The following is a 121,896-nucleotide window of genomic DNA, read 5'->3' on the forward strand; positions in this document are numbered from 1 at the left end:
AGACAATTTACTAAATGGACCTTAGAGGAACAGGGAAGAGGGCATTCTCGAAAGTGAGAAGATGTTATGCAAAGATCTGGATGATTCATTTGCAGTATAGTGTATTTAGGACTCTTCATAGTAGGGGGCCTGGATGAAGTACTTGTCCAAGGTCCTGCAGCTGTTTAACCGCAAGTCTTGGGGTCAAGGATGGTTTCCAGAGCATCCTTCTCCCCAGCTGTAAGTGGCCAGACCCTCCCTAACACACTGAGCTTCCTGAGTGTAATGCTGCCTGACCATTTGCCCTCCAAATGGGTGCTCACAGCAAATCATCTCTGTGATTCTTGATTTCAAGCTGCATCTCTTTGGACAAGCCATCTCTATACACTAGCAAATTGCAATCGTTATGATCATAGTCATAACATCACAAGAATAATCAAATGCTATTGAAACAAAATGTACCAATTTAGGCTAGGCTTCAGCTACTGTAATGTGCATTTAAATGTGTGCATAGTTATGATTTATTGTAAAGATGATGCCCTTGATGATTCCCCTAGAAGCTGTGATAGACTGCCCTCTATAATCTGGTTTTGTTTGGCAAATTTATCTCCCCTTCATCCATCCTCAATTTTGAAAGAGAGGGAAACCAACCCATCTGCTGTAATCTGAGCCTATGCAAACTAGGCCAGGCTGAAGTCATGATAAACTACTATTTGATAATTCCATTCAGTCTTCTTTTCACTGGCAGGACCAGATCGGGCTTCTGTAAATAAGCTTCCAACAGAAATCAGTTCAGCAACTCAGTCCCTGACACTTTCCTGAGGCTGGCCATGATCTACATTCCCCTGCCCTACGTCAGTTGGTCTCATGCAGGCTGCTCTGGTAACTTTCAGACTCGAAAGAACACAGTGTCTGCCACCAATTTTCTCTACAGAAAGGAGCAATCTGGTTGCAAGTCAGGGCCAGAGACTTTTTTGAAGCTATTATATTTGCATGGCAAGGACATTGGGCTTATTCAATTATGTGTTTATTTGAGATGGCGTGGAGAGAGCTGATGGCACGGTGTAATGAGAACTCTCCCACATGACCCCTCAGTACTAATGTTGACATCTGTTGTGATACCTCGCTTCTTGTCTTCTTAGTTTAAAAGAATTTAAGCAAGAGACACACAGCAAAGGATATATATCTAGAATAGAATAGATTTATTCTATTCTAGAATAATATTCTAGCATTTACTCTATTCTAGAATAATATTCTAGCATTTACTCTATTCTAGAATAATATTCTAGCATTTACTCTAGTCTAGAATAATATTCTAGCATTTACTCTAGTCTAGAATAATATTCTAGCATTTACTCTAGTCTAGAATAATATTCTAGCATTTACTCTATTCTAGAATATTATTCTAGAATTTACTCTATTCTAGAATATTATTCTAGAATTTACTCTATTCTAGAATATTATTCTAGAATTTACTCTATTCTAGAATATTATTCTAGAATTTACTCTATTCTAGAATATTATTCTAGAATTTATTCTGTAGAATAATTTATTGCAAAAGAAAAAGAATATTTTGAAAGTTAGATGCAGAATAGACAGTACACCCTGAGAGACAGAATTCAGAGAGGGTGACTCAGAAGGAACAGACAGCAAAGACTGGCACTAGGGACACTCCCTTTATGGGAGTCTTATCTGATTATTCATAAAGGGATAGGATGAGGTGTTATTAGTAAGCATGTCCTGGGTGGTCCTCTGGGCACACATGCTCAGTAGCTGTCCATGCTTGTTCATACATCGCCTGTCTCATTAGCATCTTAAATCTCCACCCGGGGTGTGATTTTTACTATTATAATGAGTAAGGGGTCAGTTTGAGAACACATAAAATCAAAGTACACATGATATCTACAGGAGAAATTCCCTACTGAAGATATCTTTACTTTAATGAGCTCAATTACAATGCAATGCTGGGCTTAATATGTTGATTATACCATCACCATGGTTGCTGTGTCCTGAAGATATGGTCATTTTCTTGACTACCTATCCTGCCTCACTACTAGTAGGAGACCACTCACTTGAGAAGACTGCTTTGTTGTTCCCTCCCCATTTTAAATCCCATATTCCCAGGTAGAATTCCTCTCTCCATCTCTACAGCTACCTTGGCACTCTTCACCTGTATCTGAGCACTTTTTATAGACAGCCAGGTACTAGGACTGCTTGAGTTTCATGTATTTTCTCCATTACGAGATGAGCTCTTAGAGGACAGAGTGCCATAATTCTCTCTGCTTTCCACATGTATGTTAGAGGTTCAATAAAACCTACGGGAGCTTGTCAAAGACAAAAATCAGATGAGTAAAGAGATTGATTTTATTCAGGTAATTGCAATAAGATGAAAAGATCTGAAGACCAGAATGTCTCGACAAGGTGGCTTTGCCTTAAACTTTTAGGGAAGGGGATGGAGGGTAAATAGCTTACAAAGGAGGTAATTTACAGTTGGAGTTGTTTTGCAAGCAGGACAAGTCTATGTTAGTTATCAGGCCCGGAATATTTTTCTCTATGGTTAACTAATTTCAGGGATACAAGCCATTCCAATCCAGTTAATCAAATATGAGAAAAAAAGAACAGGAGTTGGAGGGGCTGTGTCCAGCCTTGTCAGCAGGTTCAGACCAAAGAGGAAAGGTCTGTGTTTGGCCTTGTCACAGGGTAAACAAGGGAGCCACCCACGAGTCTTATGAGAGTCATGGGAAAGAATGGATTCTGAGTTTTATCCAAATCATATAAGGAAGGGTGTTCTTTACTGGAACACAAAAGGCTGGGGAGATTTCTCAACCATCACTCTTGCTCTCCAGGAGCACAGGGCTCAGGTAAAGTCAAGCTCATCACACTGAATGAAAGCAACTGTGCTGTATTCTTCACCCTCTCTCACTGACCTTCTTTCTATATATATTAATCTATATTGGCCAATAGTCTGCTCAAAGAAAGATTATTAACGCTCTCTCTCTCTCTCTCTCTCTCCCCCATCTCTATTTGTGACCCATTCAAATAGAGAACTAGAAAGAGAAGGCAGAAAGTTCCAAAAGAAAGAATTGCCTTTAAGATTATTGGACTTCAATAACTTTCAGTATAAATATCACACTGGTAATTTTTCCAATAGAATTGAAGATGTGAGAAGCAATGAAAATAGTGTTTCTGTGAGTGTATTGGGTGAAGAGACTGGCCAAAGGGGCTGTTCTCTGAAGAGCTAGAGTCAGGGAAATTATAAAGATTTGGTTCAATCCTGGTTTACTCTGCAGTGACCCCTTATTCACCACATCTAGAGTTTTGTGGAGCTGAATCCCATATCCAGGTTGTTTCGGCAACCATCAACCTATACTATGGTTCACTGAGTCAGGGATAGTTTTGCAAGTCTAGCCTGCTCAAGAGTTGAATTTTCTTTCTCCCTACACATTTCTTTTTCATAACATAGAGTTTTTGTGTATGTTTCTAGACTGGAGGGAAGAAAGGAGAATTAGGAGATTTGGACGAGACTTGTAAGGTGAGGAAGCTCTTTGAAAAACAAGCTTTGGCTGAAAATCTGGGCAGAAATTCTAGTTGGCTCTCCCCTTTTATTTTTAACCGGTTTGTTTATCCCTAACAAACAGTAGATGAGCAGTTCTGGGAATCATTATTAAAAACATTAAAAAAAGATAAGCCTGCATGTAAAGAAATCCTTTGCTGTTGTATTTGATGAGGTGACATGTTTTATTCAAATACCCCATTACCTAGTAGAATCTTTGGCACATAGTAGGTGCTCAATAAACAGTGATTAGTTGACTGACTGAATGTATTAATTGTCTTTTAATGGTATTTATCTTTCTCCTCTCATAAGGGGACACAGCTGTACCTCCCAACATTCTCATGTGGCTTGTCGAAACAAAAACAGACTAGGCTTGAATTGGCCACCCTGATTAATCTGGTCTTGATATTTTTTCAGAAGCCATTTTTGTCATCAGTGTAGCTGGTGAAAGACTTTATCTGCAGGTACGGCGGATACAGGCCAAACTTGCCCAAAGGTAGCAAGGTGGATGCCCAGGCAGTGCCAATTCTTGGTCAAAAGTAAGAAATGTGGCAGAGGAGGAGGAGCCAAGATGGCCGAATAGGAACAGCTCTGGTCTACAGCTCCGAGCGTGAGCGACGCACAAGACAGAAGACAAGTGATTTCTGCATTTCCATGTGAGGTACCGGGTTCATCTCACTAGGGAGTGCCAGACAGTGGGCGCAGGTCAGTGGGTGCGCACACCGTGTGCGAGCCGATGCAGGGTGAGGCATTGCCTCACTCGGGAAGTGCAAGGGGTCAGGGAGTTCCCTTTCCGAGTCAAAGAAAGGGGTGACGGACGGCACCTGGAAAATCGGGTCACTCCTACCCGAATACTGCGCTTTTCTGACGGGCTTAAAAAATGGTGCACCATGAGATTATATCCCGCACCCGGCTCGAAGGGTCCTACGCCCAAGGAGTCTCGCTGATTGCTAGCACAGCAGTCTGAGATCAAACTGCAAGGTGGCAGCGAGGCTGGGGGAGGGGTGCCCGCCATTGCCCAGGCTTGCTTAGGTAAACAAAGCAGCCAGGAAGCTCCAACTGGGTGGAGCCCACCACAGCTCAAAGAGGCCTGCCTGCCTCTGTAGGCTCCACCTCTGGGGGCAGGGCACAGACAAACAAAAAGACAGCAGTAACCTCTGCAGACTTAAATGTCCCTGTCTGACAGCTTTGAAGACAGCAGTTGTTCTCCCAGTACGCAGCTGGAGATCTGAGAACTGGCAGACTGCCTCCTCAAGTGGGTTCCTGACCCCCTGACACCCGAGCAGCATAACTGGGAGGCACCCCCCAGCAGGGGCACACTGACACCTCACACGGCAGGGTACTCCAACAGACCTGCAGCTGAGGGTCCTGTCTGTTAGAAGGAAAACTAACAAACAGAAAGGACATCCACACCGAAAACCCATCAGTACATCACCATCATCAAAGACCAAAAGTAGATAAAACCACAAAGATGGGGAAAAAACAGAAGAGAAAAACTGGAAACTCTAAAACGCAGAGTGCCTCTCCTCCTCCAAAGGAACGCAGTTCCTCACCAGCAATGGAAAAAAGCTGGATGGAGAACGACTTTGACGAGCTGAGAGAAGAAGGCTTCAGACAATCAAATTACTCTGAGCTACGGGAGGACATTCAAACCAAGGCAAAGAAGTTGAAAACTTTGAAAAAAATTTAGAAGAATGTATAACTAGAATAACCAATACAGAGAAGTGCTTAAAGGAGCTGATGGAGCTGAAAACCAAGGCTCGAGAACTACGTGAAGAATGCAGAAGCCTCAGGAGCTGATGCGATCAACTGGAAGAAAGGGTATCAGCAATGGAAGATGAAATGAATGAAATGAAGTGAGAAGGGAAGTTTAGAGAAAAAAGAATAAAAAGAAATGAGCAAAGCCTCCAAGAAATATGGGACTATGTGAAAAGACCAAATCTACATCTGATTGGTGTACCTGAAAGTGACGGGGAGAATGGAACCAAGTTGGAAAACACTCTGCAGGATATTATCCAGGAGAACTTCCCCAATCTAGCCAGGCAGGCCAACGTTCAGATTCAGGAAATACAGAGAACACCACAAAGATACTCCTCAAGAAGAGCAACTCCAAGACACATAATTGTCAGATTCACCAAAGTTGAAATGAAGGAAAAAATGTTAAGGGCAGCCAGAGACAAAGGTCGGGTTACCCTCAAAGGGAAGCCCATCAGACTAACAGCGGATCTCTTGGCAGAAACCCTACAAGCCAGAAGAGAGTGGGGGCCAATATTCAACATTCTTAAAGAAAAGAATTTTCAACCCAGAATTTCATATCCAGCCAAACTAAGCTTCATAAGTGAAGGAGAAATAAAATACTTTACAGACAAGCAAATGCTGAGAGATTTTGTCACCACCAGGGCTGACCTAAAAGAGCTCCTGAAGGAAGCACTAAACATGGAAAGGAACAACCGGTACCAGCCGCTGCAAAATCATGCCAAAACATAAAGACCATCGAGACTAGGAAGAAACTGCATCAATTAACGAGCAAAATCACCAGCTAACATCATCAAGACAGGATCAAATTCACACATAACAATATTAACGTTAAATGTAAATGGACTAAATTCTCCAATTAAAAGACACAGACTGGCAAATTGGATAAAGAGTCAAGACCCATCAGTGTGCTGTATTCAGGAAACCCATCTCACGTGCAGAGACACACATAGGCTCAAAATAAAAGGATGGAGGAAGATCTGCCAAGCAAATGGAAAACAAAAAAAGGCAGGGGTTGCAATCCTAGTCTCTGATAAAACAGACTTTAAACCAACAAAGATCAAAAGAGACAAAGAAGGTCATTACATAATGGTAAAGGGATCAATTCAACAAGAAGAGCTAACTATCCTAAATATATATGCACCCAATACAGGAGCACCCAGATTCATCAAGCAAGTCCTGAGTGACTTACAAAGAGACTTAGACTCCCACACATTAATAATGGGAGACTTTAACACCCCACTGTCAACATTAGACAGATCAACGAGACAGAAAGTCAACAAGGATACCCAGGAATTGAACTCAGCTCTGCACCAAGCAGACCTAATAGACATCTACAGAACTCTCCACCCCAAATCAACAGAATATACATTTTTTTCAGCAACATACCACACCTATTCCAAAATTGACCACATACTTGGAAGTAAAGCTCTCCTCAGCAAATGTAAAAGATCAGAAATTATAACAAACTATCTCTCAGACCACAGTGCAATCAAACTAGAACTCAGGATTAAGAATCTCACTCAAAACCGCTCAACTACATGGAAACTGAACAACCTGCTCCTGAATGACTACTGGGTACATAATGAAATGAAGGCAGAAATAAAGATGTTCTTCGAAACCAACGAGAACAAAGACACAACATACCAGAATCTCTGGGACACATTCAAAGCAGTGTGTAGAGGGAAATTTATAGCACTAAATGCCCACAAGAGAAAGCAGGAAAGATCCAAAATTGACACCCTAACATCACAATTAAAAGAACTAGAAAAGCAAGAGCAAACACATTCAAAAGCTAGCAGAAGGCAAGAAATAACTAAAATCAGAGCAGAACTGAAGGAAATAGAGACACAAAAAACCCTTCAAAAAATTAATGAATCCAGGAGCTGGTTTTTCGAAAGGATCAACAAAATAGTTAGACCGCTAGCAAGACTAATAAAGAAGAAAAGAGAGAAGAATCAAATAGACACAATAAAAAATGATAAAGGGGATATCACCACCGATCTCACAGAAATACAAACTACCATCAGAGAATACTACAAACACCTCTACGCAAATAAACTAGAAAATCTAGAAGAAATGGATAAATTCCTTGACACATACACTCTCCCAAGACTAAACCAGGAAGAAGTTGAATCTCTGAAGAGACCAATAACAGGATCTGAAATTGTGGCAATAATCAATAGCTTACCAACCAAAAAGAGTCCAGGACCAGATGGATTCACAGCCCAATTCTACCAGAGGTACAAGGAGGAACTGGTACCATTCCTTCTGCAACTATTCCAATCAATAGAAAAAGAGGGAATCCTCCCTAACTCATTTTATGAGGCCAGCATCATTCTGATACCAAAGCCTGGCAGAGACGCAACCAAAAAAGAGAATTTTAGACCAATATCCTTCATGAACATTGATGCAAAAATCCTCAATAAAATACTGGCAAAACGAATCCAGCAGCACATCAAAAAGCTTATCCACCATGATCAAGTGGGCTTCATCCCTGGGATGCAAGGCTGGTTCAATATACACAAATCAATATATGTAATCCAGCATATAAACAGAGCCAAAGACAAAAACCACATGATTATCTCAATAGATGCAGCAAAGGCCTTTGACAAAATTCAACAACCCTTCATGCTAAAAACTCTCAATAAATTAGGTATTGATGGGACGTATTTCAAAATAATAAGAGCTATCTATGACAAACCCACAGCCAATATCATACTGAATGGGCAAAAACTGGAAGCATTCCCTTTGAAAACTGGCACAAGACAGGGATGCTCTCTGTCACCACTCCTATTCAACATAGTGTTGGAAGTTCTGGCCAGGGCAATGAGGCAGGAGAAGGAAATAAAGGGTATTCAATTAGGAAGAGAGGAATTCAAATTGTCCCTGTTTGCAGACGACATGATTGTATATCTAGAAAACCCCACTGTCTCAGCCCAAACTCTCCTTAAGCTGATAAGCAACTTCAGCAAAGTCTCAGGATACAAAATCAATGTACAAAAATCACAAGCATTCTTATATACCAACAACAGACAAACAGAGAGCCAAATCATGAGTGAACTCCCATTCACAATTGCTTCAAAGAGAATAAAATATCTAGGAATCCAACTTACAAGGGACGTGAAGGACCTCTTCAAGGAGAACTACAAACCACTCACTGCTCAATGAAATAAAAGAGGGTACAAACAAATGGAAGAACATTCCATGCTCATGGGTAGGAAGAATCAATATCGTGAAAATGGCCATACCGCCCAAGGTAATTTACAGATTCAATGCCATCCCCATCAAGCTACCAATAACTTTCTTCACAGAATTGGAAAAAACTACTTTAAAATTCATATGAAACCAAAAAAGAGCCCGCATCACCAAGTCAATCCTAAGCCAAAAGAAGAAAGCTGGAGGCATCACACTACCTGACTTCAAACTATACTACAAGGCTACAGTAACCAAAACAGCATGGTACTGGTACCAAAACAGAGATATAGATCAATGGAACAGAACAGAGCCCTCAGAAATAATGCCGCATATCTACAACTATCTGATCTTTGACAAACCTGAGAAAAACAAGCAATGGGGAAAGGATTCCCTATTTAATAAATGGTGCTGGGAAAACTGGCTAGCCATATGTAGAAAGCTGAAACTGGATCCCTTCCTTACACCTTATACAAAAATCAATTCAAGATGGATTAAAGACTTAAACGTTAGACCTAAAACCATAAAAACCCTAGAAGAAAACCTAGGCAATACCATTCAGGACATAGGCATGGGCAAGGACTTCATGTCTAAAACACCAAAAGCAATGGCAACAAAAGCCAAAATTGACAAATGGGATCTAATTAAACTAAAGAGCTTCTGTACAGCAAAAGAAACTACCATCAGAGTGAACAGGCAACCTATAAAATGGGAGAAAATTTTTGCAGCCTACTCATCTGACAAAGGGCTAATATCCAGAATCTACAATCAACTCAAACAAATTTACAAGAAAAAAACAAACAACCCCATCAAAAAGTGGGCAAAGGACATGAACAGACACTTCTCAAAAGAAGACATTTATGCAGCCAAAAACACATGAAAAAATGCTCATCATCACTGGCCATCAGAGAAATGCAAATCAAAACCACAGTGAGATACCATCTCACACCAGTTAGAATGGCAATCATTAAAAAGTCAGGAAACAACAGGTGCTGGAGAGGATGTGGAGAAATAGGAACACTTTTACACTGTTGGTGGGACTGTAAACTAGTTCAACCATTGTGGAAGTCAGTGTGGCGATTCCTCAGGGATCTAGAACTAGAAATACCATTTGACCCAGCCATCCCATTACTGGGTATATACCCAAAGGACTATAAATCATGCTGCTATAAAGACACATGCACACGTATGTTTATTGCGGCACTATTCACAACAGCAAAGACTTGGAACCAAGCCAAATGTCCAACAATGATAGATGGATTAAGAAAATGTGGCACATATACACCATGGAATACTATGCAGCCATAAAAAATGATGAGTTCATGTCCTTTGTAGGGACATGGATGAAATTGGAAATCATCATTCTCAGTAAACTATCACAAGAACAAAAAACTAAACACCGCATATTCTCACTCATAGGTGGGTATTGAACAATGAGATCACATGGACACAGGAAGGGGAACATCACACTCTGGGGACTGTTGTGGGGTGGGGAGAGGGGGGAGGGATAGCATTGGGAGATATACCTAATGCTAGATGACGAGTTAGTGGGTGCAGCGCACTAGCGTGGCACATGTATACATATGTAACTAACCTGCACATTGTGCACATGTACCCTAAAACTTAAAGTATAATAATAAAATTTTTTAAAAAAAGATAAAAAAAATAAGGAAGAAATGTTACCTTATGCTTGCCTGATGAAGCTGGACATGTCCTTCATACAGAAGGAAGATTTCACACCATGACTCACTTTGGCCTCTCCAGCCAGGGCCCTCCTCCTCTTGTGTGATCCTAGCCCTTAGTCACAGTTCACTGGAGCTGAACAAAGCAGAGGCATAAGATTCACTTGGAATCAGGGCATGCGAGTAAACATTGGAAGTGGACATACTATGCCGAGGTCTGTGCCAGGAGCCAGGAGGTATGGGAAGCTACCTCCTGGGAAGATGAAACAGAGTTTCCTACTCTAGGAACAAGTTTACATGTGCAAGCACTGCCAGGGGCAGCAGTTTTGTCCTGTGTCATATGAGGAACGTAGATCGGTGGTTCTAAGTCCTGGTTACACACCAGAATCACCTGGGAAGGCACATTTTTTAATAGGATGTCGAAGCCTCAGCCCAACCCAATTAAATCAGAATTTCTAGAGTATGGATCCCAGGTTTATTAGTCTGTTCTCACCCTGCTAACAAAGACATACCCAAGACTGGGTAATTTATAAAGGAAAGGGGTTTAATTGACTCACAGGTCAGCATGGCTAGAGAGGCCTTAAGAAACTTACAATCATGGTGAAAGGGGAAGTAAACATGTCCTTCTTCACATGGTGGCAGCAAGGAGAAGAATGAACAAAAGGGGTAAAGCCCCTTATAAAACCATCAGATCTTGTGAGAACTCACTATCATGAGAACAGCATGAGAGTAACCACCCCCATGATTCAATTGCCTCCCACTAGGTCCTTCCCACAATACATGTGGATTATGGGAACTGCAATTCAAGATGGGATTTGAGTGGGGACACGGCCAAACCATATAACCAGGCATAGATTTTTTTTAAAAGCTCCCCCAGCTAATTTTAATGAGCAGCCAAATTTGAAACCCCATGAACTTGATGATTCTTAAGAGCTGTTCCGGGATTAAGATTCAAAGTACCGCATACTTGTTACAACAAAATCAAGAAAATATAAATACCCCATTGTTTGGGCCAAACAGGGTGTGTGGATGGGGTGTGTTGTAAATAGAAGGTATGGCTGCCTCATGATTTGGGGAAATTTTGAAAGGCTGAGCCCAAGGTGGTGAAAAGATGTATGAGTCTGGAGAAATAAGGCACAATTGGTAATAAACTTAGAGATCACCAACGTGGGAGATTTATTGAATTTATTTATCAATAAATATTTATTGAGCACTGACTGTGGGCCAATACCTCTTGGACTCTGAGGTTGAAACACAGTATATTGGACATGGCCAATTAGATATGAGCATAATAGAAACACCATCAGTATAGGCACTAGGATCACTTCTCTGTGAGCACCAGGATATGCTTCAGGAAGGAGGTGGTGTTTGAATTGAACCTTGAAGACTGCATGGATGCACCTGACCAGGTGAAACTCAGGTCAGGGCAGAAGGCAAAGTCAAGGGAGGAGAAAGTTGGTAAACAAAGCTTTGCACTTCACACTTAACAAAACTGAACTGTGTTGTTCCACACACTCCATGCTCTTCCACATCTCTGTACCTTTAATCAAGACATTCTGCCTGCCTGTGATACCTTCCTTCTTTTCACCTGGACAAGTCCTGTCATTTTTTTTTAAGAGTCAGCTGAGATTAGTCTCCTCTAGGAAACCATCTCTGAGGCCCCTGTCAGTCTCCCAACACTTTCCTATGCTTGTTTCCATCAACACACTTACACACAATAGCCCCAATTATGCTGTGAGCTCTTCAAGGGCAGGAACATCCTCTATATTCATTCATGTGCTTGTCTCCAGTGCCCATCACATGCCCCTTGCTCTAATGGGTCTTCAATAATATTTACTTAACTGAACATTTTAAACATTATTTAAAAGAAAATTTAATAATAATTAAATCATTTTGCTTAATTTATTATATAGAATTATATCTCCAATAATGGCTGTATTAACGTTCTTTCTGATAATTCCATCATTCCTTTTCTGTATCTGTTTCTATTGGCTAATTTCTCTGTTGGTTAAAATATAATATAATTATATTTTAATTTAATTTATTATATTAATTAAAGATAACTTTAAACATTATTTAAAAGAAAATAGTCTTTTTAAAAAGATAAATCAGATTGATATCATTCTTTAGCTGAAACTCATCTCATGGTTTCTTGATTACTTACAATAAAATCTAAAGTCCTCATGGGGATATACAACATTCTAGATGATTTGGCTCCTAAATATTTTTCTAGCCTTGAATCACTTTCCTTTTTCACCATGTACATAAAACTAGTCTTAAAAGAATCAGCCTGATCCACAAGTAAACCCTACCAGAATAAAACACTTTTATTAAGAAAGATAATGAAATCCAGATAGTCAACACTACAGCATCCAACATACAATTAAAATTTACTAGTTATGTAAAAAAGCATGAGAATGTGATTCCTAACCAACAGAGAAATGAGCCAATAGAAACAGATACAGAAAAGAAAAGGAATGATGGAATTAGCAGAAAGAACTTTAATACAGTCATTAGTGGAGATAAAATAGGATGCTAAAAAAAAAAAAAAAAACCCAGTTACTCCTAAAAAATGCAGGAAAGAAGGGGAAAAGGAACAAAGAACATATGACCCAAGTAGAAAAGAAATAGCAAAATGGTAGACTAAATCCTAACTAAATGTAAATGGAATAAACATGCCAATTAAAGTGGGGAGGTCGTCTGGCTAGAAATAAAATTGAAAATAATCACTTGGAAAATAGCAAGTGTCCAGTCTGACCAACTAGTCAGGTTTGGAAAGTTAAGTAATGGGAGATAGGCCAGAAAGTTTGACTGAAGCCAAGCTATGTTGGGTCATGGATGTCAAGTCCTATACTTACTACAGGCACTTGTGCCTTCTGTGTGCAAATTAGTAGTCAAGCCTATGAAATGGCATGAGCCGCTGAAAGAACAGGTATAAAGCTTCCTTTTCGGGATGTTTTATTTCATATGGAAAGCAAACCTTTCTCCCATCTCCTGATTGTTACCTTCTTCATAACAGAGTGGCCATGGCCATACATTTCAGCTGCCCAGGTCCCTAATGCGTAAATAAGCCAGGTGAAAAAACATTAACCTTCAAGCTACATACTACATACTATGAATCTTTCTTTTTAAAGTGAAAATACACTTGGAAACTGAGGGAAGTAGTAAGTATAATCTTCCCTTGTCATTAAATCAATAAAGAAATTACTCAACATTACTGAAAATCTGCAGTTCTTGGAAGGTATCTCCTTGTTTGTTATTATCATTATTGTTGTTATTTCACTTTTCAGTGGCTGCCAAGTCTGAAGGTTCCTGGAGTTAAGAACATAACAAGATAAAGAAAAGATATTGCTTTTGCATGAGTTAATGAAGCTGATATCAATCTTTTATTTCATATACTTCAGGCTGATTATTGCTTTAAATGCAAGCTTTGCTGCATTAAATGTGACACTAACAGGAATACAAATAAGAGAATTCTCAATGATATTAATGAGTGGGGCTGAGGAAAGGCTGGCTTCCCTCCCACGCCTAGAGAACAAAACACAGGAAAGGTCACAAAGCAGCCAGACCTGGAGATAAATCTGAGCTCCACTAACTCAGTGAATGACTCAGAAGTATATTTTTGCTGTTGTTTGTTTCAAACTAGAGGAAGAAAAGACAAAAAATTTGACTGAGCCTCAGGACAAGGGCTGGCCAGGGTGAGGTTGAAAGGGCCCAGACTTCAGAGTCAGAAGACTTGGTGTTTACCCCTAATTCAGCCCGTAACTAGCCAACCCCTCTGGGCATACACTATTCTGTGAAATGACAGCATTTTGCAGCAGTTAATCTGTAAAAGTCCTTTCTGGCTTGAAATTTTAAAGACCAAGTACAAGCCTATTATGAAATAATCAGAAAGATTTGGAAAATGCCTTCCAAAAGACCAATTGCCTTGATGCCTATGACCTGAAGAGGAAAAAAGGGAACAGTTGAGTAAACTGAGTTTTCACTAAGCTGAAGTACATATGATGAGCTAACCAAACAATAGAGCTAGTCCTACTCTATGGGTCTTCTGGCTTCTAATCCTGCTTCTAATATTGAAGCAAAACGGGGAAATGGTGCTTTGGAGTTCCACAGGGAGGATTTGGATCTGGAACCAAACTGTAAAAGCTTCATGGGTTTTTTCCATAAAGTGAAGATTTAGAATGACATTTGCCCACTCCAAAGTATATACCCAAGAGAATTGAAAACAGGTACTCAAACAAACCGTGGTGCATGAATGTCATCAGTGGCAGAGGATAAGAACAGCCTTTATATTGCTTGACATCCAGATCATTTCTCCACGGACTACAGAATAAACAGCAAAATCCCTAACTTCATTTCCAAAGCCCCCAGTAAACTGGCCTTCTTCTCCTCCACTTCCCATGTAATCCTCACCACTCCACTTCAGTCAGAACAAAGAATAGCCCTTTCCTGTGCCTGCCTCACACTTTCCTGCCAACATACTATTTCCTCAGTCCGTGATTGTATTCTCTTGCTTATCTCCACACATCTCCAAAATTCCAAGAAACATTCTGGCTGGAAGTGCTCCTCTCCCTTTCTCTTCTAAACATTTTCTTCTTTCTCCTCTGTGTACTTTACTTCACTCCTATATTATCATCATTGCTGAACTTGCCTTATCTCCCCTCTTAAATGGTACATTCCATTAAGGCTAAAAAATATGGACTTTCACAGGACATGGCTTTAGGGACTTGAACCAATCTTATCTTGATCTCTATGGTGCCAGGAGCCCCTAGTTGGCATCTCAAATTGGATATTAAACAGCTCAGTATAAGTATATAAATATATAGTAATATTTGTTGAATGTTATTTGTTTATTGGTTCATTTCATTTCAAGGCCATTTTATGCTAAAACTCTCACTCTTTATTCACTTTTGGAGTAATATTATCTAACTGCAACACAAATCTGTGGAAAAGCTGAAGACTTCCATGAGCACTTTAAGGGATTTTCTTCTTTAAAAAATGGAGCACTAAAGACCAAGACTTGGGATCCCATTGCTCAATTCTGATATCACCAGAAGAGCTTTAGCCTTGGCAATAGAATTTTCTTTGTGATATATTTTTAAACCTCCCAGAAGGAAACATGCCGAATTGAAAGGAGATAATTTGATTTCATTGATTTAAACCCTTATTCAGTTGATTACTAAAGCACATACCTAATCATGGCACATATTTAAAACCATGAAATATTCACAATGCAATGCATAATAGACATGATGTATCGTATATTTATTCTACAGTTCAGTAAATTCTGGATACAAAGGCTCAAATTGATGCTCTCAAGTTATCGTGTTGGTACAAACACAATTTCTTTCAAAAACAGTTCTTCATCTCCAGAATTTGATTTCCATTCTGAAAGATGCTGTCTGTAGATATGCCTTAGATGACATAAATAAATCTAGGCTATAACTCTTTCATACAGCCATCAAAGTACATTCTGCCTGTGGCTGAATCACTTCTGAACAGGTGAGGCTGTTCCTGCTGCTCCTAACATTTTAGAGTTACCCCATAAAAGGCTACGTCTAAGTACATATTTGCTAAATGAAATAAAAATTCTCAGTTGAATTTCCCAGAGCTCTGAGCGACTCCCCACTGCTGTTTTGATGTCTCATAGGAAGCGCTGGCACATCACTGAGTTTGTAATCCTGGGAAACCACAAGGACTTAGTAGTAGTAGGTGCATGAAAGTGGGACAGGCCAAGAGCCTTTCTTGGTCAAAGACTGGAACTGTTTTACTAACTTCTACATTTTATTCATTTGCCTCTTTAAATCGAGTTACTCTGCAACTTCCTTTTCTACAGTGATTCCACCATTAACCTTTTGTTTTGTTTTCCTTGCTCACTTTGTGCAATAGTCACTAGAGTCAGTTAGCGAATACTTAACAAATATTGGTTGAATGAATACAAAATTATTTATGATACTTGGTTACCACATGCCAAGTATTGTGCTAGGTGCCAGAGATGAAACTGTGAAAAAATAAATATGGCCTCTCACACTACAAAGTTAAAAGTCTAGTGGGGAAGACAGACCACCAGTCAAATCATCACAAAATAAATGCTGACTTATACATGCGTTAAGTGCTAACACAGAGCAGCATGCGTGGCTCTAAGAGGGGTTAGGGTAGGGGGCTCTGAGCTGGTCAGCAAGGTCAGGGAGTGCTTCCCCGAGAAACCGAAGCTTTAACTGAGATCTCAATTGTGAGTGGGAGGTGACAAGTGGAGAGAGAGGAGACGTCCCCGGTAGAGGCAGTGGCAAGTGCAAAGTTCCGTGGAAAGGAATCTGGAAGTTACCAAGGGCTGAAAGAAGCCTGAAGGGCTGAAGCAGAGAGTTAGGAAGTATGGGCCAGGCGCGGTGGCTCACACCTGTAATCCCAGCACTTTGGGAGGCCAAAGTGGGCGGATCACCTGAGGTCAGGAGTTTGAGACCAGCCCGGACAACCTGGTGAAACCCCATCTCTACTAAAAATACAAAAATTAGCCAGGCGTGGTGGCCAGCACCTGTAATCCCAGCTACTCAGGAGGCTGAGGCAGGAGAATCACTTGAACCCAGGAGGCAGAGGTTGCAGTGAGCCGAGGTTGAGCCATTGCACTCCAGCCTGGGCGAAAGAGTGAAACTCCGTCTCAAAAAAAAAGAGAGAGTTAGGGAGTGTGGTGAGAGAAAAATCCAGAGAGAATGGGCAACATCAGGTCACGCAGACTCCTAGGTCCATGTTCCAGGGTCTCTATTCTAAGAGCCACAGAAGTGTTGGAGGATGCTAAGCAGAGGGTGGCAGATCTGGATTTGGATTTCAAAACCAGAGTGAAATCATTAATACAAAAGGAGAAAGCAGAGGTAGAACTGCCTTATGGTAGCAGACAAATATTAACTGCAAGGTTAATAATAACAATACGCTTTCATTATTGAGCTATTATTGTTCCCCACTCCTGTTGCTACATCAACACATGTGTTTCTAGAGGAATCATCTGTTTGAAATCATCTCCAAGTAGATCCTTGGAAACCCAGTCTCCTGTAGTAGTAGCCTTTTGGCCTGCAGAGATACTACCTTTGTGATGAAAACAGTGAGGGAAAGATCATTAGTCTGTGGCCTGACCTTCGGAAGTATGCTGCACCTCCTGGTGGTCATTAGCTCACTCAGCTTCTACTGGACACGAACTCGCAGGCCACCATGGCCACCAGAAAGCACAGACTGCAGACTGCTCTCCTGACCCAGGATGACCATTACGGAATAACAGCCCCTGTCACGTGCCACCTCACTCCTACAAAATATCCTAGCTACGACTTAGGGCCATAGGTTCATCACATCAATTTTGCATATGAATCAATGTCCTATTTACTTTTCCTCTATGGTGTTTAAATGACATCTGATTCCTCACTGTAACCTTGAGCTTCTAGTACATGCTACAGGATAGTTCTATAACTGAGGAAGCTTTTTAAGTGGGAATGTTAGCCACTTGGGCACTTAATCATCTTTTTATGGATTACAGGATGCATTTTAGGATATTGTTTATTTATGAGGGAGTCCTTATAAGCTCCCTAAGTACAAAGACATTCTAACTAAAAATATGAGACTTTATTCTTAATTCTCTCTTCCTAATTAAACTGAATAGTCCGTCTTCCTAATGAGACTGAATAGTCCGCCTCACTGATTTCAAATCTACCATGTTTGTGAATCCAAACACAATTCCAAAGGGCCACCTTTTGCTCTTTCTCAGTTGAAATTACACCACTCTGGCTAGGCGTGGTGGCTCACGCCTATAATCTCAGCACTTTGGGAGGCCGAAACGGGTGGATCACCTGAGGTTGGGAGTTTGAGATCAGCTTGACCAACATGGAGAAACTCCGCCCCTACTAAAAATACAAAATTAGCCAGGTGTGGTGGCACATGCCTGTAATCCCAGCTACTTGGGAGGCTGAGGCAGGAGAATCGCTTGAACCCAGAAGGCAGAGGTTGTGGTGAGCTTAAATCATGCCATTGCACTCCAGCCTGGGCAGCAAGAGTGAAACTCCATCTCAAAAAAAAAGAGGAAGAAGAAGAAGAGGAAGAAGAAGAAGAGAAAGAAAGAGAAAGAAAGAAAGAAAGAAAGAAAGAAAGAAAGAAAGAAAGAAAGAAAGAAAGAAAGATTATACCAATCTTCATGGTCCATATTATGATAATATCTCCCTTGTTGAGTTTTCCTGATTACTATCCCTTAAAAGGCCATGATATCTTTCTTCTCTAAATCTTCCAAAGCTTTTATATCACAATTTTTCCTTTTATGCCAATACCACACACACCTTCCCTAGGCCGTAAGTTGTTTGAAGGCAGGGGCTTTACAATGAGTACCTAGTAGTACGTGCTACAGTCTTCCGGGGATGCTCGACAAGTTGATTGTATCCTCCAGAAGATCCCTGAGAACCCCAACTTAATTATTAGCCCTCCCACGGCTGTCTCAACAATGCAGGAAAATATGCTTCTCATGTTCAAGCTGCTCTTTCCATCTGCTGGGCTGGGCCTTCTTGCTGCCAAGGTAATAATAAACATAATTCCAAACTTACAAATGAGAGAAGCTTTGTAGCTGAAAGAATTGCAATCCTAAGTGTATAAATGGGTGAAAATTGCTAAAGAGAGGAATGAATGCATGTCAGTTACTATGTATACAGGGTTTACAAGTGTATTCATAAATTATTTATATAAGCAGTTGCTTGCTTTCCTTACAGAAACTTATACTGTTAAGGAATTGAGGCTGCTTTTATCTTTATATCCATAGTACTCTGGTTGGTAGTAGAACTATGCCTGGTTGGCAGCAGAAGCCCCATAAATACATGTGGAAACTGATTTCTGGTGTGCCTTGCCATCATGATCAGAGTAAACTATGTTACTAACAATGTGCTACCACTTCCCAGATATCCTTGTTTTTAAAAGGATAACTGCAGATGATAAAGCCTAACCTAGATCTTTGATAAAGTTGACTGCTTGGGCTTCTTCAAACCACAGATATAAGATGGCCCATCCCCCTCTTAGAAGGTATTCTGTACTCCCAGCTCTATTTTGAGCTCTCCAAGGGCAGGGGCTGGGTCTTGCCAGTATTCCTCAGCCACCTGACACAGAAGTGAGCACACAGAGAGAAAAAAAATAAAAGATTTTCTAGGCCAGGCACAGTGGCTCACACCTGTAATACCAGCACTTCGGGAGGCCGAGGTGGGTGAATCACAAGGTCAGGAGTTCAAGACCAGCCTGGCCAACATGGTGAAACCCCATCTTTACTAAAAATACAAAAATTAGCCAGGCATGGTGGTGCACACCTGTAATCCCAGCTACTCAGGAGGTTGAAGCAGGAGAATCACTTGAACCCGTGAGGCAGAGGTTGCAGTAAGCTGAGATCGCATCAATGCACTCCAGCCTGGGCGACATAGTGAGACTCAAAAAAGATTTTGTATATTATTATAGGCACAATCTCAACAGCTGATGGCAGACAGCAGCACTCTGTTACCGCTGCCAAGCCCAGCACCAGAAATGGACTCCATCAAATGCCAGGCTACCCTATGCCAAAATACTCTCACCCAGGCAGAAAGAAGGTCTGTCCAAGTCTTCCAAAAGAGCCAAAACAGGGCAGAAAAAAAGAGGATGAATAAAAATTTAAAAAAAAACATTTAGTTCTGTCATTTGCAAATAACCACATCATCACCAAGATTGTCAAACCAGCGAACCTGAATGCCCTCTTTATCCCCTCAAGGAATTCAAAGTCCATCTTTGCACAGGTCTGGCTATAGAAAGTTCATCCTGTCATTGAGCCTTTGTTCCCTGCAATTTCCTCCTGTTGAGGGGGGAATAAAAGTCAGCACCCTGATCGCAGGGATTTTTGTCCTTTTTTAAATGTTTCACTGCTTGTAACCCCAATGTCTAGAATACAACCTGACACAGAGTAGCATACAATATGTATCAGCTGAATGAATGAATAAATTAGTCTTAGCTCGGCCTCTCAGAGCTACACAGAATAAGTCTGACCTCCTTCCACATACCACCCTTTCACATTCTGATGCATAATCATTACACAATGTATCCGTACATGTTTACCTGAGCTTCCTGCTAAAACTTCTCTCCTAGGACAAGTTTCCAAGCTGCTTCTCCATGCTGGTCTTTCTTCTCTGACTACTAAGTCAAGGTTCTCAACAGGTTGGCTTCAGGTGATTTTATCCCCCCAACCAGGTGACAAGCAATGGTTGTAGCCTATGAGACCAGGGGTCATGGTCATGACCATTTCTATAATCCTCACATTGTCTGGGACTGCACATGGCATCATGGCATGCAGTAAGTGCTTAGTAAGTGTTGATGAATAAAGCCCTTAGCCCCTGTTTAAGCTGCAGCCTGGCTGAGCTAGATTTCCATAGCAAGATCTCTTCTCCTTTGTTTCTTTCTGTTTTGTCTCTTTTCTCCAGAGCATTCACTGTCAGGGAACTCCTTCCTCCTCCAATCTAATTAGAGGAGTTATAATTAATCCAATCTATAAGTAATTAGGCAAAGCAACAACAAAACACACTATAACTACAAAATGGAAAGTATATTCCTAAAACCAAGGTTGTTCACACACACACGCCCCACCTACAAACACGCACACGCACACGCCCGCACACACACATACACACACACTCATATTTTTTCTACCTGTCCAGTAGGAATTAAGAAACATGGGGAGAAATCAGAATGAGCAATAAGACCGAAGTGGAGACTGTGGGGACAGGAGCAGGGGCCACCTCATTCATAATGACTTAAGTGAAATCTTTGACACACACTCATTTTATATGTATGAATGTCATTATTTTAACTTTAAAAAATATATTTTAACACTTTTCAGAAGGATAGAAAGACAATTAATTATAATACATAGAGTGGTATTGAGTGTTTTTAAATAACCCCAGATACATCTTGCTTTGGGATATAACTTGCGATTTCACTGAGTGCTGTGTGTCCGGCCCTTAGAGAGCCTAGCTTACAACAACCCTCGGAGAAGGTTGTTAGTTGTCTCCATCTTAAAGGTGAAGAGCTTGAGACTCTAATCACATCCTAAACTTGTTGAGCTTATGATCTGCCTGGCACTTCAGCTTGCTATGTCACTCTACCTCCTACAGTCTTGTGAGGATGAGAACACTGAAGCTCAGATGACTTTCCCAAAGTCACTCAGTCAGCAATTAGGAGATCCAGGATTTACAACCAAGTCACTCTGATGCCAAAGCCTGTGATGTTAGTCACTAGACCATGCTGAAAGAAGATGAGGAAACAGAGACTTAGAGCGGTCCCATGACTGGGAGAGAAATTGTCCCTCAGGCCAATGAATATGTCAGGAAACAGACATGACTGCCCCCTCCCAGGATTCCCATCTACTGCCAGCCAATCCTTGTGTCTCCTGCCTTCAGGTCACTGTACAGAACTCCCTGTTCCACTGAGCCATGTCCCATTATATGCAAGGTTGAGTCCTCCCTGCTCTGCAGCCTCTTAGCACTTGCCAATTCTCTGGGGCCCTGTCTTTAATCTGCACTCATTTATGAGCTGTGCTGCTCTGAGAATGTTCCTAAGTGCACGCACACACACACACACACACACACACACTTTCCTCAACTCAGCTTTATGCTCCCTCGTCGCAGAGAAAAAGAAGGTTGTCCTATGGCTGTGTGGTTCTTGCACACAGTGGCAAGAAATAGCTCCTGTCCTGGAAATGCCGAGAAAGACTACCATCACTAATAACAGTGGGCAGGAGACAGGCCAACATGAAACCAGTGACAGGTGACCTGTTTGTGAATAAATGATCTTCAGATAAAATGCAGGGTAGAAAGCAGAACAGTCATTGGAAAGGTTCACACAGAGTTCCAGAGAATCTTTCCAATGTGGAGTATATGAAAAATCAGAGCAGGCTCCAAAGAGAAGATGACATTTCCTCTGGGCGCTGAAGGATGGAAGAAGTTGAGTACATGAGAGGGAATGGGCGTTCCAAATAAACAGCAAAGATAAAAGCCCCGAGGCAGGTAATCACAGGAAGAACATGAGGGGCAAAGAACATGTCCATCTAGCTGGATCGCTGGATACAAAAGGGTGCAGCGGGGGAATTAAGTTGGTTATGCAGGTGGGGTCCAGATGCGGGGAGCTTGAGTGGCAGGACCGAGGATTTGATCTCTAGTCTGCGGACAATAAGGAGCCACTTGAGGTTTTAGAGTAGGGGAGTAGCATAATCTAAAATGTGCTTCAGAAAAATATACCTGCTATTAACATGGAAATTGGATTGGAAAGGGAAGAGGTCTGTAGCAAGGATACTTGTGTGAGATTATTTCAGAAGATTACAAAGAAAGAAGATGATCTGAAACAACTAGGGCAGCAGCAGACACAAAGGAAAGGAAAGGGTTCTGAGTGCCCACAGAGACAGAATGGACAAGATTCCACAAAGGGGAAGAGGAAGGGAGAGAATGGACAAGATTCCACCAAGGGAGTGTGGGAGAGGAAGGAGTCAACGCAGGACACCTGGGAAGCTGAGACAGGAACAGCAGATACTGGATGCTTACTGAGTGCCAGGCATTATGTGGAGGACTTGATACAGGTCCCAGCCCATGGAATCCTCAGAAGCACCTATGAAGTAAGCAAACTCATTTAACAAGTGTGATCACTGAGGCATTGAGAGGTTAAATAACTTGCCCAGGTGCTCTCAGCTGGTAAGTGACAGCACTGGGGTTTGAACTAGGGGATCCTGTCTCCACAGCCCATCCTCTTCATTGCAAAGCTAGGCTGAGTTGCAGAAACCAGGAATCCAAGAATTCCAGCAGGTTAGGATGGGCCAAGGCTGAAGAGACAGAAAAGGAGTCTAGAGAGCCAGGAGGAGACTGTGGAAAGTCCTGGAGTCAAGGGAGAAGGGAGCTTCGAGAAGGGAGCAAGGGTGGGAGGGTCCTGCTTCCTGGGCACCCCCTCCAACGGAGCTTGCAAGCACTGCACTTGCTTCCCTCCCAGAACCAGCAGCCACCCTATGAAGCAAGCACTTTCCTTTCATTCCTGTGTTTACAGGTAAAGAAACTGAAGCTCAGAGCTTGTGCACAGATGAGGTGTGGGAAATTAACTCAGGTCTCTGTTTGTCCTAAAGTCTGAGCTTTTAACCAATACTTTGTCAAAACAGACCCAAGAATCAGTACAAATGAAAAAAAGAAAAGGCCACTGTATATGGCTAGTAAGCAGGGGCTGCTGGGGAGGTTACTGTATAGCTTAAAATCCAAACCAGAGCATTTTAGAGAGTGAAATGGATGCTATCAATAATTATGCCAGGAGAAGTGGTGTCAGATGGGACTTTCCCAAGCAACCTAAGATGTGTGTTCATCCTACTAAAAGGGCATTGGCCACTAAAACAAAATAAAATAAAATAAATGCAATGGCAGTGAGCATGGAAGCCAGATAACAGCAAGCGAAGAGAAATAGGACATGAGGAGCTGGAGAAAATGAAGACGAACTTGGCAACCTCAAAAAGTCTGAAAACTTTAAAAATAACTTGTGGAGGGCGGCAGGTAAGACCTGCTCAACCATGAGCAGGAACAGCACCTTGCACAGTGCCCAGTACAAGTACTTCAGAAATGCCTGGTGACTCATTAATTGGGGGCAGGGAAAGAATTCTTTTTTAGGAAAGAAAAATACTGAGTATATTTGTAATCAGAAAGAGATGATCCTTTGGCAGAGGAGTATAAAAAATGCAAATGCAAGAGAAATTAATAAAATAAAGAGAGCCTCAAGGAAGTAAGTGGGAGAATAGTTTGCCTTAAAAAGGAGCAGAGGAGCTTTCTTCTGGAAAATATATAAAAGGCAGGGATCATAAGCAAAGGACGTGCAGGGAGGAAGTAGACAGCTACTCAGGAGACGAAATTGAAGAGCCTTGGGGCGAGGACAGGATATCGGCAGCGTCCACTCCACATTTCACCCAACAAGTATGTACTGAGTGTCTTCCCATGAACAGGTTTCCTGAGGCAGCCAGGACCCTTTTTTTAGAGTAGCCTGCAGCTGCGTGGTGACCCCAGGACTAGGAAGCTGGAAGCAGAGAGTCCAGGGGCCAGGGACCAATTTCTAATTTGGCCACTGATTTGCTTTGTGACCTGGAACAAGGCACTTCCCCTCTCAGGGGATCAGTTTTCTCCACTATCAAATGTGGAGGTTGAACTTTATCATTGGGTCCCAGAGAACTAGAGACCCAGGTTAGACAATGATGAACTGTGTGTTTTTAACAATTCAAATGTAGTAAGGACAGAAAAATGCATGTTTCATACATTTTCAGTTCTCTGCATTTTCACAAACTGAACATGCTATGAAATCAACACTCAGATAAGAAACAGAACATAACTAGTAGCTCAGAAGCCCCATGGTGCTCACTAACCCCTCACTCAGAGTAACTATACCCTTATCACTAACAGCATGGATTAGTTTCACCTGTGTTTGTCCCATCTCCAAGTATACTCCTCGAATACGTGCTATTTTATGTCTAATTTCCTCCACTCAGGATCATTCATGAAGTTTGCTACAATACATTCCTACATATGTGAAAAATAAAGACAATACTGTACATTCTGTTATCAAGCTAAATATGTTTAAGTTAAATGACTGTCCTTTATTCTGAGATAATATTCTTTCATCTACTTTGTATAAACAGTCCTTTTGAAAAATTTCCCCCATAGCATTGGAACTTTGGTTGGTATTTTGTTTTCTTTTGTTGTTGAGATAAATGGTTTTGTTCCCATTTAGAAAATTCAACCTCTAAATTATATTGTCCAGGAATTTGGCTGGGCTAGGCCACCCCCAGATGTGGGCCCTGCTGGTGTAACTGGGCTGTAGGGTTCTGGACACTGTAATTTACTGGGCCAAGCTTTAAGACTCTGAGCTTCCTGGTTAGAGCCCTCTCTGATGGCAGAATGTGAAAGAAGAGATGCCACAGGTTCTCAGCAGTGTCTGCAGAAGCCACAGACATAAGACTCGACTTTTCTGAAGAGAAGAGAGGAGAGGAGAAGAGAGGAGAGGGGAGGGGAGGCTTGAAACCTCCACACACTATCCACACAGTGACATAAACAGCAGTTTTATCTCCCCATTAAAACAGACCAGATGAGGTTTTATCAGGCAGCAAAGAAGTCTGGGCTGGGAGTCGGGGGAGGGAGGAGGTGGGCAGAGGGAAACGTGTAACTCACTTGTGGGACAGGACCAGAGGATGGAGCAAGGCAGCACAAACTCAAATCAGAGTCTCCTCAACTCAGGGTCCCTATGGAATGCTGGGGAGAGGAGGATGGTGTGTGGGCTGTATCCTCAGGAGGCCTCAGAACCAGAAGCAGGACCTTGAGGAGAATGCAGGGCCTCTGTTTTAAAAAGAAGGAAAGAAAAAAGAAAAGAAAAGCTTGCTGCACTGACTTCTCCGGCAGAGGGGCAAAAGGTAAAGAAAGTCTGAGAAAGAAGCAAAAATCACCTGTGCTGTTGCAAACAATACCAGTTGTGATGAGGGTTCGGTCTATCTGCAACAGCATCCATTTAACGTGAGCACCCCACAGGAAACCTTAAAAAAAATGACCCTGGCTTATTCCCTGTTCTCAAGAAGCCATACAGGAGACAGAATAAACATGAAATTTTTAAAAAGGGAACCCTGGCATGCCCAGTTCTTAAGGAATAATTGTCTGGTGTGATTATACAGAGTCTGTGATGGAATCTTCCATCAAAATCTATTCAAGGAGATGTGCCTTCAAGGAAAAAGATCTCTGTTCCTCAGGAGTGCACAATTATATATGCAGCTGGATCTTCTTTGGAGCAATCCATTATAGGACAATTCCACATAAAACAAAATTACTCTCAGGCTATGTTTGCATCATTAGTTTGCAAAAGGATGTACCAAGAGTTTCTTTTAATAGATGGTGTCCTGCTCCATTCAACATAGGATTCCTTGTGAATACAACTTTTTAGAAGGCTTATATATTGCATAAAGCAAGATACATACCAGCATCTCTCCATAGTTGGTTGTTTTGCCATTGTTTCCAAAGGGGGCAGTTCTGGGTTTTGTTTTGCTGTTGTTTTGGGGTTTTTTTGTTTTTTGTGTTTTTTGGCTGTTCAGCATTCAACAACACCCCCCACACCCACCCCACCGCCCATTTCTGCTAGCACCTCCATCTCCTGTTGGGGAAAATTCCCCAGTTTTAAGATCTCGGCAGAAGGTAAGTCCCAGCCCCTGCCACCTTGCACCACCTGCTCTACTAGCGGAAGTCAAGGAGGCCACACTGTTTCTCCACCACACTATGCCAGGCTTGACCAGTCAGATGTTCATTCCTGGGACTTTGAGATTTGGCCAAGTGATGTCAAGTCAGAGGGAATATTCAAAGGGACACATTCACCACGGTGACTGAAGCCTTTTGACACCAACTGTTCCTGATATCCCAAAACCAATCCCACCAATAACTTTTCCTAAATCCCTCCCCCTTCCACCTTTTCTCCCTAAATATGGACAGAGTTGGTTTCTGATTCTTGCAAATGAGAATACATCTGGGAAACTGAAAAACACTGTTTCTAGCCCACATATAAAAGGGCCACAGGCCTTCCCAACAGACTCTACACCTAATACATTGCAGGTCCTTCAATAGTAGAGACCACATTTTCTGTTATCTCTTCCCATTCCACCGATGAAACAGACCAACAAAAGAGCTGAGGGACACTAACCAATATGGACTCCAAAGTCCATATTGAAACTTAGCATGAAGTTAACCGAGAAGAGGCCAAATAGAAGCATCTTAAAGTCTTCTAGAGTAGATTGGGTTGTAAATAATACAACAAGTTCATATACTAAAGTACAAGAATATAAATAACTATACTTCATGTCTGCCTCATGAGCAGACATTATGTCTTAGGTATTTAATTTTAAAGTCACGCTGAACATTATGTTTTAATTAACGAACCTTGCTTCACAAGGCAATGAGGAGCATTTCTGCCAATTAGCGTCAGATCTATCTTTCATACATATGTCCTCTAATCCCTCACTTGCACTCCGGAATGGCCCAGGGGAAATTAATGACCTCTCTTTCACTTTATGTATATGGGTTTTTCCACCCACTGGTGGCTCACTTTTTGTCACCTCCCTGCCAAAGGACATCTGGAATATCTACAGCTGCATCTGTGGATGCCATTCCTTGATGTATAATCATGGCAAATCCAATTTCCCTCATAACAAAACCATCAAGAGTGCCCCCGCAACCCCAGGTCCCCAAGCCTTTCCCCTACAACCAGGTTATGCAAGGATGTGTCCAAGTCTGCAAATGGTAGCTGCCTCCATGAGATCAGCACAGGGCGGGGGGCAACACTGCCTCTCAGATGCCAGCGCAGGCTCCAGCATCAGCCCGCCAGGTGAAATTCCTGGTTTTACTAGCTGTAAATTCCAGCATTTACTAGCTGTGCAACCTTAACAAGTCCTTTCACTCCTCTCAGGTTTAGCTTCTTTACATGGAAAATTGGACTATTAATAGTAGCCACCTTACAGGGGTGTTGGGAGGACTAAATGAAACAGCATGTGTTGCACTTAGAAAATAACCCAGCACTTAGGAAATGCTTAATAAGCGTTTGCTATTGCTCTGCCTTCAACTTTGTGAAGTTCAACTTTGTGCCTTCAACTTTGTACACTTTGTGGAGACCTTTCTGTCCATCTTTACAACAATCCCATAGACCCAAAGGTTCCTAATGTTTGGGGGACTTTTTGGCTTTGCTTTGTTTGGTTTTGTTTTTTTTGCAGGCCACCCACTTGCCTTGCCAAATGCTCCATGAACCAGGTGCCCAGGATGGTAATGGGCTGCTCTAATTCATTCACATTCTCCCTCACCTGGCTGCCACCTAATCCGGTGCTACAGAGATGTAAGCAACATGTCCTATGACTCCCCTGGGAAAAGAAGGGTAGGGAGTAGACAGGCGAGATCAGGGATCTGATCCCTGGGGCAGGCAGCAATACAACACACAGTGACAGGGAAGTGGTGTTAGAGAGGGGGTGAGAGGCAGTGGGTGGTCTAGGCTAGTGGCACCTCCTCTGAGGAGTCCAGCAAAAAGGGGCATGTTCCACCAGATATAAAGGAACATGCGACTCTGTATTCGGGGGGTGAGTACAGCATAGACTTTCAAGAAATATTTGGCATCGATCAAGCTTAAGCTTCCAGGTCCTAGGAATGTAAAGATGGGGGAAGTGGGAGAGTTGGAATTAGCATTAACTGATGTCCATTTTGCTCGGATTCGAAGAAGGCCACAGTATGAGCCACTCCCATCCCTTTTTTGTTGTTGTTGTTTGCTTGTTTTTGAAATGGAGTTTCGCTCTTGTTGCCCAGGCTGAAGTGCAATGGCGCGATCTCGGCTCACTGCAACCTCCGCCTCCTGGGTTCAAGTGATTCTCCTGCCTCAGCCTCCCGAGTGGCTGGGATTACAGGCATGCGCCACCACACCTGGCTAATTTTTTGTATTTTTAAGAAAGGAAGAAAGTGTGTTTCGGAGAAGCCAGGAAACAAAGTCAAGGCACATGGTGGGAAACTGGTAGGTAAGCTCCACCCCACCAAGCTAGTACCTCTGCCCTCTCAGAGTCCAGAAGCCACCAGAGGGCTGAGCAAGAAACCAAAGCTGAATTTCAGGCAAGGAAGGTAATTCAGAAGCCCAGGCCCTTTCTTAGAAGTGGGCACAAGGGGGCTGGGTGCGGTGGCTCAAGCTTGTAATCCCAGCACTTTGGGAGGCCGAAGCAGACGGATCACTTGAGATTGGGCATTTGAGACCAACCAGGCCAATATGGTGAAACCCCGTTTGACTCTTCTAAAAAAACAAAAATTAGTTAGGTATAATGGCACACATCTGTAATCCCAGCTACTCAGGAGGGTGAGACAGGAGAATCACTTGAACCCGGGAGGCAGAGGTTGCGGAGGTTGCGGTGAGCCAAGATCACACCACTGCACTCCAGCATGGGCAACAGAGCAAGACTCTATCTCAAAAAAAAAAAAAAAAATGGGCACAAGGGGGAAACAGGCCTGCAAAAAGAAGACTCTGAATCTGCTCAGCATTCAGCTTCACAGAGACGGCCCTGGTCCTAGAGTCTGGGCAGGGTTGGTTCTGAAGATGGGGATGAAAGGAGATCATTTTGGGGCTGGAGAGATGGGGATGCAGGAAGTAAAGCCAGGACATCATGTCAACAGGGCCAAGGTGAAAGTTATTGGCTGTGATCATGGAACAAATGAAATCTACTAGATCACCTGAGGTCTTGACAAAGATTCTTTGCTTGGCCAAACTTTAGTCCACTTTTGGAAACTTCTCCTAGGCCCAGCTATGTACTCTCTTGTAAAGTCCACTTTTAGCAAAGAATCCTAAGTCAGTTTAGCAAGAACCCCCACTCCCACCCTTGATATCAGACCATCCTCAAAATCTGATCAGGTTTCTCATCCTCCACCATCCCCCAAATGATAACTGATCCCCCTGGCCTTTCTTCAGGAAGATTCCTTTTAGGTCAGTTTAGCCAGAACCTCCTAGCCCCTGATGTTTCTTCTAAGTAATTTTCCATCCACTGACCCCACCCTGCTCCTTGGCTATAAATTGCTGCTCGCCAATGCTATCATGTATTCAAAGTTGAGCCAAATCTCTCTCCCCGGCTGCAAGACACCATTGCAGGGGTCCCTCTAGCTATCACAGTGGTACTGAATAAACTCTGCCTTACAGTGCTTTGACAAGTATCATTGAAAAATTTTTTCTTTAACAGTTTCAGCAAAGGATTTTGATCTTATCGGTGCTGAGCTCCAAACCACTGAACTAACCAGACTACCTGAGGCTACAGACTACAAAGCACAACACATGAAGAGAGAAGAAAGGATTCTGGGGTCAGAGTGAACATAAATGCCTAGTGGTATCACAGCACAAAGCCTTTGTTTAAATAGGAAATGGCACGATAGAAGGCAGCCCTTAGCCCTCCTCTTGCTATTGCAGAGAATAGAATCCTCATTAGGTTTCCTGTTTAGGACAAAGTCAGAGGAAAGTCACAGAGGGATCCATCGGAAGAGTCCCAGAGGGAAAGGGAAAGGGAAAGGAGGTGAGATCGTTGACAATGAAGATAAAAAGGCTGGGGCGACTTGCTGGCACGGTGAGCCGCCTTACACAGAGGCCAGAAGTAGGCTGTTCTGATGAAATGGATTCGCACATAACTGGGGAAGTCTGAGCCAGATACAGGCTGTGCCAATGGGACAGAGTACTGGGACCCAGCCAGGGGACACCCTAGAGAGGTTCTGTAGATGCCTTACACCTGTTCCATTGCATCATAACCATAACCTCCTCTGTACTGTAGTCACATTTGGGCATGTCAAGTCTCCGTCAAAGCACAGGCTCTGTGAGGGGCACCGTAGGATGTATCTTTCTGTTCCCATCACACCCAGCTGAGGGTCCCATCAGAGCTGGCATTCAGCCCATCTTTATTAAATGAGCTCTCCCTACATTCCTGCCTACAGTCATGAGCTGGGTACAATGGCCTCTGAGAGGACACTGAGTGGCAGCCACATGAGCGCCTCCAGGTCAGTAGGAAACCTCGAGAGGATCCTCCCCGTGTCATCCTTCTCTATAATAACCCATCCGCTTCCTCAGCTGGCTGGCCGTCTCCACTCTCTCCACAGATCCACACTGCCATCTGCTGACAGAAGGCACAGGAGCGTCTCAACGCCGCTGTGCCCGCCTTGCAGGGCGTGCAGCAATTCCCAATGCCTGATGCCCAGAGTAATGCCCTCCTAACCCTTGGCATGTGACAGTGTCAGCCGTAGAAACTTCAGGCTCTGTTCCTTGTGACTTCCCAAGCATCTCCCTGTACTCATCCTCCCTTTCTTCACAAATTGTTCTCTAGTTCAGAAACGTGTCTTCCTCCACCATCCCACCTGGGCATACTGCAGACTCCTTTGACCCTGGGTTGGAGAAAAGAGAGCACAGAAGAGAGCCAGACACCTTCCACTTCGCAGCTCAGCCCTTCTCTAAGGCACTTCACTACAGATCATGATGCCTGAGCAGGCTTGGTTAGATTTTCTATAGTGAGATCTGTGATTTGTTTGTTTCACATTTCAACAACTCAGAAATGAGGATGCATCTTAGAGTCATGAGGTCTCGTGTGAAAACTTTGACACCTTCTGGAGAGATCAAGAAGCACCAGCATTAACGTGTCTCACTTTAAATAGGTGAAGTGCATGATGTGTGAATTATATCTCAATAAGGCTACACTTAGTTTTGTTTAAAGCTGTCTCAGGTTGGGTTGGGGAACATGGATGTATACACAAAGCTAACATTCAAGGATACACTCTACAGGAGCTTTCTCATTCCATCCTCATAGCCTAATGTGGAGACATCGCCGCTAACCTCACATTACAGAGCAGGAAATGGGGGCTCAGAGAGGCTGTGCTCTTGCCCAAGGACTCACAGCTGGTACACAGTGCCATCTGCTTTAGAACCCATGTTCTAAACCACTATATACTCTTCTTTCACATGTTACTTCTATAAAGGAAAAACAAAAGAAAAATTTCTGTTGTAAGAAAACAAACTTTCTTTTTTGATTTAAAAAAAAAAAAAGTTATGGTAGGAAGTATCCAAGATGTCCTCCAATAGGTGAATGTATAAACAAACCTTGTGTATCTATAACAAGAACATTATTCCATGATAAAAAGAAATAAGCTAACAAGCCATGAAAGGACATGGATGAACCTGAAATACATATTGCTAAGTGACAGAAGCCAGCATGAAAAATTCTACATGCTGTTTGATTCCTATTATATGGTATCTGGAAAAAGCAAAACTATAGAGACAGTAAAAAAAAAAAAAAATCACTGGTTGCCAGGACCTCACGGGGAAATAGGAGGTTGAAATCAGGGAAGCCCAGGGGATATTTTTTTCAGGTGGTGAAACTATTCTGTACGATTCTGTAATTGTGGATACATGACACTATGCATTTATCAAAACATACTGAACCTTACAGCACAAAGAGTGAACCATAATGTATGCAAATTGAAAAAACAAAAACCATTTAGGAGGTCAAAGGAATCCCAGGATGGAATGCAGTATGTGATAAAATGATCTAACTATATTAAAATGTATGAAACTGTAATACCTTACTGAAAGAAGGGGAGGGGGTGAGAAGGAAGGTGCTGACCTAAGCAACTTTGGAAATAAATGAGTGGAGTCTGTAAAACCGATGCAAAAATAATTGCATATAAACACTATACTCGGCCGGGTGCGGTGGCTCATGCCTGTAATCCCAGCATTTTGGGAGGCCGAGGCAGGCGGATCACGAGGTCAGCAGAACGAGACCATCCTGGCTAACACGGTGAAACCCCATCTCTACTAAAAAATACAAAAAATTAGCCAGGCGTGGTGGCTGGCACCTGTAGTACCAGCTACTCGGGAGGCTGAGGCAGGAGAACGGCGTGAACCCGGGAGGCGGAGCTTGCAGTGAGCGGAGATCGCGCCACTGCACTCCAGCCTGGGCGACAGAGCAAGATTCCGTCTAAAAAAAAAAAAAAAAAACCACCGTACTCAAGTTGTTAAAGCTGTTCCCCACAGTAGTACAGGTTAGCAATCTTAACACTGCTACACATGTACACTAGAATTAAGCAATTAAGTGAAATATAAGTGAAATGGATGGCGGATGGTGGGAGCCAGGTTCTCACTGATGAAGTAGGAAGTCACAGAGAAGCAAGGGGAGATGATCATGAATTAGAGTTGGAGACATCAGTGTGAACTCATGTTTAGTTTAATATAGAAACAGATGGTTACATATAGAAACACTGAAAGATAGTTGTGTGTGTATATGTATATATACATATACATATGCATACCTCTTTGTCCTTGCTCTCAGCTGAGACGGCCTAGCAGCAAGGACAAGCCAGTAAGAGAACCTATCTAGTGCTCAGATCTTGGTTTTATTTATTTATTTATTTATGAGATGGAGTTTCACTCTTGTCATCCAGGCTGAAGTGCAGTGGCATGATCTTGGTTCACTGCAACCTCCACTTCCTGGGTTCAAGTGATTCTCCAGCCTCAGCCTCCCGAGTAGCTGGGATTACAGGTGCCCACCACCAGGCCCAGCTAATTTTGGTATTTTTAGTAGAGACAGGGTGTAATTTTTGTATTTTTAGTACAGACAGGGTTTTGCCATGTTGGCCAGGCTGGTCTCGAACTCCTGACCCCAGGTGATCTGCCCGCCTCGGCCTCCTAAACTGCTGGGATTACAGTTGTGAGCCACCATGCCCAGCCTGGATCTTGGTTTTAAATACCTTTCTCCAGTAAAAGGCACTAGAGCTTCTTGAAGAAATGGTTGATTCTAGAATTGGAGCAGGAAATACACAAGATGAGCCTGGAGCAATTTGTAGTGCCAGAAAGTAAAGAAGTGCTTACAACACACACACACACACACACACACACACACACGATGGGATATATCAAAGGAACACAGGAGACAGCTGAAAGAGCCCTCAGTGGCCAAAGCTGGAACAATTTAAAGAAAGCAGTATTGATTATAATCCAAAGTATAAAATAAATATCTGCAAGCCTATACAAATATGAAAAAATAAAAGAATGTGGAAAAAGAGACAAATCTGTGCAGAAGCATTCTAAATAATTTACATATATTCTGTGCCCTCAAGAAAGTTGAACATAACTTCCACTCCTTAAATATGGGCTACACGTAGTGACTTTCCAAGAATACAGGATAAGCAGGGGGTTGAAAGAGTCACTTTCCTATGGAGAAATATGACAAACACTACCTCAGCCAGATGATCAAGGTTAACCTCATCAGTCAAAAGCCATGTTGATAGTATGTACCCTTGACATGATGTGACAAAAATGGCACTTTACCTCCATCGACTTCCGCCTATAAAACTAAAACCACAGTCTAATCATGAGAAAAATATTTAAAATCCCAATATAAGGATATTCCACAAAATATTTGACCAGTATTCCTCAAAACTGTCCAGGTCATCAAAAATGAAGAAAATCTAAGAAACTGTCACAGCCTAAGAAGACGGGACAACTAAATATAATGAGGGACTCCGGATGGGATTCTGGAAGAGAAAAAGGACATTAGTTAAAAACTAGGGAAATTTGAATAAAGTGCAGCCTTTAGTTACTAATACTGCGATAACATTGGTTCGTTAATTGTGACAGATGTACTATACTAAGATCTGAATAATAGTGAAAACTAGGTGTGGAGCATAAAGAAACTCTCTGTACTTTCTTCGCAGTAAGTCTAAAACTGTTCTAAACAATAAAGTTTGTTTTTAAAAATAATAATATAGGAAATTTGGGAGGTATTTGGGAAGGAAGAAATAAGGGACAATAAACAGAGAATTCAAAACAGAATTGCACATCTCCTTCTTGTTTAAAAATATAGGTGCCCTGTCACGATAAACAACTAACATTTACTGAGAGCTGATTACATGTCTGACAGCATGCTAAGTGATTTGTGCATATTATTTCTTTTAATCCTCACAAATATGCTGTCAGAAAATACCATCACCCTCATTTTGTAAAGGATGAAACTGGAGGTCAGAGAAGATACATAATTTACCCAACCAAGGTCACCAGCTAGGAAGTAATGGGACTGAATTCAATTCTGCTCCCATCATCCATTCTGTTGTAAACTTGTTTGGAATGTCTTCATCAATTCTTAAATGTATCCATCAATAAATATTTATTGAGTAGCTCTTATGTGCCTGGTCCTGAGCAATAGCTGGGGCTGGGCCCCAAGGAACTACAAGTCTAGTTGGAGAGACATGGGAAAGGTTAAATTTCATAAAGAGAATGTCAATTACAGTTTGTGAAGAAAATGAATGCCAGCAAAACTTAGAGCAAGGACTTGTAGCTGGAATAATTGGGAAACACTTCATGAAGAAGCTATGTGGGAATTGCACTAGATTCTAAAGATGGGAAGGAATTCAAAGTTGAAGGACAGGAGGAAGCCCTCCAGGAAGAAAGGCTGGAGCCAATGACTGTACCTATCTGCCTGCAGAATAGGTGTTAAGGAAGTAGCGCAATCCACCTGGTGCAAACAGCCCTGGCCTGAGAGCCAGGAGACCAGAAATTGATGTGAAGTTGGTCTTAGCCTTCAATCTGGACCTCATATGGTTCACTCTTTTTTTGTTATTGTTGTTGTTGTTGTTGTTGTTGTTTTTCGAGATGGAGTCTTGCTCTATCACCCAGGCTGGAGTACAGTGGCGAGATCTGGGCTCACTGCAACCTCCACCTCCCAGGTTCAAGCAATTCTCCTGCCTCAGCCTCCCGAGTAGCTGGGATTACAGGCTTGTGCCACCATGCCCAGCTGATTTTTGTAATTTTTTTTAGTAGAGACTGGGTTTCGCCATGTTGGCCAGTCTAGTTTCAAACTCCTGACCTTGTGATCTGCCTACCTCAGGCTCCCAAAGTGCTGGGATTACAATCATGAGCCACCATACCCAGCCCTTCCAACACTCTTTAAAAAAAAAAAAGAAGAAAAAAAGGATGTTTAGAATCCACCCTAACAATTAGAATACAGAGCATTCTGGACTGAGAAAGAGATAAGAACATTAGCTAGGTGCACACCTGTAATCCCAGCTACTTGGGAGGCTGAAGAGGGAGGATTGCGTGAGCCCAGGAGTTTGAGGTTACAGTGAGCTATGATTGTGCCACTGCACTCCAACCTGGACAACAGAGTGAGACCCTCTCTGTAAATAAGTAAGAAAGAGATCCCCAACCAAATGACCTAGCTTGTCTTTTGCAGCTTCTACTTTCAGAGTGTGCAGCGGGGAACGCTTAAGCCTCAGGTGTCTGTGATGCTGCTCAGCCGCCAACCTTTCCCTGGCCTCCAGGCTGCCAGGAAGGGGATCCTGGCTGGGTACCTGTCCTTACAGAGCTTGCAGTGCAGTAAGAAGCCACAGCTTCTGCCCGAGAACCAATTTTAGATGACACATGTGTTTTGTTAGACCTACATGAGATTTTGTTTTAGTTTGTAAAATGTTACATTGGTTGTAAATGTTTAAAAACTAGGATATGCCCACACACACAGTTTCAGCTCCTCTTTAAAATCCTGTTTCAGGCCAGATGTGATGGCTCACGCCTATAATGCCAGCACTTAGGGAGACAGAGGCGGTAGGATACTACCTTGAGCCCAGGAGTTAGACACCTGCCTGGGCAGCATAGCAAGACCATGTTCTCCACAAAAAGTAAAAAAGACATAAAAATAGTAAAATCACATCTTCACTCTGCCCCTGTGAGCTCTCTTTATCCCAAGGCAGACAGGCTGGAGATGGGACTTCCTGCCACCTTTACATAGAGTACTGCTCTCCCATCCATCATAGGCTAATCCTACCAGCTCTAACTCATTCCCTTGCCCACCTGGCCACTGTTGGCACTGTTTCTTTTTAAATTTTGGGGTTTTTTTATTATTGTACTTTAAGTTCTGGTATGCATGTGCAGAACATGCAGGTTTGTTACATAAGTACACATGTGCCATGGTGGTTTGGTGCACTCATCAACCCATCATCCAGGTCTTAAGCCCCGCATGCATTAGGGATTTGTCCTTATGGTTTCCCTCCCCTTGCCCCCCACCCCCCGACAGGCCCCAGTGTGTGATGTTCCCCTCCCTGTGTCCATGTGTTCTCATTGTTCAACTCCTACTTGTGAGTGAGAACACGAGATGTTTGGTTTTCTGTTCCTGTGTTAGTTTGCTGAGAATGATGGTTTCCAGCTTCATCCATGTCCCTGCAAAGGACATGAACTCATTCTTTTTAATGGCTGCATAGTATTCCATGGTGTATATGTGCCACATTTTCTTTATCCACTCTATCATTGATCGGCATTTGGGTTGGTTCCAAGTCTTTGCTATTGTAAATAGTGCCACAATAAACATACGTGTGCATGTGTCTTTATAGAATGATTTGTAATCCTTTGGGTATATACCCAGTAATGGGATTGCTGGGTTAAACTTTGTTATTAAACTTAACACAGATGCAAAACACCATGTAAAGCAAACATGGGGCTTATTGAATTACATAATGAGCACCCTTGTCACTACAACTAATGTCATTTTATTTTCTTCTGACCTAAACTGTTGCTTTGAAAATTTCTGATGGCAATATAATTTTTTTTTCACCATAAGTTACTTGGTCTTTTGTCTGATTAACCAGGAAATTTTTTTTAGGTACAGTAATTCTACCATAAGTATGCCCTGTTGGCTAGTCTAGGTTTATTTATTGAGTTATAGGGCATGCCTCTTCAAAGTGTAGTTTCGAACTTTTTTTTATCTCAGGAGTGTTTTCTTATAGTTTTTTATATTTGTTCTGTTCCCTTTAGCTTTCTTCTTTGTTGAAACCTATTATGTAAATGTTGAATGTTGTTGCCTATCTTCTACATTTCTTTCACTTAAATAATTTTTATTCATTTTGGTTTCAATTCTCCTTTTAGTCATCTCCTGTTTATCTTAAGACATTATCTGTGGTGTTTATTCATTCCTGTGTTCCTCCTACTTTAGTCTTCATTATTTCAATTGATTTTTTTCTCATTCTTTCCTGAGTTCTCTCACTTAATTCCTCAGCTTCTCTAATTCTCTGTTGTATATTGTTTTTGCATACACTGTTTTTAAACCTGTAAATGTGCTTTGAACATTACAGATTTTCATCTGTTTATGGGCATGTCTCTGTGATGTGTTTCATTGTAGGCACGTCATTCTGCACCTTATTTTCCTAAGTTTGCATAGCATTTTACCTCAACCTTTTTTTCTGTTTCTTATTTTTATGTGAAATTTTTCTGAACTTCTGGGAGACTTTAGAATAGTTTTTTTCTTATTTAGGGCTCTAGAGCTCCCTTTTCTGTTGATTTCCTGAAGTATTCAAAAATATAGCACTTACTTTTGGAGATCTCCTGGCTCTGTTCCCCTCCAAAAGAACCTTCTTTCTCCTTTGCCTCCGCTGTAGCTGTCCTGCTCCTCTTTGGCTCCTATCCCTCAGCGTGGGGCTTGGTCCTGGGAGTTCCTGGGACGCTGACTGCTCCAGCCCCTGCAGGCCTTACCAAAAACCTCTCATCCTCACCCACTGGAGGTGCAAACTGCTCCCAGCATTAGTGGCTGTTCTCAGATTGGCTCCATGAGATTCTGAGCTCCTGATGGCTATTGTGGGGTTCTGTTCTCAGGTCCATCAGATACCCCATCACTTCCTTCAGCTTCCTCCTGCACAGATGCTGATAATACGCTGGTTAGTCTTCACGTGCTCTTATTAAGGGTTTGTGGAGATGCTTGACACCTGTATATTTGGTGCAAAGCTCATCCCTGAATTTTAGTTTTGCTACCCCAGTTTATCCGTGTTTTTATGAAGTTATTTGGAGAGATTCAAACACTATGGCACAACTGCTGCCACCTTGCCAGGATCTGCATCGTTGTTCTTAATCCATGATTCTATGAATTTCTTAACCGCTGCACCAGCTACCTGCAGGAACTAGCAAGCACAGTATCCTTCCTCCCCTCTCACAGCCCTCCCAGTCCCCTATCTTGTCTCTTGCTAGAGGCCAACGGTGCTTGAAAGATGCCCCAAAGCACTCTACGTTGTCTTCATATCATTACTGGTATAAACCCCCAGTTGCTGGGAAACACGAGGGCAACACCTCCCTCATGACTTGTTAGTTCAACCTTGGTTCCTTTCACAATTGCCCACCCCTAACCGGGAATGAGCCTGATGAGAAACAACTGATGGTTACTGTCAGGCAGCCAGATGCCAGGCACAGCCCTCAAGCTAAAGAAGTGGTGAGAGCTGGGGTGGTGGGGGCAGCCCCCTCACTGGCAGGAGGCACAGATGGACTCTTTCCAGAAGGCGAACAAGCGTCCCACAAGTCAGTCCCTGGAGTGTTCACAGCAGGGGCCCCACATCTGTCCCCTTCCTTGAATCCTCCTACCTTATACATAAAACTTCACCAGGGAATACAGTGAGCAAGACAAAGAAACAAGATCAGCTTCCTTCTTTAAATTCAACACAATGCCCATTTTCCTACCCAACATTTATCATTTATTTAAAAGTGAGGAAGAGTGATTTTTTTTTTAATCTACATTTTTATCTCCTCATCTTCCCTCTGAGCTCTGGCACATTAGAGTTTTATTCTGGTCCTCAATCCTTATGGGGCCATCTTGCCTAGTTTATGTCTCTTGGACTTAATGCCAAGACAAAGCAGGTCCAGGCAGGAAGCTCCAAGCACCCAGCACCTGTTACCTTTGCTTCTCGGGCTACAGCCAATTAAATCAAACTTTGCTCTGAGGCTGCCTTGGGGAAGAGCAGGCTTAACAGCCTGATGAACAGACAGTGGAGTTGCCGTCACACTTGAGTTACGGCTATTTCAACTCCAAATCAACTGCGATTCATGCCTCCCATTTCCTCAGCAAGAGAAGACTTTGGGATATCAGAGAAGACAACAGCCTGAGTCCTAAGGGAAATCTTCTAACTTCCAGAGGAATGACAGATGAGAAACATGCTTAATACGTTCTATCATTTGGGGAGAAATTTCTCTCTTAAGTCCAATGTTATGGTACATATTAGAAATATGACCAAGCATGGACAAAAGGCATTCAAGAATTGATCTTTGATGGATCAAAATATGTCCTATTATTGGGAGACACTGCTTCTATGCTTTCCTGACCTCGTTAGAAATATACCGAGAGGCAGCAGTGAATCTTGCTTCCTCCCACATAGCACATTGAAATCAATGATCCTTGAGAGAAAAAAAAAAAAAAAAAAGAGGAGGGTGGGAGACGAAAAGCAAATAAATGCTGGTTCATTTGTTTTTAGGCACTCTATGTAGGACCACCCTGGTTCTGAATGGTAAATAAAGATTGTTTCATTTCATTTTCTGCTCCCCCAGGTGGAGAAAGTAATGGGCACTTACAGCCATGCTTTGGTAAATGGCCAAAGTATGCTTATATTTATTCATTTGTCAAAGCCATTCGAATTAAATATGTGGTTTAGGATTTAAGGAGAGGATTCTGGGAAGATGGTAGGAAGCACTCGCAAAGTGTCTCTCCACCTAGACAACAATTGCACTGGCAGAATCTGCCTGATGTAACTACTTTAGAACTCTGGAGTCTACTGAAGGCTTGCAACTTCCAGAGGTCAACTTGGATGGTAAATGAACGTTAATTTCAATCCATTTCAGCTCTTAGCACAGTAGCAGCTACCAATGTCTACTCCTAACCCCGTGGCAGGAACTTATGCACACGTTCCCAGAGCAACCAGCATACAGCTTGTGGGAGCCAAAATGAACAAAAGGAAACTTGCCCTCCAAATACTGCAGACCTGTGTTCTGGTAACTGCTTCTGAACACAGAGACGCAGACAAAGAGGTGGGCAGCCACTGTTGCTGTACATCCCATCCCCAGACTGTTAGACGGCCCTTCTCCCCTTCTGGCTGAAGTGACTTCCAGAGGATTTAAAGGACCAGTACCCTTTTCCTGCCCTTCATTTTCCTTTTTCCCTCGTTGGGAGCCAGACATTAAGTAATAGAACATTCAAAAACAACTGCACATGTAGGGGAAATTAGAGACTGACTGCACATATCCAGGGAAAGGCTCAAGCTCAGAAAAAAACCTGAGAAGACCTTAAGTTGATACCTCAGGCTGATACTTGGCCCAGAGACTACCTATAACAATAAATAATAATAATAATAACACACATTAACAAAAAAGGGCAAACCCTAGGGAAGGAGGAAAATCTGATTTCCAGAGTTGCCATATTATTAGATTCAAATGTCCAATTTTCAACCAAAACTCACAAGGCATACAAAGAAACAGGAAAGTATGGCCCATTCAGAGGAAAAGAAAAATCCACAGAAAAAAGGAAATATCAATAGAGACAGAAAACATAAAAAGAAACCAAAATGAAATTCTGGAGCTGAAAAGTACAGTCACTGAAATGAAAAATTCACCAGAGGGATTCAAAGCACATATGAGCAGGCAAAAGAGAAAATCAGTGAACTTGAAGATAGGATAACAGAAATTTTGAGTCTGAAAAACAGAAAAAATATTAAAGGGAACAGAGCCTAGAAGACCTGTGGGACACCATCAAGCTGACCAAAATATACATTGTTAGAGTTCCAGGAGAAGACAGAAAGCAGCAGAGAGAATATCTGAAGAAATAATGGCTGTATAATTCCCAAATCTGGTAAAAGACATGAATGTAAACATCCAAGAAACCCAATAAACCACAAGTAAGATTAACTCCAAGAGATACACACAAAAATACATTATAGTCGAGCTTCCAAAAGTCAAAAACAGAGGGAATCTTGAAAGCAGTGAGAGAAACGCTATTTACCACGTAAAAGGGATCTTCAGTGAGATTACCTGCAGATTTCTCATCAGAAATGCTGGAGGCCAGAAGGCAGTGGGCCAATATTCAAAATGTTAAAAGAAAAAAAAAAAAAAAACTGACAACCAAAGAATCCTATATCCAGCAAAACTGCCCTTCAAAAGTGAGGGAGAAATTAAGAGGTTCCCAGGTAAACATAAGCTGAGGGAGTTCAGTACCACTAGACCCACACTGCAAGAAATGCTTATAGGAGTTCTGCAAAGTACAATGAAAGGACGCTAGACAGTAACCCAAAGCAATATGAAGAAATAAAGATCTCAAGAAAAATACATACATTGGGCAATTATAAAAACCAGTATTAGTGTACTGATAGCTTGTGATTCCAGTTTTTGTTTTCTATATGATTTAAGACTAATACATTTTTTAAAAAATTATGTCTAAATGCTAGTATTATTGTTTTTAAAAAGTTAATGAGACTAGTTTTAAAACAATATAACCATACGATGGAATTAAGTCATTAAAAATAATTCAATCTAAAATATTGCCAAGTTAAAAGATAAAATTGTATACGTACAGAATGATTCAGTTTGTAAATGTGATATGTTCATATATGGCATATTCTTTCATACATACACAAATAATCAGTATTTTAGTAAATTTTGAATACAAAAAAAAGGAGTCAGCAAAAATATAAAGCAGAGTGGTTATATCTAAAGAGTATGTCAGGTTGGATTAATAAAAAAGCAGACCCTAAAACAAGGATTTGCATGTAAATGGTTCATTCAGGATGGTACCAGGAAACACTAATGGGACAGGAGGAAAGTAGGACATGGAAGAGAAGAAAGAAAACAAAGGGTTGGTTATTGAGCAAGTTACCATGGTGGGCAAGTGGGGCTCAATCCCACTGGGAAACCCTGAGTGACAATGTAAGACATACCTCTGATATCTTAGCCAAGGGATGAGGAAGTCTATTTGCCCATCCCCAAACGTGATGGTCTGAGATCTCAGGGACATTAACTCTCCAACCCTTGGAGCTTGCCCCACATATACAAGTCAAAAGAAATCCTGCAGAATGGGAGTCGCAGGCACTTGTCACAGAATCCTGCCTACAAGTAACGGAACAATGAGAGCTGTGGCCATGTAGGTAAGACACTTGTGGCATCTGCTATAGGGTGAGTTATGGAAAACTGACTTTTGACATAATTTTTATTGGTTTTTGCATAGGAATGACACATTTTAAAATCAGAAAAAAAAAACTGAGATAAAAACACCATAATATTAGGTTTTCTAGAGAAAAGAAAAAGCTTACAACTAAGCCCCCAAATGTGCGGGGAGGCTAGGGGTCTCTTCTCAAAGGGGCCCTTCCACCTAGGAAATGTCTGCCACAGAGCCAGCAGCCCTGGAGATCAGCTCACCCGACATGCCGGGGGACAGCACCATGAAGAAAGAGACAGCTAAGACAAAGCACAGTTTTGACATTTTTATTCACTGATCATAAATATAGTCTCATGAGCATTAAGGTGATCATGAATGATGTACTAGCACCTGGAACATGACCATCATGGAGCACTCACTGATTCCCCATCACTGGCCAAAGAAGTCAGGGCATCTCCCTTTCACCAAGTGTTCAACTTTGGAGGGACCCTCCTTCTGGTGCAGCAATTTTATTCTTGGCTTGTTCTCAACAATTAAAAAAATCATAAAAGACTGAGTGTTTGCAATAAAATATCAAAGAGGATAAGAAGATTTTCTGTTCTTCTTAAAGTCTAAAGTAAAAAGGGGAGGTAGGGAAGAAGGAAAGGAAAGGGGAAAGATGTCAGGGATCTGCCACGTTTCTTCCTTCCTCCAGAGCATTTTGCAAAAACAAAACCGGGGAGGTATTAATGCTGTTTGGAGATGGGTTGCGTCTCTCTGATGAGCCACTCGAGAGCTTCCTGGCGGCCCTGTTTCTGCAGTTCCTTCCCAATCACATCCCTGCAGGTCAGGTGGTAATTGTTGAGCCAGTCACACTGCAGGGAAGAGAAGGACAGACACAGTATTCACCACCACATCTTTAACAACTGGCTACACAGGTCCACAGCAAAGGCCCCCATGTGCTAAGATCACAAGCTGAGAGAAAAGGTGTGCAACACCCTTTCTCCTTACTCACAGGTAAGTATTTTCCTTGTGTTCTGTTTCCCCGGAAATACATAGGACCAGACTTCATGGCTTCTGGTGAAAAGGCTCCCAGAACAGTTTACTATTATAGACAGCAGTCTCTAAGCCAGTAGCTCCTGCTCCCACCTGTGTGGCTTCATTCCCTTAAACCTGAGCCATCCTGGGAGGTGGTAAGTGGGGGAATAGCCCCTGGACTCTGTGAGAACTCCTGCTGAGAGAGACACTCGAAGCTGTCCTGCCAACACACTGGGCTACATATCCTATATCCACTGAAAAAGCTGAATAAAAAACTAGGATCAGCCAAGCCCATGGGTGTCTTTTGAGTGTAGCTGCCTAGATGAACCCAAAACCTGCGGTGGTTAAAGACTGTGGTGCAGCAGAATGGCGCTGGGAGTAAACTTAGTTTTCAGACTCTCAACTCAACATGCCACAAGAGCAGGAGACAAAAAAGAGAGTGAAAGGAAGGACCTGCTGGCAGGACTTGGTGCCTGGGCAGGGGCTGATCCACTAGACATGATGGCAAAAGCTCTGAGGCAGGAAAAAGGGTGAACTCTCCCCCTTGGTTGTATATAGGAAAAGGTGAAGTCTGGAGTGAAGCAGGTTTTACCAAGAGGACAACAAGCCACTCTCATCACTGTCTATGGGGTAGCTGTCTGGAAGCTGATGAGACTGATAGTGCCATGGCTGTGCTTGTCATAAATGAGTCAAAGGCCATTTTGGAGGGCAGCGATGTTACAGAAGTACTGCTTTCAGGGACTACAATCCAGCCAGGTACCAAAGCCCAGCTGGGGTCAGGATGGGCACACAAGCCCATTAATTACAAGGGACTGAGGGCAGACAGATAGGGTGGTGTTACCAACTGGCTGTGACCCAGCCAGGGTTCCAATCCCTACTGAGAAGAGCCTACTAGCCCCTTCTGGGAGTCAGGGAAGTGATGGGGGCAGGGGAGGATGTCAAAAGCAGGCAAACTGCTATGTGTCCACAGCAAGGCCAGCAGGGCTACAAAGCAGCCTACTGTCCAAAGCAGCTCAACAGTAAGGCAACGGCAGCATCCTGGTGTAAGCCTGGGGCCACAGCCAAACGCCCACGGCCCTTTTGGTTGGAAGTAGGGAGGGAAAAGTGGGAGTGTGGACAGCCTCGGTGGAGCCTGAGGAGCAGCACAAGGCCCTGACACTCTGCAGCGGGCCATATTCATATCTGACCAAGGTCCTTTGCTGCCATCTGGTGATAAGTGATGACGATGCAGACCCAAACCAAAAACTCCCTAAAGTGACTTCAAAATAAAGGCTAAATAGTAAAGGGCAAATGACCAGATATTTTAAAAGCCAGATATTTTAAGAAGACATTATCTGCCCTACAAAGAGTAACTGGCCGAAAGAATAGTTCAATCATGTGGGCATGCAAGGTGCAGCAATGAAACACTGGGTAACACAGATCCCTGGTCTATGTCCAATGTCACGGGAGTAGACTGATTCTCCTTCGAGGAAAAATGGCCTGGCTTAAACTTCCTCATATACTACTTCCCTGGATAAAGGGGAATGTCATATGGGAGAAATGCCCCCTGATGGGTACACTTTATGTGGACAGGAAGGACTGCGTGACCTAGAATTACTTGGCAGGAATCCATAGCCTTGGACTTCCAAGAGTGCGAAATGACTTATTACTGGAAAGCCCCTTGCTAAGTCCCTGGAAGCTGTGCCCAAGGGCCATTACAAGCGACACTGGTTCCTATGGGGCAGAGGGATTCTAAGCAGGGTGGCTCCCATGCCCACCTATGTGTTTTCATTTCCTCTCAGCTAAGGCAACACTTACAGGGGCTGGACAAGAGCCCCTGGACACTGGAAGGACTCTTCCTGCTGAAGAGACACACCAGACATTGTGCTGATAGGCTGAGTTTCCTTTTCCATATCCATCTACAAGCTGCATAACCCACCCGGTATCAGCAAGGCCCATGTGGGTCCTGTGAGTGGGAATGTTTAGCTGAACCAAGGACACGGATGGTTAAGCAGAGGCGCTCAAGCACAGAGGAAAGCTAAGCAGGAAGTGGATGGACTTTCTCATCACCCACCTGTGAACTGGAACAGGCAGAAGAGGCTTCTAGCTGGGAGAATCCCATTCCACAGCTCCTGTGGAAGGGAAGGTCCTTAACCCCCAAAGACCCTTTCCTTTACAGTGTCAAGAACGAGGCCCAAGTGGGCGCCAGTGAGGAAATGTTCCTGCCTTGAGAGGCACTCAAAGGCCATTGGCTGCCTCAGATAACAAAATATTCTTATTCTGAGAGTAACCCACCGTGCTTACCCTGCCTTCGGCTCCCACCAGTCATTTGCTTTTCACTGGAACTTCTGACCCCTGCCTTGCTCTGGAATTTGTGTCCTCCTGGCTTCCAGCTTCCTGGTTTGGGAACTGTTTTGTCTGTCTAGTGCTAACAGTTCCTACCCCATTTCTGACCCTTGTTTCTGCTCTGACCTTGAACATCTGTGTGATTCTTCAGGCCTTTCTCATGTCCCCAGGACTGCCATCTGACCTGGCCTTACCAGTCCAGGGTCTGAAGGAGTTAAGACCCATAACCCTCTGAGCTGGGCAAGCAAGCACTGTTGTGCCCCAGGCTTTGTGAAGGGTTTCACTGCCCCAGAGTGACCACAGTAGTAACCGAGAAGGGCTGGTACTATCTTTCTCCTTGTCTGTGTGAAAACAGGACATACGATAATAGATTTTGCTTTCCATTTCCTTAATGTTTCATGTAACACAAGAAAACAATCTGGTATGTACAGTGGCCAAGAGGCCCCACCATCCATCTGGCTTTTTGTAGGGACACACATAGGCTCATATTTGCTAAACACGCCTCACTGCAGCTATGGAGGAATAGTACAGCCAAACAATGGCATACGAGTTCCACCCACAAACCCTACAGCCCCAGAATGGCTGCGGGAAACAGGACTATCTCCACCTGGAGGCCCAACAAATACAGGAAAAGCTCAGGAGTCCTCAGAAAACCTAGGGCTTTCAGACTCAACTGGCCTAGACCTCTAAATTTAAAAATTACAAAGTGAGACTGGATTAGAGAATTTAGGATTTAGAGGATGGATTAGAACTATTTAACGTAGTCTCCACCTCCCCTAGTAACATACCTGCCCACCAAGACTTCCCCATTACCTCTTTGTCTGTAAGAGAATCCACATCTATCATTTTGGTCTGAATTGGAACCAAAGTTAGAGGTTCAAAGGTCAGGCTTCCCCGGTTATTAAAATTATACTGTGGGGGAAAGAAGAAAACAGATGTTTTTACTCCTCTTTACTATGCTGAAGCACCATGAGGTCATTCCACCAGCATGCCATCCCTCAGAGCCAGGGGTAACTGGGAGCCAAGAAGTGGTGAGCTGGTCACCACTTTTCACAGACACACAAGGAACCTGATGCCATTTTCCAAGAGCTCCTCCACTGGGCAAACAATGGCCTGTGCCATCAGGAAAGGCCAAACAAAGGGTGCTGAGGGGCTCCCAGCAACAGGTCCCAAGGCTAATGTCTACTGTGATAGGAAACAGGGGCAGGATATGGGGGTATCTGGGCTTAGGGGCATCTCTGGTTTTGGTTCTCCAGGATGCAGGGGTGTAAGTCCTCAAAATCATTTTTATAACAGTCAACTGTGTGGTCTGCCTTGACCCAGCCAGGCCCATCAGGCGACAACACATCTATCCACTGGAGCACACAAGAACATGTCGGGTTTCTGTTCATGGCAGCTTTTGGGAATGAGATGGGAGGTCACTTCCAAGAATAGTGACTTCCATGCCAAAGCAGAGAGCAGATCCCCGCAGTTAACCTCCTTGTAGACACAGGAAGCTACTTCCCTCCAATTGTTCAATTCCACCAATGGAGGAGGCACAAACAGGTCTTTTAGGTAAAGCCTAGAGCCTAAAACCCTGCAACCTTGGTAACACTGATGGGGGAAGAGGGTGAAACACCTGTCTTGTATTGCCTTTGAGGCTGACCCATGGATAACTCAGGGTTCCTCAACTTTAACTAATAAAAGTCACCTGGGGAGTGTGACAAAATTACAGCTTCCAGGCCCCCCACCCTGGAAATTCTAGGGTCTGGGAGGGGCCCTGGAAATTAGCGCCTTGAATAGGCACCCCTAGCAGAAGAGACAACAGGCCGCCTATAGTAAACTCAGAGCCCCAAATCATGTGAAGCAAGCATCAGCCTGAGGGTCTGTGAATCCCAGTTCTAGATCCCAGTTCATTAAGGATTTTCTTTCTGGCTTTGCAGGGAAGGAGTGTGGTTTCCAGGAAAGTCCCTGATATCTGGAGAAGAAGGCTCCATGTTGGCCCCAGAATGGCATACTCTTGGCTCCAAAGACATTAAGTCTTCATCTTCCCACACCAAGAAACAGGAAAATTTTTAAGCTTTGTGCAGTGGCAGTATCGTAGCCAATGAGGTCTATCTGTGGCGTGATTATTGCTAATAGAAACAGGAAAATTTTTTAAATAAATCCTCACCTTGGTCTTCACAGGAACCACAAGGACAACATTCTCAATGCGAATTCCAAAAGCCCCATCTTCATAGTACCCGGGCTCTAAAACAAACCAAATTCCAAAAATGAGAAGCAGCCCACAATGAAGATGTCTACAGAGAGAAACTTTCACTCCTTGGATGACTGCCCTACTCCAAAGGAGAAGAAACAGGTGAAGAGCCCACTCTATCCGGTGTAAGAGCCTAGAGATGCCACCTTCTCTCATATGGCCACTTTTTTATAGGCACTTGAGGTGCAGAAAGCTAGACTCTGAAGTCCCTGCACACTGGCTACAGGGTAAGGAGTAAAGTAACAGTGGATCCACTAAATAAATCATGGTTCACATCCATAAGACACAATAATGAAGGCATTAAAATATATTTACAAAGACTTGGCAATGACCTGAGAAAAGGCAATGTATCAAGTAAGAAAGCAGAACATAAGACAAGATGCCCAGTAAGATCTCAATGATTTAAAAAAAAAAATGCTATCTACATACCTGAAAGACCAAAAGCTAATACAGTAAAACACTAAGTCATGTTTCCCCTGAGTGGTTAGATTGCAAATGATTTTCATTTTCTTTTTACACAGTTCCCATCTCATTTTTTCTAAAATGAACATGTATCAGTTCTATAATCAGAAAAGTTTGTTGGAAGGGAAAAGTATTGCCAATTTACTTTAAACTAATTAAAAAACACAAAACAACAAATAGCTTTCAAAAAGGCTCAAGGATCCACGCATGCCCTCTATGTGAGGGACACTTACCATCAGTGACAATCATGCCTGCCTCCAAGGGCTCATCAGAGAATGTTTTGTAACTGATGCCGCAAGGACCCTCATGGACATTCAAAAAAGACCCAACACCATGTCCAGTCCCGTGCAAGTAATCTAGGCCTGAATCCCATAAAGCTGAACGGGCGAAGGAGTCAAGAAGGTGACCTGAAAGACATAAAGAGCCACTTAATTGGATTTGTACAGCGCTTTAGAGATTAAATTTATTATGTGTGGCTCCAGAACATGAAACAGAAACCAATAGGTAAGTTACTGGAGGGTTCAGATTTCAGCACAGCACAAGGAAGAACTTTCTAACAATCAGAGCTCCTGAGAAACCATCAGAGCTCAGTCTGAAGCTAGGCGATCATCCATTCAGGATGCTGGTGAGCGGGGATAGACACCTACAGCACCCAGAGGCCGTATCAGACATGGACGTTCCCTTGCCAGCTCTGCGACCCTAAGGTTTCAGAATTACAAAGATGAGACTCTAACCAGACTGCAAGCAGACAGGCAGGCATGACAGATGAGCAAACTGAGGCCTAGGGAGATGAGTACATGTCTAATCTACCCAGAAGCAAGGCAGCCCAGGTCTTGTCAATGCCCAGTCCAATGCTCCACCCACCAGGCCTCAAGCAAAGTAGTACATAGCTGAAGTCAGGGTCCCAGTAAAATAAATCCTAAGAATCCCGAAAGGAAGCACTGGCCCAGTACTAAAGGGAAGACAGGAGGCTGCACCAACTTCCACTCAGGCCCTGTGACCTTCACATCTGGTTTGTCCTCTCCTGGGAGCCATCCACATGTGTCATCCAATACCATAAGTAGTCAGGAGAATGGTGCACAGGGGGTACTGGGCCCAATCCTAACCCGGCTCCCTGAGGCCTCTGGGCTCAGTCAGTGGGTTATGGAGACTCACCCCATGAGCACCTGGCTGGGCCTGAAGTGGGATGGGGACCTCACAGTGAGGGAACGACACGTTCTTTCACTCAAATATAGACATATTTGATTCTCAAACAAGAAAAAGAGCCTGCCATGTGACAGAATGCACCACCTACCTTTGGTTCCAGTCGGGAAAACGGCTGCACTCACAGCTATGTGGCCCTTGAGGACATATGTGAAGCATTCCTGCAAAGAAAACCCAGGGGCATGTTGCAGAATGGGGACAGATGTCTAATCCTTTTGTTTTCTGGTAGTTCAAAAATCCTGCCTGCTAAAGTTTTTAGCAATATCATAGAGAAAATGTAAGTAAAAAGAAAAAAATCTGGTGGAAAAAAAGCCTGGCCACGGGACCAATTTCCCAGAAAATCTTGAAATTCAATTTAGTAGAAGAGCACTGTCAGAGAGATGACCCCACATGACTTTATAATGAACACTCTGACATACTCCATCATGTGAGCCTTAGAAAGAATGGAAAAGTAATAAAAAGTACTGATGACCCTAGCTAACATTACTGAGCTATCCTCTGTGCCACACACTATTCTAAGCACTGTATGTTTGATCCCACACTTCACGATGGAGGCACTACTGTTATCCTCGCTTCACAGAGAGATTCAGTAGCATGCCCAGATCACACAGTGCCTAAGTGGCAGCATCTGGCCTTGGAGCCAGGCACTCTTGCTTCAACAGCTGTGCTCCCTACCACCATCCTATCTTCAGGGGTTATCCCCACTGTCTGGACAAGAGAAGTGCTACTCAGAAGTGTAGCAGCTTGCCAGTAAGGTGCAGAGTCAGGACTAAAACTCCATGCTCCTCAGCCTGGTTGAGCTCTTTGAAAAGCACAAAAAGAGTCACACCAAAAGAATCCTAGACACAAGGTCCAAATTCTTCTAAGGCACTGGTGAATACAAACGGAAAAGGCAAGGGACCAAGACAATGAAACCTGCCCCACTACATTGCATAAAACCCTTTTCCTTGGATAATCTTCCTGAAGGAGCTCTCTTGGACAAACAGATTCACTTAGGTGCTCAATCAGCATTTGCTGAGCAGTGACTATGATCCAGGAACTTGCTGGGCTCATGGGAATTCACAGCCACCCGGGAAGGTGGGTCCTTTTATCCTCATTTTTATGGATGGTGACTGCTTTGTTCAACGTCACAGAGCTAGTAAATGGCACAGAAGCTCTGAAGCCAGGTCTCCAGACCCCTGGTACACATCTCTCTGCCTCACAGCTCTCTTTCCCCTTTCCATGCCAATCATACCAGAAACTTAATAGAGTCTGTCATTTCAGAAAGTTTCCAGAGAGTTAAGCCTGTAAATAAGAATCTCAAAAAAAGAAGGGGGTGGCCTTCAAAATCAAATCTAGACACTGCTTATAAAGCATGTATTTCACTGTCTCATCCCCAGCCTCAAAGGCATTTCCTGACTCAAGAGAAGGCCAAAGCTATTATATTTAAACTTACACCTGAGCTGCCCTAACCTTAGCAGAATGCTTTAAAAATTTCTCCAAATGTCTTATTCCAATAATTAGTTAAATGAACCTCGTAAAGCAGATAAGCCTGACTCCACAGCAAGGAGCAATTTTACTACCCCACATGTAATTTTTACTTCTTTATACAATCCCTTTTCATAAAAGCAATGCTCTTCTTAAGAAAGCAGAGAGGACCTCTTGAGTTTTTTACCTCCACCTTACCTTCTCGTAGGCTGTAGGGGTCCCAAAATGCATTGTCCGCGTCACATCTGTGGTGCCATCCCTTTCCAAAAAAAGGACAAATTGGTTTCCCGTCAAAATAAGCTTTAAGTCAAATATGACACAGGCAAGCATGTGGACAAGTGAGAAGCCCCATACAATGCTGGTGGGCATGTAAAATAGCACAGCCATCTTTGCAAATAGTTCGCAGTTCCTTAAAAGGTTAAATATAGTCACCATATGACCCAGTAATTCCACTCCTAGTTATATATCCAAGAGAACTGAAAACATACATCCACACAAAAACTTGTACATGAAGGTTCACAGCCACATTATTCATAATAGCCAGAAGATGGAAACAGCTGAAATGTCCATCAACTGAGGAATGGATAAACAAAATGGGGGATTATCCACACAGTGCAATACCATTCAGTAATTAAAAAGAAATGGAATACTGATACATGCTGCAACATGGATGAACCTGGAAGACATTGTGCTAAATGACAGAAGCCAGACACAGAAAGCCATACATAATACAATTCTATTTCTATGAAGGGTCCAGAATAGGCAAATCCATAGACACAGAAAGGAGAGTAGTGGTTCTCCAGGGTAGTGGAAAAGGGGGGAGTGACTGCTATTGGGTATGAGGTTTCTTTTTGGGGTAATGAAAATGTTCTAAAATTGATTGTGCTGATGGCTGCAAAACTCTGTGAATATATAAAAAAATTAATTGTATATTTTAAGTGGGCGAATTACATGGTACATAAATTTTACCCCAATGAAGTTATTTTAAAAAATGAAACAAAGTGTGAATGCAGGGATGGCTAAATAAAGTGGGAGTGACGTCAGCCCCTGACACACACATTCTTGGTCTACAGCATAAGGGCTGTTTCACGAGAGACACTATCACTGGGGTTATGAACAAGACAGAAGAAGGCAAAGAAAACAGGAGCCCATCTCTAGCAAGAGGGCCAAAACCCAACTTCTCCTGTTAGAACAGCAGGGGGTTTCCTGGACAGAGACCCTAAAAATATCCAAGTACATATCTTAACACACACTAGACTATATCCCTGACATAGAAAGGATAACTTCTAGAATCCTGCTAAAAATTTAGAAGTGAAGAAAAGTTTACACCATTATCAAGCAATCCTTAGCTCTAGGCTGATATTATTAACACCCCTGTGTCCCAAGGCCAGGCACGGTTGCCACGTAATTGGCTGAGCTCATTCAATAATTAGGTCCTCCCTTAGCCATAGTCCCAACTTCAGTGGGGAATGGAGCAGCACTAAAAGGTCTTGCTCGGCTGGGCACAGTGGCTCACGCCTGTAATCCCAGCACTTTGGGAGGCCGAGACCGGCGGATCACGAGGTCAGGAGATCGAGACCATCCTGGCTAACATGGTGAAACCCCGTCTCCACTAAAAATACAAAAAAATTAGCCGGGCGTGGTGGCGGGCGCCTGTAGTCCCAGCTACTTGGGAGGCTGAGGCAGGAGAATGGCTGCAACCCAGGAGGCAGAGCTTGCAGTGAGCCGAGATCACGCCACTGCACTCCTGCCTGGGCTACAGAGCGAGACTCTGTCTCAAAAAAAAGGCCTTGCTCGTGCCCTCTTAATGCAGACAGGGTCTATTCTTACTCCTTCTTTTGGGTTCCGTATCCAGACCCAACCAAATCTTGGGTTCTTCTCTGAGAAACTTTGTTCCAGAGATGATAGCCGTGAAAGCAGCAAAACATGGAGAAAGAAATTCAGAAATGTGGGGGCAGCCCTCATTTCTCATTTATTCATTCAAAATTAATCCCTTACTTCATAAGGCCCTGGGGCAGCTGAGAGTACAGGGAACCGGCAGGCGGTTCATGGGCTGGGGTGGAAAACTTTCAACGGTTCCAAAAGCTTGCTTTACTTCACAGTTGTTTACTTATATTTTTAAAACTTCCAGCCAAGGACTGTAACATTTCTATCAAACAGTCTTTTGTGAGAACAGAGTCACAATTGGGCTATTTCAAATAGGGGTGAAAAAAACGACAAGACACAGGAACGATTCCATTAGTGGCCAGCACAGAGGGCGATGACCAGCTGAGTGCTCTCAGCTGGAGCTCAGCTGTCCACCTTCTCCACTGCCTCGAATCCATAGTCAAGTTCCACAGCAGTCCTGGTTTACTTACTTGTATTGAGCACCCGAGTCAATAAGGTACACCTCATCCAGGGACAAGGTCCTATTCGTCTCAGGGACTGGCCTAACAAAGTTAATTAAAAATTAATTATTCCACAAATGTAAACACTTAGTGAATCTGGGAGGAGGACACACAAGAGCTCTTTGTACTATTCTTGCAACTTACATAAGCCTGAAATTATATCAAAATAGAAAGTTACGCAATAATGAATTATTTCAACTAATATTAAACTTCTACTTTTCAAAGATCCAATCAACCTATCTCCCTAGCTGAGATAAAGAGCTCAACAAAGGAAAAGTAACACATTTCTTTATGTCTACCTCTGTTTGTGTCTGAAACAAAACAGGTGTTCAAGAGATAATTCTAAAAGCTAAAAAAGTGAGAATGATTAGATGCAACAGGACCTAGCTAGAGTCCTGGGAACTGGGACAGGAGCAGCCTGGAGTCACTGCAGCCTTGCTTGTCTCTGGGAGCCCCAGGCCCCTGCCTCAGCCTCCAGGCCCCTCCTTCAGCCCTGACCCCAGCAGGTACCTCCCCACTTGCTCCCCAGACTGCTAGACAGGCAGGAGTGGATGTCTCAACTTGGGAGAAAAACTAAAGGAATTTTGCTGGGAAAAGGAATGGATCACGATATTCTTCTGCTTCAAACAAACATGAGGTATTTTCAAAAAGTGATCTCTTTCCCTACACCGTTTTCAAAACAATATCACTGCACTGGGAAACACCCAAAGGGATGAGAGCACTCCAAGTCTCTGCCCTGCAGCTGAAGTGAGGTTGTCCTCCATTTCCAGGTACCACCCCCTCTTCAGCAATAAGGGCACCAGTCCACACACAAGCTGAACAACTAAAAAAGACAACCAGTGCCTCCAGAACCCCGCCTCTAAACAGGCTACCAACCACCCACAATGAAGAAATGCCAACGCAGAGGCAAATTTCTTCCACTGGCATGAAACTGTTTAATGTTTTAATTATACGGAAAATTCTAGGATAGTATCCAGCCAGGAAATTCATCCTGAGTTAAACAAAAACTGAAGTCCCTCTGATATTTTTATGCTGGAACAGAAGCATTAAGTGAGGAAACTGTACTGTCCCATCTGTGACTGTCTCCCACACACAGCTTCAAAATCTGCCCCAAGACTAAAAACTCTAAAAACAATTATTAAAAGGGGGAAAAAAATGTGTGCCCAAGCACAGTGTTCTTTTGTTGGCTGTGCACGTAACAGATGGGGATGCACAGAACTCAAAATACCCAGTGCAAAGCAAAGCGGTTTGAACCAGGCAGAGCTGAGGCTGAAGCCCAATGGCCACACCTAATGACATTTCCCCCCATCTCCACAGGAAGATCTGTCAGTCCTAGACATATCAGTGCCCCTCTGTCTCACAAGGAAGGGAGGCTCGGCCCTGTGGGTCCATGGGTTCTTGTAGACCACGTGGTAAAAATACCACATACTGGGATGCCAGGCTTCAGGCTCAGGGGGACAGGAAGAGAGGGTACTGATTATCTCTCCACCCAAAACAGGTTGCCTCACAACCTACTACTAAGTTTTTTTTTGGTATGGAACTGATGGAGCTCACAAGATGTATGGACTAGTACAAAACAGCTGCTGTTACCAAGAAAGAAAACTACTCAAAAATTCCAGTCATGGGCCAAGCACAGTGGCTCACACCTGTAATTCCAGCACTTTAGGAGGCTGAGGCAGGAGGATTGCTTGAGTCCAGAAATTCGAGACAAGCCTGGGCAACACATCAAGATCCTCATCTCTACAAAAAAATCTAAAAATTAGCCAGGAGTGGTAGCACATGCCTATAGTCCCAGCTACTCAGGAGGCTGAGGCAGGAGGATTGCTTGAGTCTAGGAGTTCAAAGTTGCAGTGAGTTGTGATGGCACCACTGCGCTCCAGCCTGGGCAGCAGAGCAAGACCTTGTCTCCAAAAAAAAAAACTTAGTCATCAAGATGCAAGGGCTATGCATACAGTTCCTGCAGCTTCAAAAAGGAAAGAGGGACACCCATCTGACTACCCTGCAGAGAATGCCAGTGCCATACTGAGCCTAAGAAGAGGCTCCCAAAAGGCAGAGGCTTGGGGATTGGGAGAAAATAAAACCTTAGAAGTCTTATTTCCCTTCATTTTACAGTCTCAACAGACAGATGAAGGTGGGCACAGAGGCCTCTGGTAAAATAATGTCTCTCCCCTGCTCAGGCTCCTGTGCAGAAGCAGCAAGGCCAGGCAGCATGCTCCTCCGCATGCCTTACGCGTAGTGAATGATGGCGCCGTTGGGTCCCGTACTGGAAATTGTTGGGAAGCTCAGGTCCACAAAGTCTGCCTGTTGCCTGTAACAGAAAGACAGAAAGCAGAGTGGCTTAAAGGTTTTTACTGTGCTAAGATTCAGGGCCCTTCCAGCCTCATTCAACTGGCAAGAAAATCAGCACGAGGCTCCTGGGTCCCCCCAAATGGATCCTTACCTGCGAAACTCCTCAGCTTTGTCAGCAGCTGAGATCTCTGTCACACCACCTTTGGGAACCTATGAGAAAATTGCTTATAAATCATCTGGTGAGATAAATTCATGTGTGCCTCTTACAAATTAGAGGAGGTACATTAAAAGCTCACTTTTTCCTCAATTGCTTCATCCCAACTGACCAATCTACAGGACACATCTTTAGCAAGGGAGAACTCCCAAAGGCTCTCACCAAAGCTATCTAAAATCCAATAGTTTCTATTCATTTAATTTTTCACTCAACTATTGTGCTTCAGTATTTTATCCTAAAACCTCCCAAAACAACATATCTAAGTTTAAAAATTCAAAAGCATCCCCTCCTAAGAAATCATCGTAAGACAATCATTCTAGAGAAATAAAAAAGATAAATGCGGAGAGATTATTGCAGGATTACTGATAACAGCAAAAAATTAAAAACAACCCAAACATTTAAAAATAGGAGGACTGGGTTAGTAAATCAGAAGAGCCACTAGATGCAGTTTTCATTTGGATCCTTTTTTAAGGCCTCAATGTACATGGAAAATGTTCACACTATGATTCTAAGAGAATAAAATAAAACACAAAATCATATCTAAGCCAGGTGTGATGGCTCACACCTATAATCCTAGCACTTTGGGAGGCCAAGATAGGTGGATCGCTTGAGCCCAGGAGTTTCAGATCAGCCTGGGCAACATGGCAAAACCTTATCTCTACAAAAAAATCAGAAAAAATCAGCTGGGCTGTAGTCCCAACTAATCGGGAGGCTGAGGTGGGAGGATCACCTGAGCTTGGGGAGGCTGAGGCTGCAGTGAGCTGTGATCACACCACTACTCTCCAGCCTGTGCAACAGATGAGACCCCATCTCAAAATAAGAAAAAAAATTTATCTGCACACTAAGAGACATGTAAAAATAATTTATATTTTTAAAAATAATTTATATTTTTAAAAATAATTTATATTTTTAAAAATAATTTATATTTTTAAAAATAATTTATATTTTTAAAAATAATTTATATTTTTAAAAATAATTTACGGCCAGGCATGGTGGCTCACGCCTGTAATCCCAGCACTTTGGGAGGCTGAGGCGGGCGGATCACAAGGTCAGGAGATCGAGACCATCCTGGCTAACACAGTGAAACCCCGTCTCTACTAAAAATACAAAAAATTAGCCAGGCATGGTGGCGGGCGCCTGTAGTCCCAGCTAGTCGGGAGGCTGAGGCAGGAGAATGGCGTGAACCCAGGAGGCGGAGCTTGCAGTGAGCCGAGATCGCTCCACTGCACTCCAGCCTGGGCGATCGAGCAAGACTCCGTCTCAAAAATAAAAAAAAGTAATAAAAATATAATAATAATAATTTACATAAAGTCCAGGCATGGTGGCTCATGCCTGTAATCCCAGCACTTTGGGAGGCCGAGGTGGGTGGATCACAAGGTCAGGAGTTCAAGACCAGCCTGGCCAAGATGGTGAAACCCCATCTCTACTACAACTACGAAAATTAGCCAGGCGCAGTGGCAGGCGCCTATAATCCCAGCTACTTGGGAGGCTAAGGCAGGAGAATCTCTTGAACCTGGGCAGCAGAGGTTGCAGTGAGCCGAGATCACACCACTGCACTCCAGCCTGGGTGACAGAGTGAGACTCTGTCTCAAAAAATAAAATAAAATAAAATAATAATAATAATTTACATAGATGAACAATCACCAGAAGGAAACATGAAGAAAAAAGTTACACTAGTGGGAATAAAGACAATATTTTCTTTTCCCAATTAAAGAGTTGTTTATACAATACATAAAGGGAACATGATATTGTTTAATAACACCACAGAGAAACCACCCTCTTGTCAACTAGAGCAAGAAATTAATGGCCAAGAGTCAATTTAATATAAAAAGGCTCAAGGCTTAAACTGAAGTTCAAAATGTACACAAAGATCTTTTTCTCCTAATACAATCAGCTTGCCTATAATAATATTATAAGACTCATTTTTCCTTATAATGAAATTCCACTTAGTTATGATTCCCTAACCCAAAAAGCATCCACTCTATTATGGAACTTCTTTCTTCATTCTTGTTACTATTTTCATAATTAAGGAATTTTGAAATCTACACACACCAAATTTCCAGAGAGAATTATTAAAATAGAGCCCAAAAATTTGATGAAGATCTCAGATCTCATGGTCAGCAGAGCATGGGAGATGCTAGAGTTAGAATCACATATAGGTAGGTCTGAATAATGTATATCCACATATTAAACAAAGACTAAGAACCAACCTCTTTCTCCAGCCAGTTAAAGAGTTCACAGAGGGCAACAGCATCTTTAATCTGTGCAAACAATGGAGACATTTTTTAAGTTATCACTGAAAATCACATGACCAGATTCAGAGCCTAGCCCTAATGCAACACTGAGAAGGCTGTACCTGCAGGGCCACACATCATCAGCAACCAGAGCTTTACATGTGGACATTTCTGGGAAGCCGGCGCGTGCAGCAACTCCCATTATCAGGGAAAGGCTCCTCTGCTATTCAGTAGTTCAGGTACAATCAGGAAGGGCCCCACCTCAGAGCACAGGGAGCTCCTCCAAAAGGTTAACTTAAAGGTTAAGAACCCTACAGGGGCCAGGAAAAAATAGGCCACTATCAAAAGCCACCTCTGGGCCCAAAATCTTTCTTCATCAGCATCACGTCATCACCATCATCTACACTGTGAACATCAATATCTCCTTTTGTGTTGTGTATTATACTTTGTAAAGATCTAATCCATCAAGTATTTTATTTCATTCCCTCAATAACTCCTCCTGGAAGGCCAGGAGGCTGAGGCTCAGAGAGATTCTAACCTTGTGCCAGGCTCAATGCCACAGAGGAGGTGAAGGAGCCGGGCCTTCTGACCACCTCACATCCCATCTTCTGCACCAGCTCCTCTACTCACGTGAGCCCGCCTCATGCCTTCTGACTCAGCTGAATTCTTCACAGCTTTGGCGATGCAGATGGGGGTGTAAGGCATACAGCAGCGGTGGTCCTAGAGGCAAAGGGCAGTAGGGTGGGAAATCAAACCGGCTCCACCCACCCAAGACCAAGGCAACAACCTTTTTGCTCAGCAAAACTTACTTTAGACAAATCATTTGAAGAGCTCCCACTGGCGACCCATATAGCTGTCCCCTGGGGCCCCAACGACCTGTCCCTTTTGATTGATGACCCTGAGCTTAAGCTCAACCAAAAAGAGTAAGTACATCAAACAAGGTGTCTCTCTTCCATCCCTCACTCCCTTAGCTCTTTGAGACTGCTGGCTGCCTGCCGTCAGCAAGACATTGCTTTCCAAGCCACTGTGGTTGTGGTTAGAGTTCACTAACACTGAAAGCTTGACCGAAATCACCCTTCTCTTGCTGTACAAAGGGGGCTTTTTCTCCCTGTCTGGCCATGCACATGACCTGATGAGTGAGGTCTCCTGCTCCCTCCCTTTCCGCCCAGTGGTCCTATCTCAGCTACTGATAATAATCTGATCCTGAAGGGCTGGAGAAGACCCTTTCCAATTTGAGAACAAGTTAGAATCCAGCAGAGGGGCCTCAGCACACCTGGCACTCGCACAAAGCTTCTAAAATTGCTTTCGTGATCTTATCTCCTTTTCTCTTTCTCTCCAGAGAGAGAGGAGAGAGAGAGGAGGAGTCACACTGTGTGTGATGATGGCAGGGGTACAATGGCAAGACAGATCTAGAGAGCCAGGCCTGGATTCTTCCCAGGATGCCCCACTGCTCAGTGGAGAAGAAAGGACATCACTGGGCTTGCCAAAGGCCACTTGGCAGCCAGAAGCCCAGGGCAGGACAGTAGAAAAGCCTACCTCTAAAGAGGCCTGGATTCCAGTCCCATCCCAGACCCTAATGAAAATGAGGCAACAAGTGTCAGCTGCTTAGCACTGCCCAGCAAGGGCTCAGTAAAGGGCAAGGCTATCACTATCACTTGAATTTGACAAATCCCCAAATCCCCAACTCCCCAATCCTCTCTGAGCCTCAAGTGTCCTTAGCTATAAAATGTGGTGCGGCAGAAGGAGGGTGTAGAGAAGCATTTCCCAAGCTTCAAGCATTCTTATACCACCTGCACAGCTTTTACCCTAGCTTCTTAACTGCTGTACCCTTATTCACTTAGTACTTTACTTTAGACCATCTTTAAATCAGCTTTATTAAATTCAACTTTATTTTAAATAATTATATCATGAACTCATGCTAGTTATGTTTTTTCTATTATATGCTAAATGCTGTTAAAACAGATATATTTAAGTAAACCTAAATAATAATGTGTACCACCTAAAATAATCTCTCATGCCACACTCTGGAAAACACAAGACTCAACAAGCAATAAGGGCCCTCAGGCTCTTGCTATGGCTCCAGCTCTAAGGCCTCATCCATGGAGACCACAGTTCTGATCCAACAGGCAGCCTCAGAAATCTGCCTGTGCTCCAAAGACAATACCAGAACTGGGAAGGGGGTGGCAGAGTTTAGATGGGCCAAAGTGGGGTCACCAACCTTGGGGATGGTCTCGCTCACAGCATAGCTGGCCTTGTCACTGACCCACACCTTCTCCCTTGGGGAGAGGTCAGCACACAGGGCCTTGAGCTCGCTCAGGATGGACTTGTAGGGATGCACCTGGATCCTGTATTCGGCCTCCAGACCCAAGTCAAGAAGCAGGTGCTCCTTCACACTGGGGGCGTCTATGCGGTCACCATCAATGAAGAGCCTGCAGATGGAGGAGAGGTGGGTGGCAGAAAAAGGAGGGAACATGAGTGAGAGGTGGCAACACAGACACACATACACATCAGGCTCTGTTTCCTGGCAACCAAAACCAAGCCCCTTTTCTCTCCTTCCCACTCCTTTCCCAAATCCTGCCCTCCAAGGTGCATTCCCTGCCCCCATCCACCCAATCTGCCAAGCCAGAAATCTGGGCAGTGTCCTCCTTCACTGATGACCCTCTTCCCGTCCTTCATTAAGACCTTGGGACCCACAGCCTAAATCTCCATCTAATCTGTCCAGCTCATCTACAGCCTCGCCCAGTCACCACTCAGGTTCAGGTCCCACCATCTCTCACTTGGGTTAGTGCCACAGCCTCTAAGTCTTTCCCCATCTACCAATGTTTCAGTCATAATATTCTTTACAACTTGTACATCTAACATGTGGTTCCCTCTGAAAAATTCGTTCAATAGCTTCCCACTATTCTTGTTCAGAAAAAGAACCCAAGCTCCTGAATGTGGCCCACAAGGCCTCTCCTTTCTGTGGCCCCTGCTCACATTCTGGCCTCACTATGTTCTGACCTCACTGAACCACTTCAGGTCCTCCACATGCACTGTGCTCTCTACTGTCCAGAGTCTCTGAAAATGCTGTTCCCTCTGCTTGGATCATGGTTCCCCGCCCCTCCTCACCCTGCCATTCACCTAACTCACCCACATTTATCCTTACTCTCTGCTTCAAAATATTACTTTCCCCAAGAGTCTCCTCTGATCTCCAAGTCTAGGTCAGACCCCTCTCATAACACCTGTATCTGTCCCACAAGCAGACTGGTGCCCACTTATGTGCCCAAATACTTTAGAAAGAGGACATGCTCATCTCCCCAACTCCAGCCAAGGACCCCGTCCTGTTTCAGTCACCCTAGCACCTAACAGAGACCCTTACTTAGCACATCACCAGCACTTAATAAATGTGTTGTCTTAATGCAAAAAGCTATTGAAATAGAACAGTAATGAAAAGAAGGCCACACGAAATGCTTTGAAAAAATAAACTGACAATTCAACAAAGCGTAGTTGGAGGGGTTTTCCCATATTATTTTTGACCTTCAAAATGACTGGGTTTATTTGCATTGTGGACCCAGAATTGTATAATTGAGCATATATACCCCTTAACACTGGCTGCTAGAAAACTTGACATCAAATGGGTGGCCCGAATTATAGACACTTTCATGCGTTTCAAACCATTTTGGGGGCTCAAAGAGAGGCAGGATATAAATAAACACCTACTGCTAAGGAAAACAAGAAGGGAAAATGTTAAAAGGGCAAGAAAAAAGAAGCACATCAGTGAAATATCAGGCAGTGATGGGTGGGCCAGGACCAGAAAGGGCACACTAGGGCTCTGAGGAGCTCTGGAAGGGAGTTCCAGATGCAGGGCAAACACTCACATGATCGTCTCTAGTCCTATGATTGCGTAGGAGAAAAATACTGGATTGTGCTCCACATCTGATCCTCGGAGATTAAATAGCCCTAGAAAAGAAATCAAAATCCCTGTCACCTGTCTGACTTAAGATGTTAAGGGGTCGCTTGTAGCGGGAGGGAAGAGCTTCAGCTTGGAGTCCAGCTGCTGCGCAAGGATTCAGTGGAATCGCACAGAAAGGCTGGAAGCCTGACTCCCGTCTGGTTCCACCTCGGAGCTGCAATTGCTCATGTCCACCACGTGATGGCACCAGAGCTGTTGTTTCTCAGGCTTCCACATCACTGCCCGGAGAAGGGAATAAAAGCTATTAGTTGAAATCCTGAGAACTGCCCCACAAGGAGTTGAAATGATCCACCTAGTGGTGACCTGCCAGGCCTGGCCTTGAAGCCGACAAACCTCTGGCGCTCCCAAATAAAAAGGAAGGAGACAAGCACTCTCTCCCTTCTGAGGCAGATGACCTAGGGTAGAAAAACTGAGACCCTCCCACAAGGGAAGCCAGGCAAGCCTCCTCTGTAAGGGTCAGTGAGCCCCAAGGAGACGGAGCTTCCTGTCAGAGGTGGAAAGAAAAGCAGTGAGTCAGCAAGGCTGCAGCTCACCAATGAAATCAGAGCCTGCAGCCCACCCATGGGTCTGCTCTGGCACCACGACTGGGTGGGGGACCTGCGGACAGCCAGTAACAGTGATGTTGCTGAACGTCTGAGAACTAGACAGACCAGGAGAGAGCACAGTTCTGGTCCCAGGACTTCCAGCTTCCGTCACTTGTTCTCATGAGGATCAGAGCAAAAAAACGCCTGGGCATTAAAAGTATAACCTCTATTTTAAAATAATGGCTTCTCAAAGTGATGAGGCACCATTTTTTACCTATCATACTAGCACTTCTTTAAAAATGACAGTACCTGGTGTTCAGGTGTGGCAAGACAGACAAATTCAAATACAAAGGTGCAAACTTTCTGGCAGACAAAGGGCAAGATGAGTCAAAAGCCCTAAAAGCCAACCAGAAATAGGAAGAAAATTATCAAACACTAAGACATGGATTCATGAACCAAGATTTTGATGGTAGCATCATAATAAATTACAGGATTACTGCAAATAACCCAAAGGTCATCCTTAGGGAAACAGTTAAATAAATTATGGTATAACCACATGATGGAGTATTTAATACTCACTTAAAATTATGCTTGTATATGCTTATAGTGTACTGATACAGTGAAAAAATCAGGCTATAAAATGATATATGCATAGAATATTGACACTGATTATCTCTAAGTAACAGAATTTATACGTGATTTTTTTTCTTCTTTTTACTTCCTCTGCATTTTCCAAGTTTTCTATCATGGGATTGTGTTTTTGTTACAATCAGGGAGAGAGAAAAGTTTTACAGGTGTTTTTCTCTGATGTTGAGATCATTAAGTTAATTAGGGATGTAAGTCACTGACACACTTGACAATGTTTTGGGGATGGAAGATGCAGGGACTGAAGAGAGAGGACACTGCAGTAGGGTCTCATTCTCTAGTGAGAAGGCAAAAAGATAAAGCAGTGCCTCTTCTCAGTTGCCCTGGGTCAAATCCACTCAGAAAGACAGGACAGGAAGGTTCAACCAGATTCCGTCAGGTTTTAGATGAAAGAAGGTGCTGAACAACTGCATGAAGGTGGGTTAAGGTCCAAAGACTGAGAAACTACTATTACATCAAAGGGCTTGGGGAGGAACTTTTAGTTCCTAGTTTTCTGAGGTAGAAATGCTCCCAGAACATTCTCACTATAAAGACCTTAGGAAACCACAGGACAAGTGTAAAGAAAGAAGGCCTCTCCTATGAGCCCACTTCTACACCTACAGAGGCTGACAGACATAAAATATTTGTAGGAAATGCCCTTCCTCAGAGGTGCCATGGTCCTGAGGGACTGGCCAGAGGTGGGCATCACCCAGCTGTAATACTGCTCTGGACAAGCCTCACTCCCCTCCCCAGCTCCCTGTAATTCTTTCTCCTTCATCCTAGTTGGCATCTCCTATACCCATTTGGTGACGTAGTCTTCTTCTTATTCCCTGGCCACTCAGAAAGTTGAATGGCATGAAAACACAGATACCAGAGACCCAAAGGAGAGATCGGGTAACATGCCCAAACAGCGAAACCAGAGCACTCACACGCAATCTCATCCAAGGCAGTGACCACAAACCACATGACGTTCCTCTCAGCCATTTTCAACCGAAGGTCTGCAACCTTGTCCTTCCAGGAGATGCCTGCAAGAAACAAATGTGCTTTAACTCCAGCCCTGGTCCCAGAAAGCAGTAGGAACCCAGTGAAAGAACCTACCCTAAACATCTTTAATCAGCACCATTTCTTACAGGAGCACGCTACTTAAACAGGCAGGAGGCCTGGATTCAAGCCCTATACAAGAGGTGTCCAAGCCACTTGACTGTCGTGAGCCTTGATTGCCTCACCAGTAAAATTCATTCATTTACGCATCCCACAAATGCCTGTGTAACATCTAGATCTGCCAGGCATAGATACGTGCCAGGCACTCTGCTGGTCACTGTGGTTACAGCTCTGAGCCAGACCCAGTCCAAGTCTTCATGGGGCTTACAATATAGAAGGGAAGACAGATAATTAAACCAGCAATTAACACACTACTGTAAATACTGATGCAACAGGGGACACACAGGGACCTATATCAACACACTACCCAGCAGAGGGAACTCACCCAGTCTCAGGGGTCAGGGGAACAGCACCCACCACTTGATGTTCCTGGGGGCTGCAAGACTTGCCTTTCAGTGCTAAGACCTAGGAATTCCCTGTAGTCTGACTCACTGTGATTACCACTTCCAAATCACACTTGCCCTTTCAGACACTGCCAAGGCCTCTCTGTTGCTCTGCAAGATGAAATCGTGGTGCTAGAGGAGCTCACCCCATTGCCACCACAACCACCCTACCAGGGCAGCATTCGTAACTCAGGGAACAGCCACCTGTGAGCAGGGTGGGCATCTGTCTTATTCACTCAGCACCTCGCACAGCATCCTGCAGATAGTAGGCACCCAAATGTGTACTGAACAAAAGCTTTATCAGCAACATTTGCTCTCCCCTCTCCTATAAGCAACAAGTCAGAGCTTCTGCTCTAGTGAAAAAAACTTCAAACCACGCTGATGGAAAATATTTAGCTGACCCTGGGCCACTCACTGGACCCATCCTCCCCATTCCGCAATACCCCTCTGGTGAGGATGTCACACAAGAAAGCAGGCTGGGGCTGCCCCCACACCCAGGGCTGCACTGAAGATCAGTTGGGGAATGCTGTTTAAAACTTGGCCCAGAATCTAGGCTGTCACGCTTTCTTCCCAGGACCCCTCTGGGCAATCTGCCTACATTCCACAGCCATCCCCCATCTACCTCTGTTTCTACAGCAAGACGCCCTCCCCTGCAGCCCCACCTCCAGGCCTCTCTCTCTGCCCCCTCACTGCTTCATAAATCCACACAATGGTTCAGAGAACATGCTGCTTACCCATCACTATCGCACAGGCCAAGGAAACACACCCACACCCCAAAGCCTCTAAAGCAGAAGGTACAAGATGGAGGACAAAGGCCTAGGAAGGTAAATCTACAAATGCTGAAATAAGAAGGGAAATGGAACCTAGAAACCTCTATGCTCTATTTCCAATATCAAATACGTTCGAGTGGCAGTTAGCAGCTGAGTGGATTAAAAAAACTCAGTCTTTTCAGCAGCACCCAAAAAGCCACCCAAACGAGCTTTGCGAAAATAACCAAAGCCAAACTAAGTGGCAAGTAGGTGGCAACAGTGGAAACAAATAAAGCTCCTGCTTCTTCAAATATCCCACTGGGGCAGAGTAGGGCAAAATCCTCCTGTCAGCTCCAACTCGACTTGGATTCGGAGGACGAGGTTGGAGACAATAGCAAGAGGTGGGGGGACAATGGCAGGGGCCCTGCTGGGCGGAACCATTGATTCTGACCTGTGTAATCCAGGCCCAGTGTGAGGAGAGGCTTGCAAGGGCGCTCAGGACGGTCTGTCCAGATTTTGTCAACGAGGTTCTCCTTGACAGGAATGAGGTGGTGGCCGGCACTTCTCAGAACTTTGGCCATTTTCTTCCAATAATCTGAGGAGACACATTGTGGCCCAGCCATGAGCCGAACGCCCATTGCAGCAGGGCAGGGAGCAGGGCCTTGAAAGTCCGGAACCTTCAGAAAGGTGGTCCTGCCATGGCCCAGAGCTGGGTGTGCAGGATGAGGAACTGTAAAAGCACATCTTCACCACCAGTAGAACTCTTCTCTTCACCCTGACCTCTACTATAAAATCAGTCATGCTGAGCCCCACAGTGCTCCACACCCCACAAGCAAATGAGGAGAATGGAGGGGAATCTAGAAGTCACTTCCTTACCCAAGCAGAAAGGGACCAAGCTCACTTACCTGTAGGAATGATCAAGGGGTCCACACCAACCCTGGATCCTTCAGGAAGCACACTCACCAGCCAGTCTTCCTGAGTTGGTGTGTCCTTCAGACCTACAGGGGGAAGAAACGATAAGAAACAATTCCCAGTGGGCCCACGCTCATTATCCCACCAGAAGGATACAATTCTCTAACATCATGATAGCAGGGTCTTTATTAAGCAGCTGCTTTAAAGTGGATTGACAGGACTTAGAAAATCTGAACCTCCCTTAATCCTGGAAGGCTACAGAGAGGGAGAAGTGTAAGTTTTTGTGTATGAAAAACATAAGACAAGGGTGAGACAGAAGGGAAAAAAGTATGATTTTTCACTTGACCCCTTGTAAAAATATCTTGGGGATCATTGCCACGTACACACATGGTGTCACCACAAAGATTGTCTCCTCAGCGTTCAGTCACTTCCCCACTACTGGTCACTTGATGAGAATTTGGGCAGTGATTTGGTGAAGTCTGGGAACTGGGAGACTCCCACATATCACACACCAGGTAAGGTGATAACATGCTCCCAGTGCCCACCCCTCATCTGCAAGGGCAGGGTGGCCAAGAGAAGGCCGCTGCCCCATAACCAGCCTCTGAATAGAGGGCTAAGCACAAGTCTTGGCAGCAAAGAGATCTTTCCAAAGATTTTAAGAGAGGCACACAGGCACCTGTCCTGTTGTCTTTATTTATTTATTTACTTCTGAAGACAGAGTCTCACTCTGTTACGCAGGCTAGAGTGCGGTGGCACCATCTCAGCTCACTGCAACCTCCACCACCTGGATTCAAGCAATTCTCCTGCCTCAGCCTCCCAAGTAGCTGGGATTACAGGCTCAAAATTACCATGCCCAGTTAATTCTGTATTTTTAGTAAAGACGGGGTTTCACCATGTTAGCCAGGTTGGTCTCGAACTCCTGGCCTCAAGTGATCCTCCCACCTCAGCCTCCCAAAGTGCTGGCCATCCTGTTGCCTTTAACATGAGCCTCTGGGTTCCCCAACTCCCAGGATGAGACAGCCCTTTCTGTTTCTAAGATGCTAGTCATAGGACACTATATCAGCCTCCAGAATAGAACTAAAATTACTTCTATAGTCCAGTTTTCCTTTAATCTAAGCCAACACCTTCCATATCTAGCCAGTTATCTTTGAGATGTATACTTTTTTTAACCAATGAGGTTTTGGCCAAACAATTAACATCTTGATAAAATATACATATATTTAGAGTAAAAGTTCACATATTCTAAAACAGTAGAAACTTATCTTTACTATTTTCTCTACTGACTACTGATACAACCACATAACCATAGAAGGGAAGTGCAAAGGTTTATAAAGAAAGAAGCTCATGGATTCCAATTCTAAAAAACTGCCTAGAAGCTGACATTGAGTTTCATTCTGCTATTTGATTCTTTCTTATTTTTTTTCAAACCACTAAACAAGCCACTTATTAATACAGTTTCTCCTAATGCCCTAGTACACTACATAATGTAACTTTCACAGGATGAAGTCATGTCATTTCCTAGCAGACAGATCTTCGGCAAAACCCCAGGGATGAATCACTCACTGGCCAACCAAACCCACCAGAATCTCCCTACACAGAAGACTCGACTGAGGAAACCAGGAAGGAGCCTGGAGGAGAGGAGGACTCACTCCCTCTGCCACCCCCTTGCTGCCACATACCTACATTAAGGAACAGGCAGGCAGTGTTTGCGCCTCTGACCCCCAAAATGCTAACAGACTTTAGAGCTGGAATCCGTGGGCCCCAAAGAGAGATGCCTGCTCCCCAGGGGGACACAATGATCTACTGGGTGCAAGAAGAAAGTAACAGAGCTTCTATTTGTATTTATTTTTTATAAAGAAATTACAAAGTTAGTTTTTGATATTTGGAATATAGAGGAACACTAGCACATATAAATAACAAATAAACAAACATACATACATGTTGCGGGTGCTTGACTCCCATTAACAGAAGCACACAAACAAAAAAATTTAAAGGCCACTAGCTTGTCCATTTATAACAGCCAGCTTCAAATGCCTGCCTTTGTGTGTGTGTGTGTGTGTGTGTGTGTGTGTGTGTGTGTGTGTGTGAGAGAGAGAAAGGGAAAGAGAAATCAACTGCAGCAACAGGCAACAATCTGTAGCTTTGGTGTTTTTATATTTATGAAATGATTTTTGAGAAATAGAAACTTAATCCAATGCCAAGACAAAAATGTTCCTTGTTCATCCCTAAGACAAAGAACACGTGTGTGTGTATGTGGAGGGTGTGTGGCATACACCTGAGTGCACACACCCCTCAGTCAGCTGGCTGCCTGGATCTCAAGGTCATGGTCTAGTCCTCTGTTCCCTGCTGTGAGTCTGAGGACTATTTTCTTTCCTCGTTATTTCCTACAACAAACAAGAAGCATCAGGTATTTTGTTTCATCTTCTCTTTCCCACTTGGCCCTTCCTTATCTTCTGTTCTCCAAGTTCAAAATTCAGGAAGCAAAGACTTTGTACAGTCCCTAAAACCGTGTTTCTAAAGACTATTTTAATGACAGGAAAGTACACACGGCAGAAAATTAAATGAAAACACAGAGTACATACACACATTATTCAATAAACATTGATCTATATGCTTTCCACATAGTAATGCTTTAATTCTCACCACTTTATATGTTACTTACTGTGATTAACCCATTTTACAGATGAGGAAACTAAAGCACTGCAAGTGAAGCGACTAGCCCAAGCAAGTTCCAGACCTGTTCGCTTGTCCTGAATGCTGCTCTTCTCCAGAGCTAAGCTTCCAGAAGCAAATCCAAGATCCTCAGAGAGAGCCTCAGGGGAAAGCTTTCTGGCTTCTGTTGCCAATGACTCCTTGCCTTTATCTCACTCTGAATCATGACGCAGCAAATAGTAGAAGGCCCCCAGTACAGGAGTGAAATGCACAGCAATGTGATCTGCAGCAAATCAACTGTCCTCTCTAGCCCTCAGTTTCCCCTCAGTAAAATAAGTATCCTGAACCAGCGTCCTCCAAAATTGAATGCACATTGGTACGTATGTATAGGCATGCCATTTTTTTTTTCTCAGTTTTCCTTGGATTCTCAAAAGGGTCCATGACTGCATAAAAGGATTAAGATCCAGGAGTCCTAAGGACCTCTAGGATCCCTGCCCAGATCAGGCCAACTAAGTTTGGGCTAGCCATGCCTGTACCCACCCATCTTCATAAGTGTCCAGTTGCTGTCCATTTGCTTGGCAGCCTGGAGAAAGTAGCGCCCGTCAGTCCACATGGCTGCATGCTCTTCTGTGATGATGGCTGTGCCTGAAGCAGGGGAGAAAAAAAAAAGAAGAAGAAAGGTTTCTAACAACTGCTCAGAAGCTGCACAAAATGACAGTAGACAGGCAAGAGCAGTAAGAGGCATCAGCTCCTAGTGGGGCAGATGGGTCCTTGACTCCAAAGAAACCTCTGGGCAAGAGAAGACCACACTACTGAAAACAAGCTGTGTGTCAAGCTGTGAAAGAACAGTCCTGAGACCCAAGCTACCTGGCACTGGTCCCTGCACAAAAAGGACTCCACTTGCACAGTATGAGTCAAGAACAGAGAATGGAGAACTGCAGACCTATGGCCAAAGTGGTCTCGTATAATCAACAAGACACAGGGAGGGATGGTTCCTGCTCAGCAATCACAGCCACTCCTCTGCTCCACCAGACACCCCAGGGGAGCTGTTTCACCTTTCCTGGAGAAAGACCAAGTGGGCCCTATGAGTGTTCCTGCTGTGGTCACTAGCGGGAAGCCTATGCCTCCTACCTTTATCTGCCCTCCGTTCCCACAGGCCTGGCAGAACTTGGGGTTTTGGCAGAGGTGTCAGCCAAAGCCAATCCTAATGTGCCAACCAACACAAGCACTTACGCCAAAGGAAGCAGCATGCTAACCATGAGGGGAGGGGAGCTCCCACCTTGTCCAGCTTGCTTTAGAGAACAAACCTGAAGTGGGGAGTCCACCCTAAAACTCAAAGGCATAATGGTTTTGAGGAACACCAGTGCAGCTTAGAGTTAACCTTTGTTATTTAAACCAAGAGTGAAAACAGAAACCAAAAGCCAAGCACTTGGGAGAATTATCTGGGACCAATAAGCTAAGAGAGGAGGTTCTGAAACTATATTAAAGTCTCATTTCTTATTTGGGGTGCTAGTAACACAGGTATATTCAGTTTAATTGATAGAACTTTTATATGTATGTTATATTCAATAAAAAGTTCAAAAACTTTTTAAAAATAAAAATTGTTAAAACTTTGAAGCAAAGATATAGAGAGGAATAAAAAGGGTTACTGAAAGGTGACCTTGGGGAGCGGGGAAAGACTGGGAACCCACACCTTTCTGCAGAGAGTCAATGTGGAGCATCTGGTTTGCATTTTCTTTTTGCTTCTATATCACAGGCTGAAACTCGGTTCAGTTATTTTTAGGAGGCGAACAAAGGTGCAGCAAGAACAGAGAAAAGGTAGTGACTCACCCGCAGAGCCATCGAATCCAGAGACAAAAGCCCGCCGACAGTCACATGGAGCAATATACTCACTCTGGAAAACAAAGATGACAACAAAGTGGGCCTCGATCAGTCATGAGCAGACTGTTCTGCCTGCTTAGCCTTGTGCTAGGCTCAGCGGGGACTACGAAGACTGGGGAATCCTTGGCCCCCGCCCTCAAGAAGCCAACAGTCTAGCTGAAAACAACAGATTAGCACACACTGCAGAAGATTGAATTAATTAAGGGCAGACAGAGCTGTTCCCTTTAGCCTCTATTTCCTCATTAGGAGAACCAAAGCACATCAGGAGAAACAGATAAAAACTGCTCTTTCTTCACTGAGATCTTACTCAAAAATCAAACCAATAATAGCCTTCTCCCCTCCTTGCCACTGACATTTAGGCATCTGTTATTTTTCTGAAAAGTAAGGCTGAATTTCTGTGTTAAGCACCAATAATTCCCTAACTTAAGTTTCTGTAGATACTGACTTGTTTCCAAACTTCCTGTTTGGGTCCTCCTCTGAGGTAGCATCACCAATCTCTCCCATGCAGACCCTGTCCCTTCCTGTTACAGAGTGAGTGGAAACGCTTCATCCAATCCAGGAGGCTTCAGCAAAATAAAATGTCATGTCCAAAACCAAGGTCTTCTCAGCTGATAATCCCCTTGCCTCTGTATGGAAGGGGTTAGGGAGTGAAGAAAGTAAGAAATTCTTACGTGTGGGCAAAGGGTACAAGTCAAAGTGTGCAACTTCTGGTAATAGCCAGTGAGGCACACAGAGTTTAAGTAACTTGCCCCAAATCACACAGCTAATTAAGTAGCAGAGGCAGGATTTGAACCTAAGCAGTCAACTCCAGAGTCTGGACTCTGAAGCCCTACGCCAGGCTGCCAATGCATGACACTTTATCTCTCGCCCTCATCACTCTCTAGGATGAGACCAATAGCAAATGAGAAAACTGAGGTTCAAAGAGAGAATCTTTAAGTAAGCTGCCCACTTACAAGTTAATAGTAGGTCAGGATCCAAAGCCAGGCCTGCCTGAGTACAGAGCTGCTGCTCCTTCTGCAGTTACCAGGATTCTCCCAAGCCAAAGGACCTGGCAAGGTTAAGAAAGTTTAGGGTGGGGAATGGGGCTGCTGGCCAGACCCAAGGCATTTTTAGGACAGTCAACATGATGTAGGGGGAAAAGGCCCTCATGTTCCTTTCCTGCTATATGGTTAAGAACTACCCCTTTCAGCCAGGCACAGTGGCTCATGCCTGTAATCCTAGCACTTTGGGCGGCTGAGGTGGGAGGACTGCTTGAGCCCAGGAACTCGAGATCAGCCTAGGAGCATGGTGAAACCTCATGTCTACAAAAAATACAATAATTAGCCAGGCATGGTGGCACGTGCCTGTAGTCCCAGCTATTTAGGAGGCTGAGGTGGGAGGATAATCTGAGCCCAGGAGGTTGAGGCTGCACAGTGAGGCGTGATTGCGCCACTGTATTCCAGCCTAGGCAACCGAGTGAGACCTTGTCTCAAAAAATTTAAAAAAAAATTTTTAAAAAAGGACTGCCTCTTTCACCAAGGCACCGGCAATCACAGCCTCAAACCAGCCTCCAGGGAGATACTAGAAGGGCCAGCATAGAGAACCACAATGGCAGGATAAAGCAGCTCTGGGCCACCTGCCCACTAGCCCAGGCCCAGCTGCATAGTCTGCAACAAGTCCTGGCAGCTCTCTCAGCCTCATTTCCTCATCTCTAAGACAGGTCATTTCAGATTGCTAAATGCAACAGCAAACACGTTTTATTCCTAAAGCATAAAGGAACATTTGGTCAACAGCACTAAGGAAATAGAAAGAAATGGCCACCAGCATCGTTTAGGAACTGCAGAATCCTCACTTGTTTATTAACCGAGTAATTACTGTGTGCAAGACTTTTTATTAAAAAGTAACAACGGGGGGAAGGGTGGCCCACACATCTCCTAGGACTCTTGTGAGAAACAGTAAGTTAATGTCTTTCAAAACTCACCAGAAACCTGAAAGTGCTGCACATATGCAATGGAAGAGATATTATTAATCTCTTCTTCCTAAACAGTGAGAAGACATCTAAGGGGCTGGGAAAACTAAGTTAAAAATAACTCTTGTGCTAAAAATCACTGCACACAATGGGGAATACACAGTGAGGGCACTCTCCACCAACATGACTCCACAGGCTTGGGGCTCTTCCACCCGTGACACAGGGTGAAGATACTGGCAAAGACTGGCAGAGAATGCAGTGCAGGTCTGAGCCCGGCTGGACTCTTCCACTCAGGGACATAGTACTCTAGGGATGCCCCACCCCTTTCTGGGCAAGCTTGGGAGAGATGGAAGATCCGCAGGGTTTACCTAGACTTCTCCATCAGCAAAGGCAAGGAAAGAGTTCCTCCAAAGGGAGGTGGAATTAACAGCAAATGGACATGTTTAGTTTGGGATGGAGACAAGGTCTGGGGTAAGAATGTCCAGACATGACCTAAGTGGTCAACATTCCAGAAAGACATTGCTAAGCAAGGCTGGCCACAGCCTCACCTCCACACTGACAGGCTATGCAGAAGCCAGACAAGCACTGCGCCCAGGCCTGTCACTCTCCTTCTCCCAGGCATGAAGCTGGCAACGCCCAGGGGCGGTCTCCTCAGAGCACAGCATAGGGCCTAAAATAAACCAAAGCTGTAGCATGCTAGGAAAAAGGCACAAAGAAGCACAGCTGCTGGCTTTTTCTCAAAACCACCCACTTCTCTCCATTTCTAATAGCAGCACTCAGTCCAAGCCTCCATCATCTCTACCTGGACTACCGCCCCTACAATCCACTCTGCACATACACTCAGAGTGAGCTTTTCCAAATATCTAAGATCATGTTAGCAACCTCCTTAAAACCCTCCAATGGCTTCCTATTATATTTAAGATAAAATCCAAACTCTGGCCCAGTCAAGGTACCAGCTGATCTGACTTTGCCAGTCCTCTTGCAGCTCTGCTCCCATTCACCATGCTCCAGCCATACCCACCTCCTTTCTGCTCTTTGCATATCCTGAGCTCATTCCTGCCTCAAGGCCTTGGCACATGTGCTTCCTTGTGCCTATAAAAGTATTTCTGATCATGGTATGGCTAGGTCCTTCTCATCATTACATTTGAGATCAAATATCACCTCTACAGAGAGGCCTACCTGTACTACCCAGCTATAATAGCCACCCGGCCACTTTTAAGTCTCTGTATAGCACACACATACTCTAGATATTTGTCTTTTTTTTTTTTTTTTTTTTTTGGAGACAGGATGGCCTTCTGTTACCCTAGCTAGAGTGTCGTGACACAATTATGGCTCATTGTATCCTTGACCTGTCAGGTTCAAGCAATCCTCCCACCTCAATCTTCTGAATAGCTGGGACTACAGCAGGCACACACCTTTTTTTTTTTTTTTGTAGAAACGGGGTTTTACCACGTTGCCAGGCTGGTCTTGAACTTCTGGGCTCAAGTGATCAGCCTGCCTCAGCCTCCCAAAGTGCTAGGATTACAGGCAAGAGCCACCATGCTGGGCAATGTTTCTCTTCTTAATGAACTTTTTATATGTTTATTGTCTTGTTCCTCAACCCCCATCTTACCCCCAAGCATATAAGTTCCATGAGATCAGGGTATCTGTCCTGTCCCTGCACTCAGCACAGGTGACTAGATCCTCAACCCACATTTGTATTATAAATGAACAAGCAGAAAGAGACATGAAGCTTTTCCCTACATCCAGTTAAAACCTCAACCATATCTATGAAGATGGACGAAGGGACCATGAGCCAAGGAATGCATGTGGCCTCCAGAAACTGGAAAAGGCAAGGAAATGGACTCTCCCTGCAGCCTGCAGAAGTAACATAGCCCTGCTGACCCATTTTAGACTTCAGACTTCCAGAACCATAAGAGAATAAATTTGTTTTAAGTCACTGTGGTAATTTGTTATAGCCGTGATAGGAAACTAACACATTATCTAATGGGGAAAAGATCATAAGGGATTATAAATGCGGTTTCAAATTCAAATACCTCAGGGTACAGGACAAAGGATATCTTTTCTAAAGACAGCAGCTCCTACTCAGCTCTGATTTCTGAAATGCAGGCCACATGTTGCTAACCTTCAATATTTCAGAAGAAGCTAGAAATATGGGTTCATGAGAAATTACCCAATTTTTAAATGTTGGCATCTAATTCCAACAATATAAACAATACATAGCCAAATAAAGCATCTGTAAACTACCAAAAAAAAAAAAAAAAAAAGCTAGTCATCTCTCAAAAATCTGGTTCATGCGCCCCCTTTTCCATGAAGCTTCCTGACCCACTTCAGCTTTCAGAGGCTCCCACATTTCTGAATTTTACAGGACCATCCATGTTGGCACTTATCCATATCCTACCTTGGATAATGCTGACAAATAATGTTAGCTAAGATTATTTAGTCTGTATTGTTTATTATTGTCTCAACACCTACTAGTCAATAACTGTATTCATTTCCTCTCATTCTAATCCTCACAGCAGCCCTGGAAGCTATCCTCCCTTGCCAATCTACAGATGAAAAAAATGAAGCTTAGAGAAATAACTAACTTCCCCAAGGTAACACCACAGTAAATGGCAGAACCAAGATCTGAACTCAGGTCTGACTTTTTTTTTTTTTAAGATGGGGTCTTGCTTTGTCGCCTGGGCTGGAGTGCAGTGGCGCAATCTAGGCTCACTACAACCTCCACCTCCCAGGTTCACGCGATTCTCATGCCTCAGTCTCCCAAGTAGCTGGGATTACAGGCGCCCGCCACCACACCCAGCTAATTTTGGTATTTTTAGTAGAGACAGGGTTTTGCCATGTTGGTCAGGCTGGTCTCGAACTCCTGACCTCAAGTGATCCGCCCGCCTCGACCTCCCAAAGTGCTGGGATTATGGACATGAGCCACTGCACCCAGCCTCAGGTCTGACTTTCGAAAGCCCATACCCTTGCAAGCTGCCAAGCAACCTCTTCTACTTTTGTACAGAAGTTGTACACATCTAGTCTCACAATTGGATTATAAATTCTGAGGGAACAAGGAATATGAGGTGTATGCTGCACTTACCTCTACTTTCATCAGCCACAGAATAGACATCTCCTACAACCAGCAGTTAGAACTCTGTTCAAGCCTGGTTCCCCACTTACTAGCTGGGTGAACCTGGGGCTCAACTTCCTCATCTGCAAAATGGGGATGAACATAATGCCCACCTTGAAGGGTTGAGGTGTGACATAAAACAATTAGCGCATGCCGAACATCTGATGAACTGCAGCACTTATTGCTATGAACTGCACCGAGCTTGACTCTATAGCAAACATAAGAAACTATCTTCTCAAAGTGGACAATCGGCAATAGTAGACAGATATTCCATGAAATATTAACACTAATAAACAGCCATATAAACGATGCTGAACATGCAGTGTGGTATTTGCTGTGGTTTAAAGGATGCTCAGATGTGCCTTAGATCCATCAGACCAAGCTCAGAGGTTTGACTGGGCCACCAAGGATAGGTGAAGAGAGCAGGAAAACAGTCCAGAGGGAAAGGTGTGACAAGGCCCAGAAGCAAGAGGCAAGAGGCCTGTCATGAGGCGACACCCAATTAGCCTAATGGCAGGGGCAAGAAGTTCAAGGGAGCAGCTGCAGAGATTTCTGTAAAGGCCGTCTGAAGGCAAATAGTCAAAGACTTCAAACATCAGACTAAGAGGCTTGAACTTTATCCTGCAAGTTCTAGAGAGACACTAAAAGTTGAAGAGAGGGTGGTGACATGACCAGAGCTGGGTTTTAAGAAGAGGAATCAACATGGCTGGTCACATGCAGATGGAACTTGCCAAGTAAAGCTGACAGCTGACTGCCAAGATAAGCATGACTAAAGTTACTAGAGTCCACATTAGCGTGACATCTTTCCCCTTCCCTGACCCTCTTCTCCCATCGGCCATGAGCTTGGCACTGTGCCTCAAATATACAAGGTTCTCAAGAAAAATGAAACTGAATGAATAAATGGCCATCGGTCCACAGGAAGTACCAAAAGTTAGACTGTGAATGGAGATGTGGACTCCTTGTTTCCAAATATAAGTTATTGGCATTTTTTTCTCTCCTAAATGAAACCAAGTCAGGGTATGTGGGAAAAACTGACAGCTGTCCAAAGATTTGTGCTCCTTCCTTAGTGTAGAAGAGTCACTGGAAAGTAACTGCCCAGCCAGGCCTTCATTCCCACGCCTCATTACATTGAGGTGAGGTCACATGACTTATTCTTACCAATGAAATGTGGGTGAGAGGTGATGCCTGGGTCGGGGCTCTAACAAATGAGTGTGCCCTGTCCATACTCTGTCCCCTTCCACCAGCTAAAATGGTGGTACTATGGGATGGAAGAGACTAGATCCCTGAATCACTTTCCCTCAAGGTAGAGGGAAGTCCCCCACCAACCAGGAACACCCACTCTATACTGCTACATGAAATAAGAAATAAGGCTTTACAATACCAGGCCACTGAAACTTCGAGATGTGTTACCACAGCTAGCATTATTCTAACACAACAGATAAAATCACTGTGGGATAAAAATCATTAACCCCACCCCAAGAGAAAGCCTGTTTATGAAATACAAAACAAAACAGGAAGCTGACTCCAGGAGAATGGAGTAGGGTCCAAAGAGTTTAGGAAAATCTGATTCATGTCTTCCAGGAGGAGGAACCACAAACAAAGCCAAAAATTCACATTGGCAGAGTCAGTCCCTGACAAAACATCACCCTTTGACTAAGCCAAGCCCAACAACATAATATGGGGTCAACGGATGAGGAGGATGAGGAATCAAGATTTCTAAAAGGCAGTGCTGGCACAGCTCTGACTCCAACCAAGGATTCTCCTGCTTTGAGGCAAGTGGTGCCCACGAATCCCAATATACGACTAGGATGGTACATGAAAGTATCCAGATTACCAGAGAGAACAGACGATTCCTTGCTATAAAAGTCCCCCAGGGCCCAAGCTCATTAATACAACAACCCTAATACCACAACCCTTGCTCTGAGTTTAAAAAGAAGAAACCCTTAGAGTTGCAGAGGACAGAGAGAAGCAGACCACTGCAGTGCCAAGTCCTTGCGTAATTATGCATTTGAGGTACGTTTTCTCTCTTGCAGGGAACAGTGTGTGGGTGTGTATATTTGTGTTTTGGAAAGTACACAAAGGACAGAATTCAAGATTCCCCTTCACTTCTCCAACACCCTCCCCTCCCCAGCCGTAGGAGAAACTCCATCAACCCAGAATCTACCCTGAAATGAAACAATTAGGAACAAGAGCCGCAGGGAACAGCAGCCTCTCTATTACTGAGGAGGCTACTATGGCAGGTCACACATGAAGCCAGCCCTTCCTTCTTGTTCTCACAATCACAGCAAGGATCCAGAGTCCCACTTAACAGAGTCGCCCCAACTATGTGGCTCTTCTCCACAGGAACCAAAACAAGGAACCCATTTCTTTCTGTTGATGGCACCACAAACACTCCCAGGCTTCAAACCTTCCCAATCCCCTCTACCACCTGCCTGCAAGGTCCACATTTAATCCAGGTTGTACTACTTCTCCAAATCCTACCCCTCCTCTCCGCTCCTAACCCCAGTACCCAAGTCCAGGCCCTCTTTACCCCAACTCTGAGATCCTGCAAGGCCTAACAGGTTTCTCAATTCCCAGAGTCTCCTTTCTCCAACCCATACTAAACACTGCTCCCTCTGATCATGTCACTCTAAAATCCTGATTCTGGTGGTCAAGGACAACCATGACCAGTCAGGGGTAATTCATGGATGGTCTTAACCAGGCCACTGTTCTCCCTTCTTCTTCAAGCTTATTGTCATGCATGTTCTCCTAATTCCATAGATATCCATGGTATTTCTTACCATTTGATCCAGCCATCCTATTACTGGGTATATACCCAAAGGATTATAAATCATGCTGCTATAAAGACACATGCACACATATGTTTATTGCGGCACTATTCACAATAGCAAAGACTTAGAACCAACCCAAATGTCCATCAGTGATAGACTGGATTCAGAAAATGTGGCACATATACACCATGGAATTCTATGCAGCCATAAAAAAGGATGAGTTTATGTCCTTTGTAGGGACATGGATGAAGCTGGAAACCATCATTCTGAGCAAACTATCGCAAGGACAGAAAACCAAACACCACATGTTCTCACTCACAGGTGGCAACTGAACAATGAGAACACTTGGACACAGGGTGGGGAACATCACACACTTGGGCCTGTCATGGGGTGGGGGGAGGGGGGAGGGATAGCATTAGGAGATATACCTAATGTAAATGATGAGTTAATGGGTGCAGCACACCAACATGGCACATGTATACATATGTTAACAAACCTGCACGTTGTGCACATGTACCCTAGAACTTAAAGTATAATTTAAAAAAAGATATCCATGGTATTTCTTGTACTTCTCTCCCTCTTTCCATGCATCCAAATTCTACCTGTTCACGTTCCAATTTAAATCCTACTTTCTCCACGAAGACTTCCCTGATCCTGCCAGCTTAAAATACTCTGTCACCTTTGAATTCAGTTCACACTTTAAGTAAACTTACATTACAGTTGCCACCAGCCACATGTGTCTTAGCACTTGAAATGTGGCTATTGTGAATGAGAAACAGAATACTTAATTTTATTTCACTTTAATAAATTGAAATACAAATTTTAAAACTGATATTCAAGATTCAGTTACTGGAAAACTTCTAAGTATGTTTAGAACAACTTGGGCATGTGAGTCCACCTTTTCAACTGTCTTATGAAATCTAAACACAGATCAAATATTTCCAATGAAAATTTCACATTCAAATTGCGAAGTTTTGTAAATGTAAAGACTTCCCATATTTGAAACCGCAGCATAAAAAGGAATGTAAAGTATCTTCTTAATAATTTTTATAATGATGATGTGCTAAAATAATATTTTGGATATGTTGGATTAATATATTGTTAAAATTAATTTCACTGCTCTTTTACTTTAATGTGTCTATGAGAACATTGAATATTACATGTGTATCTCACAGATTCTACTTAGACAGTGCTAATGAGGTCCTTTCCCATGACATTCACCAGTTTCTTTTTGTGTTCTCATTTATGACTGTGGCTTACCTATTATTTAATCTCTTCAAAGGGAATCTCATTCATCTCTACAACAGTAATAACAACAACAATAGCGGCAGCTAATATGACGAGACTTTTCAAGTGACATCAAGCATTCAAGCAGCAAGCATTCAAGTGCTTCAAGCATTCACATCTACAGTATGAGCCCATTTCATCCTAACAATAGCCCATGCGGTACATACCACACTGTCACAATCTCCTTTTTGCGAATGCAGAAACTGAGACCCAGAAAGTTTAACTGACACTTCAGAATTTCATGTAACTTGCCTGATGTCAAGCAACTAGTAAGTAGCAAATCTGGCATCTGAACCCAGAGAGGCTCTAGAGCTCATATGCTTACCTATATGCTAACTACCTGCCCTCTGCATTTGCCCCAGACCTAGCCCTGAGCAGCAGTCAGAAAACATGCAAACAAACAAAACACAATTTCTCCACGTATGTAAGACAGACAGCTAAGCTACAGCAATAGAAATGACAGTTAAGATTATAAAAGAAAGAGTGGAGAGGGGTGATGAAGATGGAAGGACAGCAAGAGTGCAAAAATGTAAGTCTGTGAAGTCTAAACAGTGACTTCTGCAATAAGAGCAACAGCTAACACCGAGCAAGCTTGATACATTTTGTATTTTCAGGATGTTGCTACAAAACACATCTGTCTGAGATTAGAGCCTCAGTTTCCTCATGGAGGGAAAAGCCATCTAATTCTGATATTGCAGGATCATTAGTAGGAGATAAAGAGCTGAGGGAAAGCCTGGAACATCCCCTGTGGCTTAGATGGCCTCACTGCCACTCCCAGAAGGAATTGCTTCGGGTGTAATAGGCCACACCTACTGTCAAAGATAGAACATTTTTAAGTATCAGTCAGGGTGTCCAAAAATCAGCTTTATGATGACCAAACAAACAAAAAAAGCTGGCAAAAGAACAGCACCCAGGACCAAGAACATCAAGATAAACTTGACTCAGCTATAAGATGTCGGTGTCTCCTACTAGTAAACACACAGATAATATCCTAACTCCAGGCAAAAGAAAACTGAAACTGAAATACAAAGACTACAAAGCTTCCAACACACCCTTAACCAGAAACCTTCAACTCTTAATTCAAGTAACATTAGCAGGTCGAATCTTTCTGTACACTGACGCCTCCCCTGGAGGTAAAGATTCACAAATAGTAGAGCTATTAGGAGTCTTCAGCTGAGGCTCCATGATGACCTGTGAGAACCCTTTCGGAGGAGGGCCCCAATTTCAGACAACTGTGCCAGGGGACCTACAGAACTGCCCAAACCAACTGCTACATAATCATCATGTGCTCCAGTTGCGGGAACCACCATCTGCTCAACACTAACAGGGTGACTGCAATCAAATCAGCCTAGGGCACTGTCCAATACTTGAAGGGCAGAAAATTAAAAATGCCACTGGTGAATCCAGCAGAGAATCCAGGTGACACGAAGCCCACATCCAAAGGCTGAGGCCTAGGACTGACAGGAAACAAGGAAGAGCTCATCAGAGGGGCCCAAAGAAAAGAAAAAACAAAATTCCTTGAAGACAAGGCAATGGTCTGCCCTTCTTAAATGGGGGAGTGCCCAGCTCCTCAGCTACCTACGACTCATACCATAACTCAGGCTCAAATCACAGTGGCCAGCCTACTTCCTCATCCAGTCCTTGGTCAAGATGATACTTTGCTTCATATGAAGTTGGTCAATCTTTTTTTTTTTTTTTTTGAGACAGGGTCTTGCTCTGTTGCCTAGGCTGGAGTGCAGTGGCGCAATCTCAGCTCACTGCAACCTCCACCTCCTGGGTTCAAGCGATTCTCCCACCACAGCCTCCCAAGTACTCAGGACTACAGCCATGAGCCACCACGCCCAGCTAATTTTTGTATTTTTTGGCAGAGAAGGGGTTTCACATGTTGACCAGCCTGGTTTCGAACTCCTGACCTCAGGTGATCCACCTGCCTCAACCTTCCAAAATGCTCAGATTACAGGCGTGAGCCACCACACCCAGCCTGAAGTTGACCAATCTTATTTGTCTATTCTAATGAACACAGACGAACCTCACCAAGTCTATCCTTACCTTCCCACTGCCTACTAGATCTAACAGTTATGCACCCAGCCTCATGGCTTCCTCACATGCCACCACCCCGATTCCAGCTTGATATTCTACTTTTCCTATATTCTGCCAGGCTGAACAGCCAGTGAGCTGGTGCCTGAATACACCTCTCACTCTGACCTCTCCCTTCATCCACCTCTACATGCAAGACCCATCATCGGATGAAAAGTACTATCATAGAACAACATATAAAGGTATTCCATGAAACACTAGATTCTCCCACCCCACCCCTGAAATAACTGGGAAAATTCCATGGACATTTAAGTCTGAAAAATGTTGAATACTTTATCCCCTCCTTAGAGGTACAGAGTGCACATCAGCATATTAAAGGACCTGAGAAGTCCTGCAGCTATGAAACTCATTGGGGCAAAGGACTTGAATAGACATTTTCTCCAAAGAACATATACAAATGGGACCAAAAAGCATATGAAAAGATACTCAACATCACTAACCATCAGGTAATGCAAATCAAATCTACAATGAGCCATCACCTCACAACAAAACAAAAAATAGCAAGTGTTGGTGAGGAAGTGGAAGAACTGGAATGCTGTGTACCATTGGTGGGAATGCAAAATAGTACAGGTGCTGCGGAAAACAGTATGGAAGTTCCCCCAAAAATTAAAAATAGAAGGATCATATGATCTGGCAATCTCACTTGTGGGCATATATCCAAAAGAACGGAAAACAGGATCTCAAAAAGATACTTGCAAACCCATGTTCATTGCAACATTACTCACAATAGCCAAGAGGTGGAAAAAACTGAAATGACCATCCACAGATGAACAGGTTAAAAAAAAAAGTCTCTAAATAAAATGGAATATTATTCAGCCTTATAAAAGAAAGAAATCCTGTCATATGTTACAACATGGATGAACCTTGGACACTATACTAAGTGAAATAAGCCAGTCACAAAAAGACAAATACTGCATGATTCCAATTACATGCGTTATCTAAAGCAGGCAAACTTTTTTTTTTTGAGACGGAATCTCGCTCTGTCACCCAGGCTGGAGTACAGTGCTGCAATCTCGGCCGGCTCACTGTAACCTCCGCCTCTCAGGATCAAGCAAATTCTCCTGCCTCAGCCTCCTGAGCAGAGGGATTACAGGCACGTGCTACCAAGCCTGGCTAATTTTTGTATTTTTAGTAGAGATGGGGTTTCACCATGTTGGTCAGGCTGGTCTCCAACTCCTGACCTCGTGATCCGCCTGCCTCGGCCTCCCAAAGTGCTGGGATTACAGGCGTGAGCCACCGTGACTGGCCCAGCAAAATCTTAGAAAGAGAAAGTAGAATGGTGGTTGCCAGGGATAGGAGGGGAGGAGAGAGACTGGGAGGAGCTGTTTAATGGATATAAAGTTTCAGTTTTGCAAGATGAAAAAGTTCTAGAGATCTGTTGCACAACAATATGTGCATGTACTTAACACTACAGTATTGTACATTTTTAAATGGTTAAAATAAATGTCATATTATACATTTTTCACCACAATAAAAAAAACACTGTTCAGCTCATTTCACTATTTTCTCAACTAACAAATATATTTTTTGTAGAGCATCTTACAAGACACAACAGGAATACTGAAGAACACACACAGTTTGGGGAACACTGTTCTAAACATCAAAGTATCCTAAACTTCATACTGTTGCCTCAAATATCCGATCCCTTTGCTTATTCATTTCAAGCCCTTCATTTGCTCCTAAGGCCAGGAAATCCATGTCTCCAGGCAGAGATCCAGTCTTGAGGTTGAGTTGTTCCCAGGTTAATACAGGCCTGACCTTGTCGCAACCATGTAGACCAGGACCTCTGGGGAGAGGCAGGAAGTCAGCCAGCCAGAATGGACATGTTTTGTGATCTTTGCTCAACTTACAGAAATACCCTTATCTACCACCCCCTCCATCATGGTGGACTGGTGGACCCCCATTACTCATGTCTGACATCACACAGACACACACACAGACACAGACACGCACACGTGCACACACACAGAGTAACCAGGACCATGCAGAACCAAGTTGCTACATATACCAATCAAGTTCTCATCCTGGACTTTGAATTTGGGGGATTAAGGTTCTAGTTCAATCTGGTATCTTGAAGGTAAGAGAGGAAAAGATATAAATGTAGGTGTTGTCAGGTTTATATGACCCAACCAGTTGGCTGAAAAAGAGAAACTGATATGCAGCAAGACCTAAAAACCCTCCCGTCCCAGTTCTTCTTGAGGGCCTGCTACATTCCTGCCCTCATGTTCCCCAAGACACCCTATCTGAGGCCCTGACATGCATAACTCTGAGAGCACCATTCATAATCTGGAGTTGTGCCAATATGGTGGCTCTGCCCTTGAATCCTTATAAAGCATTTTTATTGCTCAAGGTATCTCAAGGCAGTTTCTATTACCTGCAACTGAAGAATCCTGTAACAACAGCTTTATTTCCCACCACTGCTTTTTACTTCCCTGGTCTCTTGCCAGGGAAACCTGTCCCACTGTTTCTGAAGAGCATCCGAAGCTTCCCTGTTTCTTTGCCTTTGCTGCCACTAATACTTTTACCTAGAACCTCTTTCCTCCTCCTCCACCCCATCCCTCTATTTACCCAAACTCCACCCATCCTTCAAGGTCCAATTCAAGTGTCTCCCCTGTGCCATGAAGCTCTTCATCATCTTCCCCTCTCACCCTCAAACTTCCACAGCCTTCTGTCCAGATTTTCTTGATCACACTTACCACATTTTACCTTACAATACAGGTATGTGCATGTACATCTAAACTCCATTATTAAGCTGTATGCTTCTTAAAACCAGGAACAATCCTCATCTCTATATCATGTCTAATACCTGAGATGGGTAGGGCCTTATACATAAGTAAAGGCTGGGAAAAACTGTACTTATAGATGATTCTGTGGAAGAATAGCACTCTTATATTATTTCATCTCTCACTAAACCATAAGCCTAGTGAGAGCAGACATTCAACCTTAAATTCATCTTTGCACCCTACAGCACCATAACCACAGTGTAAGCACTCAAACACTTGCTGACTCAATGACTTCATAGTGGATCCTAGAATCCTTTTACCCTACCGCCCGTCAACCCTATCACATGAGGTCTCTGCCTCTCCAACTCTCCTGGATTGGGCAAAAGAGAGACAGGGCAAACAATTCTGCTAGGAACAGAGTGTGGCAGAGGAGATGTGGAGTATGCCAGCAACAGAAAGTTCCAGAACTTCTGTCCCTTAATTTGCCCACTAACTCTTCATTGAAAGATGGCTAAGTCACTGGAATCAAGGAAGCTAGGGCCAATCCACAAGCATTCAGTGAGACCTATTGGACACAGATCCCCATAGCAAGCCCTGGAAGGGCTTGGTTGTGGCCTTGTTTGTGGGTTGACAATTAGAATCCTACAAACACATTAGGGCTGGGGAAAAAAGACTGAAAAGAAAGGAGAGGCCCATTGCCATGCAGTACCTGATGAGCATCTCCCGATGGGATGATGTAGGCCTGGATCGGTTCCGTCACATACTCAGAGTTCCTCATGGCTTGTCTCAGCTGCCGAAGCAGCTCTGAAGTCACCTTTGGAGGCATTCTGCCGTCTGCAACAACAGGAGAGCTTATTTCAAACCAGCCTGCCCCCAGCAATTCAATGTCCAGTTCGAAGTGGGCCACAGAGAGAAGTGCCGTGCCTTCCACGTTCTGCCCCACTCCCAGTTAGGTCTTCAAATTGACCACCCTACCACCAGACCAAGACCAAAGCTGCCAGAAACACTAATGTTCACAGTTCTTAAATACTACCTCCAAATAGCCATTTGTGGCCAGAAAAGTTCAGCTACTAACCATTTCCAACTTGACTGGTTACCTCTTTCACTCCTAGGATTTTATTCAAGAATAGGAGATAAGTACACAGAAATTTAGGTGTTTATCTTTGTTTATAGTAGAAAAACACAGGAGAAGTGTATGGTCAGTTAAATAAACTATAATATGTACAACAGTATACTGTGTACTCATTAAAAATTACACAGACCTAGAAAAGAATTACATAGACTTATATATTTTATTTGGAAAGATACCTAGACAACACTTGTGGGTGATTAAAAACAGATGACAGGCTGGGCGCAGTGGCTCACGCCTGTAATCCCAGCACTTTGGGAGGCCAAAGCAGGCAGATCACAAGGTCGGGAGATCGAGACCATCCTGGCCAATATGGTGAAACCCCGTCTCTACAAAATATAAAAAATCAGCCAGGCGTGGTGGCACGTGCCTGTAGTCCCAGCTACTCCGGAGGCTGAGGCAGGGGAATAACTTGCACTCGGGAGGTGGAGGTTGCAGTGACCTGAGACCACACCACTGCACTCCAGCCTGGCAAAAGACCAAGACTCCGTCTCAAAAAACAAAATAAAACAAACAGATGACAAAGGAAAAAAATATAGATTGTTCTTATTTATTTAAAACTGTGTATGTATATATGCAAAGAGAAGTTTCTAGAAGGACAGTCACCCAAGTGTTAAGAGTGGTTACCTTTGGGTAAGTAAATTTGGAGTAATTATTGTCTTCTTGTATTTTTCTGCTTTTTAAATTTGACTGCTTTAAAAGAGTATGTTTTATAAACCTTTTGTTAAATATCCAGCTACAGATTTAGAGTAGAAAGTTCCGTCCACTAGGAGTCAAAAGTCTTATCTTCTAGTGAATACCTGCTACCAACCAGCTGTGCAAGGGAGAAGGGGACCAGGGCCTCAGTGCTCTGTGTTCTCCTCTTTAAAGTATGGCGGGAGTGGCCGGGTACGGTGGCTCACACCTGTAATCCCAGCACTTTGGGAGGACAAAGCAGGCGGACCACAAGGTCAGGAGATCGAGACCATCCTGGCTAACATGGTGAAACCCCGTCTCTACTAAAAATACAAAAAAGTTAGCCAGGCGTGGTGGCGGGTGCCTGTAGTCCCAGCTACTCGGGAGGCTGAGGCAGGAGAATGGCGTGAACCCGGGAGGCAGAGCTTGCAGTGAGCCAGGATTGCACCACTACACTCCAGCCTGGGCAACAGAGTGAGACTCTGTCTCAAAAAAATAAATAAATAAGTAAATAAAGTATGGCGGGAGTGGATGAGACCCAAGGTTTTCAAATGAAGTCCCAAGGCTCCAGGGGAGTCTACCATTCAAATAAAACCAGAGCTGGAATCACCAGCTTTAGAAAATACAAAATAGGAATAGAAATATAAAACTAATTAAAATGAAATGTTAAAGATGTTAACTCTGGTCCTACTAGAAATTCTTAAACTTGTTTCATCTATATCTATAGTCAGGAATAGTCTCTTGTACTCACTAAGTGGAAGCACAGATGATACAAGCTGACTTAACCACTTTAGTTGGTTCTTCAAAAAGACCTTTTCTCAACAATCACTGATATTAGTTAATGTTCTGATAAACATCATAGCTGTAGTCCTATGTCTACATAACAAAACAACTTCAGAAGGAGCCAATTACAGAATAGTGATCATGCATATTTCACTATATCCCATATACTGGCACAAAACTATACTATTAGAATTCAAAATAGAATAATGAGTTTTTCCAACTCATTTTTAATAGACTTCATTTTTTACAGCAGTTATAGTTTCACAGCAAAACTGAGCAGAAAATACAGAGTTCCCATGTAGCTCCAGCCCCAACACACACACAGCCCCCTGCCACTATCTGCATCCCCAACCAGAGTAGTACATTTGTTAAAATGGATAAACTTACATTAACACATCATCATCACCCTAGGTCCACAGCTTACTCCTGCATTCATTCGTGGTGTTGTACATTCTATGGGTTTTGAAAAATGTGTAATGGCATGTATCCACCATTATAGTATCACACAGAGTACTTTCACTGCCCTGAAAATTCTATATGCACATGCAGCCTATTCATTCCTCCTTCCTCCTCTCCTCTAACCCCTGACAATAACTGAGCTTTTCTACTGTCTCCATAGTTTTGCCTGTTCTAAAATGTCATACAGTTAGAAACATACAATACATAGCTTTTCCAGATTGATTTCTTTCACTTAAGAATATGCATTTAAGCCAGGCACAGTGGCTCACACCTGTAATCCCAGCACTTCGGGAGGCCAAGGCTAGTGGATCACCTGAGGTTGGGAGCTCAAGACCAGCCTGACCAACATAGAGAAACCCCATCTCTACTAAAAATACAAAATTAGCTGGGCATGGTGGCACATGTCTGTAATCCTAGCTACTCAGGAGGCTGAGGCAGGAGAATTGCTTGAACACAGGAAGCAGAGGTTGTGGTGAGCCGAGATCACACCATTGCACTCCAGCCTGGGCAACAAAAGTGAAACTCTGTCTCAAAAAAAAAAAAAAAGACAATATGCATTTAAGGTTCCTCTATGTCTTTTGATTGCTTGATAGCTCATTTTTTTAGCCCTGAATAATACTCCATTGTCTGGATGTACCACCATTTATCCATTCACCTGCTGAGGGACATATTGGTTGTTTCCAGGTTCTGGTAATCATGAATAAAGCTGCTATAAACATCTGTGCGCAGGTTTTAGGTGGACATAAGATTCCAACTCATTTGGTGTTTTTGGTGTTTTGGAGTTTGCCAACTCATTTTTTAACAAAAATATTTTACTTAATCAAAAACATTGTAACATAACTCTGTAAGTAACACAGAGTTAAATCAGGACAATTACATGAGGTGATCTTCAAGGATTGACATCCTGACTTGCTGTAGCTTAAACCCTGCTGGGCATAGGTCCTTTTTGGATCTTTTTCTTTAACATACTCATTTGCTTCTTCCTTTTCATCATCACCAGCACCTTAGGCTTCTATGCCTCAGTTGTTATGGTGATCTCCAATAGAATCCCCTATGGGGTACCATACTGATCTTGAGCTAGAAAAAGTGCCCCACTTATCATCTGCAGCAAGGGTAACTTCAAAAGCAGGCCTTAGGGCTCACCCTCAGGAGTCTCAGAAGAGAGAAGTACTCAAAGGAAGAGTCAATGGAAACTGTCCTACTCATAACTCAAGCATATCCATGTTCCTTGCATTACACCTGCTTCTGAATATTGTTCAGAGGGGCATTCTTTTTTTTTCTGAGGGGAGACGGGGTCTTACTACATTGTCCAGGCTGGACTCCTGGGTTCAAGTGATCCTCCCGCCTCAGCTTCCCAAGTAAATGGGACTACAGGTACACACCACCACATCCAGCTATCCTTTCATCTAATCTACTGGGCCTATAATTTCTCACCTATCAGAGAAAAAGGGATCGGAAGTATCTGGTCTGATCCAAGTTTATATGTCAACACCTCCATTGGGGGTTCAAAATAAAGCCCATTGTGATCTCCCAAGCTTGCCAGCATCTAAAAATTTTACTCTGATATCTTTCAGGAGCTTCAGAATAGATTTATTGTGTTTTCAAACCATATTTCTGAGCAAGTTATCATTCTTAAAAACAGTCAAGCAAAAATGAAGCTTTCTTTAGGAGCAGGACTTCAACACCGGCTGCACATTAGGACTATCCGGGAAACATCTGACTTAACTGGTCTGGAGTACAGCCTTGGCTTCAGGAGTTTTAAAATGCAAAAATATAAGAGTCTAATATACTTTCTTTCAAGATCATTTATTTCTTTATAGACTCTGCCTTCCATTCAGGTACATTCTGACTTAAGGATTTTGGTGGCACTGACTGGGTGTTTAGTGCTGATTGTAGTATCAATATTATCAGTCACTAACTTCATCAATAACGTTAACACAACCAATCATGAGCACAAAATCTTCAACTGCAAACTAAAAACCAACAAAAACAAACTGGATCTGTTCAAAAACATCCTCTGCTTCCTGGTCATCACAACCTGCCTCCTCATTCCCACATTCTGATCTTCATCACTACCACCATCACATCATCACGTTTCCCCTGGTGACTGGCATATCAGACCCCCACAGAATCATCAGCTTTATCAGTCTCACTGACACTCCCCTCCACAATGCTACCTACCCCCATCAACACTCAACACTTTCCCTCTTCCTACTTCCTCATCCTTCAGGCCCATCACATTCATGTTCTGGGTGAAATGCAGCTACTTCTTTATCATCAATATTAGACATGATGAAAGAAGTCCCAATACCATAACCAATAGTTAGGATGTGGTAAGGGGCAGTGGCAGCAACAGTGAAGGTGAAGAAGATAGCAACAGGCAATGGCTGAGGCAGTGAGGCAGCTACCACTGAAGTGAATACAGTGGGCCCTGGTGGTTGAGGCAGCTGTACCCACGAGGAAAACAGGTGATGGAAAGTGATTGAATGAGTGAGCAGCTGGAGCTAAGGAGAGAACAAAGTTGGTGCAATTATATAAGTCCTAGCCATTGAGGTGGCACTGGTTGAAAAGGCAGCCAAGACGGAGGAAGTGAAAGTTGTAGCTGATGACCCTCATAATTTGTATAAGGAGTAAATGAGTTACTATACATATGGCACTTAGAAACAGTACCTGGCACATAACAAATGTCACGTAAATGTTTAATGTTATTAGAGTTAGACACACAACTAACCATAAATGCAATGTGATAAATTGTGTAAACAGGTGTGTATACCACTTCTCCGGAAGGCAGGGATGATGTCATCTCTGTATCCATGTATCTACAATTAACATATACATATGCTCACTCAAAGATGGCTAAATCAAATTCACAACATTGGATCTATGATCTTTTCAGTCTCAATGAACAGTAATGAATCTTCAGTGACAGGCTCTTGCAAGGTGCTGTATTATGACATCTGCTCATTCCACATCCTATGACTTTTCAGAAATGTTAGAAACAGCCAAGAGCTAAGCAAAGTATGCAGCAAAGTAGGAAGCCAAGAGCAACAGGCCTAGTCCACGATGAAACATTAGCCCATACACTGCCAGGTATTTTCAAACTATGCCTTACAGAGAATGACTCACTTAAAAGTCTTGCACATACAGGTCTGCTTTTAGAAAAAAGTTCCCACACCTTCAGCCTTTATCACAAACAAGATTTTTCACTGATTGTACATGAAAAGCACACCATACTTACCTCACTGGTGGCCAGGCAAATTAAACATGATAACGTGTGTGAAAGCACCATGCACAGCATCTATTACACTGCAGGAGCTCAAGAAATATTTGAATCTGGATCTGAAGCACCAGCTGGAATTCCCAAGTCTCGTTATAAGAATGGAAGGGGCCAGTTTACTTCAATTTCAGCATCTTAACACGGGCACAGATGCTCTTCCAGCATCAATAGCTTTACAGGTAGTGGTTTGTTTCTCTGTTGCACAGCTGAGGGAACGCTAAGGGCTTTACATACATTAGTGGCTAATTCTCACAACAATCCTCCAAGGGAGGTTTCACTATTCTCATTTTACACATAAAGGAACAGGAGTTAAAAGGAGTTAAGTACTTGCCCAAAGTCAGCTGGTTCAACAGGAACCGGGACTCAAGGTCTATGCAATTCCCAAGTCCATGCTCTATTACACCATATTAGCTGGGGGACATAATAGAGCCTTAAAGTGTTCTAAGACCAACAGAAGCAAAACAAGTGAGCTCCAGTTTCCAGCTGGGATCTACAACCTCAGGCAACTGAAGCTACCTAACCTCTATTTCCTCATACATTACAAAAAGAAAAAGAAGTTATCTTCCAACTCTAAGTTTGATGATTCCATCACTTTTTTCCTTTCTTTACTTTCTCTTTTTCCTCCTTCCTCTGCTACCTCCTAATATGGTCCAAAATGTGTTGGATACATCTACATTTTTTAAAGAAAAGGGATCTAAAATTGCATGCAATTATAGCACTGATCTTCCAAACAGAGATTAGACGGGCATGGTTTCTTATGTACTTCAAGAGATCAATTTTTCAGTCAGCTAAAAAAAAAACACACATGGTTCTCCTTAGTAGTCGTTAGAGCAGTACTGGCTTACATGGGATAGAAATACAGTAATACACCACTTTTCAGAATTCAGGTTTCTGGCAACCCATCAGACAATTAACCAGTTCTGGGGAGAAGGGACAGCCAAGAAATATTTCCCAAAAAGACTTTCTTATATGCACACTCAATTTATAAAGGACAATAATATATTACAAGCTTTTCTCATTTTGCAATCTTATGATCAAAATTGAAAGCTAATTTCTAAGATAATGAAGGACTATATTAGAGAAATAGAGAACATTTTCCATAATAACCTATCTCCTTCTCCACCACCACCACTCTGACAAAAATGGAAAACGAAAAAAACAAACAACAAAAAAAAAGTTGTAATTCTCTAACTTACTACCTTAAAAAAAAACGGTAATGGCCGGGCGCAGTGGCTCATGCCTGTAATCCCAGCACTTTGGGAGGCCAAGGCGGGCAGATCACCTGAGGTCGGGAGTTCAAGACCAGCCTGGCCAACATGGAGAAACCCCATCTCTACTAAAAATACAAAATTAGCTGGGCGTGGTGTCGGGCGCCTGTAATCCCAGCTACTCCGGAGGCTGAGGCAGGAGAATCGCTTGAACCCGGGAGACGGAGGTTGCAGTGAGCCGAGATCACGCCATTGCACTCCAGGCTGGGTGACCAAGGGCGAGACTCCGTCTCAAAAAAAAAAAAAAAAAAAAAAAAGGTAAATATATAGAAACAGTAACCAACCACTTAGGAAGCCAAAAAATAAAATGGTTTTTAACTTCCAGATACTAACCCCCAGTCATGATCTGTTACTAATTCCTTACCCTCTTCTTCTCACCCAACCTGGGGTTGGGGTGGAGATCTAAAATCCTTTACAGATGTTCCATCTAATTTCCAGACAAAATTATTACCTGTTTCCACACCTGTGTCTCCTGAGTGTGTCACCTCGTTAGGTTCAATTATTCTTAAATTTCTCAGTTGAAAATCCTGGTGATTCGCCCTTAAGGAGAGAAAGAACAGGAAGTTGCAGACTTTGACCACAATAAACGTGGCAAGGCTCAGTTAGAGGGGGCATCGCTTAACTTAGCAGTTCTCTAACATGAGTCAGAAGAACTCTCACCCCCATTATCAGTGGCAGAATAAATAAAAGTTTGATGTAAAACTTGCAGGTGTAAAACATCTCCATGGCAGGTTAACCTTCTCAGTTGCAGCTTCTAGTTCATAAATTCTCACACCTCCTATTTAACTAGACTAAGAAAACTTATTTTCAATGTTTTTTCCTTACACAAGTTCTATTTGGTTCTTTTTCACATCTGCCCGTTCTTTCTTTATGGTGTCCTATTCTTTCACTCTGGTTTCTATGCCTTCTCTTTGTGCCTTCATTACTGTAGGCCCTTATTTTATAATTTCTCCCATACTTTCAAATAGATCTTGGGAGACTAACCCTCATGTTTGCTAGGTCTGCTGCCTCTCCCTCTTGGTGGTTCATTCCTTCTGCGTTTTGTGATCTTTTATTAAGAGCTTATCTTCAATAGAGGCTATTTATCTATGAGAATGTGATGGGTCCTGGTTTGTACAAGCAGTTCTGTTATTGTTTGCTTCTAAGACTTTCACATTAATTTCTTAGCTAGAAGATTTACACACAAACTTCTTGTTCCCATATGGGGATAGTCTAATGCCCTGGACACCAGGCATGAAGGTCTATATCTGCATCTGGTAACTTTCCCAGGCTCAGGTTACTAGCATACCACTCAGGCGTTAGGTTCCCTCTACATTTTTGGCACTTGAGGATTTATCTTTCTTTCAAGTTCATTCAGTCAACAAATATTTATTGAAAAATCTTCCATAATCCAGGCCCTATTCTGGACACAACAGTGAACAAAACAGACAAGATCTCTGACTTTAACAAATTAACATGGGGCAAGGCAGGGGGATGGGCAGAAGACAGGGAAGAGAAGGCAACAGACACAAAACAAGTACACAATATGTCAAGTAATAAGAACATGTTTTGTGAAAAAAAGTAAAGCAGAGCAAGGGGAAGAAAGCATCAAGGAGGTAAGGGGAAGGATTATTTCATATGGGGTAGCCAGGGACAGCCTCTATTGTAACAGACAACATTTTAACACAGACCTAAAAAGAGTGAGGAAGCAAGCCATGTGAACGGCTAGGGGAACAATGTTCCAGGACAACAGCAAGTGCAAAGGCCATGAGGCAGGAGTATGTCTAGTTTACCTGAGGAAAAGCAAGAAGGTCAGCGCAGTGTGATTGTATCAGGGGATGGGGAGGTAAGTGGTTCAGAGACAACGTCATTGAGGCACCAGGGGGCCTACTGTGGGGCCATAGAAAAGGTTTTGAATTTTACTCAGCTATGAACTCAATTAAGTTATAATTTAACCACATTTTTACATGTTGGTAAAGACAGAGAGGGACATATTAGCTCAGTCTACCACACGGTAAGAACCAGATAACCAGGCAGCTTTACCAATGACTCCAGGCCTGCTTTCATATGGCTGTGACTTTAGTTTTACTGGACAGAATGGGATGTTCTTAACGAGAGTAAACATATTATTCTTTCATAAAAAAGTAAGACACCCCAGTATGTCTTCTAAAATATAAATACAAATATCCTCAACAAAATACCAGCAAACGGAATCTAGAACAATATAAAAAGGATCATCATCGCCAAGTGGGTCTTATCCCAGGAATACAAGGTTGGCTCAATATATGAAAAATCAATTATTATAACAGGCCATATCAATAGAATAAAGAACAAAATCTACATGGTCTTCTCAACAAATGCAGAAAAAGCACGACAAAATCCAATGCCCCTTCAAGTTAAAAGTACTCAGCAAACTAGAAGAAAAATTCCTCAACCTGACAAAAGTTATTACAAAACCTACAGCTAACATCATTCTTAATGCTGAAAGACTGAATGCTTTCCCCTATGATCTAGGGAATGTCTACTCTTGGCAGAGTAGACAGGGATGTCTACTCTTGGCACTTCTATTCAACATTGTACCAGAAGTTCTATCTAAGGTAAGTAGGCAAGAAAATGAAACAAAAGGCATCCAGTTTAGAAAAGAAGAAGTAAAACTATCTCTATTTGCAATTGACATAATCTTGAATACAGAAAATCCTAAAGAATCCACAAACAAAATTAGAACTAATAACTGAGTTCATCAAGAATGCAGGATACAAAAATCAATATTTAAAAAATCAATTTGACTTCTATATCCTTGTAATGAACAATTCAAAAATAAAATTAAGAAAAGTCCATTTACAATATCAAAAACAAAAAAAGTTAGAAATAAATTTAACAAAAGAAGTGCAAAATGTACACCATAAAAACTAAAAAAGACTGCTGAAAGTAACTGAAGAAGACCTAAATAAACAAAAGCTATTCCATGGTCATGGATTGGAAGGTTTACTATTGGTAAGATGGCAGTAATTCCCAAATTGATCTATGGACTCAATGCATTCCCTGCCAAAATTCTAGCTAGCTTGGAGGCTGAAACTGACAAGCAGATTCTAAAATTCATATGGAAATGCAAGGGACCCAGAATAGCCAAAACAATCTTGAAAAAGAACAAAATCTTGAAAAGAACTCTTCCATCCCAATTTCAAACCTAAATACAAGACAGTGTGGTGCTAGCATAAGAATGGACTTACAAATGAGTAAAACAGAACTAACAGTCCAGAAATAAACCCTCACAACTGTCAACTGATTTTTGAGGATGCCAAAACCATTCAATGGGGAAGGAATAGTCTCTTCCACAAATGGTGCTGGGACAAGTGAATATCCACATGCAAAAGAATAAAGTTTCCAACATGGCAAAACTCCGCTTCTACAAAAAATACAAAAATTAGCCGGGCATGGTGGTGTGCACCTGTAGTCTCAGCTACTCTGGAGGCTAAGGTGGGGTGGATCACTTGAGCCCTGGAGGTCAAGGCTGCAGTGAGCCATGATAGCACCACTGCACTCCAGCTTGGGTTACAGAGCAAGACCCTGCCTCAAAAAAAAAAAAAAAAAAAAAAAAAAGCCCAGGCACAATGACTCACATCTGTAATCCCAGCACTTTGGGAGGCCAAGGCAGGCAGACTGCCTGAGTCCAAGGGTTCGAGACTAGCTTGGGCAACACGGCAAAACCCATCTCTACAAAATTTACAAAAATGAGCCAGGTTTGGTGGTGCACACCTGCGGTCCCAGCTACTTAGGAGGCTGAGGCAGAAGGATCGCTTAAGCCAGAGAGGTTGAGGCAGCAGTGAGCTGTGATCGCCCCACTGCAGTCTAGCCTTGGTGACACAGAGAGATCCTGTCTCAAAAAAAGAAAAATGAAGTTTAACCCACCTCATATCATATTCAAAAATTAACACAAATGGGCCGGGCACGGTGGCTCACGCCTGTAATCCCAGCACTTTGGGAGGCCGAGGCGGGCCAATCACGAGGTCAGGAGATCCAGACCATCCTGGCTAACACGGTGAAACCCTGTCTCTACTAAAAATACAAAAAATTAGCCAGGCATGGTGGCGGGCGCATGTAGTCCCAGCTACTCGGAAGGCTGAGGCAGGAGAATGGTGTGAACCCAGGAGGGGGAGCTTGCAGTGAGCTGAGATCGGGCCACTGCACTCCAGCCTGGGCGATAGAGCGAGAGAAAAGGAAAGAAAGAAAGGAAGACAGGGAGGAAGGAGAGGAAGGAAAGGAAAGAGAGGAAAGAAAGGAAAGGAGGAAGGAAGGAAGGAAGGAAGGAAGGAAGGAAGGAAGGAAGGAAGGAAGGAGAGAAAGAAAAGAAAGAAAAGGAAGGAAAGGAAGGAAAGAAAAGAAAGAAAGAAAATTTAAAAAATTAACACAAATGGATCACAGGTATGAACGTAGGCGCTAAACTGTAAAACTCTTATAGCGCAACCATAAGTCTGCCTGACCTTGGATTAGGCAATGACTTCTTAAGACACAAATCAAAAAGCACAGCAACAAAAGAAAAAAGAGATACACTGGACTTCATCAGAATTTAAAATGTTTGTGTTTCAAAGGATACCATCAAGAAAATGGATAACAACCCACAGAATGGGAGAAAACATCTGTAAATCTGTTGAGTCTAGTATCCAGAATATATAAAGAACTATTATAACTCAACAATAAAAAGACATATAACCCAATTTTAAATGGGCTAAGGATCTGAATAGACATTTCTCCAGCAAAAGTACAGAAATGACCAAGAAGTACATGAAAAGATGCTCATCATTAGTCATTAGGGAAACACAAATCGAAACCACAATGTGATACCACTTCACACCCACTAGGAAGGTTATAATAAAAAAGATTGACAGTAACAAGTGCGGGTGAGGGTATAGAAAAAATTAGAACCCTCAAACATTCCTGATGAGAATGTAAAATGGTGTAATGGCTTTGGAAAACCATTCCTAGGTACACAGTCAAGAAAATTGAAAATATATATCCTTATAAAAAGTTGTACACAAATATTCACAGCTGCATTATTTGTAACAGCCAAACTGTAGGAACAACTCAAATGCCCAACTGATAAATGGATAAATAAAAGTGTCTATCCATATAATGGAATGTTCTTTGCCAATAAAGAGAAATCACGCCAGGCGCGGTAGCTCACGCCTGTAATCCCAGCACTTTGGGAGGCTGAGACGGGCAGATCATGAGGTCAAGAGATAGAGACCATCCTGGCCAACATGGTGAAACCCCGTCTCTACTGAAAATACAAAAATTAGCTGGGTGTGGTGGTGCACACCTGTAGTCCCAGCTACTCAGGAGGCTGAGGCAGGAGAATCACTTGAACCCGGGAGGTGGAGGCTGCAGTGAGCCAAGATCGTGCCACTGCACTCCAGCCTGGCAACAGAGCAAGACTCCGTCTCATTTAAAAAAAAAAAAGAAAAGAAAAGAAAGAAATCACACCTATGACATAGGTGAACCTTGAAAACATGCTAAGGGAAAAAGCCTAATACAAAAGACCACATAGTATATGATTCTATTCACATAAAATGTCCAGAATAGGCAAATCTGTAAAGACAGGAAGTAGACATGCAGTGTTAGTGGTTGCCAAGGGCTGAGGTGAGGAGTGACTGATTACAGGTAACAGGATTTCTTTTGGGGATGAAGAAAATGTTCTAAAATGATTGTGATGATAGTTGTACAACTCTGTGACTATACTAATAACTTGAATTGTACATTTTAACAGATAGATGAATTGTATATAAGTGAATTATATCTCAATAAAGCCATTATAAATTTTATAACATCTCTTTCTTGTGGACAGGGATACAAGTCAGATTCTCACCGAATTTCCCATTACTTCATACGTAAGTTTCTAAGATGGTAAGTAACTGATCCCAATGACTGGTTCAGACACATGACTACAGAGGTGGTAGGTTATCATTTTTTTAGAGACAGGGTCTTGCTGTGTCACTCAGGCTGGAGTGCAGTGGCACAATCTTAGCTTATGGCAGCCTCAAACTCCTGAGCTCAAGCAATTCTCCTGCCTCAATCTCCCAAAGACCTAGGACTACAGGTATGTGCCATCACACCAACCTGATTTTTTTTTTTTTAATAATTTTCTGAAGAGACAGGATCTCACCACATTGCCCAGTCTGGTCTCAAACTCCTGGCCTCAAGTGATCCTCCCACCTCAGCCTCCCAAAGTGCTGGGACTATAGGTGTGAGCCACCGTGCCTAGCCAAGGTTATCTTAAGGTAATCCTATTCATTCATTTCACAGAATAAAAAAACAAAGATAACTTACCATAGGCCATATAACTCAGTAGCTGCAAAGCCAAGACCAGAAACTAGGTCTGACAGGTGAGCTCAAACTCTCTGTGTGAGCATCAACACCTCCACCTTTCTGTCAGGATCACAGGAGCTACGAAGCAGCTCAATACTACAGCTGCTCTGCTCTTGTCGTATCTTGGTCTCCCCAGAGTCCAAGATCTATCCACCTTTCACTTGTTTGGACAGATAAAATTCTTAAGTTCTCTGTCAAAGCACAATTATCATTAAATATTAAGAACTAGAAGAATATACCTCAGGGACTATCCAACTAAATTCCCTCCTCTAGACCAGGAAACCAAGAAACAAAGATCAAATGACTGGCTCAAGGCCTCACAGCTAACTGCTGACAGAGCTAGAACCAGCATTCCAGCCTCCCAACATCCAGCTCAGTGCTCCTACCCTTCCCAGAACTTCTTCGACCTACACCTTCTCAACTTCATGATGAGCCACAAAGTGGGTAAGGGGCAAGAAGCATGCAGAGCACTTTCAATCTTTGTATAAGATGGTTATGGTAGCACTAGAAAAGGCCTTCTCCCTCTTTTTCCAAGAAATTCTGGCAGGGTTCTGAATACCTCACCCCCCTGCAACCCCCAGTTCATGGGAATCACACATGTGTAGCGTTCAGCATGGGGCAAAACAAGGAACAAGATGCTCAATCACACCTAGTGGATGAGACAAGGGTAAACTGGAACAAGTTCTAAGGTTGGGAAGTAAGCAATGTTGTCTTTGTCTACCCAGAATCCATCCCTCCTTTTGATGGGAACTTTGGTTTTCCTTTTGAGAATGTACCCTCTCCATTTCAGCCCAAGGGGTTCAAAGCAGTCTTATCCAAACACCTAACAGGCTCTGGGACCCAAAGCAGGTCAATCCCTCCCTCTGGCCATAATGATTGGTTCACAGATGAACATGAGAATTAAGGCAGCCCAGTGAGCATCAGATCAGGGACTTCTGCTCCATTAGGAAGGAGGGCTCAACTTCTCTGCTGGGGCTGTCAGCCTAGAACTGTCATAACCTGCCATAAGGAGAAAGTCTCCCTGAGAATGAAGCGGATACTGAATAAATCAGAGCCAAGAGATGATAAAGAGAAGTCTGAAGCCAATGTTGGTGGTGCTCCCGGATTCAGCCACACTAGAAGCCAGCTCAACCCCATTTTAGGTAAATCAATTTGAGTTCAGTTTCCATTACCGAAACTGAAAGAAGTGCTCACTTTTACAAGGAATGGCACTCAAATTCTACCAGCAGGGGAGGCGCCTGTGGAAAATGGCTTCCCCTCTCTCAGCCTTTCACTGGACTTTCCTTTGAGGTAAAAAAGACTCTACCAGCTGGTGTAGAAAAGACTCTTCTGCTCCTAAAAGGCTGTGAGTCTATAAATCTAGCACAGATCACCTTGGCCCCCTAAAGACCACCTGAGGCCTACAGCCTAACTCATCATTATCCACTTGCCTGACTCCATTTCCAGCACTTCACTTACAGGAAGCTCCTTCCAGATGGAAGTTCTCCACCCCTCCCACATACTTCCACAGGGTGGGTCTGGTTTTCTGCTCACCCTTAACAAGCTGTGGCAACGGCAAATCCAGGTCAAGGTAGGTTTGGGACCCCCCTACTCACAAACACAAGCAGGAGCCATGGTCTGTGTTCAGCAAGAAAGCCTGGCCATGCTGCAAAGTGAGTGCATTCATGTCTCAAGTGGTTAGCAGGTGGGTGACCCCTTGGGGATGGCCAGGGAGTCTGGCCTGTGGCCTCCATGAACTCTGAACACCTCTCTCCGTCTCCCACTTTATCAGAGGCTCTGATAAGTACGTCCTGGTTATGGCAGGGGAATAAACTAAAACATGTTTAACTTGAGGCCGGGAAATTATCTGTCTCATCCTCCTATGCCCAAGGAGAGCCCAGGGCAGGCTACTGGGGGGATTTTCCTGGAGATTATACCAAAATATTCCCTTACACAGCCTCTGAAACCATTTGGGTGGGGAGGGGCCCGCGACCGTCTATCCTTGTGGCGGTGACAGATCAGTAGAGTGAATTGCAGGAGTCAGTATTGTCGAGATTGTAACTTGAGGTTTAGATTCCTGGGTAACAGAAGCGAGGGCAGAGCCTCGCCCACCTCCCCAGACACGAAGAGGGGCCAACTTCCTCCAAGAGCGGGGCCTTCCCGCGGGCCAGGAACTGTGACGGCCGCCGCCCCCTCAGGCCGAGTGCAGCAGTTCCGCGGGCACACGCGTCCAGGAACCAGACTCGGGCCGCCCCGTGCCCACCGACCCTCCGGAAACGAACCGGATCTCGCCCGGCCTCATGGACCCCCTCCCCCGGCTCCTGTTCCGGGGCTCCGGCGAGCGCGGCCCTCGCCAGACTGCGGCAGGCCGGGCTCCTCACCCGCGCGTCCCAGCCCGCCGAGGTGCAACACGCGCGGCCGCGCAGCGAGGGCTGCACGCTGCCCGGACGCCGGCTCCCGGCGGAGTGCCCTCACCTTACTCGCGGTGGCTTTCTGGAGGCTGCCATTCGGCGGTGACGTGCCCCAGCCCACGTCAGGGGAGCGCAGACCAGCTGATCACCCGCGGAAGGGCCGGCGCGAAGAAGGCGCGAGAGCGGGCGGGCGGGCGGGCTAGCGCCGGGTCGGCCACGCCCTCGCCCGTGGCGGGCGCTGGCGCCGCGGCCCCGCCCACACGCAGGCCCCGCCCACACTCCTGGAGCTGGGGTTCGCGGCCGCAGCGCCTGCGGCCCAGAGCGGGGCCTGCTCTTCCACACCAGTCCGCATTGCCTCTCCCTGCAGCGAGCGGGGAAAGGACGCAGTGCTGCTGAGTGTCTTCATTTTTGTTCGTTTTTGTCGTCATTCCTCAAAGAGGAAAAAGGGCTTTGCCGAATAAAGGGGCTACTGTCCCAGGGATTTTCCGGCTTAATTTAGGAGGGCTGAGAAGAGAGGGACGTGGCCGGCTCCGGAAGAACCTCGACCTGGTCTTCGAGGCTTTGGAACAGGGTCTCAAGCTTTAGAAATGTCCCCAAAAGTATGTTCCCAGAGAGCTTCAAAATCCAGCTCTCCGCTCCGCTTGGATAGTAAATAGCCCCTTCAAACTTAACGTCCAAACGGAACTCCTGGAACTCCCAATGCACCGAAGCAAAGCAAAAACGTTCTCCACCAGTCTTCTTTGCCATCTCAATCAATGGCTACTCTATTCTTAAGAGGCAAAAATTTAGGAATCCTCCCTGCCTCTTCTCTTTCACACCCCACATCTAATCTGCCAGCAAAATCTTGTTGGCCCTGCCTCCAAAATAGACCCCTAATCTGGCCGTGTCACACCACCTCCACCTCCTACCCTCTGATGTGCATCAGAGGGTTGTACCACCCCACCCGTGTGGTTACAGCAGCCCCCCAAATATCCCCTCACCATCCCGCACCTGCACAGTCCAGCCTGAACAAAGCCGCCAGACCAGTCCTTTGAAGCGTGACACCAAGTCACTTCTTTGCTCAGCACTTTCCATTAATTCCTCGTTTCACGCAGGATAAAAGCTCCATTTGATCTACCCCCAGCCACATTTCCTCCTGTTCTCACCTTCCTCACTCTTCTTCAGCTGAAATGGCCTCCTGGCTCTCCTTGAAAAAGCAGGGTACACTCATGTCCCAGGGCTTTTGGACTTCCTCATCCCCCAAATATTGAGGTTTCGTTCCTCATTTTCCTTCAAGTCTTTGTTCAAGTATCACCTACCCTGACCATCCTATTTAAATTTGTAAATCATTCCAATATTCCTAATCCGCCTTACCCTACTTCGTTTTTTCCATAGCACTTACCACCTTTTAACAGGATTCTTTTAATGTACTTATGTGTACTGTATTCTTCCCCTTCTCCTGCCACCACCCACGCACACAACATAACCATCAGTGCAGATTGTTTCTGTTTTGTTTAATGATGAACAATACCTAACATGTCATAAGTTCTCGTTATATATTTTCTGCAGAAATGAATGTTTCAGAATGTGCACTCCTCAAAAGCAGGGATGGTGGCTCTCTTGTTCATTGTTATATCCCTGGTGCTTAGAACAACACCTGGCACTAAATGAAAGTGACCACATTTTTTTAAAGGTGATTGGCACCTCCTCCTGCTTTGACCTTGGTGTAAGGCCTAATATACCTGTATCAGCTAGGTTCTGCTACCTGCAAGAACTCAAAGTCGTTATTGAATAAGCATTTAGGCAAGCCGAATTAGACTGTGTAGTTAAAGCATGAAAAAACTAAAGATGTGCTTCCTGGGAAAGCAGCACACATCTGTTGCATTTCCCCAAATTTATGAAGCCAAAAACAGAGAGATTGTAAATAAAATACTGGTTCCAGCCCACATCTGAAAGCTGGTGGGAAAAATCAAGTTATAAGAGAAAACGAGGTAAGAGAGAGAGAGATAAGTGAAACTTAAGGGGGACAGGTATTTAATAATCACATTGCCTAAAAGAAAAGGAGTTGGCTCAGAATTTATGGCATCCAGCTTCAGGGGAGAGAGAGAAATACCTTGCATTCCCTGAGCTGGATTTGAGTTCCTGTTTGCAAGATAAAAAAAGGAACCCTTTCCCCTCTTGAAGTTTTTTTGTTTGTTTGTTTTTTGAGATGGAGTTTTGCTCTTTTTGCCCAGGCTGGAGTACAATGGCACAATCTCAGCTCACTGCAACCTCTGCCTCCCGGCTTCAAGCAATTCTCCTGCCTCAGCCTCCTAAGTAGGTGGGATTACAGGCATGCACCACCACACCCGGCTAATTTTTTGTATTTAGTAGAGACGGAGTTTCACCATGTTGGTCAGGCTGGTCTTGAACTCCTTGGCCTCGACCTTCCAAAGTGCTGGGATTACAGGCATGACCCACTGTGCCCGGCCTCCCTCTTGAAGTTCTAACAAGAGAACCTCCGGAGAAGTTATAGCACTGAATTACCATGAGAGAATGAGAACACTAGGAGTTATATAGGTTCTTCTCCTGGCTCTACAGTCCTTGCATCCTCAAAGAAGTGGAACAGTCACACTGCCTGACATTTATTGAAGGTTATGTGTCTAACCCACAACAAACCAATGGGTGAAGGACTCTTATCCTCATTTTACTGGTTGAGGAGACTGAAATTTGCAGAGGTTAAGCCCCTTGCCCAAAGTCCCTGAGCTAGTAAGTGGTGGTACTGTAACATACATTCAGACAGCAGGATGGATTCTTAGCCTGACACTTAATCGCGAAATTATCTGGAAGGGACCCTAGAGGCGGCCTCATCCAGTCTCCTAGCCCACACAGCAGAAAGAGGGAGACAGCTGGTTTTGGCATTCACACCCAGACCGGGTGGGTCTTAGATGTAGCCAGAAATATTAAATGCGTGGAAATATGTTGGGTTGAATTGTGACCTCAAAAATTCATATGTTGAAGCTCTAACCCCTAGTACTTTCGAATGTGATCTTATTTGGCAATAGGATCAGTGCAGATGTAATTAATTAAAATGCAGTCATATTAGAGTAGGAAGGATCCCTAATCCAATATGACGTGTCTTTATTTAAAACAGAAAAAGAAATCACACTGTGCACACAGGAAGAACACCATGTGAACACGAAAGCAGAGATCAGGACGATACATCTACAAGCCACAAACACCAGGACTGCCGAAAGCTAGGACAGAGCCATGGAACAGATTCTCCCTCACAGCCCTCGGAGTGAACTAACCCTGTGGGTATCTTGATCTTGGACTTCCAGCCCTCCAGAACAATGAGACAACAAATTTGTTTTCAAATCACCCAGTTTGTGTTGCTTTGTTACCAAAGCCCTAGGAAACCAATACAAAACAAGTTCCAAATGTCCGTGTATAGATTGTGGACCTGTGTTTTGGGCCACCCGATATTCATTCATTCTCCTTCTGATAACCATCCTCCCAATTCCCTCTGGGGCCCACCTCTCCCTACTTCCCTGCTTTCCCCATTCTCAATGTATGTTATCCTAGTGCAACACTTGGATTCCAAGAGTGTATCATATAACCCAGGCATAAGCTACAATGATAGGATCAGATATTGCTATGGGAATAGAGTCTTGCTTTCTTCTGCCAGCCAAGATCCTGGATGCATATACTCGAACTGCTGCCTCTATGTGCAACATGTGAATGGCACCAAGGCAGCAGAAGACACAGCAAATAGAAAGGGGAGAAGCAGACCTCAGAACATTATTTGAGTGCTGCATCCCGCGACACCTTAAACCAGATGTCCCACTGGACTTTACTTAAGTAACCATCTGTACAATTGAATTTTATGCATGAGTAGATATCATTTTATTAATGTAGACAATCACGAACTAACAAAGGGAAAAAGTAAATTATAAAACAATATAATATCCCTTTTTTTGTTTTTGTTTTTTTGTTTTTTGAGACAGAGTCTTGCTCTGTCACTCAGGCTGGAGTGCAGTGGCACAGTCTCGGCTCACTGCAAGCTCCGCCTCCTGGGTTCACACCAATCTCCTGCCTCAGCCTCCCGACTAGCTGGGACTACAGGCTCCCGCCACCACACCTGGCTAATTTTTTGTATTTGTAGTAGAGACGGGGTTTCACCGTGTTAGCCAGGATGGTCTCGATCTCCTGACCTTGTGATCTGCCCACCTCGGCCTCCCAAAATGCTGGGATTACAGGCATGAGCCACTGTGCCTGGCCAATATCCCATTTTTATAACATATCCATAACTATGTATACTGATATAGATATATAGATACAGAGTCTTTTGGGAGGGAGAGACAGGGTCTTGTTCTGTCACCCAGGCTGGAGTGCAGTGGTGTGATCACAGCTCACTGCAGCCTCGACCTCCCAGGCTCAAGCAATCCTCCCACCTTAACCTTCTGAATAGCTGGGACCATAGGCACACACCACCACACCCAGCTAATTTTTTTTCCTTTGGTAGAAATAGGGTCTCCCTATGTTGCCCAGCCTTGGTCTCAAACTCCTGGGCTCAAGCAATCCTCCCGCCTCAGCCTCCCAAAGTGTTAGGATTATAGGCACGAGCCATTACACCCAGCGTAAGTACTTTTTTAGAATAAAAGGAAAGTGATCCACAAAATCTTAGTGCATATCTTGAGGTGGCAGAACTTGGGCTGATTTTAATTTTGCCATTTTTTTGAGATTTTTTTTATTAACAAGAAACTCAAAGTACTAATAATTTCTCTGGCCCTTACTCCTTGGAAGGCAGAGCAAAGGAACTCGTTTTGTACTCCAAATCCAAGCACTACAAGTAATAGTAGCCCTCTAGTATTCAATTTGATAATTGGTTGATGACCTGACCACTTATTGAAACAGGAGCAACATCTCTTGATAAACTCCCAGATGAGAGGACTAAAAAAAATAGAAATCCCTGTAGGAGATCAAACAAACTTATAGCTTTAGAGGAAAGTTTTAACCTTTTCAAACATTTCAGTTTGTTCTAATAAAATTGATAGTTACAAGAACAGTGATGAGTGAAGCTCTCATAAATCATTATAACATGGCCTTATTTTTTGTAAAGTTAACTAAAAGATAGGCTTGAGGTTGCACCCTAGAAAGGAATGGGAGAAGACAAGCCAACTTTCAGGATTGTAGAGTCTGCCAAAACAATGTACTGTAAATTAAGGGTGGGAGAATGCATTTGGCTCAGTTCAGAATCTACTCACCCTTTGTATTCAATGAAAACTGAACTCAGACCTTTTGATATCTGAGTTCCATTTACTCTTGGCAAAGTTCAATTCTCTGGCTCAAATTTTTTAAAAAGCCCTTTAAGAGGCCCAGAGGGTTTCTTGAACATCAAATGTTTCTTGCACAAACAACATATTGATGAGCTAAGTGCAAATGAATTAGAAACATACAGAGTAAGTGTTCTTTGAAACACACAGACCCTCCCACCCTATGAGGGAAAAGACTCAAGGAAGCTCTATGGCAGTCTCTTCCTTTAAGGAGTATTCCTTTTTACCATAATTTATCCCCTCCTCAAGAAGCCTTTGGGGGACCTTTGCAAAATATGGGAAAGGGAAGAGAGTATATCCAGCTGTTCATGATGTTGACTTCTCACAATCCCTTCCAAGCTATGTCTTCAAAACTGGGCTTTGGAGAGGGGCAGCACAGCCTAGAGGTCAAGGTCAAGAGACAAATTCTGACTCTGTTTCTGCCGCTAAATAAATGTGTGACTATAGAACTGGCAGAGCACCCTTTCTTCTGGTTTCTTAAGGTGTTGGGCTTGACAAATGCCTTCCAGTCTGACTATGCAGTAATCAAATCCCATATGTTTTCTTTGACCCTGAGTATATATTTTTTCTTTTCTTTTCTTTTTTTTTTTTTTTTTGACAGAGTCAGAGACAGTCTCACTATGTTGTCCAGGCTGGAGTGCAGTGGCATGATCTCAGCTCACCACAACCTCCACCTCCAAGGTTCAAGCGATCCTCCTGCCTCAGCCTCCCGAGTAGTTGGGACTACAGGAGTGTGCCACCACGCCAGGCTAATTTTTGTATTTTTTAGTAGAGACGGGGTTTCGGCATGTTGGCCAGGCTGGTTTTAAACTCCTAATTTCAGGTGATCCACCCACCTCAGCCTTCCAAAGTGCTGGGATTACACTATGCTCAGCACTACATTCTCTTTTTAATAACAGCTTTATTGGAATACAATTCAGTGCTATACACAGAGCCAATTTAAAGTGTGCAATTCAATGGTTTTTACTATATGCATAGAATTGTGCAAGCATCACCACAATTTTAGAACATTTCATCACTCCAAAAAGAAATTCATACCCTAGGGCAGTCACTCCCCATTTCCCCCCGTCCTCTCCACCCTAGGCAACTGCTAATGTACTTTCTGTCTCTATAGATTTGCCTCTCTGGACATTTCATAAAAATGGTATCATTTAATATCTGGTCTTTTGTGACTGACCTCTTTCATTTAGCATAGCATTTTCAAGATGTATCCATGTTGTAGGATGTATCAGTACTTGATTCCTTTTTATTACCAAATATGCCAATTAAAATTCCATCGTACAGAATATTACTTTGTTTATCCATTCATCAGTTGATGGACATTTGGGTTGCTTCCACTTTGGGATATTGTGAAGAATGTTTCTATGACAATTCATGAGCAAGCTTTTGTGTGGACATGTGTTTTCATTTATCTTGAGTATATACCTAGGAGAGAAAATACGGAGTCATATGGTCACTTTTTGTTTAACCCCTTGTGGGAAACTTTTGGACTGTTTTCCAAAGTGGCTACACCATTCCCAGCAGCACTGTTTGGGGGTTCCAACTTCACATCCTCATCCATACTTGTTTTCTTTTTTTCAATTCCAGCCATCCTAGTGGATATGAAGTATTATTTCAAGTAGTATTGTGGTTTCAATTTCCGTTTCCCTGATGCTAACGATGTTGAGCCTCTTTTCATGTGTTTATTCACCATCTATATGTCTTTGTTGGAGAAATGTTTAGTCAGATCCCTTTCCCATTTTAAATTGGGTTATTAGGTTTTTTTGATTATTGAGTTGTAAGCGTTCTTTATATATTCTAGATGCAAGTCCCTTATCAATTATATAATATGCAAATACTTTCTCCCAATCTATGGGCTATTCCATTTCTTTTAAAATTCTAATTAGATGGAAACATTCAAAGAGGAAGATTTCACTATTTAAAAATCCGTGACGGGCGCGGTGGCTCACGCCTGTAATCCCAGCACTTTAGGAGGATGAGGCGGACGGATCATCTGAGGTCAGGAGTTCGAGACCAGCCTGAACAACATGAAGAAACCCCATCTCTACTAAAAATACAAAATTAGCCGGGTGTGGTGGCACCTGCCTGTAATCCCAGCTACTCAGGAAAGCTAAGGCAGGAGAATCGCTTGAACCTGGGAGGCGGAGGTTGCAGTGAGTGCAGATCGCGCCATTGCACTCCAGCCTGGGACACAAGAGTGAAACTCCGTCTCAAAATAAAATAAAATAAAAAATAAAAATAAAAATAAAAATCTGTGTCTTCGGTCTCTTTTGAAAAATCAGAAGGTTGGTTTGGCAATACTGGTCTTTCCTTCTATACAGTAACAAGGAACATGAACAGCGCAGGGACTGGCCCCATGAAATGGGACAGAGAGCCCTCCATTTAACCACTTACACTGTTCTACTTTACCTGCCAGACCACTATTGATGTCCAAATTTGTGACTCCTCCTCCTGGAGAATCTGACAAACATGGCCTGGATTTCAACTTCACTGAAATTGCCCTTGCAATTAAGCTAAGGTAACTACTTCTTGTCAGAATGGTTTCACCTTTCGCACCTAAACATAGAATCCCCCAAACTTAACACCAGCTAGCAAGTCCTCACTCTTCTTGTTTTGCAATTTGGATTTTGCAAGGCATGGGGCAACTCACTGGGGCTTGGCAGAGCCCCCAGAATTCTGGCAGCCCTGTGTGTACTGATGTCATGAGTGTCCCTTGCCATAATGCATCCTCATTACTAACTCAAATCTGCCAAACTCAAACAATTGGAGCTGAAAAACAGAGTAACAGGCTGCCTGAGCTGCAAAACAGTGCATAAAAATACTCAGAAAAACAATTAGTGCCTAGGACCATATCCAAGAATGAAAATCACTATTTATTATTGTTAATCATCCCTTTCCCTGATCACAATTTGCCTGCTAAAAGCAGACCCTTCTCAAAATACAATGAGTAGTTCTAAAAGATATCTTAGTAATATAACCTAGTCATATATATTCTTTTCCTTAGTTTCTCATTAACCTTTGTTTAATGTTTTATTCATCTACTCCTTCAATTTAATAACCTTTTTACCCTTATTTTTTCTTTTTTAAACAGCTTTATTGAGATATTAGTTCTCATTACCATTCAATTTGCCTCTTTAAAGTGTCCAATTCATGTCTTTTATTATATTCAGAGTTTTACAACCATCCCCACAGGCACTTTTAGGGTTTTGTTTTTTTTGTTTGTTTGTTTTGCGACAGAGTCTCACTCTGTTGCCCAGACTGGAGTGCAGTGGTGTGATCTCGGCTCACTGCAACCTCTGCCTCCCGGGTTCAAGCGATTCTCCTGCCTCAGCCTCCCAAGTAGCTGGGATTACAAGCGTCTGCCACCATGCCCGGCTAATTTTTGTATTTTTAGTAGAGACGGGTTTTCACCATGTTGGCCAGGCTGGTCTCAAACTCCTGACCTCAGGTGATCTTCCTGCCTTGGCCTCCCAAAGTGCTGGGATTACAAGCGTCTGCCACCATGCCCAGCTAATTTTTGTATTTTTAGTAGAGACGGGTTTTCACCATGTTGGCCAGGCTGGTCTCAAACTCCTGACCTCAGGTGATCTTCCTGCCTTGGCCTCCCAAAGTGCTGGGATTACAAGCATCTGCCACCATGCCCGGCTAATTTTTGTATTTTTAGTAGAGACGGGTTTTCACCATGTTGGCCAGGCTGGTCTCAAACTCCTGACCTCAGGTGATCTTCCTGCCTTGGCCTCCCAAAGTGCTGGGATTACAGTCATGAGCCAGTGTGCCCAGCCAATTTTAGGACATTTTTATCACCCCAAAAAGAAATCTCATATCCTTTAGCATCACTCTTCTTTCCTCCCATCCTCCCCAGCCACAGGCAACCACTAATGGGCTTTCTATCTCTATAGAGTTGCCTCTTCTAAGCATTTCAGATAAATGAAATCCTACAACATATCATGCTCTGTGACTGGCCTCTTTCACTTATCATAGTGTTCTCAAGATTCATCTGTAATGTAGCATTCATCAATACTTCATTCCTTTTTTGCAGAATAATATTCCACTGTATGAATGTACCACATTTTACTTATCCATTCAAATGGACTTTTAGGTTGTTTCTACTTCTTGGCTGTTATGAATAATGCTGTGAGAACATTTGTGCATAAGTTTTTTTGTAGGTAGATTTCATTTTTCTTGGATAAATACCTAGGATGGAATTTCTGAGTCATAGGGTAACTCTATGCCTAACATTTTGAATAACTGATGAACTGTTTTTTTTAAAGTGGCTGCACCTTTCCCACCAGCAATGCCTATTCTTATTACTCTTTATTAATATATTTGTTTTCTTTTTTCCATCAACTGTCCCCAGATTTCAAATGAAATTCCTAATTGCTTTTGCCATTGGGGAAGTGGAGTGGCATTTAATTTTAGAGTGAACCCTTCTTTAGCCTCTCCTGTTAAGGACTCCGTTGGAAAAATCACACTTCAAGGGTCCCTTCACTCTTGTAAATCAGAATTGTTACCACAGTGCTACTTAAGCTAAAGTCTCTAAGTATCTAGCCTAGGTATTTTAGACACAAACAAAATAAAGTAATTCAATCATTTAAAGGCATAGACGTGGAAATTTGGAACTAGAAGGGGCCCTAAGGATTCCTTCATCAATGCCTTCATTTTATACATAAAGATGCTCTAACCAAACCGAGATTCATGTGAGCAAGGCCACACAGCTGCTTATTAGAGAACAAGACTGAAACCCAGGTCTTCTGATTCCCCTCTATTCCTCTGATCAGTTCACCCTATAGTCTCTCAGCCAGCTGTGCTTAGCAAACACTGGGGCAATTATAATTCCAAGAGCAAGGGCTGCATTCATACATACAACAGAGTGGAGAATTAGGTGATTCCGGGTACCATGGGCTGATTCTAGCCCATAGATGTATTTAGCTTACCCTACAAGGTATTTTAAGATTTTTTAGAAAATAGTTGCCAACTCATAAAAATGAAGAAATTTCGGCCAGGCACGGTGGCTCGAGCTTGTAACCCCAGCACTTTGGGAGGCCGAGGGGGGTGGATCACGAGGTCAGGAGATCGAGACCATCCTGGCTAACATGGTGAAACCCCGTCTCTACTAAAAATACAAAAAATTAACCAGGCGTGGTGGCGGGCGCCTGTAGTCCCAGCTACTCGGGAGGCTGAGGCAGGAGAATGGCGTGAACCCGGGAAGTGGAGATTGCGGTGAGCAGAGATCAAGCCACTGCACTCCAGCCTGGGCGACAGAGCGAGACTCCATTTCAAAAAAAAAAAAAAAAATGAAGAGATTTCACCCCGCCCCCCCAAAAATCTGTTAGCATTGGACCTGTGGTTCCTGCTTAAATTTTGCAAGCAACAGGCTAGAGTTGAACAGTACCTCCCAGTACCCATCCAGTGGACCTCTCTTATCATGTCACCTGCCTAGTTCCTGAAAGTATTTTAATTTGGGACCCTTATTCCAGATAATTGAGACATATATGAGGTGTTTATGCATTTGCTCTCTGTAGAAGTACCCCCACCCCACCTGGTCCCGGTTAAAGAGAGAGGGAGAGAGATAGACACCAGACAGACAGATATTGGTTGGCAACTGAGATCTTTGCAGGCTTGCAGGGCTTGTGAGGGAAGCAGCAGGGTGAGCAGGAGGCTGTGGGGACTCTGTGGGGCCTGCCTTTGGCCTAAGTTCACAAAATAAGCAGCAGATGCAGCAAGGCCTCTGCAGATTTAAAAAAAAAAAAAAAAAAAGCATGTTGCGTCAGAGCACATGTCTCCCCAAAGGGTACGTGTAGGAACAGCATGCAGACTTGTGAACTGAAGCCCTTCACTTTCCCAAGTGTGAAGAGCTGGGCCTTATTTGTTTCCATAAATTGCCGTTTAGTTTAAGCTGCTGTGCAGCACATCATCTCTCCTAGTCAATTGCTAACTGGTAGTGTGCACCATGGTAACCTGCAGGCCAACAGATCCTGTTGGATCCCAGGCCAACAGATCCTGTGGAGCAAAGCACTCTGCATACTGAAGTCCTCTGTCAGCTGGTATGCCTGGACTCATTCATGTGTTGATTGTGAAAAGCATACTGCACATCTTTTGGCTCTTTGCAAGCTCTCAGTTCTTGGAGGTGACCAAAGCTTAATCCGCAATTGGGTCACAGACACTGAAAGGAGTTTCACCTTACCTTAGTATTTAACACCACAAGCCTTGGTGTCAAATAGATCAAGGCTTGAATGCCTGTTCTGCACCTTAGTAGCTGTAAGATCTTGAGCAACTCACTTTTTTCTCTCTAAGCCTCATCTGTAAAGTGGGAAAAAGGATACCTGACTCTGAAGGCTATTCTGAAGACTAAAAGAAAGAATACAAGAAAAGTACTCCGCACTGTCTGGAGCACAGAAAGAGCACAATAAATGTTGGCTCTATTATTCCTGGAGAGCTCCCACAGTGCATTGTACAAATCTGATATCTATACATCTTCATAAAACCATAGACGGTCAAAACTGGAAGAGTCTTTGGAGACCATCTAGTTCACTAAACTTATGAGGAAAGCAGTTTCCTCCTCCACAAAATGAGGTGGTGGCCCTGGCCAGCATGTGGTCCCATCAGTCTAGGGTTTTGTCAATGCCCTTATTGTGTAAAGCAAGGCGCACCTGCAGACACCAGAGTAGATTTGCCCATGGGGTAGGCCTTACTGTTATGTTAAAGAGTCACCTTTCCTGCAGCCTTGGCTCACTCCTTAATAGGCAGAGCTTAAGGGGCCCCTGGGTGAGGCTCAGAGACAAATGAGCTCAGAACACATGTGGGAGGGCACGACTTACATCCTTTCCCTCTTCACCAGAGTTGCCCAAGTGTGTGAGCAGTGGGATGGACAGCTCTGAGTTGGAGTTCAGCACAGCTGTGAAAACAACCTGTTCCCATGCCTTCCCCCGGCTCTTTGGCACAAAGAGACCTTCCAGCAGCTTCAAACAAAGGAGGAGCTACTCTTAAATGGAAAGAGAGCAAAACAAAAAGCTGCTATTGTATGACCTCGTCACCAACTAGGTCTTCCTTCCTTCCTTCCTTTGAAGTTAGAGGGGATTGGAATCATGTGGGTGTAAAGCAAAGAAGAAAAAAGAAATAGATTAAAAATCTCATGTTATACACCACAATCACCAGTTTCCAGTGCCCTTTAACTGCAAATGGCCTCAAGACATGGAAACAACTCCTGTCTGTTGACAGATAAATGGATAAAGAAATTGCATAAGGGAATATTATTCAGCCTTAAAAAAAAAAGAGAAGGAGGTCCTGCTATTTGTATCAACATGGATGAACCTGCAGGACATTATGCTAAGTAAAATAAGCCAGATACAGAAAGAAAAATACTGCATTATCTCTCATTTTATTTGTGGAACCTGGAAAAAAAGAAAAAGTTAAATACATAGAAACAGCATTAAATGGTGGTTACGGCAGGGGGCAGGAAATGAGGATATTTAGGGCAAAGGGTACACAGTTTCAGATATGTAGGATAAATACATTTAGAGATTAATGTACAACATGAGGAATACAATTATAATATTGTACACTGGAAATTTGCTAAAATAATATATTTTAGGTGCTCTTGCCACACACGCACACAAAAAGGGTAACTATGTAAGATTTTCACTATGTATATCAAAACATCATGTTGTACACCTTAAATAAACAATAAAAGAAAACTGCAAACAGGCTTTCAAAGGCTAAAAACCTTAAGCTGTTGTGCTGGGCAAGGCTCTGCCCAACCCTCCGCTTCATCCGTGCACCTTCTCTGGGCCTCTTTCTCACCTTCCTTTGTGCCTCGGGACTGTTGCACATCCTGTTCCACAGTCTGAGGATATTGCACGTCCTCAAAATGAGCCCCTCTGCACACCACCTCTGCCCCAATACCTCTGCCCCAATAATGCAAAATTTAAGCAGGAACCACAGGTCCAATGCTAACAGATTTGGGGGAGGGGGTGGTGTGAAATCTCTTTATTTTTATGAGTTGGCAACTATTTTCTTTTCTTTTCTTTTTTTTTTTTTTGAGACGGAGTCTCGCTCTGTCACCCAGCCTGGAGTGCAGTGGCACGATGTCGGCTTACTGCAAGCTCCATCTCCCAGGTTCACGCCATTCTCCTGCCTCAGCCTCCCGAGTAGCTGGGACTACAGGCACACGCCACCACGCCCGGTTAATTTTTTGTATTTTTAGTAGAGACGGGGTTTCACCATGTTAGCCAGGATGGTCTCGATCTCCTGACCTCGTGATCCACCCCCCTCGGCCTCCCAAAGTGCTGGGATTACAGGCATGAGCCACCACACCCGGCCAGCAAGTTGGCAACTATTTTCTAAAAAATCTTAATCCTCCTGCCCCCTGCCATAACCACCATTTAATTCTGTTTCTGTGTATTTGACTTTTTCTTTTTTTCTAGGTTCCACAAATAAAATGAGAGATAATGCAGTATTTTTCTATCTGTATCTGGCTTATTTTACTTAGCATAATGTCCTGTAGGTTCATCCATGTTGATACAAATAGCAGGACCTCCTTTTTTTAAAGGCTGAAAAATATTCCTTTATGCAATTTCCCAAAACTCAAATGACTGACAAAAGCAGTGAATGAAGTACATGAGAAAGACTGGATTGGGCAATATTTATTAAGCATGTATTATGTTCCAGGCACTATCCTCAGTGGCACCACAAGGGAGACAAAGATGACTGAGCCTTGCCTCTACCTGGCAGCAAAACACTCCATGGATGTCAAACTTGGGGGCTGTTTTGTTCCAGCTTCAGCCAAAGTTGACCTACTGTTCACCTGTATATCTTCTACTCTTCTTCAGGGATCAGGTGAAATGTCTTCCATAAGGAAGCCCTCCCTGCCCTCCTGACCTTATGAGTGTCATCTGTGCCAGCCTCCCACAACAGCAAGCTCCGTGATGGCAGGGCCTATCCCAGTCCTGTTCCCACACTACATTCTTAGGGCTTAGCACAATTCCCAGCTCATGTGAGATTCTCACTTCCATTTAATACGACAATGAATGTGTAGATAGCACATGCAGCCCACAATACTCGACTTTTTCCTTCTCCAAGGAGCTCAGATTCCTCAAGTCTAGATGTACCGACTTGGAGAAAGAACCATCTCTTTGCAAAACTCAACTGACTGAGAAGAGCAGTGAATGAAGTACATGAGAAAGACTGGATTGGGCAATATTTATTAAGCACCTGTTATGTTCCAGGCACTATGCTCGGTGGCACACAAGGGAGTCAATGATGACTGAGCCCTGCCCCGACCTGGCAGCAGAACACTCAGTGGATGTCAAACTTGGGGGCTGTTTTGTTCCAGCTTAGCCAAAGTTGACCTACCATTCAGCTGAATTGTCCTCTTCCATGCAACTCACATGCCAGACCTTGTGTTGCAGTAAAAAAGGAGAAATTTCCCCCCTCATCAAATAAAAATCACTTGCAAGCAGGTCTTTTATGTGGCAAATATCTAGGTAATGTCATGTAGCCTTAGAAAGAGGGTAAGATCAACGCTTTAGAGTTTGAAGACCTAAAAAGGATGGTGAGCAGGACTGAGACACCAATTCTAGATAACTTCTGAATGTATTCCCATATTTAGCAAAATTTTTTTTAGTCCTCCAATATGCCAGGCACCTGTCTAAGTGGCAGCAATAGAGCAAAAAACAAAATCGACCAAAATCTTGGCCTATGTGGAGCTTACATTCTAGTGGGAAAAGACAAGCAATAAAATAAAAATATAGTATGTAAGGCAGTGATAAGTGTTAAAGAGAAATAAAAAGGAAGGGAAGGGAAATTGGGTTGCTGGAAGTGGAGTGGGGTGTAATCTCTCTAGGAGTGTCAGGAAAGGCCTCTTTGGAAGCCTAACATTTAAAGGACGTAAAGGGGTGGGCCCTCACAGTAATGTCTTGATGGCTCAGCAGCACCAAAGTTGACAAAGTCACTGAACAGAAGAAAGAGCCGCCCTGGGTGGGATGTGCCAGTGCCCCGGAGCAGTGCCTGGCGGAGGGGACCCAGCCCAGCCTAGGCAGGTCACTTCCACAGCTAGGTTTGCAGCATCTCTCCCCTTTCCATGCTGCCTCCCACACCCTAGGATTATAGCAATACAGTTGGACATTATAAATCCAAGGAGGTCCAGGATAGCCAATGGAAGGAGCCATGGTTGGTGGGTCATGCATGCATTATCACCAGCTGCCAAGGAGCCAGGTGAGGGCAGGGGCTTTTATTATAAGTGTAATGGAATTATCAGACAGGTCCATACCACATACCGGACATGCTAGAGAGCCCTAGGGAAGGAAGCTAGGTATGCTGAAAATGAAAAGGAGATGTTGCAGGGCAGTAGGAGGTGTTCAGAGAAGACCATGGAGGACAATAGTCATAGCAGACTTGAAACAAAAAGGCATGGAGATATTCTGGGCTTTTAGGGAACGTTTGACCAAAAAGGAGGGAAAATTGAAGCTGAGTTGAGAAAGCCGTGTTAAGCTGGGTGTGATGGCTCACACCTGTAATCCCAGTGCTTTGGGAAGCCCACATGAAAGAACTGCTTGAGGCCAAGAGTTCAAGACCAGCCTGGGCAACATAGCGAGCCCACATATCTATTTTTTTTTAAATTAGCCAGGCATGGTGGCACATGCCTGTAGTCCGAACTACTCAGGAGGCTGAAGTGGGAGGATCACTTAAGCCCAGGAGTTTGAGGCTGCAGTGAGCTGTGATTGTGCCCTTGCACTCCAGCCTGGGCAGCAGAGTGAGGCCATGTCTCTAAAAAAGGAAAAGAAAAAGGAAAGCAATATTGTAAATATAGCCCTAAGGGGCTACAGTTTTCTTAATTGGAGCTCCTAGGTTGTGGAGTTAGAGGAGGTGAGCAGGGGTGTACCGGTACAGAACTGGAAGAAAAGCAGGACAAATTAGGGTTCTGGCTCTTGGGATACCCAGTTCTGCCACATGTGAGCTGCAGGGCCTCAGCAGATCACTGTCCACACTGGGCCATATTCCCCTTCTCTGAAACAGGGCAGACTGGATGTACCCCAAGCCTTCTTCCTGCTATGACATTTGGAGACTATGGTAACAACTAAGGAATGATCCTCTCCTGGGCCTGCACATCCAACAGAAATATGTACATATGTTCACCAAAAGGCACGTACAATTGCAGCACTGTTCATTGTAGTCAAAAATTGGAAACTACTCAAATATCTAAAAACAGTGAAATGGATAAATAAATTGCGGTCTATCCATACAGTTGAAAAGTGTAAAACTGTAAGAATGAAAAAGCTATGGCCATATGCACAGTGTGACCGAATCACACAAATAGGACTCAGACACCTAAGAGTATATGCTGTGTCTGTAGGCCTTTATAAAGTTCAAAAACAGGAAACACTAAATTGTTACATTAGAAGTCAGATTAATACTTACCCTGGCTAGGGGGCTTGTGACTAAAGGAGGCCTGAGTGACGCTCCCTGGCTTCTGATTATGCTCTTTCTTAATCTGGGTCTGTTTACATAGATGTGTGGACTTTATGAAAATTCCTGGAGCTATACTTTTATCATCTGTGCACCTTGTAAGTATATTATTCTATAATTAAAAATATACTTTAAAACACTTTTAGAAGAAAATATAGGTGACAATCTTTAAGATCTTGAGGTAGGGAAAATTTTTTTATATAAGACAAAAAGAACACAAATCATTAGAGAAAAAAAACCGATGCATTCAATTATATTAAAAAAATTTTTAATTCAGAAGGAAGCAGATACAATAACAGCAGTGCACCTGCAAACAGCCTCAGTGTGATAGGGGAATAACATAATGAATAGATTATTCATTTCATTTTGCTGTGAACTATGCCAAGCCCCTTGCAACTGTTATTCTATTGAACCATCATAACTATTCTCTGAGGCCAGTGCTGTTATCATCCCCATTTTGTAGATGGGTAAACTGAGGTTTGGAGGAGTTAAATTACTTGCCTATGAGCACTCGGTTGGTGAGTAGAAATGCCAGTAATTGAATTCAAGTAGGTCTGACTTCTGAGCTTTTCATCATTTCTCAGTGACAAAGCAGGTTCAAAGGCCAGCTCGAGTGGGGAGGGAGGTCACAGATTGCAGGTTCAGGTCCCCAACACAGTCCAGTCCCAGCAGTGTTTTCAAATAGAGCAGATAATTAGTTATGACTCCAAGCTCCCACCCCCCAAGATCAGAAGCCCAAGGTTGAATCAGAACCCTGTCCTCTTGATGGGGTGGAGTAAATGTGAAAGGTGGGATTATGGGAATCCCATCAATCTCAATTTCAATTGAGAATTGAGAGGAGGAGGTTGGGCTTTTCTGTTGCATTCTCTGTGCCTGTTATAATCAGTGATGATGCCTTTCTCAGTTCCTCAAAAGGAATGTTCTACTCCAGCTAGTCCTCTCCCGCTGAGTGTTGGCCCAGTATGCCAGGTTCATTCCAATCTCTGAACACCGTTTGTCCCACCTGGAAGACCCTTTCCCTTTCCCTCCTCTTCTATCTAATTCTGCTATATTTCCAGGCCCAGGTGGAGCCACACCTGTACTCCGAAGTTGGCCTCTATTACTGCAAGCCAATACTGTCCAATAGGACTTTCTCTAGTGAGAAGGTTAATTTTGCATTTTCCGGTATAGTGGCCACTAGGTACATATGGCTGTTGAGCACCTACTATGCCTAGTATGACTGAGAAACTACATTTTTTATTTCATTTAATTTTCTTTAATTTACATTTAAATAGGTGCTTGTGGCTAGTGGCTACCATATTGAACACACGACTTTACCTTATACCGACTCCCTGTATTGCTTTGATTATATTCCTTCAGGAACTGAATACGAAGTTAATAGATCTTCTGCTTATTTTACTTACATAAGTCTTATCTTTAGAGCTGAACCATTAGCCTAAGAAAAGAGAAATAGGAAAAAATCTACTTGTGTGGCCATACTATTGGCACACAGTGCTGAGCATAGAGGATGTCAGTCTCAATGAATTCCTGCTGAAATCAGTTGCTGGCTCAAAGTAGGCAGAGGTGGAATACAAGGCCTGGAGCACTTGGAGGCCTGAGTGGATGGTGCTCTGCTTTTGGGTGTGGGGTAGAAGGTGGATTCCCAGGAAGAAGTTAACAGCTCCCCTGTTACAGAAGTCAGCACCTAGAGCCTAGATGAAGACAGACTTTTGTCCTGGCCAAGTACATACTTTAACTCCTCTAAGGCCTTGCTGCCATTTCCTGGAATCCTCTTGCACCTCCCAAATGGCTCACAGTTCCAGAGCGCATGTCTGAGGCAGAGTGCAGAGAAATGATTACAAAGCAGCAGTGCAGCCGTAGCAGAAGCGCCTGGGGTGTTAATTAGAGGCATTAACTGTAGCATTCCTGAGAACCCATGAACTCTCTCCTCCCTTTGCCAAGCCGCAGAAACACCCTCTTTGGGATTTTCTCTCTGAAGTAGTAAGGAACAGCAGAGTGGGAAAGAGAAGCAGCTGAGCAGAAAAAACTTTGACATGCCCCAACCCTGCAGCTTGTCCTTAGGCCCTGCCCTCCTGTCTTGGGCATTTCCCATTGGGACAGGCAATGAGGGACAGGGTCATCAGGGACACTCAGGAACAGATTGAAATGAAAGGGGCAGGCCTTTAATTATGCCTGTAATCCCAGCACTTTGGGAGGCTGAGGCAGGCAGATCATCTGAGGTCAGGAGATCAAGACCAGCCTGGCCAACATGGTGAAACCCTGTCTCTACTAAAGATACAAAAATTAGCCAGGAATGGCAACGTGCACCTGTAGTTCCAGCTACTTGGGAGGCTGAGGCAGGAGAATTGCTTGAATCAGGGAGGCGGAGGCTGCAGTGAGCTGGGATCGCACCACTGCACTCCAGCCTGGGCAACAGAGCAAGATTCTGTCGAAAGAAAGAGAGAGAGAGAGAGAGAGAGGAAGAAAGAAAGAAACAGAGAGAGAGAAAGGAAGGAAGGAAGGAAGGAAGGAAGGAAGGAAGGAAGGAAGGAAGGAAGGAAGGAAGGAAGGAAAGGGAAGGAAGGAAGAAAGAAGCAGTGGGGCCCTTGAGACAAGAAGACAAAAGAAGAGATAAAGGGGCTAAAGCCTATTAAAGAATGTTTGTGGCAGGGGTGAGTGAGAAAATAAAAAGAATGTTCATCAGTTCCTCCCAAGGCCCATGCCCACCCAGGTCAATTAGGGATTTCAAAGCAGATGAAGGTCAAGTTGCAAGAGAAAGATAGAAGTGAAGATAGAAGGTCTGGGGAGGCTGGACATTGTACCAGGCAATCTGCACACTGGGCACTCCGTAAGGTCTTTGTATGGCGTTTGAAGGGGCCCTTGTACCTTCCTTCAGGGTGAGGTGGCAAATAGAGTGCAATGGAGATACCTGCTACCACCCAGGATGCCCAAACAGCCACTGGAAGATGTCCTTGGGTTGGCCCAGGATGCCCAAACGGCCACTGGAATGAGAAGAGTGGGAAGGTACCTGGATACCTGATTGCATTACAGATGGGCACCCCAAGGTGACATCGTCCTTATCCAGTCTAGGAGGGGTGTATTAGGCCATTCTTGAATTGCTGTAAAGAAATACTTCAGACTGGGTAAACCTCAGAAAAGAGGTTTAATTGGCTCATGGTTCTGCACGCTGCACAGGAAATAGTGCTGGCATCTGCTCCTGGGGAGGCCTGGGGAAACTTCCAATCATGGAGAAAGGTGAAGCAAGAACAAGCACTTCACATGGCAAAAGCAAAAGAGAGAGAGAGCGCAGGGTGTGGGATGCGGGGATGCCACATGCTTTTAAATGACCAGATCTCATGTGAAGTCAGACCCAGAGCTCACTTATCCCACCAAGGGGATGGCCCAAGCCACTCATGAGGGATCCGTCCCCATGATCCAAACACCTCCCACCAGTCCCCACCTCCAACACTGGGGATTACATTTCAACATAAGATTTGGGAAGGGGAAAATATCCTAACTATAACAGGAACAAAGTATTTGGGGTCTATATACTGTAGTACATCATCTGT

General features: G+C 43.6%; 1 protein-coding gene, 1 long non-coding RNA gene and 1 pseudogene across 7 annotated transcripts; 2 read left to right on the top strand and 1 right to left on the bottom strand.

The window, feature by feature from the left end:
• Positions 1-42,965: 42,965 nt before the first annotated feature.
• Positions 42,966-101,845, bottom strand: XPNPEP1 (X-prolyl aminopeptidase 1). 6 transcript variants are annotated; one of them, NM_001280330.1, is given in 21 exon segments: positions 42,967-43,509; positions 46,811-46,909; positions 48,150-48,226; positions 48,929-49,102; positions 49,990-50,059; positions 51,564-51,624; positions 53,723-53,794; positions 55,983-56,060; positions 56,193-56,251; positions 58,466-58,516; positions 59,120-59,209; positions 60,708-60,918; positions 62,347-62,428; positions 64,519-64,614; positions 66,334-66,477; positions 66,788-66,880; positions 69,987-70,091; positions 71,277-71,340; positions 85,978-86,102; positions 93,311-93,399; positions 101,656-101,734. In NM_001280330.1, coding segments are annotated over 19 exon segments (1,872 nt in total). In that variant the 5' UTR covers positions 86,095-86,102; positions 93,311-93,399; positions 101,656-101,734; the 3' UTR covers positions 42,967-43,380.
• Positions 48,055-48,123, top strand: LOC112204726 (U4 spliceosomal RNA; annotated as a pseudogene).
• LOC134807205 (uncharacterized) lies at positions 101,835-104,930 on the top strand. Its single transcript, XR_010147013.1, has 2 exons — positions 101,835-103,561; positions 104,704-104,930. It is a non-coding gene; the product is annotated as an uncharacterized LOC134807205 (long non-coding RNA).
• Positions 104,931-121,896: the final 16,966 nt, after the last annotated feature.

Source organism: Pan troglodytes, chromosome 8 (assembly GCF_028858775.2).
Source record: "Pan troglodytes isolate AG18354 chromosome 8, NHGRI_mPanTro3-v2.0_pri, whole genome shotgun sequence".
NCBI lineage: Eukaryota > Metazoa > Chordata > Mammalia > Primates > Hominidae > Pan > Pan troglodytes.

What these genes read in the sequence shown, in the direction of transcription:
- XPNPEP1 (XM_009459175.4), bottom strand. Translation starts at nt 101,687, where the DNA reads ATGGCAGCCTCCAGAAAGCCACCGCGAGTAAG. An exon ending in AGACACAGGTGTGGAAACAG is followed by an intron (nt 86,103 to 93,310) that starts GTAATAATTTTG and finishes CTGTTGTTGCAG; the next exon opens with ACGGCAGAATGCCTCCAAAG. An exon ending in AAGGCATGAGGCGGGCTCAC is followed by an intron (nt 58,517 to 59,119) that starts GTGAGTAGAGGA and finishes TTGTTTGCACAG; the next exon opens with ATTAAAGATGCTGTTGCCCT.